Source organism: Sturnira hondurensis, unplaced genomic scaffold, assembly GCF_014824575.4.
Source record: "Sturnira hondurensis isolate 20B ecotype Veracruz unplaced genomic scaffold, ASM1482457v3 Scaffold0002597, whole genome shotgun sequence".
Taxonomy (NCBI): Eukaryota; Metazoa; Chordata; class Mammalia; order Chiroptera; family Phyllostomidae; genus Sturnira; species Sturnira hondurensis.
Window position 1 is genome coordinate 4,423,328 of NW_028075228.1, and position 141,185 is coordinate 4,564,512.

Consider the following 141,185-nt stretch of genomic DNA (forward strand, 5'->3'; position numbering starts at 1 on the left):
CCAGTCAGGGCACATGCCTGGGTTACAGGCCAGGTCTCCAGTAGGGGGCACACAAGAGGCAACCACACATTGACATGGGGTTTCTTTCTCTGCCTCTCTTTTTCCCCTCCCTTCCCCTCTCTCTAAAAATAAATAAAATCTTTAAAAAAGAAAGAAAAGAAGGGGTACAGAGAGGAGGAGGCATAAGAAAATCAGTTGGGGAGAATTTCTCCATAAAAGGGGAAGTGGCTCTTGTTGAAGGTGCCAGAAGGAGCCTGTGGGAATGGAGAGAAGTGGGGGTGCTCCTGAAGGGTTGCCAGGGTGGGGGCCGGGGACCCCCAGCAGGAGGGTGCCCTGTGTTCTCCTCCTCTTGTGGGCGCTTCCTGTCATGTGACACAGGAGAGACTCAGGGAGGCTGTGTGTGAGGGAACTAACCAACCAAGGGGATAATCAAAAGTACAAGGCCCAGCATTGACTGCTGTGGCTCAGTAGGTTGGGTGTCCACCTGCAAACCGGAAGGCCGCTGGTTCGATTCCCAGTCAGGGCCCATGCCTGGGCTGTGTGCCAGGCCCCTGGTTGGGGGAATGTGAGAGACAGCCAATCAATGTTTCTCTCCCTCTGTTTCTCTGTCCTTTCCCCTCTAAATGTAAATAAATAAATCTTTAAAAAAATGTTTAAAAGTACAAGATCCAGTCCTTTTTCTCCAGGAGCTGCCTTTGCAAGAATGATGAGAGGAAGCGCAGTGTTTGTGGCGTGTGGGCGGAGCTGTGGCACAGGAAGAGGGAGGTCTCAGACGGAGAGGAGAGGGCCAGGTGTGACATGGGGGGGTGTGGCAGAAGCTGTGCGGATCAGCCTGGCCTGCGGGAGGGTGACAAATGCTGCGGGCCATGTGGTGGCCTGCTGGCCTCGCACCCTGCGTGCGCGTCCTGGGGCTGCCACAACAAACTGCCCCAAACTGGGGGCTTACAACGATGGTGACATATCCTCTCCCAGTCCTGGAGGCCAGGAGTTCCCAGCAGAAGTGTCAGCAGGGCCACACCCCCTCTAAGGGCACCAGGGGAGGATCCTTCCTGCCTCTCCCCACTCTGGTGTGGCTGACCATCCTGGGCTTTTCTTGGCTTGTGGCCACACCCCCCAGCCTCTGCCCCAGGTGTGGAATGTCATTGGACTACAGCACCCCCCACTCAGTATGACTCAGCTCAGCCACTCACATCCGCAAAGACCCTGTCTCCAAAGAAGGCCACTTACTGAGGTCACGGGGGCTATACATTTTGGGGACACTTTCAACGCAGCCCAGCCCCCGAGAGTGGTGGAGCTGAGAATGCAAGAGGGATCTGCCCTGGGACAGGGACAGCTGTGCTGCTCAGAGCAGAGACACAGGCCTCCCCTCCACACACAGGAAGGGCCGTGGAAGGACGAGCAGAGCCTCAGGGGTCAGAGGTCAGAGCCAGTGTGGGGAGTCAGTGGGAGGGCGGGGAGTTGGGCGGGAAGCTGGGACGGCGCAGTCCAGACGAAGTGAGGACTGCAGAGAGAGGCTGAGTTGTGTCTGTACTTTATCGGTACCTGCGCCCCTGCGCCTGCAGGAGCACCAGGTGCAGAGAAGTGGGGGGGGGGGTCTGGCAATGGCACAGGGAGGTGGGGCGCCCGGGACCAGCCACCAGGGGTCCCGGCACCCCTAGCCAATGGGGAAGGGAAGACAGCACCATCTGGGCCCTGCCCTGCCGTTCAACCCTCAGGCCAGGTTAGTCCTCCTAACAAAGAGACAAGTGGGTGTGGCCAAAATCCCACTGACAGGACCAGGACAGAAGACTGACACTCAGGGAGGTCAGGTCACGTGCTCAAGGTGACCTAGCAGGGCTGGGGGCTGGGGTTTGAACCTGTGTTTAGCCAACTCTAAAATCCTTGCTTTTATATATATACATGTGTGTGTGTGTGTGTGTGTGTGTGTGTGTGTGTGAGGCTCTTCATTACGAAAGCCTCGGAGTGCGTCCCAGCGCCTCCCCCTCTTCCCGCCCAATTTCTTACTGTTGTTGTGGTTATTAGTTTCTTATTTCTTTTCTCCAGGTAAAGTGTAGATACAAGGGAATGTGCAATTAGTAAAATGCTTTGTACTTCATACGGTTTTATTTGTGCTTTTTTTTTCTGGTTCTGGGTTATCTCTGTTTTCTTACTTTTCTAACAATGAGGAGGTAGTGTATATAATAAGGGAAAAACCAATGAATGATGAGAACGTTTAAGTTGTCCTTGGGCAGATGCCCCGTCCCTCCATTCAGCTACAAGGCTCGAGACGCCCAGATTTGCTCTGTGCTTTTCCACACACCCGTCCTGAGTGACCAGGTCTCCTAGGACCCTGCCTGCCCTGCCCAGACCCCTGGGGGAGGCCTGGTGGCCTCCTCGAAGGAAGAGGGGTCAGCACATAGGACCCACAAACACAGCCAGGTCCAGGGCTGAGACCCAGGTGAGCTGCCCTAAATCCAATTCCCTGCGACCTCCTGGGGACCCACTGCCCTGTTCCATAAGAACCTCCACCTTAAAGGGGAGAGTGGGGGCCTCTGTGGGGCTCCCCTGAGCAGGCCAGGCTGGGCAGGCCCCCTAACCCACTGGGGTAAGCTGGCTTGGGGAGGGGTTGCCAGGCAGCTAGCAGAGTCTCCTCCCAGGACAGCAGGAGTTTCCATGTTGCCCAGCAACCAGGTGGCAGCGTCTCTTGAGCCAGGACCACACAGCTGCGCTCAGCCCTGCCCTGCTTCTCAGGGGCCAGCGGAACCCCTAGGGCCCTGTCCTCGTTCCCCAGGACCAGGACAGCTGGCGCCTCTGGTCACCATGAACACAGTTCTCTGTAGGTAGGTGGCCTTGTGCTGGTGCTGGTGCTGGCCCCGGCTGGGTGGGAGGGAGGGGTAGGCCAGGTTTTCGGGCCCCACGCACCAAGGCAGATGGGGCAACTGGCATTGCTTGGCCAGGAAGGAGTGGGGGAGGTGGGGGTGGAGAGTGAGCTTTCTCCAACACCTCGCCCACCTCGAGGTCCGGGGAGACAGGACTCAAGACCACAGGGGCTTCCAGAATATGGTCTTTATTGGCCTCCCCGGTGTTACTGCCCATAGCTCTCGGGCAGCCAGGTTCACAGGGTCCGTCCCCAACTTCCCTCCCTCACCCCCACCTGGAAACCCCCTTCACACCTCACAGCCCCACCAGGCATCACCTCTTCTGTGGAACTGTCCCAACCCCACTCTCTGGCCTGGTTCTGTCACTGCTCTCGCATGACCTGCTGGCCACTTAGGCTGGTGTTCCCAGGCCTGGCCCCTCTGAGGGTCCAAACTCCAGGGTGTCTCTGAATCACCTGATGCACTTTTTAAGACAATGCAGCCCCCAGGGCCTCTCTCCAGGGGTTCTGGTTCACCAGTCTGGGCCGGGGGGCCTGGGAAACCACATGCTTAACTTGCACCTCAGGTGGTTCTGACGGAGGGGCCTGGGCCTCCCCGGTAACAGCTGATGCACCCGGCAGCTGTGTGACCTCCAGCAAGGTGCTTCCCTTCTCTGGGCCTCAGCTGACTCGTGTTAAAACAGTGCTAGTGATAGCGCTTTTCTTCTAGCGAAGTGCAGGCAGAGTGTTTCACAACCGGCGAAGTGGTGCGTGAGTCAGGGTTGTTGAAAGGGGGACGGAGGGCCCTCCTCTGGGTTTCCAGCTTTGGGGATGTGATTGGAGGGTTGCACTGGGGACTTCGGTGTTCTGGAGAGAGGCAGCGTTTCCCTGGAGACAGGGGCTCATGGAGCTGGAGAAGAGGCCCAGGAGGGAGGTGAGTGCCCAAGGCTGTTCGGAGCAGACTGGATTCAGCTCGCTCATTCCGCACACTCTCACCGAACACCTGCCCGGAAGCACAGAGAACTCCCACCCCAAGGCTGGAGGGTGAGAGAAACCAAGCGTGACAGGAAGTGATCAGTGACATCCAAGGAGGAGAAGCTAAAGCTTCGGGCTGGGGGAGGGAGGGGGAGGGGGGAGGGAGGGGGAGGGAGGGGGAGGGAGGGGATGAGTGGAGCACAGGCCTTTCAGGGCAGGGGACCTACTGTCATGGACGCTGTGATGGTGGACACAGGCAGTGTGCATTTGTCAAAACACAGGGAGCATGCAACACCGTGTAAACCAGGAACCCTAACGTAAACCAGGGTTTTAGTTAATAATGCATCACTGTTGGCTCATCTTTTGTAACAAACGTTCTCCAGTGATGCAAGATGTAACTAATGGGAAAGGGTGTGCTGGCCAGAGGGCATGGGGGAACTCCCTGTACTTTCCTCTGGGTTTTCTGTCGACCTAAAACTGGCCTCTCAGAAAGTCCTTCAGGGTTCAGAGCAGGAGGAAAATTTCAACAGCTTGAGGAAAAGAAAGAAAAGGGGGAATTTCAGGGGGAAAGGCGAGGGAATGCAGATGAACTCTGCCAGGGAGGCAGGGGCCCCTCTAAAGGGCTAGGGAAGGAGAAGGCAGGTTTGGAGACAGCCCCGCGGGGGCTTCCCTGCTGGCCACTGGCCAGCTCTGTGACCCAGTGGGTCTCCGACACCTGCCTCCATTGGGCTGGCACCTGACCTTGAGCGTTGTCCCAGGGACCAGATGCCTGCCATAGCGCTCGCCACCCAGGAGGAAGGAGATGGGGGTGGTGAGCCCCATGCCACTGCCCAGACACCCCCTCAGGCCCCCACCTCCTCAGGGACAGCCAGGTGCGGATGATGGAGAGCGTGGTGACCAACGCCGAGAAGTCCTTCGGCCAGTTGTGCTCGCTGCTGGCTGCCTACACCCGGAAGACAGCCCGGCTGCGGGACTCGGCCGACCGGCTCGTCCTGCAGCTCATCGCCTTCGCCAGCTTGGAGGGCCCCGAGATGCGGGCCACCCTCAGGGACCTTGCCGAGGACCTGGCCAAAGTGCAGGATTACCGGCAGGCCCAGGTGAGTAGTGTGAAACCGAGGCCCATGCCAGTTTCAGAAGGCTGGGGAGGCCCTTCAGGGCCACAGCCAACAGACATCTCGTTGGGTGTGTGTGTGTGGGGGGGGTCGCACCTTCATTTGTAGGACTGAGAGCGGGAGGCTTTTGGCATCAGACAAGCAGCAGATGGCAGTGCTTGCTGCTGGGGGCCCCCTGCACCCCAGGCAGGAGGCACATTCCAGGGGCCCAGGGGGCCTGGAGAAGGGACAGACACTCTGGGGGCTGGGCCAAGGAGACTGCAGTGTGTTAAGAAAATAATTAAAAAGAAAAACCTCCTGCCAGCCCAGAAAACTCTCCGTGGTTGTAGAAAAGAACAAAACAGCTTTTCTACTAAATGAGCATTGAACCAGAACTCGTGAGCGTCACAGGAGACCTGGTTAGTGATGGACAGACAGACAGACAGACAGAACCTCACCCTGGGACAGCCAGGCACTGAGAACCCCTCACACGCACAGGGATGATGGCTTCCAGGAGGGGACTCGGTACCATTTGTCACACAGGACCTCCTAGTTCCTCCTGGTGGTCGGGTGGCCACCTGGCTCAGCTAATGGTCTTTCTCCGAAGGGGGAGTAAAGCTCCTCGCATTTCCACAGCAGCAGGGCGTTACGGCCTGGGGCGGCAGGTTCCCCGGGTGTCTTCCTGCGCGTTTGCATTTCGGAAAGACAGGACTGCCCATCCTGGGGCGTCAAACCCCAGGGGGCTTTGTTAGCTTCTAAAAAGGTTTAGCTACATCTCAGAGGATGGAGACTAAATTCACAAGGACAGATTTTCTAAAAGAAGTGTTTTCGGGAAAAGGTAGATAAAGTCCCTTTCCTTGTTAGCACCAGGGAATTTTTTTTTTTAAAGATTTGTGTTTACCCCACAAGGGTCACAAGCCTCCCTGAGGAGAAGGAAGGGGCTGGCGACCTAATGAGCCAGATGTTCAGGGCGCCCATCCTCGAGGCATCGCCTCACCTGGAAGCTTGTCTTGTTAGAAATGCAGGTTCTCGGGCCACACCCTGGACCTGCTGAGTCAGAATCTCTGGGGTGGCACCTGGCAATCAGGGTTTTCAGGAACCCTCGGGGGGCACCCCAGGCCTGCTCCAGGGTGACACTTCTTGATTCCGAACGATGCTGGGCATGGGGTAAGTGCTTAGCATCAGCTTTAATTGTGATTGGTATTACTATACTGACACCGTTTATTAAAGCGCCTGGTAGGATTAGGCTTGGCTCGTAGGCACTGGGGCCAGAGTGCGAGGCGTCCCCCTTGCTGCCGCTGCCGCGTGGGGGCTGCACGCACAGTCAGCTCTGAATCCCAGGCTGTCCTGTGTTCTGAGTGGGTTTCCGTAGCCTCCCAAGTGAGATCCCTAGCCAGTCAGGAGAACTAAAACAGCAACAGTGTACAGTTGCTGCCTCAGGACGAGTACAGTCATTATACCCATTTCACAGGCGAGAACCCGAAGCCCAGTAAGATGAAGTGTGTTGCCCAGGCGGGTGCTTCCGACCCTGAGGGTGAGGGAGGGCGTCCGCACTCCCTGCCCCACACGGCCCAGCCTTGCAGCTCTGCGCCTGCTGACAACACTGGAAATGCAGGCTGGAGGCCCTGTGGTCTCCGGGCGCCCCCTGCCTCTCTCCACTCCGATTCTCTGCATGCCTGTGTTTCCCCAGGTCGAGAGGCTGGAGGTCAAGGTGGTCAACCCCCTGAAACTCTACGGGGCGCAGATAAAGCACACGCGGGTGAGCGAGGGCGCTGTACTGCCGGGTGGGCCGTGTCTGTGGCTGCCCGTGCTGGAGCCCCAGGAAAGAGCCCTCCTCCTTCTTTAGGCCGAGATCAAGAAATTCAAACGCGTCCGGAATAACGAGATCAAACAGCTGGAAAAGCTGGAGAAACTGAGGCAGAAGTCGCCTTGGGATAGGCAAACCATCGTATCCTTCCCTGGAGTTGGGCTGGGACCGCTGGGCCAGGGTGACTGTGGGTCAGAGGCGCCCTCTGGTGGAAGCTTCTGGTTAACCTGGCTCCTTAACAGCACCTCCCTCAGTCCCAGGTGAGGGTCACCTGTCTGTCTGGGGAAGGTAGAATTGCACACAGGTAATGAAAGCTCTCACAAAACAGTGCGGTGAGCTTTTCCCTGGGAAGGTATGTGCTAGGCTCAGGGCAGGGAAGTCGGGGGCGGAGGGGCGCACAGCTGGAGGACAGGAGGCTTGGGTTCTGCCCCACATGGACACTAACCAGCAGGTCAGCAATCACTCCCCTTCTCAGGCTACCTGTTTAATGCTCGCACCAGCTTGGCACTTCTAGATGAGGAAACCCAGGCTAAGAAAGGGGACTTGCCCAAGGTCTCAAGGAAGCTAAAGGGGCAAACCCCGAACTCAGCTGAGGGCACCTGACTCTAAAGTCCAGGTTCCGTTGTGCCCGTGTAAAGTCAGCTCACATAGATGTCGCCCACAGGAACCAAGGAATTGGTTCATGAACTTGAGAATGTTCCACAGGCAGGAATTAGTTATTGTTGAAAGGAGAGCATCTGTTACAGTGATAACTCAGGGGGTGCCCATTGCTTGCTTCTTTCAACTTTGCAAAATAGGTCTCATCATTGTCCCCTGTTTACAGGCGAGAAAACTGAGGCTCACAGAGGTTAAGTGACTTGCATGAGGTCACAGAGGTAGCGAACAGGCCCACGCAGCGCCTGCCCCTTCGGCCGTGGCCCTACTCAGCCATTTCTTTGATGACCGAACTGGCAAGAGACCACAGGGGGCAGGAGAGCTGGCCTGCCAGCAGGACGAGGAGCCAGAGAATGGTCCAGAGTGGAACTACCGCTACATTTTCTACCCTGGGGCAGGCAGAGACGAGTGTGCAGAAGGCCTCGGGGGACACCGGCCGCACCACCCACCAGCTGGAGGAGACGGTAGACGCCTTCCAGAAGCAGAAGCTGAAGGACCTGCGGGTAGGGGTGGCTGCCTGTGTTGGGAGTACCGAGGGCTGCCTTGTTTGTGCTTGCATGCGTGTGTACCGGTGTAAGAGTGTCCACGTGTATGTGTGTGTGTGTGTGTGTGTGTGTGTGTGTGTTTGCCCCCTCGGCTCCCAGCACAGTTAATCCCAGCCTAATCCTGGCCGAGGGGGCAGGAGGCTGGCTGCTCGGGGCAGCTGTCGCTCCCAGCTGGCCTGCCCCTCCCCACCCAGGCCCAGCTGCCGAACAGGAGAACGTGGCAGAGCCAGCCCTCCCAGCCCCCTCTCCTTCCACACAAGGACGCAGAGGACTTGCCCCAACTTCCTCCTCTTCTCCATGAAGCTCTAAATGCACAGGTGCCTTCCTTCTTCCACCCGGATGCCGCCCCAGTGCGACCCAGGACCCGGAACCCAGATCCCAGCTCTTATAGGAGGGCATCAGGGCCTTAAAGGACAAGCTGGTCACACAGCTCCCTGTGCCCAGTGGACATTCCTGCTCTAGTCCATTTTCCAAATGGCAGCCTCAAGGATCTCACCAAAGGCAGTTCCGCCCCGTCACTCCTAGGTTTAACACCCTCCTGTGGTTCCCCTCGTTCCAAGGATAAAGGCCAACACCCTCTCCAAGGCTCTGGAAGCCCCGGCCTCCTCATAGACCCTCTACTACTCCAAGCTCAAGGGCACCAAGCCCCTTGGAAAGCTGAGTCCTCTGCTAGGAAGGTTCTCCTGTCTCAAGGAAAGTCACCTGGCCCCCCAGACTGGTTCAGCCCCATAATTAGTACACTCTTCTCTGCTCCCTCTGGGGCACTTAGCCAAGTGCGACAGGTTACTTATATCTTTAATTTACTCGTTAATCTAACAAAGGTTCAGTCTATACCTTCTATGTGGGAGGTGCTATGCCTGAGGCCGGGGACACCAGCCAAGCGAGGCCCCTGTCCTCACACAGCTGACACCCCTCTCTGCCACAGGCCCCCACCAGGCGGCGTGTCATTCAGTGGGGAGTGCAGAGTGGGGCGCAGTGTTGCCTGTTCCAGGCCCACCTCCTGCTGCGCGTCCGCAGGGCAGACCCTGCCTATCTTGTCACCTTCTGGGTCCTGGGCACCTGGGCCAGGGCCTGGCACTTAGGGATGCTCAGTAAATATTTGGGAAGTGAATACATGAACAGATGCACAAGTGAGCAAACAGTGGTAATTGGTACTTGAGCATCCAGGTTGCACGCAGGCCGTAAAGCCACCAGCTGACGAGTATTAAGCACCTGATGCCTGCGGCCTGAAAGTGGGGCGCTGTGGGGTGCTCGCGAGAGCACACGGTCTCAGCCTCCCTCCACCATCAGGGCCAGAAGAAGCTGCAGTTCTTTAAACTGCTGGGGTCAAGCTTGTAGCAGACACTTAACCAAGCCTCCTCCTAAAAATGTTAGCCCTCCAAATTTTAAGTGACAAAAACCCAGAACTCAAAACGGTGATTACCACCCTATCGGTTTTTGGTCGCACCTCTAATAAAAGGATTGTATTCCCAAAGAGCTCTCCAGCCCCTAAGAAAGAATGTAAGTAATGCTTCCATCCAGGAGTCCTCGTACCTGAGCGTGCATCTGAAGTCACCTGGAGGGCTCTGAGCGACAGGCCTGTCCTGGATTTCCATTCCATGGGTCTTGGTGGGTGAGAGAACTGGTGTTTCTGGCCAGCTCCTGGGTGGGGCTGGGCCCATGCAGGAAGCACAGGCTGAGAGCTGATTCTCTCTGTCCCTGTGGTGCAGATGAATAAACTGAGGCTGGAGAGGATGTCCTTTCCCAGGCCCCATGCCAGGAGGCAGGTATTTCCATCTACCTTGGGACCCTCTCCTCGTTCTTCTCCCAGGCTGCCTCACAGGCTTCGTCCAGCCTGCCTCCCCCAGGTGCTTTCCATGTTACCTGAATCAGTGTGTTTCTAAACCGCAGGCTCCTCCCCTGGTACCAAGCCTGTGTCCTGCTAGGGCCCTGAACACAAAGGAGCCTCCGCTGGGGCCTGACACACAGTAGGAGTCTCCTCTCAGGCCCAGCACACAGTAGGAGCCTCTGCTAAAGCCCAAGGGGCAGTGGTAACTCTATACGAGCTTACTGAGCCGAATTGAACCATCTGATCAAGGGAAGCCAGCATCTAATTCTCTTTTAATGAGCTAACTCGTCAGGTTGTGGGGCCTCTGGGCTGGGCGACATCTACCAGTAGCTCCCCGCCCGCTCCTGGAAGACCCACTCAGAGCCCACCAGTGGCAGAGACTGAAGGTTTGAAGCCATCAGCCTGCAAACACCTGTCCTTGAAATGAGAGGCGCAGAGGCTGAGTGGCGAGTCCCCAGGGACAGAGCTGAGGAAGGGGCGCCCCTCAGAAAGTCCTCGCTGAGAAACGAGTCCTCTGCATTTTTGGAACAATCCCTGTGTGGAGCAGCTTTCTAACGGGAATGTGTTATCTGTTCAATCAAACTAATTAAAAATAACATTGGCCTAGAGCCTGTCCCCAAAAGGACGACTACCCCTCTCACCCCCGATGGCCCACGTGGGAGGTGGCCCCAGGACTCTCCTTGGGGCAGCGTTGCTCACGTGACTCGCACGTCTCTCCCCACAGAAGATGTTTTCGGACTTTGTGACTGTCGAGCTGGCGTTCCACGCCAAAGCGGTGGAGGTGTACTCCAGCGCCTTCCAGACCCTGGAGAGCTGCGACCTGGAGAGGGACCTGGAGGTGAGTGACAGACACCAGGCTCTGCTCGGCGGCCTGGGCTGCGTTCGACTGGGGCTCTCTCCTGATAGAAGCGCTTTTCGTTGGCAACAGTTTGTCATTTTATAATTTGACAGACTCATTCCGATGACCTGTTTAAAACAGGGGTCCCCCACCGCCCAACAGCGTTCCCCCACCTTGGACTCGAGGACCTGTAGGAACGCAGGAGCTCGGAAGCTGGCCTGAGCTCCTGCTTCCCGCCCGCCTCCTCCGCCCGCCCCCAGGGGCCAATGAGCCGCTTGAGCTCCGTCCGCATCTCCACCCCGCCCCCCTGCGCGCCCCCCTGCGCGCCCCGCCCCCACCCCCGCCCGACCACTGATTCAAAGCACCTGCCCCTTGTGCCAAACCTAGAGGTGAGGATTTCCAAACACTCTCCCTCTCTGGAATATCAACGTGTCCTCCGTCAGTGGGTGTTTAAAAAACGAGCAATGAATCAACAATGACTAACAGTCTCTCCAGGCTGATGCTTGCCATCTTTTGGGTGTTCATGAGGTTCTCCTTACCCCCCTGGACTGAGGAAGACCTAGCACTTGCGGTCTGAGTGACCTGTGCACACCGCGCCGCACCCCGTGGGGCAGAACAGCAGTCACTTGTGGTGGCCTTTTGTGGTTCTGGGGTTGGTGAGCTCGGCTGGGTGGCCCTCCCCTGGTCTTTCATCAGTGTTGGAACAGTCAGTCGCTGGGGCTGGGTCCCTTCCCAAGGCTCCCTCTCTCCTGCCTGGCTATGGGTATGGGTGCGGGACATGCCCAATGATCTGCAGAGCTCAGGGCAGAGTGAAAATGTGGGCTGTCTGTTCAACAATGATAAACATTTCAAGACTGCGACAGCAGGTTCCTTCTGAGCACAGGGCCCTGGACAACTGCAGGGGCCACACACACACACACACACACACACACAGTCCTCCCTGTCTGGGCCTCTGAATACCTGCCCGTGACCTCTCCACGTGGTACAGGTCTCCTCACAACATCGCGGTTGGCCTAGGAGCAGGCCTCCACCCCTGCTCAGAGCCAGAAGGAAACCATATCACCTTTTGTGACCTAACCTTAGAAGTAACGCAGTGTCACTTCTGCTGCATTCTATTCTTAGAAGTGAGTCACTGAAGCCACACTCAAGGGGAGCAGGATTATATTTCAGCTCCTAATGGGAGGCGTGTCAAAGAATGTGTAGCTCCAATGGGCTTCCTGGCATCAGCCCATCTCGGTGATGTCCCTTCTGTGGTGAGAAGGATCTCTGATTTTCCCATGTGACTCTGGATGCATCACCCAGCCTCTGTGGGCCTCAGTTTCTCCATCCGTAGAACAGGAGGGGGTGCCCACTCACCGGGCCATGGCAGATCTTGTAGGAGAATGAAGGGGAGGTTCCTGGATAGGTCGGGGCTCAGGCCGTGTGAACTGTGTCCACCGCCATCTTTCCACCCCCACCCCTGTCTTTGTTTCCTGGTTGGCTCTAACCCGCCTGAGTCTCTCCACTGCAGGATTTTAGAGCCAAGATGCGTGGCGTTTATGGGCGTCATGATGCCCGGCTGCTCACGGATACCACCCGCTCTGCAGCTGTTCCGTGGTCTCTCCCTGGCCAGGTGAGTACTGAGGATGGAGCTCTTACACCTGTGACAAAGTGAAATGACTCGGGGGAGGTCATCTGAGAACATGGGTTTGAAAGGAGACTGGGAAGGAGGCTTGGCCAGTGAATCTGACCTGGACTTGCCTAGAAGAGGAATCAATAAACCGTGGCATCCAGTGGTGCAGCTGCCCTGTGTCCTGAGCTCCCCCTAGAGGCATGACACAGTAATGTGCGCTTGAGTAGTGAGGGCTCTGGATAGTCCTCTTCTGGCTCCTCAGCCCACCCCAGCCCGCCCTCAGTGGGTTTCGGAAGTTAGCCACTTAGGAAAGTCACATGGCACATATACTACATATAATCTCAGGAACCCAGCGAGGCCTGGGTTCCTGATCAGGCACATTTATATTTGTGCAGGGAAACCTCTTAGTGTTTAACTGAGTAGCAATAGGGTACGCTCAGTCACCCAGTGGGCGAGGGCGGAGGGAGAAGCTCGTCCCACAGTGTATGGAGGGGGGAGGGGGGAGGAGGTGTCTCTCGGCTTCCTGAATGGTTCTCTATGAAGGCAGTGGAGGAAGTATTGCCCCCGCCAGGGTGACTGACTCCAAACCCACTGCTACCAAGCTGAGTGACTTTCAGAAAGTTTCTTAACCTCTCTGTGCCTTACATTCCTCACCTGCACAGTGAGGCTAATAACAGTACCCCCTTCGTGGGGTCGTGGTGTTCGGTGAACAAATGTACACAGAGCACTTAGAAAACGCTCGGCACTGTGGCTGTGTTATCATCATTCATGCTGTTGCTGTGATGGTGACGATGGTGATGATGATTTAGAGTGCTCGGAGTGCCATCCAGAGCCGGAGAAAAGAAGAGGAGGTGAGTGAGGACGACTCTGCAGAGGACGACCCAGAGGAGGGCATCGGGGGATGGGGCAGGCGCCCCACCAGCGGGACCAGAGCGCCCCGATCAGAAGACTAGGGGCCAACCCTGGATGCCTGGGGGACCCTGTCGTGTACCCTCAGCGAGTTACGTGTTCTCTGAGCTTCAGTTTTCTCTTCTGTACAACAGGGACGATCTTACTCGCCTCCCAGGTTGCTCTGGGGTTCCCCGCGCCTAGTGCGTGCCTGGTGCGTAACGGGTGTCCAATAAATGTGGCTGCATTCCAGCCTGACTCGTACTGACTTTCACTTCCCACCCAGGACTGGGGACTCGGCGTTTAAACTGTGTGTGTGTCAGGGTCCAATGTCCCTCCTTCTGGAAGGACACCAGTCCCGCTGAAGAAGGACTTGTCCTATCCCGCGTGACCGCATCCTAACTAATGACAAAGGAGAGTCTATTTCCAAATAAGGCACATTCTGAGGCCCTGGGAGTCAGGACTTCAACATGTAAGTTTTTTGGGGGGGGGAACATGGTTCATCCTATAACATGTGAACATGGTGTGTAGGGGTGACCTCGGGCCTGGGGACATCACGGAAGTCTGGGGAAGTGGAGGGGTGATGCAGGTAAAGTGGATGGGTTCATGGTTTTCTCATCAGCAAAGTGGGGAACACAGACTTTCCTTGTATCATTGCAGGATTAACATCCCCACCACTCTGACTTTATTACCCCAACTCCAGCTCCATGGTACCTCCTTAGGGAAGCCCACCCTGATTCTACCCTAGAAGACATTCCAAAAATAACTAAAGCATTCTATATTTCCTACATAATAGATAACTTATAAAGTAACTTTCATAAAGTATATATTACATAGAGTCATATTTTGACTATGTTTTATCTCATACTTCATACTATAAACATGTATGTGTGCACTCACATATAAATGCACTTCTTTAAAACCTCAGCTGTGCCCCAACCCCAGTGAGAGTTTCTGGGAAAATAACGCTGCTTATTCGTGTGGTGGTCCTGGAGCCTGATGGTCCCCATCACATAGTAGATGCTCATTAAGTGTAAGTTGACTACGCAAGGGGCCTCTCCCCATCCCCTCTGGCCCCAACACACCCAGAGACTGACTGTTCTAAGTTGGACGGTTGCCTAAATGCCTTCCTTCTCACTGGGGGTCACTTGGACAGTGGCAACAAAATGTCTAACTTCTCCCTTTTGGGCCCCAGGAGGTAGGAGGTAGGAGGTTGGCTGGGCAGGGACTGAAGCAGCATGACTTTCCGGTCTCTCTGAGCCACACTGGGCTGGATGGTCTTCCTCCCTGCGCATCCCTTGCTTTGTCCCCCCTCATCACTGAGCAGACTCGCCCCGCTGCTCCCGAGCAATCTGCGCACACGGCTGAATGTGGGAGAAGAGAGAACTCACGACATCCGAAAATGGCTTCATGAATGAGCAAGACCCTCGCCCCAAATATGGAAGAGGGGAGATGCCTCTTTAGAGGGACGGAGCCCTCCTGGCACTGTGGCAGGAGGGGCCTGGCGGCAGGCGCAGACAGGAGCGCCCGGCGTGGGTCTGAGCAGAGAGCCTCACTTGTGCTCCGGAAGTGCCGGTGCTGTGCTGCGCTTCCACCGAGTCGGAGATACAAGGTTGCAACTTGCAAAGTAACACCATTTGGAAGCTTCATTGTTTACATTTTTTTATATTTAATGTGTGAATTGGGAACACGTATAAATTTGTTCCTGTCAAATTAAACTTTGGCTCTTCTTCTTTCGTCTTCAGTGGTAGGACCCTTTCTACGGGGTCACCTCCCTGGGTTTAGTCCTCATCAGGAAAATGAGGGAATGGGTGGGACAGTGATAAGCACGGCTCCGCCACTTGTGAAGCGTGTCTGCATGTACTGTGTTGGATTCTCAGAGGGGTCTTCTAAGATGGGTGGTGGTTTCCTTCCCGTTGTACAGGATCAAACAACCTGGCCGGCTATGGGGAAGAAGGAACAGGCCTGGAAGAAGGAACCCACTGCTCTGCAGGGTTCTGTGCCCCATTAGAAGGGTCCTTCCCCTTCCCTGGAGTGGCCTCTGAATCTGGCCCTAGGCCACTGCTGGTGAGATCCTCCTAGCACCTGGGGAAGTGTCAGATGTGACGTCTGAGCCGAGGGCATCGGGCTGTCCCTCCACGTTTGGTCAGGAAGGGGTGGGGCCCTCAAGACTGGGTGGGAGAGCAGGGAACGTGGAGGTGGGCCCCCACCCCACGGAGCGCAGGGTGCATACCCCAGCCCAAGTCAGACACTGTGGGGCCCCTCAAGCGGAGTCCGCTGCTTCAGGCTTTGGCACCGAGAATTCATTCCCCAGGCCCTTTACTGCCGCTCAGCTTCACCACCTGCATCTGTTTAGGCCCGGGCATCAGAACGGGCCACAGCACCGACTTCCCACAGTCAGAAAGACAGAAAGCCCAGCTATTTCACAGAATGTATCTGTAAACCCAGTTGGAAAGGACCCACAAAGGCATCCTGTCTGCATTAGCTGGGAGCTGTGATCAGTTCCCACTCACGGTCCCCCAAGCCTCCAAATGCAGGTGAGCAGCTTGGGCTCAGGGGAAAAGCAGGATTAGGATTCCGGCTGGAGGGGCTTTGAGCATCCTGGAGGCCCTGGGCTGAGGTCCAGCCCAGGGTGGGCCACTCCGCTCACTGAGACATACCCCCAAGTGCCAAAGTCCGGGCTATATCAATCGGAGGGATGCTGCTTTCCTTGGCATTTCCCATGAGACACAGGCATCTGGACAGGACCCAAAGGCTCCCCTTAGATGGTGAAAACACCCATTTGTCCCCAGAAAAAGCCACTGCTGTCACTAAGAGTGAAAATTCCATAAAAAGTCCTCGCAGGTATGTGAGGTCAACAATTAGACTTTTTCTTTTAAAGATAATTTATTTCAGTTTCCACCTTCTGACAATTGGAGGTGCAATATATAGACAATTTCTTTCTCTGCAGGAAGGAACAGTGCTTGGTTTTAGCACTGTTCTGGGATGCCCAACCTTGAAACTTTCTCAGCCTTAAAATGCAGCCTGCAGAGCATCACCCACGGGGACCCAGAGTTGTGTAACTGTGACACACGAGAGCCCTGCACCTCGGCACTCCCCTGCGGGCGCTGTCTGGAGGGCGGGTGCAGGTCTGGGACACTGGGGGTGAGAGAGAACACGGGGTGCACATGTGCCAACCCCCGCCAAGCCCCCGCGGGAGTCACCGTCTCTAACCAGACGGCCGACCGTGTTCTAACACATTTCCATAGCTTAAGGGGACCCGTGTCTGTCGTTTGAATTTCTGGCATTTTCTAGTGTTCCAATGTCTGGCTTGTCTTTCTCAAGGCATCCGTGGGAAGGGACAGCCCCAGGCTTGCCCATGACCTTGTGGGCAGGGGCACCGAAGCCTGGCAGTCTCCAGGACAGACGCCCAGACACCCCCACCCCCATGTCGGGGCTGCCGTGGAGCCAGTGCCCGCAGAGCCCCCCCGTTCTCTTCCCACGACACGCTGCCACGCCACCCAGGGCCAAGGAGGGAGCAGGCGCAGCTGCACCCCGGGACCAACCCTCAGGGCAAAGGAGGGTTACCAGCAGGAGCCCCCTTTCCAGTTAAGTGCAACCCCAGGCATGTGCAGCTCAGAGGAGCTCCAGGGGGCGGCGGGTGGGGGGCCCGTCTGACTGGGCCTTGTCAAAGCCTGAGTCTGCGGGGTAAGCCAGGACCGGTTCTCTGCCATGGCAGGTGTCCTCAGAGGGCTGTGAGTCTGTGAGTGACAGAAAGGGCAAAGCCGGACCATAGGGCTCTCTTGCTCCTACAAATGATGAGTTTCCACAGTAACCAAGAACCGGGCACCGGCAGCACAGCCCCCTTGAGTCCTGGGGACCCAGCCAGCGGGCCAAGTGGGGACACAGGCTAACATGAGGTTCCCAGGAGACAAAGCAGGCCGGCCCCTGGGGATGCTCTTTCCATTCCTCTTGAGGAGTCCGAGACGCCTGGGCCCAGAGGGACAAGGGAGACCCAGGCCCAGAATGAGGCCCTCGAAAACCTGCCTTGGTCATAGCCTTGACTTTATTGGCTGGACATGAACGATCTGGAGATGATTCATTCATTTGTCATCTGGAGAACCAACACGTTCCTGCTCCTGGACATGTGGGGATAAGGACACACTGGTCCCATCTGGGGTCTGAACGTGCACAATAGTCCATTTGGGCCACTTCCGGCCCGTAAAACTGCCCTTCACCATGACACTCGGCTGAAAGCTTTTCAAGTTAACCTCATCCCCAAGAATCATAAAAAGGAACACCTGACCTGTGGGAAAGCAGAGTTGTGCGGGCAATGGTTCAGGAGAACAAAAGGCTGGGTGGGGGTGGAAGCGAGAAGAACCCGGGGAGCAGAGGGTCTGCAGTGGAGGAAGCTGAGAAGAGAGCAGCCTGAGACCACCAGGCGGGGTGGGGCGTGAGGGGCTCGAGGCACCCATCCCCTGAGCTTGGGGCTGGGCCCCCAGCCCTCCTGCCTTCTTCCCAAGCTCCCACAGCTCTGGGCAAAGGACTCGGCCCCTACTGCACAGCTGTCTTAAAGTCTAGGTAATTTGGTAATCAAGCGGACCTAACAGTGGCCCTACCTGGATCCTCCCTCATTACAAAGCCAAAGGTTAGGGTACAGTAATGCCCAGGAGGGCCAGGTTTGCAGCTGGCGGCCTCAACTCCAGTTCCTGGGTTGGACAGAGCCCGTGGCAAACTTCTCTGTGGAGTGAATGCTGTCCCCCTCACCTCAGGTGGCTGGAGCACCAGCACCCCGGTGACAAGTGAACCCTCATAAAACAGCCCGAGGGAGAGCAAACCCCGAGCGGCCGCCTTCCCACCACGACACTGACCCTGCGGTCTCACTGGGTGTGGGGAGGTCAGACAGGACCCGCATGCCCTGGCCTCCATCCTACACCCACAAGGGCTGGCCGGGTCACCCTGGACACCCCGGGTTTTCATTTGGGCATGGAACTCAGGGGGCAGACTCCTTTTCTAGTCCTTCTGGTAATTTGAGAGCTCCTGGGCCCACTTTTTTTTCTTTTGGCAATAGGACAATCACAGTCGACTCCACTTCACTGCACAAATAACTTGTAATATCAGAAGGAGGCTCTGCACCCTGTGGTTAACCCCATGTGTGCGCAGAGACAGATGCAGTCCCAACACTACTCTGGCCCTGCTCCATCAGTATTGCTGAAACTCTCACAAAGGTTGGAAATGAGGACGGCCGCATTTCCACACCCTCCTGTTTGCTAAGCAGGGGGCTTGTTACTCGGGACACTTGTCCTCTGGCTCACTGGGGTTCGTGTAGCCCTGAGGGACACCCAGCAGAAAACCTGAAACACTACAGCTACTGACAGGCCTTCGACGCTCCCGGCTTGGGACACCCCACCTGCTGGGACTGGAAATACGCTCCTCGGGTACCACCTGAAGCTCTCCCTACTGCACGGAAGGCTCCTGAGTTTACAGGACAGGCTACCAGAGCTCTCTTCGGCCAAAGTGTCCCGTGTACACACTGGGCTGAGACAGCTCCTCATACTGGGACCTCTGAGAGTGTGTCTCATGTCTGCCCACCACCAGAGCCCCTCAGGTCTGCCCTGGCCAGGCCCCGGAGGGGAGAGACGAAATGCCAGCGAGGCAAGCTGCCAGCCTCCACTACTCCAGGTGACACTGGCCAGAGGCATTTGGAGGTGAAATGATTGGCCACAGGCAGCTGCCAACAGGAGACAGAGCAGCCTGTGACCCCCCTCGGCACTAGTCACACCAAGGGGGGCCCACTGTCAGCGTCTCTGCCAGCGCCCCCTTGTGGGGCTAAGCGTGACAGGCAGCACCCCTGAGGCTGACTCACCCACTCTGAGGAGCTAGATCTATGAGGACAAGGAGTGGGGGGCAGGGTAGGAGGGGCAGAACCAAAGCAACCCTTGCTTCCTCCTTCAGCTGCTATTTCAAGAGGCCTATTGATAAAAAATAAAAAAAGTCTCCAGATCATTTGTGAAGGTAACGTGCTTGGAAAAGCCCAAAGAAGTCGAGGCTGCACTTCCTTCCAAAGGCTGTGTGCCCCTGCCCCGGCCCTCCAGCGCCCCCGGAAAGTCTCCAAACCCACTCTTCTTCCTCCCAAAATCAGACCGAGTCAAAACTTCCGCACAAATTCCTCATCCGCACAGGATGAGTCTTTTGGGAACCTTTAAGTCTTAATGCATTTCAACTAACTACTAAGAAGTGACTAATAAAGCCAGTGAGGGCAAGCTAAAGGGGGGCCCCATGCAGCCCTGTGGGGCCTTGAACTAGCCACTCAGTGTGGCTCTGATGTTACAGAGGGGGTGGGGAGCGGAGCGCAGCAGCACATCCAGGGGTCATGGCTGAATATTTGGGGGGATGCATTTCCTGAAGAAGGCATTGGAGGCGGAGGAGCCCCCACACCCACTAATTTAATGTCATTGCTCCGAAATGTATTCGGTAGAGACATGCACCATCGCTGGGCCCAACAGCGGGGCTGGGGGTGGAGACACTCCAGCCTGCATGACCTGTCCCTGCACACGGCAAGCAGACCAGCAACACAGCTGTGCTCTGTTTAGTGACATCACCAGAGAGGTTGATGTCATACATACACACATACCTGGTCATCAAAACTGAGCCGGTTTCTCAAGCCCCACCCCCCAGCTCTTTGGGCTGGTGACGATTCACAGCACATGCTTAGACTGTGCCATGCCTGATGGCGCCTCTCTGAGGGTCATCCAGACGTGTGTTCAGTGGCTCAACCAACAGCTGCTCTTCTCTGGAACATTCCAGGGAGGCAACTCACCAGGGAATCCCTTTGAGCACTGGCTGGGTACCACCAGGCATGTATTTGCTGTGCCCCAGCAGATGGGAATGTAACGTGATTTCGAGTCGGAGGAGGTAGTAGGGAAAACAGCACAGGAGGACAGAGAGGGAGCCCATGAGCCTATTTCAAGGTCAGTCCCCCAGGGTGATGGGCGGGAGGCAGAGGGGGCCAGGCTGAAATATTCACACTGCAGGAGCCAGCATGCTGAATGCATGCAGGTCAGACTTCAGCCTCCTTGGGCTGGTCTGCTGGGCCTGACACGAACTCAGGGAGAAGAGCCGTGCTTGCCAGGCGCCAGACTGAGATGAGGGGGTATCAGCAGAGTCTGCGGGAAAGAGCTCCAAAGGTCTCAGGCTGCAGAAGACAAAAGTGCCGCCAGGAGGCTGCTGGGGCGGAGGGCCCGAAGCCCCGAAGCCGCTCCACTACAGGGCCTCGCACAGGCGCCAGGAGCTGCCTGTGCCCTGCTGTCTGGAAAACCAACACAGATTTCCCTGTCTTTTCTGAAATAAAGAGCAGCACTGTTTGCTTTTAGAAAGGGCGGTGGTCTCACAGCTACTGAAGAAACCTCTTTTCTGTGCTGTTTCCTGGGACAGACAGCCTGACGCTGCTCCCAGGGAGCGAGGGCCAGGACTTCCTCTGCGGCAGAAAGAAGTGGTGGCTGACCAGGAACATCTCAGCTGGTGTGACAGGGACAGCTCAGTGCTCTCCCATGGGGTGCGCCCCAGCACTGCCTGTGGCCAGGCCCTCTCTTTCCCTAAAGCGGGAGGCGTCTCTCTCTTCCCCAAGGTGCCTGTGACTCTGGCTCCTGTCACACAGAGTGGGGAGCCAGGGTAAAGCCAGCCTTGGCCATGGACCAACACGGAGAGGGCTTCCACCCCTCTGCCCTGTGGGAGCCCTGACTGTGGGAGTCCACCCTGTCCCAAGCCTGAAGTGGGGGGTCTCAGATTGTCATCAGAGATGTCCCGTGTCACGGGTGTGCGCTGGCTCTCCGCTGCCCTTATCTACGTTCCCACGTGCACCTCGCCCTCTCTCCTGCAGGGGGTTACGGGCATTCACTGCCCCATGCCTGCCCTGGCCTCCTTCCTTTTCTTCCAGGTTCTGATACTAGCAGGTATGGATGGCCACCTCATTTCAGCCACCTAATCCCAGGGACACTTTGGCACGTGAAAGGGGCAGTAGACATAGGCAGAGGGAAGGCAGGGAGAACGGGCCACTGGAGTCTTCTAACCGCTAGTTCTGGGGCAGTGTGGAGCGGCTCTGGGTGCTGCCGACGTCATGCAAGGTCATCGGGTGGGGCGGCGGCCAGTCGCTGGCCCAGGAGAGCGGTGTGGACCCTCAGTCCTCCTGAGGAATGCCTTGGGCGACCCCCATGGCCTACTCAGTGGCCATCTGCTCGATGTGGTCGCTCAGCAGCTTGTATTGCTCTGGAAGAGAGACGGGTGTTACTTTGGAGAGGAAAGATGGCGGCGCAGACAGGCAGGGCCTGCTCTTCTCACTGGGCAGGGACAAGCCAGGGCCACATCAGGGGCAGTGGGCGCGGGCCTTGGGAGGTGTGAGGTGACCCAGAGCCCCGGCCCCCGCATGCTACATGTCAGGCACGAATGTGAGCCTGGAAGTGGGCTCCTTGGAAAGGGGGAGCCCCTGCCTACAGAAACAATACTACAGAGGACGGCCCCCAGGCCCTCCCAGAGTGGGCGGAAGGCACTGTGCGGTCACAGGGGCTGTGTCCCGGGAGCAGGGCCAGGCTCCAGCAGATGGCATGGGGGCCACGTGGCGGGGGAGGGGACAGTGTCGAGCTCTGCTGGTGTGGCGGACACTCTCCCACCTCCCGCCTCCCGAGGCTACTCTTTTGTAGCTCCTTTGCTTTGATGCAAGACACAGTTTTTGGTTTTTGTTTTTAAATATCGGTCAACCCAAATGTACACTCAAGTGGAAGTCTGGGGACCTTGAAGAGATGCTGTTTGTAGTGGGTGGGACAATGCACAAAGGCGGGTCCTGTTGTAGGTTAGGGGGGTTGCATCGGCAACGTGTCCCCTTTTGTTACAGAAGCCAGAAACTCTGATAAACCTCAAAACCCCCCTTTCTGCCCTCCCCACCACCCCCACCCTGTCACAGCAGTGTAGTTGGAGAAACAAAGGGGACCATGTGGTGGTCATTTGAAAGAAGAGGGAAATCATGGGGCTTTTGACCATTTTCAAGTTCAGAGTCGAAGCTCCAAGTTCCATCTTTACCTTCGTCCCTGACCAGTGCCCCTGAGCTGGCAAGCTCCCCCGACCCCGGCAAGTCCTTCTCGGCAGAAATAGATTTCCAAACAGCATGAGAAGCCTCTCGTGCCTTTAAGCAGACAGAATCAGGGGAGGAGTGACCTAACCAGAGAGCTTCATGTCATATCTCATTAGAATAGAGACAGCCCTTGAGCGGAGGGGAAGTTCTGGCCTGTGGAGTGCTTGTCCCTAACCCGCCAGCCCTGCCGCCCCTGGCTGCGGCTCACCTTCATCCAGGTTGCCGATCACGGCCTGCTTCTTCAGGAAGTCGTTGCACAGCTTCCTGTTCAGCCCGAAGGCCAGCATGTTGTGAGTGAACGTGCTGGGGGGAAAAACACCCGTGAGCTAGCGCCCTCCTGCCTCCCTGGAGAGAGGGGACTGGGCCCTGGGCCCTTCTGTCCTGGAAGCCCGACGTGCGGCCTGCCTGGAATTGTCAGACAGAAGTTAAAAATAAACCATTGCTTCGTCAGGCAGCCCGCACTGCTCACTGTGAAACTGCCCGCTCCCAGGTGTGGGCACTGGAGGCAGACGGATTAGGAACTGGAATCCAGGCCAAATGTAATGAATCATATGCTCGAGCTGTTTAAGACTTTACAGTTGTAGCGACACCATGTGACAACAGATGCGTGACATTGTGAGGTAGGAGTGTCCTCGCTGGGTCTAGGTGTCAGTGTCAGCGCCTCTGCCCTGCTTTCTCTTTCTGGGGGGTGCCCTGGTGTCAGGAAGACATGGGTTTGGCCCCCCATGTCCTCCAGGTCATGAGGGTGGGGCTTCGGCCCCCAGTGCTCTTACCCCAGCTGCCCGAAGGTGATGTTCTCGTTGAAGCGGAGGCTGTCGTCACGCTCCTCCTGGGTCATGTGGCACCACTTCTCCCTGCAAGCACAGGTGACAGGACAGGGTGTTCAGAGTGCTGCTGCGGCCCCAGCCGTGTGCACGCCCTGCTCTGACCTACAGGTGTCAGTGGTCCCTGAGCACGGCCTTCCTCCCGCAGGAGTGTTTGTGGCTCTTACACGGAGCCCACCAGGGCCCCAACACTCTGCCTGGGGGCCCGCACACACTTGTTCACACACCCATCTCGGGTGAGGAGATCCAGGAGCTCACGCCCTTCCTCCCCCTGGAGAGGACGTGTGCTTAGTGGTTGCCAGGACGTTCTCTAGGGGATGAGGGTCCCCTGCCCTTCTCTACAGGTCGAGGACGGGAGGTCAGGGCCCCACTTTACGGACAGAGAGACCTGCAGAGGAAAGAATCCTGTGTGCCACCCATGGGGTGGACGTCCGGACCACCGAGAGGAGGCTCTCAGGCGCAAGCTATGTCCCCAGGCCTCGCTGGCTTTGGCAGTCCTGGCTTGCTGGAGAGGGAATGGCCCGCTGCAGGTGACAGCCACAGGGAGCAGGGCAGTGGGAAGGGCCCTTTGCCCACACAGCCCGGTCAGGCAGCTTGGGCCGTCGCTTCCTCCCCTTGGCTCTCTCACAGCCGACGCTGACTCTCCACTCGCCTCCCAGAGCGCGGGGACTAAAGTCATGTTCTCCCCATGGGCCCAATGAGCCGTGACCTGTGCCCCCATGAAGATGGCACAAAGCCTCCAACACAAAGTGTGAAGGTCCCACAAGAAAGGGACACAGTCAGTGTGGCCTTGTGGGTGGGACTGAGAACAGGGCCACCTGCCCCTTTACTGTGGGGAAGCACTATTGAGCACAGGACCTGGGGAGGGGGGGTGTTCTTTTGAGTGAGGTTAATTCTGTGTGCCTGCACGGAAGCTGTCCCCATCAGCTCACTGCAATGGTCTGTCTCCCCCTCTCCTTGTCCCCAGCGGGTGGGTGGCCATCCCACCCTGCGCTCCTTCACCCCCGTGTCCCTTGTGCCTTTCTGAGATGTGTGCTACTTGCAGCAGATGCAAATGGTGAGGAGGAGTCTTTAGCCTGTTTCTCTTACGAATTAAACGCTGCATGATGAACCTAACGCAAGATCAGGAGAAAGATCGAAGAGGGAGAGAGGAGGCAGGATGAGGGACGAGGGGTTGGGATAATGGAGAAGCCGGAGGAAGAGAAACAGAACCAAGAACACCAACACCTCCCTGCCCCGCCTCCTGGCCCCGGGACCCCCTGCTGCTGCTGCAGCTTAGTGGGAGGGCTCAGGACATCAAGGGCACCACAGAAGCGAGAAGGGCAGCCTCCTGTCTGCTAGTGCTGACGACGGGACACCCGTGGAGACACCCAGAATTATGCCCGCAGCTCCTACACTAATCCCACCTATCCTTAGTGGCCACCCTTAGGGTCGCCCTGGCACAGAGGCCCCCATACTACCTCCAGGCCCACTGTGCGCAGGTGTGCAGGCTGCACCTGACACAGCCCAGACCCCATGGAGCCACGCGGCGCAGCAGCCCTGACTGCACCTGGCCCAGGTAAGAGGGCGGTTCTTCTCAATGTGACCAGGGGTCAAACGGGGACCTTTAATCTAACCTCTGAAGAAAGAGGTGGAAGGTCATTCATTAGCAGTCAGTCAATCAGGTAGCAGACAATCAAATCAACTCCTTTAAACGGAGTCCATCACCCAATACCAGTCAAGGTCTAAAACTCACAAGGGGCAGAACGTGTGTCTAGGCTGCTGCAGTGGGTATCCAGATGAGACCCACAGCCTGAACGGTGGGAAGCCTGTCCAGGTCGGGTGGCTCAGTTGGTTGGAGCGTCATCCCGTGCACTGAAAGGGGGCGGGTTCCATCCCTGGTCAGGGCGTGTGCAAGAGGCAACCAGTCAATGTTTCTCTCTCTCTCCCCCACTGCCCCCCTCTCTAAAGTCAATAAAAACATACCCTTGCGTGAGGATAAAAAAGAACAGGCAGGCTTCTGGAATGGAGGTGTCTCCCCTCTGAGAACAGAGCGGACACTGACCACACTGCCAACGAGGAGAAACAACGGCGGTGTGAAGCTGCCCTGGAGTCACCAACCCTCCGCCCCCAATCTCGGAGCAACACCTGCTGCTCTTCTGGGTCGGACCTGGGGCAAGTTTGGGTGTCGAGGGGGCAGGTCCGAGACGTGCTCGGTCAGACCACATCCGCTCTGCTGAGAAGACCCAGGAGGCCCAGAGGCTGGCCTCCACTCTCGGGCTCAGCCCTGACCAGCTGGGAGGCCACAGTGCTGGGGCACCGTCAGTGACGCTAAGAAGCGTTACTCCAGGAAGGCTGGCTAATCACCTTTCCCCAAGAGACTGTAGAAACTCAAGGGGCTTCTAAGAAAGGAGGTATTGCTTATGCCTAAGTGCTCCTTTAGAGCCTTAGTAAGACTGCGTAAGAAACAAGATTTCCACCCTGGCTGGTTTGGCTCAGTGGACTGAGAGCTGGCCTGCAAACCAAAGGGTCGCCGGTTCAATTCCCAGTCAGAGCACATGCCTGGGTTTTGGGCCAGGTCCCCAGTAGGAGGTGCACACAAGGCAACCACACACTGATGTTTCTCTTCCTCTCTTTCTCTCTCCCTTCCAGTCTCTATAAAAATAAATAAAATCTTTAAAAAAAAACAAAATTTCTCATAAAACAATAAGCACTAAAAAGACATCACTGATTAATGGAAACATGTTTTAGGAAATTTTCATGGGGGCAATCATTGTATCAGAAACGATATTTTGAATAGGTAGGACTTTTACTCTAAAAATAGATTACAGAAGATGTCCAACCAATACAAAACTCAAACAGTGAGGGTCAGACCCCACTGCCAGGACACAGCCCTGGTCTAGGCCTTTCTCTCTGGGCGCCCCTCACTCATACAGGCTCCCCGTTAGGCTGGGAGAGAGCAGCTGCCAGCTCTCTGTGACTCCCAAACCCGCTGTGGTGGGCGAGGGTCTGGCAGACCTCCGCACATCACTGGCTGTGCGGCTGCAGAGAGGCAAGCCATCTGCGGCCGCCCACACCGCCAAGCCAGCACTCCGGGTGACAAGCAAAGCGGCAGGGTGGCTTTGATGTCTGCCTGGAAGGGGCCCGAGTGGCCCAGGAGAGCTTGATTTGCTCAAAGTTGGAGCCGACTTTCTGCACTTCACTGCTTTCTCCTCTCTGAACTCCCCCCGGGCCCTCTGGGAGATTGGGGTGCCTTATTTGTTCCCTATTTTGGGGTGTTCTGTCCCTGGAGAGGTCTCACCGATCACCAGCCTGTCCCAGCACTGAGCTTGCTTCCCAGGGACACCCTCGCTGCTGGCCGCCAGCACTGAGTGGCACCTGGGTCTGGGCTCTGGCCCCCCCCCACCCTGGGGTGGCCCTGGAGGGGACCCCAGCACTGTAACATGAACAAAGTCACGTGGACACACACCTCTTCTTCTCCTCCTCTCCAGCATCCCCTCTGGAGCGGCAGCAGAAACAGGTCAACAGAGGAACATGTCAAAGTCATGCAAGATATGTGGATGGAAAAAGAGAACAAGCGAAAGAAGGAGGGTTATTACAGGCAGAAACAGAGAGGGACAGAGCGAGACAGGGTATCGAGGCAAATCTGTCTCCTAGGAGCTTGAGAGCTGAGCCACAAGAGGGACCCCATTCACCCACGAGCACCTAAGCATTTCTTTCCGTCTCCTTTCCCGGCCGAGTGTAGAGTTCTCTCTAGTGTCCTTGGGAAGGGTGTCAGTGCTCCCTCCCACCACGTGCTCCCTCTGCCTCCCTGGAACCCAGTCACAGCCGACTGCTGGGGCTACAGGCAGGCCCTCTTGCTCCGCTCCCCTTGGGGTTGGTTGCCACCCAAGCAGGAAGATTTCATTTGACACTCCCCCCCCCCACCCCGTGCTAGTGGACCGACGACTTGAACAGCAGGATGTGCTCTTTCTCCTGCCAGGGACAAAGGAAGGCTAAGAGGTCTCCCAGTGCTGGGGAAGAGGGAATTCACTTTGTTACTGAGGACAGGTTCAGAGGGTTCAAAGTCCCGGGACTAGGGGGACCCATAAGGGCACCCAGGGTCGGGAGGGCTGCTCCCGTCCTACCCAGCGCTGCACGCAGTGGGTGGCAACCTTAGCTCACTGTGACCAGAGAGAACTGAGTAGCAGCCCCACAGCGTCAGCGCCAGCCCCTCACTGCTGCCATGTGCTTTGTGAAACGGGTCACCCAAGGGGTCTTCTGAAGAGGCAAAGACCACCTGCCGGAGGCTGGGAAGGGCTGCAAACCAGAGGAGTTGAAAGCGGAAACTGCATTTCTCCAGCTGCTAAAGTGAAGTCTCGGGGTGGTGGCCAGCCCTGCACCCCAGGATCCTGCAGCAGTGGTTCATGCTCAGGATCCAGACTTCTCACAGAGAATAGGCAGATTGGTCCTAGGGGGTCCTCCTGATCTCACTCAGTGGGAGTCTGCATTTCTTAGGAGGGTCGGGCCAAGTCATGCCAGAGCCCCAGGACAGGAAGCGCTCATGCAAGCCAAGTACCCCAGCCGCCCACGCAGCTCTATGCCCCGGACACTGCAGGCAGCTTGCAGGGCCCAAGGCCAGACGGGGTCGGAGGAGAAACACAGACACATGGACTCAGCCGTTTCTTCGCTCTCCTCTTCAGAACAGGAAAAGAAAGCTCTCCCAGGTCCTCTTCCCCGAGGAAAGCTGGCTCAGACTTTGCTCCTACCTGGTCGTGGGGGACCGCTTTCTCCTCTCACAGTGGACAGCGTCAAAAAAGGCCGCGTTCCAGAACCTCAGTGTGTGCCTGCGAGACAGAGACACATGTTAGTTCTCTCTGAACAAGGAGGGAAGGGCAGCTCTCGGCCCACTTGAGGGATGAGGGGGTGGAATTTCCCGCCATATCTGGGTGATCTAAAAGTCGAAGGGAGACAGGGCTGAGAAGAGAAAAGGAGCGTGGGCCTCTGTCCTAAATCAGGCACCTCCCTGAGGCTCTGGGCCAAGCGCCATGAGAGCACCTGCACATCTCTCCCAGGTGATGCCAGAGCGTGGGAGAAGGTGGGGCAGAGCTGGGGAGCCCTGGGTTCTTCAGGTCAAAGTTGAAGTTGCCACATACAGGGTGCAGATGGGGCCCTTTCCTGCTTCTCCGTCTCCCACTGAGGCTCCCAGAAGAATGCAGGGGGTTCGGAGAGACCAGCTATTCTAAACGGGCACCACTAACATGAACAGGAACCTTGCAGAGATGTGCTGAGAGCAAACACGTTTACAGGGACACAGAGTAAGAAACATTCCTCTTAGGGAAGGGCAGAGGTCAGCACACTGCCCATGTGGTAGGTGGGCCAGATCCAGCTGCTGCCTGCTGTGGCAATCAGTGTTTACAGGAACACAGCCCCGCCCACTCGCTTACAGATTGTCTAACAGAACAACTGAGTGGTTGCTGGCAAAGCCTAAAATATTCATCACCCAGCTCTTCAGGGCTGTTGCATCTAATGAGACAGTCCCCAAGTCAAGGCCCAGAGGCACTGAGCTAAAATCGATGGACAGGTGTGATGGGCTGGTCAGTTCCCACTTCTCCTGACTTCTTCTTGAGCCCAGCCCAGCTCAGGTGGCGCCTCCCCGTGGAGGCTTCTAGCCAGCTCCAGCCCAGCCCTCTGGCCACATTCCTCACCGGCCCTCCTCCCGCAGCGAGACTGTGATCTCTGAGAGAGGCGCACGTCTGATACCCTGTGGGGTCCAGGTGCCTGCACACCGCCGATGGTGCATAACTAAAATGTGGTGGTGGAGAGGCTTCGCGGGGGTCAGAGCCGCACAGGGGATCATCCATGGAGCAAGACAGAGGGCGAGACCTGCCCTGACCACTGGTCTCTCACTTCAACCTCAACCTTTTGTATGTAAAATAGCTTCACTGGGATATCACTCACACACCATAAAATTCACTCCTTTAAAGCATGCAGTTCGGTGGTTTTCGGTACATTCACAGAGTTGTGCAGCCATCACCACTGTCTATTTCCAACGTGCAAGTGTTCTCATGAGCCCATAAAGAAACCCCAGACCCTTCCGTGGTCGCTCCTCATTCCCCACTCTTCTCTGCCCCTGGCAGCCACTTTGTCTCCAGGGATCTGCCCCAGAGCATTTTACACAAACGAAATTGCACCACGTGGTCTTCAGGTCTGGTTTCTCTAGCTTAGCAAAACGTGTCCCCGGTCCCTCTGTGCCGTGGCGGTGTCAGTGCCTCATTCGTTTACACGGCTGGAGAACACTCCACAGCACGGAGATGCCCTGTTTTGTGCATCTGTGCATCAAATGCCCGTGTAGATGAACGTCAGAGTGTTCCCACCATTTGGCTATTACGCATAGTGCTGTTATGAACATACACGAAAAAGCTTTTGCTTGAGTACGTGTTTTAAATCTCTCCTGAGCACATCCTTAGGAGTGGAGCCCCTGGGTTGTAGGGGACCTCTATGTCTAACCTTCTGAGGACCTGCCAGACTGTCTTCCAAAGTGCCTGCCCCATGTGACACTCCCACCAGCAGTGCACGAGGGTAGCAATTTCTCTGCATCCTCACCGGCCGTTGCTATTGTTCGTCCCTGCTATTATGGCTGCCCTCGTGGGTGTGTGTGACCCTCACTTCTGACGAAGACAAACATGCAGCGGCCGCTGCCCTGCAGGTGAGGGGGTGGGGGCCTTACCAGATGGGCTGCTGCTTCAGGTGTGTGTACAGGTAGATCTTCTCCCCCTTCCTCTCCTCCTCTGGGCTGTTCACAGTCACTGCGGGAGGGGGACAGAGACTGAGCTTGGCTCTGGCTGCACCCACACATTGGCAAACCCCATGGCGATGCTGCTAAGGCCCCTGCTCCTCCCCAAGGGCCATAGAAATGCACAGTTGAAATTGCATGACAGCTTTCCTGCTGTCTGTGGGTGGTAATGACCCTCTCCATCCCTGGCAAGGACCCTTTCTGAGGCAGGGGTCCCTGGAAGGCTCCTGTGCCCCAGGTCATACCTCCCTCTGCTTCCCTGGGACAAGGAATTTAGTTCCTGCTTCCCCTCCCTAGAGAAGTGGCTTTTCTCAAAAGTTCAGTGAGCAAGCAGACAGAAGCCGAGTGACTGGGGAGTCCCCCACGGCAGCACCTCCTGTGCAGGGCGGTGGAGCCCTGGGTGGTTAGGAACCTGCGGGTTGGCACTGCCAGGGAAGGCGAGGCTGGTAGAAGACTTCCATGGGTAGGGGGTCAGGAGGAGGCAGCTGGGAGACACTCACCAGTCTTCGGAGGCTTGTCCTTGGGTTTGCTCTCATCCTCGCTGTGGGAGAGAAACCACAGACAGCAGTGACCCTATGACCCCCACGCTCTCTCAAAGAAACCATTTTACGTTGCTGAAAGGGGATTCAGTGTCATAACCAATGTGTACATTTAATGTTTTTTCTCTAAAAAATTTCTGTTGAATCAATGCTATGTTGATTAATTGCCAGTCTTAGAAGTTAGGCTTCTTTGTGCTGTTTTCTCAAATTTAAAACATGCAGACCAGAAAAGGAATAAAGCCATGTCACCTCGTTGTAACCAAGCCACTGGAGGTGGCAGCAGGGACCCCAAGGTGCCCAGCACCAGCCCCAGGTCCAGAGCTCTTTTGCTGACGTGCCCCTTTCTGTGGAAGCTTCAGTGTCTACATGCCTATTCCCAGCCTCCTGAGTGTCCGAGGGAGGGCTACTGTCCTGGGGACGGTGCTTTCTCCTGAGCCTGCCTCGTTCCTTATCACAAGCTCTCACCACAGTTAGAGGAGGCAGCGGGGGCGGGGGTTGTAACTTCCCTCCCACCAATCCCCATATGCTTATCATCCGTCCTAGAAAACATGGACCCACAGGGGACATCCCTGTGTGTCAACAAACAGAAGAGCATTTGGAAACCCTACAAAAATCGGGTGGGGGTGGGGGCAGGGTGTCAAGCTGGGCTGGCAGCTGCGCCTCTTGGGAGCGGCTCTAGGCCCCAAAGACTGCCAACGGCGAACCGATTCTCCCACTACCAGGCCAGGGCCTCCTCAGCCCCTGGAACTTCATTCGATCTCTGCCGGTCGTCTCACCTGCTGCCTGCCCCTCCCCACAGTCAGACAGGGGTGCACACCAGGCCACACTTACTCATTTTTCCTGACCAGGGGTCCCTTCAGCTTGGTCTCCAGCCCCCCGAAGAAGCCCTTGACGTTCTCTGTCTTGGCCGACGTGTTCTTCAGCAGCCTCTCTGCAATGTCCTTCTTCTCTGCTAACCAGCTGTTGGCGGACTTCAAGTAGGAGTCGATGCTCCCCGCAGGCTTCTCCTTGGACTCGGAGGGAAGCAGGTGCGGTTTGCCTAGAGACAGAGGGAGTGAGGATCACGCTGTGCAGCAGCTATGACGGACGGTGGAAAGGAGCTCCTGTGAGCTGCTGGAGCGCTCTGGTGTGGCCGGGAGACTCCTTCCACAATGGCCGGGCCGTGGCAGCAGGAAGAAAAGGCTCAGAGGCGCCCGGAGAAGACGTGAGCCTGGGCACTTCCTCTCTCGGGGCGGTCACTGAGCACTGACTGTACAAGGGACCAGCCTGGTGCCGCAGGGGCTACAGGAGAAGCAGGCAAGGATCCAGCCTGGAAGAAGCATGCAGTCTGGAAAGGAGGAGAGCAATGCACGCACACAGTGAGAGCCCAAGGTAAAAGGCAGTAAGCGGCAGTGAGGCCCTGGGCTGGAGGCTGAGGCGGGAAGAGTGTTTTCTCATGGTGGGAAGAGGAGTGCGGACTCCAGACAGGCTTGAGGGCACCCAGGTGGGGCCTGAAGCTGCTGAGGGAGATGGCGGGAGGAGGGTGTTCTGGGAGAAGGAACAGGGTGAGTGGAGGCAACACGAGAAAGGGCCCTTTCTAAGGGCAGTATGTGGACCTTCAGGCCAGGATGCCCCCTGGACAGGCCAAGGCACTCTCTACAGGTCAAAGGGCCTCCTACAAGCCAAAGTGCCCCCTATAGGTCAAGCCACCCACCCCAGGCAAGATGTTGCCTACAGGTCAAAGGTGACCCCTTCAGACCAAGGTGTCCCTATAGGACAAGGTGTCCTCTACAGGTCAAAGGGCCCTCTACAGGTCAAGGCACTGAGTACCTCCCACTAACTGAAGCTGCTCTGTGTACAGGTCTGACTCAGAGAAGCAGCATCCAGCTGTTCTGTGAGAGGCAGGGGTTCCCATCTGATCCAAAGATGGCCTGGCCAGTGCGTGGCCCAGAACCAAGAGCCTGCCCAGTGGTGGTCTGGCTGAGCTCAGGCACCTGGAGCAGCTAAGAGGGGGATAAAGGGGGTGGCTGTTGGGTGCCAGGAGGGGACAAAGCCAAGCTGTAGAGGACAGGGATGCACCACAAGAGCGAACCTGTGGGTCGTGAAGGGAGGGTACCCCGACTTGGCTCTAGTCCACATATAGGTGCACGGCAAGCTCCTCCTTCTGGTGGCCTGAATGAGACTCTGTTGCAGCAGCTTAAGACAGAGAGCCCTCTATCTCCAACGTACCAGAAAGTTCCAATGGAATGAGCTAGGAGAGCTGTCAGAGCCTCAACATAAAGTCTACACTCCTCACAAAGGCATCTCTAGCCCACACCTGGGAACCTAAGGCCCCAGACTGCTCCTTCACCTTCCTTTAAAAGTCACCCCTGTGTCACATTGGCTAAAACCTAAAACTGATGCCCTTACATGCAGCAGTGTCTGCGATGAAATGTCCTGCTGAACATGTTCATTCTCTCACTCCCTACCAGAGAGTGGTTTCCTTGGTACTGTGGGTGGTCCGTCACTGGACGCCCCCCCGCCCCCGACCCTGCCCAGCATAGACCACGCCTCCGGCTTTGGGACTCTCACTCGTGGCTCAGTCCCTCCCTAACACCAGCTTTCACTGTCTTCTGGAAGACTGGCAGCTTTGCCTTTAATCAGGAAGAAACCCTCATTTGATGCCACGTTGGCAGTCGGCAAGTCCTGAGTTTCCAGACCTGCCCTCCACGTGGGCCCGCCCCCAGGGCTTACCGACGTGGTAGTAAGTGAAGCACATGGTCATGAGGTTCTTGGCGGGCCCAAAGTCATCCATCTGATGACACCTGAAACGAGAAGCAAGGGTGACTGGCCACATAATTGTTCCACTCCGTTTTCTTACTGGAAATTCATGAAACAAGACCAAAATACTTTTCGAACATGCTAAATGAATAGCTCACTCCCCAAATGAGTGTTGCTACTTAGAGAGGCAACAAAAAGTTCCCCTTGGCCCAATTAGGTCAGTTATCCACAGGCACGCACACGGCGGGAACTGGGTCTGACTCCGGGCCTGACCTCTTCATTTTCAAGCTGGAACAGCCAAGGCCCAGGAAGCCCGACCCTACGTACAGCAACATGCCAAGACAGGAAGCCAGGCCTCGGGTCTCCGGGCAAAGCGGGCCCTCTCGCTCCTGCTTCTTGGGAACTGGCATTGCCTTAGATGACACATTCTAGTCAATGGTTCTCAGACTGAAGCAGCATCAGAATCACCGTGAGGGCACGGGAAGCTGTGGGTTGCTGGGCCTCCAAAAGGTGTGTGGTTCATAGGTCTGGGGCGGGTCCTGAGAAAGCACATTTCTAACAAACTGGCTCGTGGAGCTGATGTTCTGAGGCTCCCGGCCCAGGGATGGCAGGTTAGAACCACTGGGAATACACAGGCCTCCCTATTCTATGTCACTTATTGAAAATCAAATTATTATGTGCCAGAACCTTTTATATACTAAAGAATGTTCTACAGATATAAAGAATTACACTGACCATATTATATTACGCTTACTGTATTAAAACTTATAAGATATGCAGAGATCTATTCAACTTAGCGAACAATAAAGGGAGAAACTTCACAAGGAAGGCCTGTCTGCCACTAGGACTTTGCACTGTGACAGGTGCTGACGCTGCAGTGATGTCCCCTGAGGCAGTGGGAGTTAGAGAAGAAATGAAGAAGGTTAAGCTCAATGCCACTGACAGTGCTTGCATTGAACAAAGTATGCTGCAGTGACATATTACAATACTACACAGCCATTGCAAATGCAGAACTGCAGGTAAACGTAATGCCTTTTTGAAAATTTGCTGATATGTGCATCATTAGGAGAGGTTTCTATTGGGAGGTGGATCTAAAGTGAGAGAAAGGGAGTGAAAGAGGATTTCCTTTTCTTTTTTTAATAAAGATTTTATTTATTTATTTTTAGACAGAGGGGAAGGTAGGAAGAAAGAGAGGGAGGGAAACATCAATGTGTGATTGCCTCTTGTGCACCCCCTGCTGGGAACCTGGCCTACAACCCAGGCATGTGTCCTGACTGGGAATTGAACCAGCAACCCTTTGGTTCTCAGGCCAGCGCTCAATCCACAGAGCCACACCAGCCAGGGCATGGCTTTCCTTTTTATCCTGTGTACCTTTGTATCTTATTCCCCTTTGCACTTTTCTTTCCAGTTTAGATTTTTAACCTTGAACAAGCAATACTTAAAAAAAAAAAGTCAACCACAATGATCCAGATAGTGGGTTTGGGCCATTTTTGTCAATCTTTAATATAAAAATAATTTAATAAATTTAGAGAACTGAACTACTAGTAAAACCATAACAGACTAAACAAAAGTATAAAAACTAAAGATACTAATCTTTTGCTAATTTAACATTATATAAGTCATATTTTAAAAAATAATATTTCAAAATATTCTGAGGTTTTATATTATTTTGTTTGCAACCATACAAAAAATACAATATAGATGCTCACAAAGTAATGGAAAGATTTTGTGTTTTGGCAGAGTTGAAACTTGAATTTAATTTTTCCCTCAATTTTATTTATTTAAGGAAAACTACAATGGACATTGACAATTAAATAACTATGTGACCAGGTAAGACAGGCAAATGTACACAAACTATGGGTCCATGAAAATTCCTACAGAAGCAAATGCCTGGAAGTTGAAAAGTCTTCAGCACCTGCCAGCATGTTGCACATGAGGCAACCTCGGGGCTGCTCTGCGCGAGCTCTCCGAGCGTCCCCAGCTGAGGTGGGCACACCCAGGTTCCCGCACCAGGACTGCATCCTGCACATGGGATGCTCTGAGCAAGTGCAGGAAACATGCTACTCGGTTCTTTTGGTCACTTTCCTGCAGGGCATGCACGCCCCATGTTCGTGGTGGGACAGGTGAGGCGACACCAAGACACAGGGACATTAAGATCTAAGAGAAAAGCTATATTTCTGTTGTGGGAAGGACAAAATGGACACGGGGACACAGGGAGGTGGCCGTGGTATAAGCCATAGGACAAGGACCTGCTTTGAGGCCACACTGAGGTGATGGGGGTGAGGGGGACACAAGTGATTGTCAGATCAGCCCCCTCCTTTCCCATGTACAACCTGTCCTGTCTACTGAATCAATAAAGCCACTGCTTGGCTTCCCCAGGCTTAAATGGGTCCCTTAGATCCATCATCTGGAGGACACATCATCGCTCTGATGCAGACCTAGAGCCATGGGGCCTCAGGAGGAGAAGCCCCTGAGTCCTGGGAGTGCACCCCTCAGCTCAGAGGCAGAGGGGCCCTGCCCACCACCCCACACTGGCTGAATGCCTTTGTGACTAAAGGCTCCAGCAGCGCCAGATTCCTGCTTGGAGCAGGCTATGTCATCCAATCACACCATTAAGTGGGCGGTTACCGAGTGTGAAGCACTTCACAACAGGATATCAAGAAAATTCCAGATCTCTGATAGAGGAGGGTAAGGCCAATGTGTGTAATCACAGCCTGTCCTGAGGACCTGAGTGGAGGAATTTACTCACATCCAGCTGAGGTCCCTAATCTCTGCTGTCAGTAAGGGTTCTCACTAACTCACTCCCACCAGATGCTGGTCACGACTTCTCCTTGTAGCTGATGCTGGGTGTATCCCAGCAACTGCCAGCTGATGACTCCAGGCTGTTACTCACAACTAGGTCATTATGGGGTGGGGCAGGGCAGGGAGGGAAGTGCAACAGAGTTACTTACTCGAACAGGACCACTGCAAAAGACTGCACCAGGCGGTAGAAGGTCGCCTCGGAGACACACTTGGAATTGCAGCGCTGTCCGGGAAGAGGGCAGACATGTCACGGGGGCAGCCAGTGGCAGAGGTACACAGCAGCTCAGAAGCTGCAGGCGTACCACGCTGAGCACCCCCCAAGGCAGCTGGGACGAGGAGAGCCCAGGACCACAACGGCTGCCCCTGATCTCCACGAACCAGGACACGACCGCAGCTCCCTGGGGCTCAGGCAGCTGTTTTCCTGTGTCTCCTCCTCCTGGGACTAAAAACTAGGAACTTCACACACACACCTACACACAGAAAAGTGTGGAGGGATGAGACCCTTAATGACAACACTGGCTATTTCTGGACTGTAAATTTATGAGTAGTTTTTCTAATTTTGCTTACAAGCATTTCTAGTTCTTTGAAGAATAAATTGTTTGTGATAAAAATACTTTAAAAACTAAGAACTCAGGCCACTTTACAGGAAAAGAACCTATTGGATAAAACATAATTCTTTTTGGACTTACAGGCTGTCATTGTCTTGAATATATCTCTAGAAAAACTGAATTCTGTGGGTTATTTAATAAAAATATCTGTGGATGTAACCCACAGGCTTGCCTTTGAAAACCTAACTGCTCTGGAATTTCATGTGGTGGACAGGCCCGTTTGCTTGCTTACTCCTTTCCAGGGAGACATGCAAGTGAGCGATTTCCCTCTTCCCACTGTTCTAAGTAGGCCTTCTCAGAACACCTTCAGGTGAGAGCCGCTTTTTTTTCCTGCTGGGTCATTTCCCTTGACTGTTTTCTCCTGAGTGGAGGAGTTAAGAAGAAAGAGAGGATGCCACCCCCCATCACCTCCCCTTACCTGGGCGCTTACAAACCGAGCAAACCACTCCCGGCCTTTTCCGTGTTCACTGCTGCAGTACTCCCCAAACTTGGCTTTCTCCTCCTGGTCCAAGTCCTCCCTGAAAAGAGGAGCAGAGGGGGAAAAAACAGCTTTGAATCCTCCCAAGTAAAAATAAGGTAACAGTAGGGGGAAGAGGAAAGAAAGGAACGAATAGGTATTGCATGCAGCGGAGTACAGCTGCCTGCCCGACACCCGTTCTCCTCACCCTCTGAGTAACCCCCTGAGGGAACGGCATTATTTGTACTGTGCAGGTGAGGAGACTGGCTTGGAGGGTCCAACGCAGCTGCGGAGGAAACGGGACTCCACCCAGACTTCCTGGCTCCAAAGCCCCTGTTTGTTCTCCCTTATCCTCCTGCCTCCAGTTAGATGGTCTGGGCACCAACAAGGGTGACATTCCCCTCCTCTGAGAACTTGGCTCTGTAGCATAACTCACTAATCTTTGGTGCTGGAGCCAGCATGGACCCACCCACGGAACTGCAGAATGCCTCAGTCTCAGTAGGACAACTGTCCTGATGCCACGTCCCACCAATCGGAGGGAGGGCGTGGTGGCTGATCCCTTGAAGCTTTTGACAAGTCAGTCTGCTGACTTCTATCCAGTCTGTGCATGAGGGGCAGAGACCAGGGGACCACAGGGAGTCCCCACCTCCAGGTGGTCAAAGTGCTCACTAATCTCAAACCACCTCTGACCCCTCTTCATAGGGGGCCAACTCTCCACCCAAGTTTAATGACTACACAGACGAGTAAGGGCTGAAGATCAATTGGCTCATGCAATATTTCAGTTATTGAAGGTTCTGTAGAAAAAACATCTTGGTCTCATTTATCCTCAAACACCAGATGAAATACAAGAATTTGCCAGCCATTTGCAGGGATTTTTGGAAAGCTCTTGAAAATGCATCCGATCCAGTTGTCCAGGTTCCATACTGCCGACAGGCTGCCACAAACACAAACCAGCCTTCCTGGAAAACTGACAAGCTTCTGGGCTTTCTTCCCTTTTCATTAACTGGGTGTGCTCGGAGAAATATCAGTGTTAGTCAAACAAAATAAGTAGGAAGCCACATCTACTGCTGTCCCAGAATGCATCCCAAATCAAACAGAATGCATCTCTGGATAGTCAAATAGTTGGATCATCACTTGAAACTCTCCCTTTTCTATCTGCGTGGAAAACAGAGGCATACCTGAAAAAGGCAGACACCAGCTTGGCCAGTTACAAACAAGGGACCTAGATCATGACAGAAAAGAATGCATTCTTTGCAGAGAGTCAACAGGCAGAAATTCTTACTGCTTTAATGAAAATGGACAATTTGTGCTCCTTCCAGAGCTCCCCAGATTGTGAGGTGTGTGAGAAGTCTAGCGGCCTTGTGAAAAGGCAGATTCAGACTCCGTGGGGCGGGGTAAAGGCCAAGACTCTACCTTTCTAACAAGCTCCCAGCGATGCTGGTGCTTCAGGGCCACAGGAGACCGTCTGAGTAGCAAGACCTTCAGCCCTGAACACGCTGCTCTGAATGATGCAGGACTGGTGGGGAACCCCTGCCACCCATGAATTTGGGTTTGTTTGCCTCCCCTCACCGCTGGTTGAAATATTAATACATGAGGGCGGGAGAGCTAGAGGACTATCCACAGACTCCTCATTCCTCTGTCTGCATTCTAACTCCCATTTCCGCTTCCTGCTGCTCCAATGGGCAACGCTGCTTACCTGTCCCTTCAAGAACCGTGAAAGAAAGGCCAGGAAGAGGTACGAGGAAGAGTCACCATCCTAGCAGCTGCTTAAGGCTCAGCTGCCCAGGAGCATCACAAAGGTGGGGCACTGAAACCTCTTGCCTTCTATCAACCCTAAATTTAATGTCAGCTAATAACTGCAGCCCCCTAGCCAAGCATGACTTGGACATGGAATGGCAGCAAGAAGCGAACCTGAAAGTGCTCAGATCCTGGGAAAGCAGAGCTAGTGTCCTCTTGGATTCAGTGATGATGAGGAGAGAGTGACTGTGGAGTGGTCACAGCACTGAGGGAAGGGGAGAAAGGGCAAAAATTCCCCAACTGGTTCTATCTGCAACCTGGGGTGGGGTTTTGAAGCACCAGGGAGGCCCATCACTGGCTGGTGAGGGGCTGGAAGCCCTGGCCACAAGTGACGCTCTTCTCTGGGACAAAGCCAAGAGCAGAGGCCCTGGGGGCTTACCCTCCAGAGAAGATCTTTTCCACATAGCTGCGCATAAACTCCCTGAGCTCCAGGGCCTCCTCATCCTTGGCTGACTCCGTGCTCTGGTTGGAAGAGAAGGACTCATTGGAGGAGGACCGGTGGTACTGGTCCCAGGACGGGTGTGAGGGCGACTCGCCCATGTCATTCTCGCTGTCTGCTGACTCTGTGGTCTCACTCTCTGACCCGCCGTCGCCCTGGGAGCTGTCCCCATCCTGCAGCTTTGGTGGCAGTGCCTCCACAGGTGAGGAGGTAGATGGCTCGGTCTCGAAGTCAATCAGTGAGCCCACAGGGACCTCTGGGGCCTCCATGGCTCAAGTGGGTTACTGAGGAGGGTGCCAGGTGGGTAGGCCAGAGGCCTGGATTCCCCGGAGGGTCAGTGGGAGCCTGCCGAGCACATGCGAGTTGCTTGGAGACTTCTGGCCACCAGGAATGAGTCCCTTGGGGCAGCTCACATGGCCCTAAGGCATCTAGGATAGAAGCACACAAACAGGATCAGCAGGAGAGCAGCTGTTAGTGCAAGGGAAATTCAGCACTGAAAACCCAGACTTCAGTGAATGAATTAGGTATCCGATTCCCTGTAGAGAGAAGAGGGAACTTCCTCTTCCAGCATTTGGGTCATCTCTACACTACTGTCATTTTCCTCCTGTGTGCTTTACTGCTAAATACCTGGTGTGTACACAGTAGACACTCAATAAGTATTTGTTGAATAAATGAACAAGTAAACACCAATGATCAGGATTTCTTGTTTGACAGGTAGGTATTAGTATTTCCAAGAATCCCACTAAAGCATAGCCCCTGGGGGGTGGACCAGGCCTTAGCCACCCGTGTAGTAACCTGAGTGCCCAGCACAGAGTCTTGACTAAATAAGTGTTCCCCATGTTTGTTGAATGATGAACAGACCTGGCCACGAACACGCTTTGGGATCTGGAGAGTCGACAACACAGGCTGCATGGCAGCAGAGCCGCGGAGAGGATCTTTGCTTCCAAACAGGTCTCCTGACAGCCAGTTCTGGGGCCCACCCTTCCCAGTGATGAGCAGCAGACAGCAAAGCAGAAGTGCAAGCCCTCCGGCTGCCAAAGCTCCTCCAGGCAACAGCACAGCAGAACCAGGGCTACATCCCTGTTCTGCCTTTTTTTCAGACCCGAGGACAGAGGACAGTATCTGGCAGGCAGGTAGCTGCTGATATTGATGAACTAATGCATCTTCTGAGGGTAATTCAGCATCAAAACTGCATCTACTGTGTGTTAAGAGCTTAATGTTCATAAACTGATCACAGGTTCCTCCAAATTTCCCAGCCCGGGGTATTTGTAAATGCTCTGGGTCAGAAGGATGGAACTGCTGGCTCCTTGTCATCGGAGTGGCGGCCACCACTCTCAGGAGAGGCCTACAAAGCTTGCCTTGGTCCAACAAAGAGACATGCGAAAGAACTCTCTGGGCCAGGACGGCAACAGGGGCCCTCAGGAGCTCAAACAGCAGCAGCCCACTCCACCCAGAGGGCTGGGGCCGCGGAGTGGCAGGCTGGGGTTGGGTGGCCCTGGCTCCCCTCCCACCGGCTACATCAGTGAGCCACGGCCTCTGCTCTCTGGGCAGTGTCTGCCCCTCTGAGATGGCAAGGCCGCTCCGACCTCTGACGCCCTCCTGGTGGCCACGTTCCCAGGCTCTCCAAAGAGCAGAAGGTCACACACACAATAACACACGTGACATTAAAATGGACACTCAAACACCAGGAAAATGTCTGAAGCCATCATGATAGGAAAACTAAGTCAATCAATTAATATGATAACTTCACCCAAATCCAACTAAAAAAATTATATTCTGGTAAATATACTAAAAAAAATCCACATTCTAATAAATAAACAAGCTACTCAAACAGGTAAAGCACACAGGAGGAAACACTATTATTAAATACTTCGACAATTCTTTGACCCATCCTAGTAAGCACATATATAGACAGGTAAATTCAAACAATTAGGTATTATTTTATACTACTAAATTAGCAAAAATTAAAAAGTTATAATCCAAATGCTGATAAGGTTATGATAAAATTAATATTCTCAAACAATCCTGGTAATAGGGATATATATTTTAGAAAGCAATTTCTATAATTCTTATTTTTCTCTCTCTGATCCAGGAGTTTAAATGGTTGGAGTTTATCCTAAGAAAATAATTCAAAATACTGAAAAACAATTATTTGAAGAAAAATGCTCACTGCAACAGTATTTCTAATCCTGATAAGTCTCGGGTAAAATCTAAATATAGTAAAGTGGCAGATAAGTTCTAACAATTTGATGCAGTGGTAACCAGCGCACCTGTAATAAGAACATGATTAGAAAGAATATCACTGAATGTTCACTTCATAGTTGAGTAAACAAAATATTTCACAGTCAACAAATAATTGCTTAACCCCACCACATGCCACCCTCTGTTCTGGGTTCCAAGACTACTGAGTGAATGAGTTCTGACTTTACCATAATTATGATCATGTGCACACATGAAAAGGGACCGGAAAAGAACGAAGTGTGTTACGGGGCTGGCCCAGAGGCAATCTCCCCTTTGTAGTGTGTTCTTTACCACAACAATGCAGTCTGCAATAAATAAAAATTCGGAGGAAAAAGGGAACAAGTACCTTGCAACAGTTCAAGTGGTCGGAAGGGCTGTGTCTGTTTACCAAAGCAGAACTCCCACACGGCACAGGACAAGTCAGTCAGACCCGACTGCCACCGCTATTTCTGGTCCAGCCTGAGGCTAGTGAGCAGCTCTCCCAGTGTCTCCCTAGCTAGAAAATTCTGGGAGTGTATGAGTCATTCTTTCCCAGAAGCCTCTTCTGTGGGCTCAGGAAGGAGGGGACAAAGTGAAACCGACAGGCACCAAGCGAGGGCCCAGTCCTGAGCACCATAATGGCACTGCAGCCATGCCATTGGCTGCCATGATGGCTGCAGCCTGCGGGCCCTGGGGTCCCAAGCACTGTCATCTCACACCACTGCCCCCAGGGCCCCAGCCCAGGTGTCTGGTGTGTCTAGGGAGGCAGAAGGCAGGGATGCCAAGCCTATTCACAGATCTAAGAGCAGGGTGCAGGGGCTGCTTGTGCCAACGGCCTTGAAGCCATCCCACCCTTTCCTCCAGGAAGGAAATGTATGTGATCACAGGCCTCTGTGCAGCACACGGTGACGGTCACTCTGAGCATGCCAGGATCACACACTGCAAGTGACTATCTGTGCTGGGCCAGCTGGAGGGCACAGAGGAAGTGAGCCCAGCAGGGACCCACCTCACTGGCGGTGCTCAGGACCAGCCAGGCGCTGCCACGCAGAACCTCAGGCCCAGTGGTATCAGACCTGAAGAGTTTTACGGAGAATGCTGAAACCTATTATGGGAAATCCTCCAGTTCTTCAACCTTGGCCCCTAATTTAAACCCACTTCACGAGACATTGTGGGCCAAAGAAACCGCATCTGTGGATTGCCCCCCCCCCCAATCCATTTGCTTGCTTTGCACACGAGGAGCCCCCCATACACACTTTGGATCCAGATTCTGAGAGTCAGGGCTTCAAACCATGGTGGAATCTCAGGAATTCAAGAGGGTGGATATTAAAAATGCCTTTCTATAGATTGGAAGCACAAATCTNTTGAAGCCATCCCACCCTTTCCTCCAGGAAGGAAATGTATGTGATCACAGGCCTCTGTGCAGCACACGGCGACGGTCACTCTGAGCATGCCAGGATCACACACTGCAAGTGACTACCTGTGCTGGGCCAGCCGGAGGGCACAGAGGAAGTGAGCCCAGCAGGGACCCACCTCACTGGCGGTGCTCAGGACCAGCCAGGCGCTGCCACGCAGAACCTCAGGCCCAGTGGTATCAGACCTGAAGAGTTTTACGGAGAATGCTGAAACCTGTTATGGGAAATCCTCCAGTTCTTCAACCTTGGCCCCTAATTTAAACTCACTTCACGAGACATTGTGGGCCAAAGAAACCGCATCTGTGGATTGCCCCCCAATCCATTTGCTTGCTTTGCACACGAAGAGCCCCCCATACACACTTTGGATCCAGATTCTGAGAGTCAGGGCTTCAAACCATGGTGGAATCTCAGGAATTCCAGAGGGTGGGTATTAAAAATGCCTTTCTATAGATTGGAAGCACAACAAACCTTCCCACACTTGCACTTCTACAGTTTATTTCCTAAACCTATGGCACAAGTTCCTACCAACCAAATCAGGCTAAAAAATTCCAAGTCAACCTGTAACTTCCATTGGCTTTAAACATCTATTCAGTCAACAAATATTTACTGAGCAGCTGTGTGCATCAACTACTACGCAAGGAGCGGGAACACAGCCATGAACAAGGCCATGTGGAACATCTGCTTGTGTGTGTCTGCGTGCTGGAGGGCCGGGGAGGGAAAAAGACAGTTAATAAAATAAAAACGCAGAGACAGTCTCAAGGTGATGCCCTGAGAGTGCTGGGAAGGGAGGCTTCTTTGGACGGGGGGTCAGGGAGGCAGATACCTGAGCTAAGACGGAAGATCGGCCAGAAAGACTTGAGGGTCTGCTGAGCAGAGGAGAGTGCTCTGGGCAGAGGGAACAGCCAGCACAGGGCCCTAGGCAGTGATGACTTTGGAACGTTTGGGAACTGGTGGGCTGATGAGGTGGAGAACAGCTGCTCTCAGAGAAGAGGTTGGCCAGGTGGGCTGGGCCAGAGGTGCAGGGAGAGCGTGCCCAGCATGGTGGGAGCCTGGAACGCGTTCTAATGATGCAGGGCAGCCGCCGGAGGGTCTGAGTACAGGCAATGGTGGAGAACAGGAGGGCAGAGGGGCCAGGGTCACATTCTGGAGGGAGGTTTTCTGACCTTCGGCCACTGCCTTCCCTAGCCTTTTCCCGCCACAGGGGGACCAGCTGCAGAAGGAACTTGGAAGACTGCCTTTTTGTGGCTGCTTAGCCACACCCCCAAGGGGCTTTGCTCAAACTCTGATTTCCCCAACATCCCTGGGCAACCAGAGGTAGGACTTCCCTAGCAAGTTGGCCTTGAGCAATCAGAGAAGGTTCTCTGGGGGAGAATCCAGACAACCCCAGGCACCTCTCTCTCTCTGACTGTCCTGAAGAACTATCAGACATGCCGCTCCTCCCACAAAAAGTAAAGACTGCGAAACCTCTCTGGACCAGCACATGTAACACACAGGGGCTCATGTTCATGTGCACCTGGCCTGCCTCCCCTCTCACATCAGTAAATCAGGACTTGGAGAGGTGAAGCAGGGGCCCACCTAAGCCCAGCTTGGATGGCACGGAGCATGGAACCCAAACGCAGCAAAACCCGTGCTCCTGCCCACCATGCTGCCCCTGCAGCTGCCCCCCTGATGCTCCCCCGAGCACACGTTTCTAGTAGTGGAGCTGGTGGTTCAGAGGTGTGCACCCTATGAAGGCTACGATGGCACCCCCAGATTACCCCCAGATTACCTCCTCCAAAGTCTGTACTGCGGGGTATATACTCAGGTTTCACATGTGCACCTTCATTTCAACTGTAAGGTCAAAACACTGCCATACCCTGAACTCAGAACCCTAACCCGCTTGTTTCACTCTCAGGTTAAGTGCAGGGCGCTGCACAGGGAAGGCAGGTTCGCTTTGGAGACGACAGAATTGGGACCGGTGAGCCAGAACACCCCCCACCCGCAGCAGCTGACTAAGGCATCTGGTTTGATCACTTTATCTCATGATTGGCCCACACAAAGGAAAGCCAACCTCTTCCCTGAGTTTCAGCTCCAGTCCATCAGGCTGATAAGGTCATTTAAATCTACTGGTTTCCTATTTTTGGAAAACGTGAATCTGAATTTGCTTGCCCTAATCATTTGGATTATTGCCAAGATGGATGAGCTCACACATGGAAGGTCTTAGAAGCAGCACACAGGGAGCCAGGCTAGCTAGCCCCTCCCGGCTCGTGGGGGTGAGCTGCACGAGACCCCCGTGACAACGTGAGACGGCTGAATAGAGAAGCCAAGGTTGCTATTATCAGAGCAGTTGGTGATATCCAAGCATTTGATGCTTTCTAAGGCACAAAAATGTGTAAAAACAGTTCATTCTTGACCACTCCGTCAAGCTGCTAGGGCAACATTTAATTTTCACTCCCACCTTAGATAGGAGAAGTCGGGTTGGAGGGGGAGGTATGTGGCGGTGTGGGGTCACCCGGCAGGTGGGTGGAGAACAGAACCACCTACCGTTCAGGACTAGAGGTCACAGGTCCCTTGCAGATGCTGCCTGAGCTTCTGCTACATTTTGACCTCTTTTCAACCACAACTTGAGTGTCATCTGCTAGAGCTAACCTCCCCATAGAAAATCCACCTTGCTTTGCCTAAGTGTGTCAAGGCCCAGAGAACACTCTGAGGAGCTGCACACCCCAGCCAAATGTGGATTACTATACTAAAAGACCCTCCACCCCGAGGCCCCAGTTCAGAGACTGCAGCCCCACCTCCACTCATGCGAAGGTTTTGTCCAGAGAGGTGGTGAGGGTATTGGAAGGGCAGCATCCACAGTCACCAGACTCATGATGCTGCCTAACACTGGGATTTAACCCTTGAAGGATGGTTGTCTCCCTAGATGTGGGCACCCTACTCCATTCAGGCAGCCTTCTTTGACTAGTGCAGTGACCGGTCAGTTGAATGCCCTCTATGGCTTTTCAGTAAATTTCTTTCAGGAAACGTTCCCAAAGAACACAAGAAAAGTAAGTCTGTTCTCCCTCCGTGATTGCAACCACTGAGTGCCCCAAGGAGCCTGACTCTGCATGACCTGTGATGGAAGGGAAGGGTTCATGTGAGTGGTTACAGAGGTCAATGAGCCTTAGCTCACCCAGGAAGGGGGCTGGGGCTCAGCCAGGAGCAGGCTTTGGGTCTGATGGCCTCTTCTTAGCTGGATGTGTTAGCTGGGCACCACCCAGGGCTAGAGGAGACAGCCTGGCCAAGGGGGATGCTGTCTCCTTGGCCTCACCACATGAGGCCCAGCCCAAGGAGCTGGATGGGGATGCTTTTCACCTCGACTGAGGTTCTCAAGCTCGACCAAGGCACCCCACACACCTGAGCAGAGCCACAGGGGTGCCGTGGGCTAGTTCAATTTTTCGAGGGAAACACGATCATAACCTGACACTTGCTGAACTCAAAGCAAAGTACTAACTCGAATAGTTTCACCGTTAGATCGTGCTGTGTTCCTTTAGATGGTGCCGTATCTGTGTGAAGCTGGGTTTTCAGCAGTGCACCATAATAAAAAGCAAGTATTGCACAAAAATCACTGTGGGACAGGAGAGCAGCCATGTCCAATCTGACTCCAAGGTTTAGAAGCCGACCCTGACAAGTGCACATGTCCCATTAGTACGTAATTATGGGAGCTTAGGAACAAAGGAGAAATATTTGTTAAATGCTCTGGTAGGCTGAATAGTGGCCCTGACAAAAGGATTTTGCAGAAATGATTAAGGTCAGGGCCTGGGGATGGAGAGATGACCCCAGATTATCCAGGTGGGCCCGACATACTCCCAAAGGTCCTTATATAAGGGAGGCAGGAGGGTCAGAGTCAGAGAAAGAAGTGGGATGATGCTCTGATGCTGGTTTCGAAGGAGGAGGAAGGCGCACAAGCCAAGGAATGCAGGTGGCCTCTAGAGGCTGACAAAGGCCAAGGAATGAGATCCTCCTTTGGGGCCTCCTGAAGGGACCAGCCCTACCGCCACCTTGACGTCAGCCAAGTGAGACTGATTTTGAACTTCTGCCCTCCAGAACTGTAAAATAGCAAAATGTGTTGTTGTAAGCCACTAAGTTTATTTTTTTAAAGCAGCCACAGGAAACGAATACAAACAGCTGGTATTTGTTAGGACATAAATACTTACTAAGCTGTGTGAACTATTAGGTGTTTGTTTCAGCCTAGGGTGCCAGGAAGAAAATGACCGAGACACTAAGGTTCTGTGAAAGTTTGGGAACCTCTGGCCCAAGAGGAAGGCCCGGGGCCATGCTCAGCAAAGCCCCTCCCTGCCACTTGAGCTTCCAGCCCGACTGCAGGCTTGCGTGTCAGTCCCTGTTACATGGATCCTTCCCAGCACTCAGTCAAGCTTCTGAGGCCATTTAGTTCTTATTTCCCTTTATTGGAAACAGGCTGTCAGAGGAAGGTTTGGAAGTAGAAAAGAGGAGGAAAAGCCTCCTGATCCCACCACGATCCCATCTCCATTTCTGTGTATTCCTTTCCAGTCTTTGTCAATAGGAAAACCTTTCTTTCTTTCTTCCTTCTTTAAAACCATTTCAAGGCCGACAGAAATCTGAATTTTTGCTTTGCACCTAGCTGGTGGCTATGCTCCCTGTGACAGCCACAAACACGCAGGGGCCCACTGAATGGAGTTCTCTGGTCCCCTGCAGAATGTTCTGTTTCAAGCTGACCTAACAGAGGTCAGCAGTCAGTCTGGCTTTGGCTGCAGGAACGAAGGCAGACAGACCTCTCTGGCTTAGATTTCTGGCCTCTGGGGCTGTCTTGAGACAACTGAACTTGATCAATTATTAGATTACTGTCATCTGCTGTTGTTCCGATATTAAGTGACGTAACAATGAATGGGCTCCAAGAAGATCGTGTCTCACTGAAAAAGCTGGAGGAGAGGAGGTGGAGAAGGAAGGGAAACCTCTCCAAAAGCTGGTAAATGCAATCACTCCGTAAGGAAAGGTCTGTGAATTCGATGGGTGAAAATGACAACTACTCGAGGATCCGCACAACACTCCTCTGCTCCCCCGCACACCAGTCTCTGCCCTGGCGGTTTCCGGAGGAGTCCCGGGTATGGGAACGAGGGCGATGTCCCCCTCCCCCACCCCTCCCAGCCTGCCATAGCTAATGAGCCTCAGCTGCAGTGGCAGATGCTCCTCCTGCAGCTCCGTGTGCACTTGTTCAACACACTCGACGCCCCCCCAGGTGCCCCAACCCCCCTGCAGTCACTAGTCTGGGAGGGTCCCCAGCTGGCTGCCTGGGTGGGCTGTGGCGAGGACTCCCAGGAGCCCCACCGCACAGCGGGCCCCCCAGAGCCCCAGCCAGACGGCAGCAGGCAGCGCAAGCCCAGGCTCTTCAAAAAAAAAAAAAAATCAAACAAACCCACTTCCTGTTGCTCAGAACCTCTCGCACTCTGAGACCACAACAAGGACTTCGTCTGCCCCTGCCAGCGTCTGAACAGCTCAGCCCTGGCAAAGCTCCTGAGGAACAAATCCACCCATCGTTTTTTGGCTGGCTGATGACTGTCTTTGCCTTGAAAACAGAGACTTTTGGGCATTTGGGGCTATGTAGCAATAGTTGTTCCAATGAATGAATACATGTCAAATAAGAACTGTCACTGATGTTCTTTTAGATGTGCATGTGTTCGAGCAGCTGTCAGACACATATTATATCCAGTCACCGTGGATTGAGAACCACTTACAGGCCGGTGGAATCGGAGAATCCCATTACTGCAGTTGGGCAGAGGATGTACTGGCATTTCCTCCCAGACAAAGCAAAAATGGGAACCATACTAGTCGTGAAATTCTTTTCATTCTGACAAATTCATCTGCAGGGGAACTTTTTCCAGACATGAATTTAAAAATGAACTTGTCCAGGAAGGTCCTTATATGAAAAGACGCTATTATAATGGAAGTCTCTAACGAGTTTCTGTAAAAGATACAGAGATGCTGACATACATTGTTAAATAACTCTCCAAAAATCTGAAGGCATCCATTAAATCAATTTGGCACTGGCACTTGTCTGGCTGGAGCATGCTACTAGGTGAAGATAAGATCGCCCTGGTGACACGGTGATGGAGCATCACGCCCCTGGAGACATCACAGTTATATGCCCAGGAGGGTCCCTCTCCCAAGCAAAGTAGAGGCAGACAGATAGAGAGCAGGCTGACAGCTGTGGGGGTGGGGGGGGCGGGGGGGGGAGGACGGGGTTAGGGGGCTGGGTGGGGAGGGGTGGATGGATTGGGAAAAACAGGAGAAAAAGAGAGAAAAGAAACTCACGGCCACAGACCACAGTGTGGTGATTGCCAGGGGTGGGGGAGACGGAGGAGGGGGTGAGGGGGGTCAGTAAATGGTGATGAGAGGAGACCTGACTTGGGGGGGTGAACACACAACGCAGTGTACAGATGGTGTGTTGTGGAACTGTGCACGTGAAACCTGGATAATTTGGTTAACCAGTGTCACCCCAATAAATTCAGTACAAAGGGAAAAATAGCAGATGTCCCGACGGGCTTTTGGCAAGCTCCGGATCACGGACTGTTCCTGGCCGGTTTCTCTGAGAGCACCTGTGGTGCCAGCACTCCGATCTGATCATCAAAACAGGATCCACGTGCTGAAGTTCCCAGCGGGAGAGGACTGCCCTTCTGCTGTGAACCTGGGGGAGGCTGATTATTCCCCAGGATACAACAGCAGCAGCACCTCAGGCAGCCACAGGGGCTCCTCCTGTGGGGAGTATTGCCCAGTGAGGACAAGGACATGGGCCGTGTGTGGGCACACCTGGCTCCCACACAGGATGTGTGTGGAGGCTACCTACTGGCAGCTGGTTCGGAACAGGTGACCCTCTACAAAGGAGCACAGCGTGTCTGAACTGGCTTCTGACGGGAGAATTCTTCTGAGGGTCAAGGTCAGTCTCTCGTTGGCTGCACTCTTCATGGTCCAGGATTAATGATCTTAGGACCATGCTCCCTCGATGAAGTTCCCTGCCAGTTGGTAGCCTCTTCTGTCTTCTTCATGATGGGATTCTCAGGGCCACAACCACACCAGGCACACGAACTGCTCAGTGAATATCTGTTGTTGAAAACTCTCAAGTCAGTGTTCGAGGGTGACCTGCCACAGGCTGCTTCCTCTACCCCGGCATTCAGTCGGCTGGCCCTGGCCCAGCCAGGCCTTCCTCAGCCTAATTATCACCACACATTTCCTCCCACTGCCCTTCGTTCTCGGAGAAGGGAGAAAGCAGCTTAATTAAGACAGACAGTCAGAAAAATAATGCACTGCCAATGTACTTGTAACCAAAAGGAGAAAAAGCTACAGGGTCACTTATTGACCTTTCAGTCAATGAAGTTTATAAGCCAAGCCCCTGAGCCATTCTGCTAGGCTGCATGAGAGACTGCCACACAATTCCTGACCCCCATGAACTTCCAACATAACCCACAAGGCAAAGGAAGCTCATCCAACAGTTCCGCTGAAACACAAATCTGTAGGTGCTGTGAGCAAAGCACTGTGCGAAGAACAGTAATTCAGACACTCAGCCTTGAAAAAGTGAACACCTAGTAAGGAGAATAAGACAAGTGTGTAAGTAATTGTACGATCGGGCACAGAGCACAGGCAAAAGAGGCCCAAGGGCTGGAAGAGAGGCCCTTGCTCAGAACACACAAGGCCACAGCCAAAGTCAAGGATACCGTCTGGGAGGACTGCCTGAGCTGCATCTCTCTCAAGTCTGGGTCAATTCCTGCTAAGTAGAGGTGGGAAGGGAGACGTCCCCAGAGAGTGACCCCCATCAGCAAAGCCCTGGCATTTCCCTCGGGGTGGGCTGCGAAGCAGCGTGCAGCTCCCTCTGGTTTGTGGAATGAAATGAGCTACCTTTGCAGCATGGCCTTGTGAGTAACTCAGAAACCCTCTTGTCTTCAACCTACACAGGGACTTCCAAAGCACTCAAAAGGCTTCTGATGGCAAAGTGTCAAGAAGTGGCTTCCCGGCAATGCTCCTGACCAGAAGGAGCACTGGGTGGGAGATTTGGGACGGGGTGGCTCGGGACTCATGTTCAGGACCCTCATGGTACCCACTGAAATACAACCCCCAGCACCCTGAGTTCAATGTGCCCACTGGGACATTCCTGCATGTGGACAGGAGGAACTGGCCGTACCTCCCCAGAGACCTCAGGCCAGACACAGATTTGGTGACCGTGAACCAGAGCACATGCACAGCCCAGAACCACTCAGGGGGCAGAGGAGGGCTAAGCTGTGCTGCTAACAATGACGAGAGGCATCGGGAGGTGTGGGAGAGCCGAGGGGCTGCTCTTGGGAGAGTAAGCACAGGCTGCCCCAAAGTCCTGCGCACAGCACCAGGGTAAAGGTTTGAGCTGGGGCTGAGTCCACACTGGCCAAGGAACTGAGCATGTGGCTGCTGCAGTGGCGAATTATGACTCGTCGCCTCTTCCTGGTAAGTCTCTGAATCACTCTCTCTCATCTCTGAGGAAGCGGAGGTAACAGGTGAGGAGAGGTGAGAGAGGGCAGATGCAAAGCTCCTTTCAAAGACAGAGACTGTGAACTAGATTTGGGAGACAGCCACGGCAGGGGACACCTAGAACGAGTTTACTAACAGGATGGCTCTGTGGGCACCATGGAAAGGAAGCGGTGAGGACTGAGGTTAGAACCTCATGTCAGACCAAACTCTGGCGCCGTAGTGTGTGGTGAGTTCTCACAAACTCCTGGGCGAGAGGTCCTGTGGAAGGAGTGCCCTGGGCGTGGGCACGGGGCTTGCTCGACAAACGCACGACAGCTTTGGGGGCAAGACGGCCAACGCAGCCCGCACGTGGTGTAACGGGGTGGGTTTATAAACACTGGATTTCATCACCCCGAAGTAGGCTTGTGTTTTTTGTTTCATTTTTTGTTTGTTTCAAGATCTCTGAAATCAGGCATGTCTTATCATTGCTCTCGGCCAGGCCCACATAATACAGTTGTTGTCCGGAGACAAGGAGAGACCCTCTTTTTTTTGGTAAGCAATTAAAAAATAAACTCAAAAAGTACATAAATCACAGCCATATCACTAAATTCCCTGAAAATGAATATTCTATGTAACCACCATCCACCTCAGGGAGCAGAACATACCCCTCCCGAGGCCCCACCCCCGGTGCTCCCCTGTACCCCAAAGGGACATGCAGGGAGCACGCTGGTGGCGAAGACGACGGTATTTTACAGAAACCCATGGGCTTCGATGGCTTCAGAATAATGGGCTTCTCTGAATGTGAAGAAGCTTTGGAAGTGCTCTAACCAAGTTATTTTGCTAATATTTTCCTCTTTATTATAGACAAGAGTAATACTTGATAATAATTTATGACTAAGTAATTCTAAGGGAGTTTTTTTCAACACTGAATAAAAATTCTAAGTGAATAGAAAGCATTGTAGGATAGTTCAAATGGAAAAGTTTGATCGTTCTTCATCGTGCACAAAATAAAATGGTGACTCTCACAACTGACAATGTCTTAAATTCAACGCAACGTGGTGGCCGGGCCGCCTCAGCCGCAGTCCACTCGGAAAGACACCCGGCCGCTAGTTCCCTACCACCAGAAGGGAAAGGGCTCCAGCCCAGGCTCCAGCCCGCACCCCCACTAATTACTTGGAGCCTGGGCGATACAAAGCCAAAGGGACAGTTACCTCAGAGAATGATTCAATCGGGACCCAGAAAGATTTTGGCAGACTCCAGTGGGGGCTGCGTCTCAAAGACGCCTCTTCAAAACCGCAGTGAGATATCGCCTCGCATCTGCTACAGTGACTGCTATCGCAAAGACGAGAGCTAACAAATGGTGGCAAAGATGCTAGTGTAACCTGGCGCAGCCACGGTGGAAAATGGTATGAAGATGCCTCAGAAAGGTAAGAATAGAACCACTGTATGGCCCAGCAATTGTACTTCTGGATACTTCTCCAGAGGAAAGGAGGTCACTGTTTCGAAGAGCTGTGGGCCCCCCTGCCTTCACTGCGGCACGGTTCACAGAAGCCAAGACACGGAAACGGTCCAAGTGTCTTTCGATGGGTGAGTGGATAAAGCAGATGTGGTCTGCATGTACAATGGAATCTTATTTGGCCATAAAAAATAACAAAATCCTGCCACTTGTGACATGAATAAAACTTAAGAAAATTAGAGTAAGTTAAATAAGTCAGACAGAGCCCTGGCTGGTGTAGCTCAGTGGATTGAGCGCGGGCCTGTGAACCACACGATCGCAGTTCAATTCCCAGTCAGGGCACATGCCTGGGTTGCAGGCCAGTTCCCGGTGGGGGACTCACGAGAGGCAACCATACATTGATGTTTCTCTCCTTCTCTCCTTCCCTCCCCCTCTAAAGATAAATACAATCTTAAAAAAAATAAGTCAGACAGAGAAATACAAATACAGTATGATCTTACTTATATGTAGAATTAGAAAAAAACCCCTCACAGAAACAGGAACCACATTTGTGGTTGCCAAAGGAAGGGGGTGGGGAATGGGTGATATGGTGAAAAGGTACAAACTTCCAGCTCTAAGGTAAGTTCTGGGGGTGCATTGTACAGCGGTGGTTACTATGGTTAACACCACTGTATCATACATTTTAAAACTGCTAAGAGAGCAAAAGTTATCACAAGAAGAAGAAAACGTCACTCTGAGCTAATGGCCGTTGACTTAATCTGGTGATCATTTTGTAACATACATATACCAAATCATTATGTGGTACACCTTAAATGTACACAGTGCTGTATGTCAATATCTCATATAAGGCTGAAAAATAAATAAAAGATGCCTCTTGATAGCACCTGTGTTAATTCTTGGTTGTTTGCTGAGGGCCTTCCATGTGCCGGGTTTAACATGGGAGCAAAGAGGCGATGACACCACAGTTTCTGCCCTTGAATAACACAAATTACCACGTGAGGGTGTCTGACGTTTTGAGCCAAAGTCACGCGAGTCCACTATTAACAGGCAGCTCCTTAGTTGACTGTACATGTACTCTATGCGTTGATGTGAACAACAAGACACTCTCAGTTGACCTCCAGGTGTGTGACAAAAGTATGTGACCCAAAGCAGGAGTGACAGCTTCACTCAACTCTGCCTCCCCCGCCAGGGCTGCTCCGGGAACATCACGTCCGCTTCGCACCTTGAAGGGACTGACCAATCTCTCTGACGCAGGACACACAACCCAGAACCCAGGAGCACTGTTCTCCTCGCCTGTTATGTCCAAAGCAACCTGTTAGGATTCACTGTTTTGGGAAAAAGAAATGAACTTGCAAAAGCATTTCAATTTAATTTTCAGGGTAAAACAAAGATTTTTTTATATCAAAGTATTCAGAAAGTTTGTGTCTTTCATACCTTCTTCGAAAGACAGGAGGATATATTCTAGCAATTCAGAGTGAATCAGCATAAACACACACAGAGTAATGTTTTCCTCCCACACCAAAATCAACAAGGAAAACTGGAAAATGCCACATGTCTACCCAAGAAGACGGACAGCGAACAGTATGCTTGGGGAGGAAGAGAAAGGGAGATTACAGATATTTCTCTAGATGTTGGTAAAGTTAAAGAGTGTATTAAAATGGTTTAATGCCAACCCTAACTCATGATGGAGGAAATCCATCAATGTAACTGTAGGCAGAAAAGTCGCTGGGTGTGAGGGTGGCGGGTGGAGAGAGGATGAGAAAAGCCTAGGGAAAAGGATGGCACAAAAGCAACTTAATTTACTAAGTGCTTTGTAAGACTATTCTTTAAGAAAAATAAAGAAAAAAGCAGAGAGCTATTGAAATTCTGGAAAGAACTCAAATGAAGAAAGGAATGACTACAAAAGCCTACCTGAACATGGTGTCACATGAGCAATGGTGAGAAAGTCAAGGGCATTTACCTCGGGGTAAGTAACCTGGGGGGCAAGGTGGCAGTCTGCATGTTTCTGAACAGTGACAGAGGGGTCAGATTGTTTCAGTGGCCCTGGAGGGAACGATGAGCCTGCCAGCAGAGCCCTGACAAGGCAGCAGTCTCCACTCCTGAGAGCGGTCCCTCCAGAGCCCCCTTTCCAGGGGAGCCAGCGGTAGGAAGTGCACATCTCTGTCAGCGGGCTCGTAGCGGGAGGGGCTGGGGAAGCTCCAGGGCTTCCTGCCCTGTCCACTGAGATAACACCTTAGGACGCTCAGTGCAGCCTTCCCTCCAGTGCAGCTGTCCTGATGGCTACATCCCACAACGACTCCTATTTTATGACTTCCAGGGAGGAGGAAGCATCTGAAATGTTCACAGTGCACAGGAAGGAGATACCGGACCATCTGCTGGTTCCCCAGCACGGTGAGAGAACAAGACGGCATAACTGTCCACAAAGACCTCCTAAGAAAGACGTGACTCCGCTGGGTCAGTAAGTGCTGGGACAGACCACGGAAGAGACACACACTCCCTGCCTCACGGAGCATGTACTCTGGTGACCCTGCCTCCCTTGCTTCAGCACCAGTGTGGTAGGCTCTAGTACAAACCACAGCTCGCCATGGTGCCAAACCCAGAGGGGCCCAGGAGTTCGTTCAGTCAGTCCCCAGTGGATCAGAGAGGAAGGAAAGGGATATCTGATTACATACCAATGGCTCCTCCAAAATCTAAGCCTTTGAGATTTCTTAGTTCTTCCAAAGTCATTCTAAGTCCCACTTGAAAGTCACACCTCACACAGGCATTTGGGTATGCATTTTGCACTTTACTAATATTTAGTTCATCTAGGAAATTCCTCAGCGAATTGGTGAGCCCTCTAGTTTAAAGCAACAAGGAGGGATTTGGTGACAGCCGTTTTCCATTAATTTTTGCTATTAACTTACTGAGTTGGTTTTACTATAACCAAATGTTAGAATTTACTGCAAGGCACACCCCCCTTAGCGAGCAGCTGTACCTCTTTAATAAAAGAAGAACACAGCTGACAATTTAGGAACAGCTGGATGCAATTTGGATACAGACCCAATTGGCCTTCCATCCTTTTCGGTAATTTGGCAAAATAAGCGCATATTGCCCCAACCCCCGGTATGGAAATAGCTGCATTCAATTATTGGGTTGGGATAGGCTCCCTGAAAGATCTGGGACTTGGTCCTTCTCCGAAGAACCCAAGGGGGGCCAGGGATGGGACTGAACAAATGTCCATTCTCTTCCCTCTTGGTGCGTTGCTGCTGTTGGCCCAACGAAGGGCCAAAGCAAAGGGCTGTGTGCATGGCACGCCTGTGTCTCTGTGAGAGGGAGGCTCTGGGCAAGCCCTGCTGGACACAGGGGTCACCTCACACGCTGCTGTCAGCCCTCCACTTAAAAACCACTGGTGTTTGTCACCGCTTAGTAGCCATAACACCCGTCATTCAGACCGGTGGTCAAGGTGCTCTGCAATCCGGGGCTGGTCAAAGCTGCCCGTGCAGCCCTCCCTCCAATGGCCATGCAGGAGGGGACGCTGCCACTATGCAGAAGCGGCCTTGCATAAGCGACTCTGCATTTGGCTGTTGAGTTTTTTGAGACAGAACTTCAGCTTTAATCGGGCTAGTTTCACTTCTCTCTCTCCCTTTGCTAATGTTTGCTTCATTTCCCTACACACACTACCCACATCCTTCTGGCTAAATCACTTGGCACATCCAAAACCTGCTCATCAACATGGAGAAATCTTAAAATTATTATTGTTACATTGGTGTTTTCTAAAGGTCATTTTGTGCTCTTTTGAAATTCCCCCTAATGTTGAAACATGTTTAACAATATTTCAAAGGATATTTATTTAATCTACTGTAAGGAAATAACCAAAAATATGGCAAAAACACTATATGCAGGGTTATTTATAACATCAAAAGCTGAAAATAACCTAAATGCTGAAAATTATTTTAATTCTCTTACATTAATTATGGCACTTCACTGAAATATTAAAGAGAACAATAATGAAAACAGAGCATCATGAAAATGCTTATGTTAAATGGGAATGAAATAAAATATGAAAAAACAAAGATGTAAAATTATGCTCTCCCAGTTTATAACAATGTAAAAGTAACATAGGACAATGCCACGGTCATCCTGCGTCCCCTGCGCTGTCATGACAGGCATCAGATGAGTTAACAGGGCAAAAAATGTCAAATGGCTGAAGAACTACACAGATTCTAAGTGGTATTAACATTAGGCATGTCGGGAATGGTCAGTACCTGAGTCAACAGAGCGATCAAAACTGTAAAAATCACATCCACAGCAGGGTCCCTAAAGAAAGTGGCCGTTTAGAAGTCCTGCTTTACAATTTCCTCCCGGTCTTGTATTCATCTGTGTCAGCGTGTGCAGATGGAAATTCCGTGATGGAGAGCTAGCCATGCCAACAGTCCTCTTGCTCAGAGTCCTTTAACAAAGCAAGAGCTACCCTTGCTTAAATAAAGGCTTTGTTTCATTTGAGTAAATGAGTGACTGCGAGCAAAAGAGAGAGAGAGAGAGAGCGCCCTGGCTGGTGTGGCCCAGTGAATTGAGTGGTGGCCTGTGAACCAGAAGGTCACTGGTTCAGTTCCCAGTCAGGGCACATGCCTGGATTGCAGGGTGATCAATGTGTCTCTCACACATCAATATTTCTTTCCCTCCCTTTCTCCCTGCCTGGCCCCCTCTCCAAAAATAAATACGTAAAAGTCTCAAAAAAAGAGAGAGAAATCTACTTTAGGAGATGAACTTAACTGTCCGAGACAACCAACCTTCCCCACGAACACGGAACTATGCAGTGGGGCTTCTCCATGGGCCTCTACAGACCCTGGGTGGGACAATTCTCTGTAGTGCGGTTTTCCCGTATGGAGAATGTTTAGCAGCCTTCCTGGCCTCGGCCACTAGATGACGGAAGCACCCCCTCCCAGCAGTGACAACCAAAAATGTCTCCAGCCATTGCCCCCAGTCGAAATCCGCCATCTGGACAAACTCAGACCAGCAATGCTGAAGGATCTCAACCAAAGGAACCCTTCTCTCATCAGTGCCCCGGCTACCCCCAAGTCAACCCAGTAGAGGTCATCACGAGGGCCCCTGCACAAGACAAGTCCCTATCTTAGATAGCTACCATCTGCGGCCAGAGGGAGCCCGCTCACTGACTCCTCTAGTTCAAACGGGCTCCAAATGGCAGTGACCGCTCAGTGGCCTCTAGAGCCGTGGGAAGGTGGTGGCGTGTGCCACGTGTCGGCCACATCCGTTCGACCACTTGGCAGCTAGTCTCGAGCATTTACAGTGCGCGGGGGTTGGTCCAGGTGAACAAGGCAAGCCAAAGCCCAGCCCTCAGGGAGCTCAGTTCTAGTCAGAGAACAAAGAGGTACACACACGCATCACTCGAGGCCCTCGTAAGTGCTGTGAACAAAATAAAGGGACAAATAGGTTGGAGCTGCGCGGCCCGTATGGTAGCTGCTTGCCACATGCGACTTTTGAGCCATGAGACGTGGTGCGTTCAAACTGAGATGTGCTGACCACACTAGATTTTAGACTCAGCGCAAAAAAGAGAATATGAATCTCATTAATAATTACATATTGATTAGATATAGATATAATAATAGTTTGGATGTACAGTCGTCCCTCGCTATATCGCAATTCACTTATTGCGGCTTCACTGTATCACAGGTTTCCCCGTGGGTTTCCCGCAATACAGTGAAGCCGCAATAAGTGAACCATGATATAGCGAGGGTGGGCTATATATTTCACCGGTGAGTACCCATATAGGATTTTATATGTTGTTAAAATTATGTAGGTTTAAGAGTGTAGAAAGTATTTTAGAGCATATGAAGTGTTTATGGGTGTGGCAAAGGTTAATAAGAGAGTGGGAAAGGTTTATAGGAGTGTGGGAAGGGTTTATAAAGCCTTAAAACATATATAAATAATAAAACAAATATAATGCCACTACTTTGCGGATTTTCACCTATCGCGGGGGCTCTGGAATGTAACTCCAGCAATAGGTGAGGGATCACTGTACTGGGTTCAATAAAATCTACTATCAAAATTATTTTGCCTGTTTCCTATACTTGTTTAGTGTGGCTGCTAGAAATTGAAGATGCTGCATGAGGCTCACCCTATATTCTACTGGGCTGTGCTGGGCCTGAGAAACCAGATGGGGGCGGGAGCACCTTCAGCCTGAAACACCAGGGAGGGTCACTCCACCCCCTGGAAGACCAGCATCTCAACTAGAGGAAAGGCAAAATCACAGGGGCTCTGTGGCAGGTCAGAGCCAGCCCCCTGGAGCCCCAGCCGGGCAGTGTTGAGTGCGCAGTGGCGAGGGCAGAGGGAGGGCGGAGAGAGCCGAGGCTGTCTGGGCTGCAGGCCAGACACTAGGCAGGGGCCCGGAGGCCAAGTTTAGGAGTTGGGATTCCATCCCATGAGCCACGGAGGAGCACTGGATGGTTTGTATCACTGGAACACCATGATCGGGTCTAGATTTTGCAAAGATGCTGCACTGTGGTGGCCGTGTGGGTAGAGAACTTGCATGCAAGCCAGAGCAGAAGCAGGGCCACCAAGCAGGTGTTAATCTCCAGGGACCCCTCAGCTTTTGCCTACTCCAGGTGACCTTAGAAAAGGACAGGAAATAAAGTCAGAGATGCCGCTACCCTTCTCTGACAGAATAGCTAGTCTTGTTAATTCTATTTACATTCAAATTTTGATTATGCAGAATACCCCTTTCCTCACAAGAGTAGAGGAAGGAAGTGTGTACTCTCCCAATCCAGGAGGAATTCGGCGAGAGGCCCTGCTGCCTCCGGAAGCTCTGCACAACCTGCCTCCTCAGAGCACACGGGGCTATTGGAGCAGCTGACCTTTGTGGGCTGCGTTCCCGCCTCCTGTGCCCACTGTCACCACGCGGATGAAGTTAAAAATTGGAGGGAGGGTCTTGGGTTTGTCATTTTTTAAATTTTTATTTATTAATATGAGAGAGAGAGGAAGAGAGGGGGGAGGGAGAAGGGAAGCTGGGTTGGGGGGTCAGGGGGAGAGAGAGAGAGACTGATTTGCTGTTCCACTCACTTATGCGCTCCCCGGTTGATTCTTCCATGTGCCCTGATGAGAGTCAGACCTGGGATGACCCTCTAACCAACTGACTACCCGGCCAGGGCAGGTTTGTCGGTGTTTCAATTTCATTTAATTCTTTTACTTCATTCTTGCTATTTACAATGAACTCAAAATGTGGTTTTCTTCTCTCGCGAGGCTTCCACCTCTTCTTACTGGGCCCTATTTTTGTGTTTTAGCTTCCTGGATTCACCCCCAAGCTCCCCAACTCAAGGGTGTCAGCTGAACAGCAGCTTCCTAGGCTCATTTACTCTGGCATTTTCCATTTGCTCTGCTGTCTCTAGACTCTCATTTCCCCCCAGCACATTGGTCATTTTTGCCACTGGTGAGTCATTTGCTCTGAGTCATGCTTGGCTGTGAAGCCAAGGCCAGGGAAATGCCTCATAACATACCTGGTTGACAACAGGATGTCACGGAGGGATAGGGTCTGCATGCAGGCACCTGTTTTCCTCAGTGCATTTGGTAAGTAGGAGGAAAAAATGGCCCTTTCTATCTTTTTTCCTTCAGAGTTACCATTTCTCTCAGCATCTGTGGAAAGAGCCTTAGTCAATTAGATTAAGAGGCAGGAGGACATTTCTGGAATGAAACTGGACACCCCAAGGATGAAGGCAGGTCTTCTTAGGTAAGGTTCTTACTCCTGGACCCCCCCACCCCCCACCCCCAGAGCAGTGAAGGCGCTGTTACATACAGGCTCCCAGGCAGTGCACACAACTGAGAAGATGAGAACAGTACCGGATAGGGGAGACCGGAGATGACCCCTAAATGCACCCTGGCACCTGGCCCGGATCCTGGAGCAGAAAGCGGCCTGGGTCTGCGTGCCACTCCTGCCCTGACGAGCTGTGTGCCAGGGGGTACATCACACTGTCTCTCCATGATGCCTCAGTCTCGCCTTCTGTGAAATGGGGACGCCTTCTGTGAACAGTAGCCACCCCACAGTGTTCTCGTGAGGGTCAAAGTGACAAGCCTCACACAGAGCACCTAGCACATTGCTGGGCATGGCAGAGTCAACCCAGTAAGGATGAGCTACAGCCATTACGCCCTCACCCCTCAGGAGTGCAAACTGCCCCACTTGCCTCTCCCCATGCCCCTCACCCCCACCAAGAGCTCAGTGTGAGGAACTTGACTCTGAAAATAAAAGCTCTTTCTCTGTACTCTTGCCTCAAAGCCTCAGATTTGACCATTACAGACTCATTTCTTCTAAGCACCATCCTTCCCAGAATAAAACTCTTGGCAGAGGTGCCACCAGCAGTTAGCACGTGGGAACACACACAGCTGACCAGGTCTGCACAGAAGGGGCTCTGAAAAGGCAGGAGGAAGAGTGGAAGCACAGCCCTCAGGGAGGGCTGGTGGTGGGACTTGGGGACATTAAAGGACGTCAGGTCTGTGGAAGGAGACACAAAAGAATGGCGGGAGGCTGCCACTGGGGAGAAGGCTGGGAATCTGGAGGGTAGGGAAGGCAGAGCCAGAAATGACTTTTCCCCAGACTTTGTTTTTTAAGGTTTTATTTATTTAGTTTTAGAGAGAGGAGAAGGGAGGGAGAGAATCATCAATGTGCCTGAGAAACATCAATCTGTTGGCCTTTGCACACCTCCAACTGGGGACCTGGCCTGCAACCCAGGCATGTGCCCTGACAAGGAATTGAACCCGTGACCTTTCTTTTTGCAGTACGAGCCCATCCCACTGGGCCAGTCAGGGCTTCACTGGACTGTTTGTATCATTCGAATCTTGTAGCATCTACACGTGTTACCTAATAGAAACTAATTCAATTAAATAAGGGAGGGGACTATCTAATATTGGGTAAGACAGAGCCAGAAATAAAAAGGTCTCTGAAAGCGAAGGTGTAAGTCATTTCGGAATTTGGCTGGCAGCCTGCTCTCCTCTTACCCACTCCCCTACCCCCTCACCATCACCCCCAAATGCGAAAAGTTGCGTTATGAACTCCCGAATGGCTCGTTTTTAGGACATCAGAAATACCCTTTCAGGGTCAAAATCTGAGACGCTGGAACTCAGAACTCTCAAAACCTTACAAAAAGCCTTTCAGATTCACTGTACAAGCTCCATAGGGAAAGTGCGTCCACTGATAATGTCACCCGCATCAGAGCCACCATGTGAGGTCTGCCACCGTGTGTGGTCTACCTCTGGTGCTTCACGTTCAGCCGTCCCACTTACTTCACCGTTGGGCATCAATGAACTATTCCTCCAGCACAGGACTGGGCAAAGCAAAAGAAGGAAATATTGAAGGAAATGATTCCTGAAGGGCCCCAGCAGAGCCATGGAAGAAACTTCGTATCCCACCCTACTGCACTCCGATTAAGATGCACACACCAGCCAGCGGTGAGGGGGAGGGAGGCCTCAGGCTTTGTAATCAGAGTTGGGAGGTTCATCTGCTCTTGCATGACCTTGGGCAAGTTACTCAATTGCCCTGACCCTCACCCTCCTCACCTATGACACACAGAGATCACTGCTTACCTTGCAAGTTGTAAGGGGCATGGAAGTTTTATGCACAAATATCCAAACATTATCATTATCCCTAAAAATAACCCAGCACCTCCTGCTAGGTTTTCCCTTTAAAATGTCGCTGGATCTTGAAGTTGGGAGGTTTTATGCACTGAGTTACATCCCCTAAAAAGATATGTTGCGGTCTTAACCCCCAGGACCTGTGAATGTGGCCCTATTTGGAAACAGGTCCTTTGCAGATGTAATTAGTTAAATTAAGGTAAAGTCATAGTGGAATAGGGTGGGCACTAAATCTAACCCGACGGGTGTCCTCACAAGAGCAGAAGCCGAGACACACACAGGGAGAAGAAGGCCGAGTGCCACAGGGGCAGAGACGGGAGGGATGCAGCTGCAGGCAAAGGATGCCAAGGATTGCTGCACACCGCCAGAGGCTGGCAGAGGCACGAGCAGATTCTCCCTCTGAGAGCCCCAGGTTGCTTGCCAACACCTTGATACTGGATTTCTGGTCCCTGCAGTGACAGAATAAATTCCTGTTGTTTTAAGCCACCCATTTTGTGGTACTTAGTTACAGCAGCCCCAGGAGACTAACACAGGAAGTTATCTGGTTTCACTGTCTGTCGAATGTGCGAACTCTCTAGCCCAAAGATCAGCTAGTCAGCTTACATGTGACTGACTCTAGCAGAACACAAACAAACAAACCCCAGCAGCATCTACCAAGGAAGCAATCCCTCCCATCTATGAAAAGGTCTGACTGTCATAAATACCATTCATTCAACAAATGTTTATTGAGCACCTACTAAATGCCAGATACTGTTTGGAGCACCACTGATACAGTGGTAAATGGGGAGCAGACTGTAAAAGAAAGCATTCTCAAATAAGGTCATTTTTGATATTATTATGAAAAAAATAAAACAGTGTAATTGCATAGAGTGAGTGGGTTAGGACCCAAGAAGAAATTATCTTGATCGTTAGGGAATGTCCCATTAAAGATGTGATATCGGAGCAGTGATTTCATCACTAGGGAGCCAGCCATGAGAAAATCTGGCAAAAGGAACCCCCAGTGCAAGAGCCCTGAGGCAGAGCAAGCCAGGCATGTTCGAAGCACAGAAGAAGGTGGGACTTCTGTGAGTGAGAGTGTGGTCGCTGGTAAAGCTGGAGAAACAAGCAAGGTCAGTCAGTAGACCAAGTTTCACTTCGACCCCGTGAGTACTGGGAAGCCTCAGGGGTGAGGCTCGATTTGACTCACAGTTTTTAAAAGGTCACTCTGACACAGTCAAGTTCTTACAACTGAAGTCTTTCTCACTATAACTTTTTTCCTTTGGTTTTGGGGATCTTGGGCCTGCCCAGAACAAGTTTGATAAATGGCGGTCCTGAATTTTCTTTATGCTGGCTCCCAGGATCCCCCTGGCTTACCAGCCCTAAATCACTCTCTCCTGAATCAATTTCCAATGAATATGCTTGATTTCCCCCCTATACCCTTCATTAAATGTGTTGTCTAGAAGAGAACACAATATTCCAAGGATGGAGNGACTCACAGTTTTTAAAAGGTCACTCTGACACAGTCAAGTTCTTACAACTGAAGTCTTTCTCACTATAACTTTTTTCCTTTGGTTTTGGGGATCTTGGGCCTGCCCAGAACAAGTTTGATAAATGGCGGTCCTGAATTTTCTTTATGCTGGCTCCCAGGATGACCCCTGGCTTACCAGCCCTAAATCACTCTCTCCTGAATCAATTTCCAATGAATATGCTTGATTTCCCCCCTACACCCTTCATTAAATGTGTTGTCTAGAAGAGAACACAATATTCCAAGGATGGAGCAGACTGGGATGATCACCTTTCTCGTTCCAGGTCTATATTTCTATAGATGTGCCCCAGCTTCACCTTGCTTTAAAGTTTGTTTTGTACCACTGACCTGCTGAAACATTATCTACATAACTTCCCACTGAAGTCCCTCTTTTGATGTCCAGATCTAGAAAAAGGGGTTAAACCTTGTTCTTCCCTAAAGGGAAGAGCTGTGAAGTGTGTCTATTTTTTTAAGTGTTACCATTGCCCAAATGATGCCATGTATAAAACTACTGGATAAAATAAACAAAACTACTGGGTTAGCCTCTGAAGTTTCCCAATACCGCGTTTCTCCTCCGGATGGAGGACAAGGAAAACAATTATGGCAAGTTTCCCTGTAATTGCTTTGGTCTCTTGCATCACATAGATGAAGACAACTAGACTATTAGGAAACACTGAGCACTTGAGAAAAAGACACTCCCTGCAATCATACTTCCTACTAGATTTCTCAAAGACTCATAAACAAATCTGAGCAGACGCAGACTGTCTCAGGGTTGGGGTGGGGAGAAGTGATGAAGGTGCATGTGTACCAGCAAGCTAAGCGGACATAGTAAGCAGGGCAAATACTGGGAGAGAAGGACGCTCTGCCAGCAGACGCTGGGAAAGCCCTGCAGCCCTGAGGATGTGTGGATTTTCTGACCGGATCCTTCCCACATCCCTTTCCACATCTGGTGTCAGATGGCTGGGCTTAACACTTTGCTTTGCCTCTTGGGACCTAAATGACCTTGAGCAAGCACTTAGCCTCAGTGTCTTCACCTGTCAACCCAAGTCTACTGTGAAGATCAGCCATGGTTCTGTGTGTGAAAGCCTTTGTAAAGTATTGCCATGTAAAACTGAGAGGGTTATTATTGGCAAGAGGATTTTTACTCCTCCCTTTGCAGCTCTTTCCTGCAGCCAGTTGCCTTTTCATGACTCTTTTTTATACTCCAAGGCTGCTTTTGATGTTTCTTTTAACCTGATTATTTTCTTTTTCAAAAGGAGAGGGAGGGAGGCATGGAGCATAACTCATCCCACTCTAACCCTTTCTTAAAGACCATCCTAGCAGAAGTCCCTACAGAGCCATTTGGAGTCACCATAAAGCAATTAACCTCTGAAGAACCAGTTATTGTCATGATAAGAGAACCACATCTGAGCTCCGTGAATATTCTCCACTTTCTGGAATTCTGTAGTAAATTGGTAATTTACTAACGTCACTGAGTAGCTTTTCATTGTCTTTACTTGTTACATTCTCAAAAAATATAAACTATCTTCACATTAACTGACGCATGCCATACAAGAGACAAATACTGCAAACAAACAAACAAACAAAAACATGGGAATGAATTCCAGAACCAAATGAGAGGCTTAAAATAATCTTCTGATCACTGAGAGTGCCCACATGTGCACCTTCAGCTATCTTCATTTCTTTAATGGAAAAAGAAAATCTCATGAGTCAACATTTTCATTGTGAACTGAGCTCAGCAGCCTATCGCCCCGCATGTCATACGTGTAAGCAGTCCTATACATCTGAACAGAGTGGGAATGAAAATGAGTGAATGACAGCCAAAGGAAAAGACTCTGAACAATGGGGGGCATACACTTCCAAACAGAAATATGAGAAGACGGGAAGGAGCACTCACATGCAATACAATCTAAATCTCCTTTTTTTCTTTGCTTAATTCAGTGTTTAGCATCTTGGCTGCCCTGGTTTAGGCTTAAGGAGGAAGTGGGTCTAATAAAATGTATCTGAAACATTAGCATTAGGTGACAATGGCTTAATGGTAGGCTGGCCAAGGCAGCCTGGTCCCTGACAGATGTCAGCTTGCCCTGAGCACTGACTCACCACAGCTACAACCTCCACGTCAGGGCTCCTCACCTGTGCCAGCTCAGAGGCAAGTTCCTGCTCATGCTGCGGGTCAGCACCCTTGCCTAGCACTTAACCAGACCCAGACTGTTGGAGGAGCTGGCCAGTGCCCACTGCCAAGTCTTTATCCTCTTCCCAGGTTCCTTCTCCCAAATCCAATCCACAAACAACCTAGGAAGCACAAACCCAGTACGAGGGGAGAATGTTCCCAGCTCTAGGAAACCCAGTCCTTCCAAAGACCATGGACACTGGTTCAGCCCATCCTGAACCCACGGTCCGACACTGAGCTTGTAACACTGCATTTGTACTGCTGTGCCCTCTGCAGACCTCCTCCTTGCTTAATGGCTTGTCTGGAAGAAGGGGAGCCCTGGGAAGGCACAGGCGGAGTTCACAGGGCAGGCACCCAGGGCAGAGCCCTTTCTCCCTTGCCTTTACACTTCATCCGTCTGCCACCTCGGGGAGGAGAGGCAGCAAACTTAAAACTGAACACACACGCACGACGTGGCAAATGCCTTTCCCATCTTGGTCCCAGGCAACCCCTCCCCAGCAAGCCTTCCCAGGAGTCTGGGGGTTCTTCCCCCACCCGGCAAGACTAAGGAACCGGCTCCATCCCAAAGCCACCTGACGACACCATCTGCCACCGGGAGTGGGGACACCTTGTACAGTCCCCGATACCGCGGGCTCTCCTTCCCATTTCTTCAATCCCGCTCCCAGCACGCGCGGACCCCGCAGGAATCCCTGCGGCTCAGGGCCCTCAACCCTGCATCACCCCATGACCCTCACCCTTCCCGCCGGACCCCGGAATACCCCGAGCTGTCGTCCCGGGCGCTCCAGTTCTCGCCCTTCCGAGAGCTCCCGCGCCGCCCGGGGACCCCGGGCCCCGCCTTCCCTCCCATGGACACCGACGGGGGTCCCTCTCACCGTGACAAGCAAAGACAGGTGAGCGGACAGAATGAGCCGGTGCCAGACGGCTCCGCGGTGCAGCCACTGCACTAGCCGGAGAGCCAGGTCCTTCCGAGGCGCCGGCCCGCGCGAGCTGTCAGTCAGGCGGCCACGTCCGCCCTAGGCCTGGTCTGCGCAAGCGTGTGAGCCGCCCGGGAGCCTCGTCACGTGACGTGCCGGGCCCTGGCCCTGGCCGAGCCTCGGCGGGGGACCGTGGTCCACAGCTTCTGAGACCGCGGGTCGCTGTTATAGAAGGTCCCGGGTAACTCGTTCCCTGGGTCTGCTTAGAGCTAGAATGTTCTCCCCGGCAAGGAAGGGCTGGCGGGGTGGCCGCTCCGAGAGCAGGTGGGTGGGCGATTCGGTGATGCCTGATGCTGGTTGCTTCCCTGCTGTGAGTGTCCTCACCCCTAAAATACCATTTGCCATTTCCTGCCCGCCGCCTGTTCCACAGTTAGGGTAAAGTCAGGGCATGAATGCACATACTGTAAATACAGGACAGGCATGCATAGTATAGAAGGGCAATTTGAGGCTGGGTTTGTTTTTTTTTTGAAAGAGGGCACCTTAAAGGCTGATGTGTTCCACCTCATCCTGCTCCAGAAGTTCTGCCAGGCTACATCTATTTCGCAAACACGAACAATAAACACAACTTGCTATGGAAGCCTTTTATAGTTCGAGAGGAAGGTTGGGTAGAAGCAGAAATTGACATCTCCTCCCCAGTATGTTTGGAGTTGTGTCAAACTTGGTTCCACACCTAGCAAAATTAAGTATCTGATTCTGGAGTGTGGGCTCCACACCTCAGGCTCCAAAGACATTTCCAAAGCCACACTGCAGAGCTACAGTGCTCTTTCTAGAGGTTGCTTATACGAAATAATAAAGCCCCGTCTTTAAATAAAGGCAGTGGTATCTGACATGTAGCTGAACGTTAATTTTAGAAAACTGGGTTCTCTGAAACTTTAGGAGTTGTGCAGGAGGAACAGGATTCCTGTCACTTATGAGAAAAGATGACACAGATGGACCATCAGGCAGCTCTCCTGTGCCCCGAGTGTGGAGCTGCTGGTCTCTGGGAAGAGGACCTATTGAACTCAGATTTGCTGGGGAAAGTTTAAGGGAACTACATGAAGGAAAAAAGCTGGAAGCTGCAGTTCCACAGGAGTTACGGGGCCTTCAGCACCATAGTGCTTCTGGTCCTTCCCAGATTTGCTTGAGCAGCTTGGTATGGCCATCATGTATGAGAACTTGGCTCTCTGATTGTTTCAAGTTTGGTGTGAACTCAGGCAGGCAAGAAGTATAGCCTTCACTTCCTCATGAGGACACCACAGCGAGGTGGACATGCTGTGGTTCCTGTAAGTTCTGACCTGTGTCCAGCAGAATATGAGCCTGTTTTGCATACTTTATGGGAACAGAGGGGGATTCTATCTGTGGCTGGAGGAAGTCCTCCTTTGGTTCAGTGAGTGAACCTAGCACAAGGCACCACATCGTGCAGGCCTGACCTGGCTGGTGATCCCAACTATTCAGAGAAATTGAAAAGAGTGAGCTCATTCAGGGTCAAATACCATCTGGGGGAAATATCACTTCTCTTCAACAGAGTCATATGGACCTTCTCTCTTCCTATTTCATTAAAGCTCTTTTGACCTTGCCAGAGGGTTGGAGAGAGGCAGATGACCCAGCCATTTTTAAAAAGGAGAAGAAAAGTAAGTTCGGCAAACCACAGACCAGTGACTTGACATTGGGCCTGGAAAATATTCAGAACAGATTACTCACAAGAAATATTTGCGTCCCTCAGAAGAAGCACTGATGAAAGGACTGAGTCATGCTAGGTTAACCTTCTTTCTGTTGTGAAATGTATAGACTGGTGTATCAAGGAAACGTAGAGAAGTAGTATGTCTGGACCTGGGAAGCATGTTTACCAGGATTCTCTCAGTTATAAGTGACAGAACTCAATTCATACTGGTTTTTTGAAGCGAGGGACTGTATTGGCTTCCATAACCAAAAAGTTCTGGGGTTGGTGCAGAAAGATCCAGGGGCTCAAATGATGTTATCGGTCAGAACTTAGGCTCTTTCCCCTTCCTGGCTGCGTCTCTCTGGTCTGGCTTCATTCACAGATTAGGTTCTTCTTATAGAGTGGTCTTGAGTAGTAACAGGCTTATATTCTCTCAACTTAGTAGCCTCTGAAGAAAAAAAGATTCTCTTCAATACTTCCAGCAAAAGTCCCAGGATTTGGAATTAGTAGACCAACATCACTCGTGCGCTCATCCCTTCAAACTAATCTCTGAGGCCTAGTTGTTGGGATAAGTGGATTCGCCACATTTGGATAGGAGTGAGGATCAGCTACTTGGGTAAAGAGCAAGGGAAGGGTGGGTCCCCACAGGAAAATGAGATGCTCTTGTGAGGAGAATGGGAGACAGATTCTGGGCAAGATGCTCTTGTGAGGAGAATCTGGACAGATTCTGTTCTCAAGGGAGAACAGACATTCAGGACAGAGCATTTGCTAAGATACCTCATGATGGTGTATGATGGACAGGAAGAAAAGGAAAGAGAAATAGTAAACTTATTGGATGACTGAATTAATATTCAAAAATACTTTGATCAGAGAATGAGTCCAAAAAACAATTCTACACGATAAAACTGGTGGTGACTAGCATCAGTTCTGTTTCTGGCTGCCCACCATACCTATTTTCCCCTTCCTTCTTTGTAACACATTGCCACAAACTCAGAGGCTACAATGCACAAATGTATTATCTTACAGTTCTGGGGGTCAATCCTAAAACTGAGTTACCAGCAGGGATGATTCTTCCTGGAAGCTCTGGGGAGAATCATTTCCTTGCCTTTTCATTTCTAGAAGCCTCCTGCATTCCTTGGCTCAAGGCCCCATTTCCGTCTTCGAAAGCAAACTCCTTTAATCCAGAATAGTTATCAGCTTTTCCCCCCTTCAAGACACTAGTATGTACTAGGAGTACAGGCCAGTTATTCTGTCGAGAGTCTCTGCTGAGATTTTTCTGATTGCTCCCTTGTAGAGTCAGGAGTACTGTGGAATTTTGGTGGCAGCGCTGTATAATTGACATGCGTCCCTCTCAGTGCGTTGTATCAGGAGGCACAAACATCAGTGTGCCTCATGATTGCTGACACTATGTTTGACCAATGGTTGAGATGGTGACATATTTCTTAATTGTAGAGGGACAATTAATGTCCCTCTACATTAAGGGACAACTGTAGAGGGGCCTTTTTTCCCTTTGTGATAACTAGTAATCTGTGGGGAAGATGCTTTGAGATTTAAGTATCCTATTTTCCAGTAGTTTAGCATCCATTAACAATAATATTGGGTTGGCCAAAAAATCCATTTAGTTTTTTCTGTAAAATAAAAAAACGTGTTTTTCATTTTCACCGATAACTTTATGGATTTCGGTATTTTGAGTGTGTCGGCTCTCTCTTGTTATTAGCTTCTGGTGGGTAGAGGCCAGGGATGCTGTTAACATCTTCCAGTGCATAAGACAGCCCACAGCAAAGAACTGTTTGCCCAAAAATGTCAATAGTACCAAAAAACTTCACAAACCACTTTTGACATTTTTGATCAGTCACAGTGCCTTCTCCATACACTGCACAAATCTCTCTTTGCATTTCAGTTGTGTTTTTACCTTTCTTGAAATAATAAAGCATAATACACCAAAAATGTTGCCTATCTTCTTCCATCTTCAATATTAAAATGGCTGCACAAAAATCCACCAATTTTGGTAAGTTTCTTAAAAATGCACATTGAATGACCGGTGTCACAATACAATGTAACACAATTATTTCAAATGAAGTAAAAGACAACTAAGCACTACTAGAGCCATTGTACGAAAAAAACTAAATAAACTTTCTGGCCAACCCAATACTATGGTGGTTGCAAAATGTCGAGTGTTGTGATTCAACTGCTCCATCAGTATTTATTAGCTGACATTTCCCTGCATATATTCTTGCCCTTCTCCAATATGTTCTTCACAAAGCAGCGAGAATGACTTTTGAAAACCACAAATGTGATCAAATCATCCAGTGGCTTCCCACTGTCCTTCAGAGGCGGCTGGAACCCCTCGTTTGTTTGTTAGGGCCCTGTGTGACCTGGCCCCTTCTGAGCTCTCCAGCCTGGACTCAGACACTCCTTCTTCGTCCTGCACACAGGGGCCCCATACAGAATTTCAAACAATCAATTAATGCTGCTTTCCACCAAAGGGCCTCCCCACCAACCCTTTGCTTGGAAGCTTGTTCCTCCACCCCCTGCACCCTTTGCTTGGCAAATACCCAAGTGTCCTTCACAGATCACATTCTAAAGAAAGCCTTTCTTCCACGTGACCCCAGACCAGGACAGATTCCCAGGTATAGCCTCTCACCACACAATGTTCTTTATAAGAACATAACAGTTTGTACGATTATTTATGTGTTCGATTAGTCTCCAAGTTAATAAACATCACAGGCAGGACATATATCTGGTTTGGCTCACTTGTGTCTGCAGCACCTAGCATGGTGCCAAGCACAGAGTAAATTATTAAATACTTCCTGAATGAACCATTATGAGTCTAAGACAAGCATGTGGTGAGGGTGGGGGAGGACAAGAAGAGGACTGAGTCATTGAAACCAGAGCACAAATGGGCAGGGACCTGCTTCCAGGGGGCTTGGTAGACCGAGTCCTGGCAGCAGGAGCAAGGGCTCATGTCACAAGCCAGCCCCTGGAGCTTGGGAGAGAGCTGCACTGGCACAGGGCACAGCTTCCGGCCCCTCAAGGAGTGTTATCCAGTACAAAGAGCAGGACCATCACAGCCAGGCAGGAGGCCCACAAGCTACTGTGCTTCCTTTGGGCAGTAGTGTAGCTTAGTTCCGCAGCTGGACAAAGGGGTCCAACTTCACAGGGATGTGAGGATGAAATGAATCTGTGAGGCAATATGACAGCAGCAAAGGGCATCTGGGACATTTGGCTCTCTGCCCCTAGCTGTGTGACCTTGACTGAGCACACTGCCTAACCTCGTGGGCCTGTTTCTTCATCTATGAAAGGGGCCAACCATAGTGTGTTCATTCATTCCACACATTACTACTGAGTACCTACTTTCTGACAGGCACTGGGGATACAAGAGTGGATAAGACCAACAAAACTCCCTGCCTTTCATGAGGTTGGCATTGCAATGAGGGGTGAACAACAGGATAACTTAGGGAAAGATATTGGAAGTTAGCTGAGCTGTGACAAGAGCAAAGCTGGGAGGGGGGAGTGAAATGTTACAGAAATGGAAGGGAGGGAGAAATTTTAGATGGGGCTCCAGGGAGAAGATGCCTTCCAAATCAAGTCCCAAAGGGCACAAGAAAGCAAGCTTATCCAAGGGACACAGAGTGCCAAGCCCAGAGCCTGACACTCAGTAATTGCTCCATACCTGTCCACTAGCCTAACACCCTCCTACCAGCACAGGCTGGAGCCCCAGCAGGCTCTACCCACAGCTCAAGGCGCAGTGGCCCAGTGACATCATACCTCTTTCTGGGCCTTGTCTAACACCACGGGTTGTGAAGTTCCAGCCTCTGGCTTCCCTAGGCTGGCTGTTGCATCCAATACTACAAATTCAGTGGAAAAAATAAGAGCCAACCCAAAGCATCCTTCTGGAACAAACCTCTGTACTTCTGTCTATCTGTCTTCTCTCTCCCTCCCACTGTGTACTTGAAGTAGAGCAAACAAATTAGAAGTATACATGGCTAGGTGAATTTTTACCAAATGAGCACCCATACAACCAGCAGCCGTATCAGGAAACAGAATATTACTAGCACCCTAGCATCCCCCTTGATAGTAAACACTGTCCTGCCCTGTCTTCCTAAGCCAAAGGCCAGTTTTGCCTGGCTTTGAACTTTTTAATGAGATCAGATAATATGCACTCTTTTGTGTCTTGCTTTACTCAACATCGTATTAGTGAGATTGCTCTGCACTGGTGTGTGTAGTATATACTTTTATTCTGTACGGTGTTTTACTGTATACTGTACTGTATACACCACAATGTATTTATTCATTCTGTTGCCCATGGACTTCAGGTTGTTTCATTTAGGGCTATTGTAGGTATTCCATGTAAACATTCTGGTGCATGTCTCTTGGTGAATGTACGTACTGTATGCTCAGCCCCAGCAGATACTCTTAAGAGTTGTCCAAGGCAGCCTGACAGTGTCATGCCCATTAGCAGTGTATGAACTTCTAGCTATTCCAATGCTTGCCAACACTTGGGGGTTTTCATGTTTATATATAAATAGTATTTCATTGTGGTTTAAGTTTGTATTTTCCAGATGACTAATGAATATGAATAGTTTCGGAAAGTCTCTTTTGGGAAATATTTGTCCAAGTGTTCTGTCAGTTGTTTTATTAGGTTGTTTCATTTAATTTAAATTACATTTTTATGGACTTCTGGCCAAGATGGAGGCGTAGGTAGAAACACTGTGCTTCCTCGCACAACCAAGTTTAAAAACAACAAAGTTTTAGTAACAAAAACTCAGCCAAAACACAGAAAATTGAACTGTACGGAAGTCTGACAACAACGAACCATTCAGCCAACCAGTAAGAGGGGCGGAGTCAGCAGCTGGTGGAGCAGGGTTGCACGGGAAAAACCAGCTGGACCAACCCGGGCCGACCCAGGCCAACCTAGGCGAGGGGTGGAAATGGGCAGACCCAGTGAAGGTGCAAGGTGACTGGCTGACCGCAGTCACACATTTGTGTGCAGATAAACCTGGTGAAGGAGCAACCAGTGAGACAGACCACGCAGGCTAGGGCCCCAGCTATGGGAATTAAAGCCTAAAAGCACCAATTGGAAAAACTTTCGGGGTCGAGGTGCCAGGAGAAGCTCCCAGGCTCACAGAGACTTTGTTAGAGAGACCCATAGGGTCCTGGAGGGTGCACAGGGCCACACACCTGGGAGGTGGCATCGGGGGGGCCTGGTTTGCGGGAAGCAACAGAGGGGACCGAAATCTGAGAGCGGAACAAACGCCATTGCCCCTCTCTGACCCCACCCCCACATACAGCCAGCGTCACAACCCAGCAACTGGGTCACCCAGCCCTGGTGAACACCTAAGGCTCCGCCCCTCATACATAACAGGCGAGTAAGGACCAAAACATTATGGCTCAAGAACAGCTCAAAGCCCTAGAGCCAATAATTCTAAGGGACCAAGAGATAGCCAACCTATCAGATGCACAATTCAAAACACTGGTGATCAGGATGCTCACAGAACTGGTTGATTTTATTCACAAATTAGAGGAACAAATGAAGGCAAAACTAATTGAAACGATGAAAAATGCACAGGAAACCAATAGTGTGTAAAGGAAACTGGGACTCAAATCAAGGGAATGGACTAGAAGGAAGAAAAAAACGACCATACAGAAATCAATGAAGAAACAAGCATTCAAAAAAATGAGGAGAGGCTTAGGAACCTCCAGGACATCTTTAAACATTTCAACATCCTAATTATAGGAGTACCAGAAGGGGGAGAGGAACAGCAAGTGGAAAACTTATTTGAACAAATAATAAAGGAGAACTTCCCCAATCTGGCAAAGGAAATAGACTTCCTGGAAATCCAGGAAGCTCAGAGAGTCCCAAAAAAGTTGGACCCAAGAAGGAACACACCAAGGTACATCATCATTACATTAGCCAAGATTAAAATGAAGGAGAGAATCCTAGAAGCAGCAAGAGATAAGGGGACAGTCACCTACAAAGGACTTCCCATCAGACTGTCAGCTGATTTCTCAAAAGAGACCTTACAGGAAAGAAGGGGCTGGAAAGAAGTATTCCAACTCATGAAATCCAAAGACCTACATCCAAGATTGCTCTATCCAGCATAGCTTTCATTTAGAATGGAAGGGCAGATAAAATGCTTCTCAGATAAAGTCAAATTCAAGGAGTTCATCATCACCAAGCCCTTATATGAAATGTTAAAGGGACTTATCTAAGAAAAAGAAGATAAAAAATATGAGCAGTGAAAGGACAGCAAACACACAGTTATTAACAACCACACCTAAAACAAAAGCAAACTAAGAGGACAGCTAGATCAGGAGCGGAACCATAGAAATGAAGATCACACGGAGGGTTAGCAACAGGGGAGTGGGAGGAGAAGGGGGGAGAAGGTACAGAGAATAAGTAGCATAGACGGTAGGTATAAAATAGACAGGGGAGAGGGCAAGAATAGTATGGGAAATATAGAATCTAAAGAACTTGTGACATGTGGACATAAACTAAAGGGGGGGAATGGTGGGGGAGGGGGTGTGCAAGGTGGAGGGGAATGAAGGGGAGGGATAGGACAACTGTAATGGCATAGTCAATAAAATATATTTAAAAAAATAAATTACATTTAAAAAGGAATAAATGGTTAAAAATAACTTGCAAACCTGCTTCTTGTATATTTTTCCAGAAATATTCTATGTACTTCAAAACATAGATCCCCTGCTTTTTTTATACAAATGCAGTTTTACACAATAGACTTAATATACCTAGAAGACCATCCATACTTTAACACACAAAAATATGCTTCATTCTCTCCCTCTCTTTTTCAATCCTCAGCTGAGGACATGCTCACTGATTTTAGAGAGAGGGAGAGGAAGGGAGAGGGAGGGAGAGGGAGGGAGAGGGAGGGAGAAGGAGGGAGAGAAACATTGATCAGTTGCCTCCTGTATGCACTCCCATCTAGGGACCAAACCTGCAACCTAGGCATGTGCCCTGACTGGGAATCGAACCCTCAGCCCTTCTGTTTACAGGAAGACACTCCAACGAACTAAGCCATACCGGCTAGGGCGCATTCCCTTTTTATAATTGCACAGCACAGCATTCCCTTATGTACAACGTAGTTTATTTAATGTTTTGATGTCATATGGGCTGATGCCAGTTTTTGGCTTCTAAAAAATGCTACTATAAATACTCAAGTGCAAACATCTTTGTGCACTTGGGCGAGTGTATCTGCAAGATAAATTCCAAAGACAGGAATCACTGGGTCAAAGGGTATATAACAAAGTTTTTGTGATTCATTTTGCTGTCTTGCTCTGCAAAGAGCTGAACAAATTTCCAATTACACCAATTTGGTCTGCCTTACCAACACAGTATACCAAACTTTTATTTTGCTAATCTACTAAACTGTAAGTGGGATTTCTTTTTATTTTGAATTAAAGCTGAGCATCTTTTCACATATTTGAATAGAGCCTCCACTTTATTTAACAGGTCAGTTATTTAATTAGGATTCTTGAAAGAAATTTAGAACTTCATTTTGTGAGGATAAAGCCCGTTTGTGAGAGCAAACACAGAGCGGAGGTAGTCCTGGAGCTCAGGAACAGCTTTGATTTTTGGCAGAATTTGTGAATCCATGACTTTCTTCTGATCGACCTTGCCTTGCTCTGGGATCTCATATTTCTCCTTCTTGGTGTCAAACATCTCCCCCTCCTGGTGTCTGGGCTTGTGCAGCTGCTGCTTCTTGAAGTAAGCATCAGTGAGATGTTTGAGGATTTTCACACCACTGATATCAATTTTGCTGGAGGTGGCGATGACAAATTTCTGGCATGTTTTACGCTGAGGAACTGCATGAAGGGCCAGAGGTCCAGTCACAAGCAGCAAGTCACTGCTCAGCTGCTTCAGGAAAACCACCCTTCTGCCTCTGTGGTGCCCAGTGAGGATGGTCAGAATGGTCCCAGAAGTGATGCTGGCCCGCATTTCTCATGTGTTGACTGAAGGGCTTCTTGCCATGGCTCAACAGCTTTAGAGGCACATCTTCAATAGGGTAGTATCTAGGCATTTCTCAAAGTTGAACCACTTGGGTACCACCATTTGTGTTGCCACCAACTGGTTTTGTGACAGTGGCCATAACTTTCTCCTTTTTCTTTTCAATCCTGGATTTGGCTGCTGAATACTTCCTCTTGTACACGGCTTTTCGGGAATACCTGCCAATTCCTCTGACATGGACAGGATTTCAGCTGCAGTGGGGCTTCCCCTTCTTAGGCATCTTGGCCTTGAGGTTACCCTTCTTAACCTGGCCATTAGCATCAGCCTTCTTGCCTTCAGATTTCTTCTCCTTAGTGTCCGGTTTCTCAGTTTTTACACCACCATCTTGCAAGATGGGAAAAAGACTAAAAGTCGTGGCTTTCAGTCTATAAGCTGAGCCTCCACTTAAAAAAGGGCTGTTTCCTAGCCCTGGCTGGTGTAGCTCAGTGGATTGAGTACGGGCCTGCGAACCAGACTATCGAGGTTCGATTCCCAGTCAGGGCACATTCCGGGGTTGCAGGCCAGTTCCTGGCAGGGGATGCACGAGAAGCAACCATACATTGATGTTTCTATTCCTCTCTCCTTACCTTCCCCTCTAAAGATAAATAAATAAAATATTTTAAAAAATAAATAAATAAAATAAAATAAAAAGGGCTGTTTCCTGGGGTGACTGGTTAGCTGGAAACTAGCTTCTGAAGGGAAAACAGAACTAACCTGGAAAAAGGGATATTCCCTTCCCTGTAAAGATCTCCAATTTTAGCTTTTCTGCTCCCAGGACCTCAGTAAAATCAAGGAGAGGCAAAACACTCTGGTTGAAACACCATCTTAAAACAGGAAGAAACCTTAGAAATCAAATCTAATCTCATATTTTCGAGATTTTTTTAAAAAGCAAAAAAAAAAAAAAGCTGAGGCTTGGAGAGGGGAAATGACTTGCAGAAGACCACTGTTGAGAAAGAGATAAAAATCTTTCACAAGAGTTCAGTTGTTTTTGTCAACTGTTGCCATCCTTATTAAATATGTTAATGAATTATTTTTATTGTGTTATTATTTTCTTTAGCAAGGGTGCAATTTCAGTTACAATAAACAAGGTATACTAGTAATTAAAAACACAAGCAACATAACAAGTGCGGGGACTCAGGACACTTACGGGGTATGAATCCCCCCTCTTTATTTTTCGTGAAAGACTTCGAAATGAGTCAAAAAGATTATTGGGTGTCTTTAGGGATTGTCTGGAATGCCCTTCTGGATTATCTGGCTCCGTGAGCTTTTTCCCTTTCTATCTAGAATTCTACAGGGTGTAGAGAACTAAGAGCAATGCAACTGATTCTTGCCCACAGATAAGAGACGTACAAGGTCAGACGTTCAACTGACCTCCCGCTCCCACTGTAGAATGAGCTAGTTTTGCATCTTGTAAGCAAATTCACCTCAGCATTCCTGACAGCCTATAGGTGTGTCTGCCTTTTGGATTAATCTCTCAACCATTTGTATCATCTTGCATACTTCTTCATTAGTTAGTGAGTTAAACTAAATCTTTTACATGCGTTTATACTTGTATGAAGGTCATGATTTAAACTTTAAAAAAACATATTCTTTTAACACTGCTTGCAGCAAGTATATCTCCAGTACAGTCTGGGTGTTGTCAAAGATAACCGTCCTTTCAGTTTCTGTGAAAACAATTGACCACTGATGGAGGCCGACCTCACTTTCCTCCCTAGTGGAAACAAACGTGCCAGGCAACAGGAGGTTCAGTGAGGGGTGCCTGGATGCATAGCGCCACTCTGAATATACAGGTGCGAGACCTACTAACACAGTTTTAAACTTTTAAAGCTGGAATTTTGGTGATTGATTTAATGCACCCCTTACTTCTGAAAGTTTGTCTGGAATAAGAGTTTCTGGGGGCAAGAACCGTGAGCAGTGAGAAAGCGGCGTGCAGACAGTGAGATTCTGATTCCTCAGCCGTAATCGCTGCTTTTCTCAACCTAACAATTTTAGTGAGTACTCATCAGTTTACAACAAACACTGAGCATCTACTTCCCAGCCCTGCAGCAATTGTCCCAAATATTATAGGAAACCCAAATAAATTAAAAAACGTGTCTACCTTCAAAAAACTTAGGACTCATCATCTGGAAGGAATCGTTGGGATGCTCTGGTGTCCAGGTCCCTCGGAGAGGGAGACCGGAGCCTCAGCAGACCCCAGGAATCAGGCCTCCAATCCCCAGTCCAGTGCGCTTCCCCTTTTCCCCACGTGCTTCTGCCTCCGTTTCACTCTCGTCTCCATTTCCTTGTTTCCGAGTTCTCATTCTCGCCTGCCGTACAGGCCACACCTAAAGCTGACAGTTCTCTGAGAGGTCGCCGCGGACTCGAATCACCGCGGCAAGAACTCTGGACCTAGTGTGACAGCCTCACGTGAGGCTTGAAACTTGCGCCAGCCCGTAACCCCAATCCTTTCCCTTCCGGATATCACTTTGGAGGGATCCTTTTACTTTAGAGAGGGGAGCTTGTGACTAGAAGCTGGCTTCCTCAAGGAACTGACCGTCCTTAAAAGCCTCTGTTCCAGAAGGGCCCTGGTCACCGAGACCCGGAAAGCTCCGCGCGCACCCCTGAGGTCAGGAGCGGGGACAGCCGGAACTGCGCAAGCGCGAGACTGCTGACCCCCTCGGGTTTCACTTCCGGGGGTCGCACAGCCCGGCTCTCCGGGCAGGTTGTTAGGTCTGGTGTGTGCTCGGCGGCCACCTCCCTCCGATTGGCCCGGTGGGAGCAACCCGAGCCGAGGCACGCGGCCTGCTCCAGCCCGGCCATGAGCGCGGCCGCATGATGCGTCCTTGCTTCGGCCCCTGCAGTCGCCGCCGCGGCCGCCGCAGGCCAGGAGGAGCCGCAGCGCCGGGCGACCCCTCCCGGGCCTCGGGTGAGTGCAGCGGGCTAGGCTGGGTCTGGATGGCTGCTCACGCCCAAGTCTCCCTGCTACTCTCTGCCCTCTGCTCCCTGTCCTCCACCCCGCCGGGATCTGCAACATTCCTCAATTCCTCAGGACACTTCTGTGCTTGCACTTGGCTTTCCCCAGGCGTCTCCGTGTTACTCTTAGGGCCCTAAATGCAGCCTCAGCTTTTTGCCTGACCTTGGGCGTGACAGTAAGCTCTCGGGCCATGATTTTCTCCTCTAATAACCGGTTGTTATTAGGGCTAGAGGAGAGAATGGCTGTAAACCCTTCTGTAAGCTGTAAAGAGTTGTTTATAGGCGTCTATTACAATGGGCTTTCTCCCACATTGTGCTTGACTTCTTGAATGCTCTTGTTCTTCCCTCCCTTTTCAGTTTGTAACTTTTTTCTTTCATTCTTTGCACATCTTTCATATTATCTTCTCTTCCACTGTCAGTGATTTTGGGGGGAGGGGGGGTGGTTTCTGTCAGGGAATATGGGACAATCAGGTCAGTCTTAGGGCAATGTCTGCATCTTTTCTTCGTGCAGCCAAGACTCATCTCTCTTGAGGAGTCACTGCTGCTGGAATTAAGTCTCTTTTTGCCTTGGCTGGACATACTTTATTCGTTCGAGGGCAACCAGTTTATTATGGTAGTTACATTGGAGTGTGAGAACTGCTGATACAGCTGCCTTGCAGTTTCTTTTGCTGTCCAGGTTGTGCGCAGTGCTTTCCAAACCTTTGCTACACTGTTAGATTTGCATTCTGCTTAGTGCATGTGCTTCATGCGCATGGATTTGTCTGTTTCACTCTCACTGCCTCAGGTGGCCTAGAAATCTAGTTCAGCATAATTTTCTTCCTAAACTCTTCGCCTCACAGATAAGGAATTTAATTTTTTGATACTGCCTTACAACTTTTCTAAAGTCACCTTTTAAATATTTATTTACTTATTTATTTATTGTGTTTTACAGAGAGGGGGGAAGGAAGGGAGAAAGGGAGAGAAACATCGAAGTGGGAGAGAGACATCAGTTGGTTTTCTCTTGTACATGCCCCAACCAGGGACCGAACCAGCAACCTAGGCACATGCCCTGACTGGGAATCGAACTGGTGACCTTTCACTTTGTGGGACAACACAACCAATTGAGCCACATTGGTCAGGGCTAAAGTTATCTTTTAAAAAAAGTATCTTGTTTGAAAAACGGAATGGAATACAAATGATAAATTGCATTTCTTGAATGTAATGGAGAATAGAAGGGTTAGATTTATTGAAGTTATTTGTATCACATACTTTTTGGAGGTAGACTAGTAGGTTCACATTGACTTTTTTAAAGAAATCTTCATCCAAGGACATTTTTTCTTGCTTTTAGAGATAGAGGAAGGGGGGAGATAGAGAAAGAGAGAGAAGGAAAGAAAGAAACATTGATTGGTTGCCTTCTCATACACACTGCGGCCCCAACCTGAGATCTAACCCACAACCTGGGCATGTGCCCTGACCAGGAATTGAACCCTCAAACTTTTGGTTTATGGGACAATGCTCCAAGCAACTGAGCCACACTGGCCAGGGTTTACATTGACTGTTGAGTTGAGAGATGGAGGAGAATAAGACCATCTGAAAAGGTAATTTCTTAAAGAATGTATAAAATAACAGTTGGAACTGGATGCAGATGCCTCCTATGAAGGTGAAGTGGGTAAAATGTACACAGAAGTGTTGTTACCAAAGACTCAGGGCCTGCCTCGGCTTCCAATGAGTGGGTTGGAACTTGGCAGCCACACTCATCCGTTCACTATAAAAGCAGAAATCCCCTTCTAGAAATCCTCTTCTCATGGTACAGATAGGTACCACTTAATAACGGGGATATACTCTGAGATAGGCATCATTAGACGATTATGCTGGGTGTGAACACCATAGAGTGCACTTACACAAACCTAGACAGTGTGTTATACTACACACCTAGACCATATGGCAGAGATGTTGCTCCTGGGCTGCAGACCTGACAGAAGTGAGCACAAGAGAAGATGAGGCAGTCGAGAGACAGCAAACAAGGTGTTTGAGGCTGCCACCGGCGTAACATGGTGTGGAGGGTATACTCTAATGATTAAAAGTATAGTATAGTAAAGCCCTGGCCAGTGTAGCTCAATGGATTGAGCGCAGGCCTGCGACCCAGAAGATCACGGTTCGACTCCCAGTCAGGGCACATGCCTGGGTTGCAGGCCAGTTCCCGGCAGGAGACACACCAGAGGCAACCATACATTGATATTTCTCTCCCTCTCTCCTTCCCTTCCCCTCTAGAGATAAATAAATAAAAAGATTTTTAAAAAAAGTATAGTATGGTAAACTTATTTATTATCAAGTATCAAATATTACATACTGTGCATATTTGTATGCGTAGTGCTTTGAAATGACTGGCTGCCCTTTGGTTTGTGTGTACTGGCATCACCTGAATGGGAGAAATGTCACGCTATGACGTGACTAGGCCGTTGGACTGCTGCGGCTCCTATGATCTTCTGAGATGACCGTCCTGCCTGCAGCTCGTTGTTAACCAAAATGTCATTCGGTGGCATGTGATTGTATCAGCGTAAATAGAATGGCTGGAACTTTATATAAAAGCAGTCTTGACTTAGTCAAAAGTATGGACATACTTTTACATTCTTACTAAACTGTTCACTGCAGGCTTGGACTCTTTGGTGATATAAATAATATAATCTTTGTTAATTTGAGGAAATGGGACTAGGAGTAAGTTCCCATACAAAGGTAATGTTTGGGGTAAGTTGAGAAGTAGTTTTCCTAATGATTCCAGAACTTTCCTTCTCTGAACAGCTCTATAGGATAATTTTCTTGAAGCAGTGTTTTGGGTTTATGTGTGATTATTAGCTAGAAGGACTCGCAGAACTCACTGAAAGCTGTCATTACAGGGAAAGAGTACAGACTAAAATCAGCCAAGGTAAGGCTTATAGGACAGAGTCCAGGAAAGTATCAGAGGTGGGACTTCTGGTGTCCTTTCCCGATGGGGTCAAAGTATGTTACTTTCCTGGTGTCCTTTCCTTATGGGGTCAGAATATGTTACTTTCCTGGCATTCATATGAGGCAGTTTGCAGAGGGTATTGCAAGCCTGGGAAGCCCCCCTGGGCCTTGGTATTCAGAGTCTCTATTGGGGTTCCACTGTGATTGATTGACTGCTTATGTGGTTGATCTCAGTTTCCAGGCCAGCTGATACTGCATGACCCAAAGCCCCACCCCATGCTGAATTGTTAGTCTTTCTTGTGTGGCCAGCTACCACCAAAAATCTCATTGCCAGCTGAGGACAAAGGCCAGGCCTCCTTTTGGGCAAGGTTAAATCTTGTACTGCACAAGTGACTCTCCCTTCTAGACCATGGAGGAGACGAAGGCCTCCGGGGGAGTTCTCCCAGCCCTGGTTCCTTTCTAGGTAAAATATCTCTGAATAACCATCAGTCTTTTTCCTCCCCGTTCCCCTGAGGAAGAGCCGGTCCCACTTTCCACCGTCACCTTGTATCTGTCCTGTGTCTGCTTGTTACGGGACAAGCATTTAGTCATTTACTCTCACTTGCCTCTTTGCTTTTCTTCTTTCACTGGCTTCTTTGCCTCTTTCCACAAACATGTTCTTGTCTTGCTAATTGTAGCCTTGCTTATACTTCATTCCATTCTTGAAAAACCTTCAGTAGAATCCTGTTAATTGTCTTATAAAATCCAGACTCCTTATGGGGCCAAGATAATTCCTTATATTAATTAGCACAGCGCCTTATAGTTTTGAAAGCACTTGTGTTATCTTTCAGTGCCTTGCATGTGGTGGGGTGCTCGGTAAATGTTAGATTAATGAATAATCGGGCCGGGTAGCGAGTGAGAGTCTTCTAGTAGGAGGAAACGGCAGGGGCAGCAGCAGAGCCGTGGAAGGGCACGCGGCACGGGCAGCCGGCCTGAGCCCTGTGTGGAAGACAGTGGTGAAAACTGGGCCTGGAAAGGCAGGGGGAGCAGATTCAGTGGAGCCTTGAATGTCATGGCCCCAAGGTTTGGGACCGTGTGGGTTTTGTAACCCACTCTGCGATTTTGATGGTTAACTCCTGCAGCCACATAGAGGGTGGTTGGAACCTGGAAACCCTCTGAGGTTAGGATTCTGCGGATGTACAGGCCAGAGGTGAGGGTGCCTGAACTTGGGGTGTGCAAAAGGAAGGACTAGAGCTGTCAGTGGGAAGTGTCAGCAGCGTGTAGGAATGAGCAGGGAGGAGGAGAAGTGCGCCTGGACGTTAAAGGTGCCTGATAAACACTGGTTGTGTGAGAAGTGTTGTCAGTGAGTGTAAGCAGAGGCCCACTGTGGTTAAGCTGGTGGTTTGGTTCTCTCCGGGAAGGGGTGCGGTCATTTGCAACACCCGGTAAGTAGGGGGCCCTCAGAATAGAGGCTTCCAGTGTCCTTTGAGACAGGCTTTTACAGCATCACTTCTTTGTTGAAATGTTTTGCATTCTTAGAGTTCCGCATTTCCCTAATTCAGTTTGTTCATTATAGAATGCATTTTCTAAAACCAAGTGCTTGAGACGGGGGCAGTGTATTCTAATGGAAGAACATGGGCTTCAGAGTCTAAACAGCCCTGACTTCGCCCTTCATATACTGGCTGTTAACTTGGCCAAGTTACTTCAGCTCTAAGGCCCAGTTGCCTCGTTCCTAAAATGCTAATAATAGTGCCCGGCTTTTAGGGTAGTGGAAGGAGGAAATGCGGTCACGTATATGAAGCTCCTGACACACAGATGCTCAGTAATTGGCCTTTCCTTTCACCTTCTAATATGTTACATTGTCATGAACTTGCAACTGAGAGCTAAACCTGCTATTAGTGTGTCAGGTGGTCATAGTGTTTTGGATTTGGGTGAGTCTGATGTTATAAAAATTTGCTTCATATTAAACAAGGAAGCCCTGTTTAGGAAACTATGGAAGGAGGCGAGGATTCATCAGCAGCAATAAGGTTTGGCTGTTCCCTGGGGCAGGACATTTAGAGAGGTTTGGAATTCTGGGGCTCTTTTTACTTCTGGCTTTAGGATTCTTCAACGGATACTTACTGTGTTGGGGTTTTTTAAACCGCTGCTCCATTTGACATTCAGAGTCAGGCTGTGGCTCTAGCACAGGGACAAAAGTGAAGCCTTTGGCGTGTGGGTGAACATGCCTTTGACACCGCCCCGTCCAGCCTGCGTGCTCCAAGCGACACGCCCCAGATTGACACTTCCCCAGGAAACCCCCTTCTGGGGTGGGTTTTTCTCTCCTCCCCTTCTCGCTCTGCCCCCTTAACCCTTCCACATTTCTCTCCTTCTCTCCAAGGCTTCTGACCTCCCGGCCCCACCCCCCATGCCAATCTCCCTCTTGGATCCTCATTCACATTCCTGTCGTGTTCCCCTGGGCTTCCCTTCTACTTTTTCTTGTCTTCCCCAGGCATGTTCCCTGATGCTCTCTCATTCACTCAGCAGGTATTTGCAGCATGTGCAGTGTGCTAGGGCCGTGCTGGGATATTAGGAGGAATGTTCTGTTGAGGGTCTGACAAAGGAAGCGACAGCCAGCAAGATGGGTGGATGAGGCGAGGTCAGCAGGCCACTGAGTGGGTAGGTTTTATAGGCCACAAGGAGGCCTCTGGCTCGTATGCTGACCACAGAGGCAGTCACGGGACGGTTTTAAGGGAGGGACCCACCTCCATCTGATTCTGTCTGTACTCTGGGTGCTGAATGGGGAACAGGTGGTTGGTTGAGTAGAGGCAGTGGCCGTAGAAACAGCACTGATTAGGAGCCCAGGTGAGGGCTCATGTGCCTTGATCTGGCTGGGTGGGGAGGTGGGAGAGAGGGTCCGATTTGGGTGGGTTTTGTGGGGGAGAACCCACAGGACTTGCTGATAGGTTAGAGGTGGAGGTGGGGGAAAGAGTTACATGAAAGGTGAGTCCTGTGTTTTGACCTTGGCAACTAGATAGCGGTGCCCTTTATTAAGATGGAAGAGCCCTAGACATGTAGCTCAGTTGGTTGGAGTATCCTGGTGTGCATGGTTTCGGGTTCCATCCCTGGTCAGGATGCAGGCAGGAATCGACCAATGAATGTGTGAGTGGGTGGAGCCACAGACCTCTCTCTCTCTCTGTATCAAATCAATAAGTAAGAATTTTAAAAAGATGGGAAGGGTGGGGCATGACAGTTTGTTGTGGGGGGACGTGTTTCTGCTTTGACCTTCCTGCAGTGGAGCTGTCGAGGAGCCAGTGGGTGTACTCAGCGATGCGGTGTTAGTTGGGGAGTTTCCCAGATACCTATTTGTAAGTGCGTGGGGCTGAGAGCCTGTGAGACCGTTCGTTTAGAGAGCATGGAAAGGGGGAAACCCAGGACTGAGCGTGAGCACTCCCCACGTTTGGGTGTCTGTGCAGGAGAAGGACCCTGTAAGAGCCTGAGGTGTGGCCATTGGGAAAGGAGAAAAACTCAGTGTTGTCCCCACCTGGCCCCCATTCTTGAGACTGACTTTCCTCTCCTAGTCCCCTGGCTTTCGGGGGTTGGAGTGTTTCCCAGTTTGCCATCCTTTTGAATATGCAGTATCCGTGTGCTATTTTGGAGTAATTAAGTACTTTAGTGTAAAAGACCTTTCCGGAAAGGTTAAATACATTTACTATTCACAGTGAAGTAATGAGACTTGGCTTTAGTGAGCTTATTATTCTGTTGGGTTTTTTCTTCAAAGGTTGATATTGTTTAGAACAGGTTAATGTTCTTTAGATTCAGTAATTTGAGGGGAAAAACAGTGGCATACATTATTGGTAGGGTTTGAAGGCACAAACTAAATCTTTCATGATTGTAAATTGATGGAAAGAACATTTAAGAACGTAAATGCGGTAAATACACTGGGAGAGTATCTGAGTGCACCATTGTTGTTCCAAAGTCGGTGAGGACTCTGGCTCTCTGTTTAGTATAACCCACTGAACTCAGGCCCCATCCTGCTTCACAGTCATTCGGGCTGGTGGCCTACCTGGGACAGTGTCCGACATTCTCCTTTCACTCCCCGTCTCTGCACCCGCCCCCACCCGTTTGCACGGCCACAATTGAGACACTGTCATCATCCTGAATGGTGCCCCCTGGGAATTCTTGTATGTCCACCTGCTGACCCAGCCCAGTTCTCTCTGTCACTTTCTCCAAACCCGGTTCCCATTCTCATGAGGACTTCCAGTCCCTTGAGGTTGTCTGTCACCTGGTTTATCAGGCGTCGCCCTTCATCCTGCGCTTCGTGGTTAATTGTTGCAGCCCAGGTCTTGTCTTCGATACCCTGGTTTTCTGTCACCAGCTTTGTTAATCTCCAACCCCGCATGAGTCTTTGTAGCACTGGGCTAGGCCTTTGGGTAAAAGAGCTGGGCATTCCCATCACTGTGTTAGAGCTGGCCGGTATCGGTGCTGTCTGCACCCAAGGTTCGGTGCTGTGGTTCAGCCCTTTTCTGGTTGCCCTGCCCCCCCCCACCTCTTTTCAGTCTCAGTAGCTCTTCCTAAGCTTTCCTCCACTTTGGATACCCACAGCCCTCCTCCTTACCCCTTGCTCAGAAAGAGTGTTATGGGACATGACCCTCTCCAGGTTCAGTCCGTCCTGCCTGTAGGCCCCTCCCCTCCCTCCAGTCTAGAGAAGAAGGACCATTCTGTCTGTCAGCTGTCACTGCCCTGAGTCTGCAAACTTGGACCCACATTCCTTAAACACAGAAAAAAGTGAGCCTGTCTTGCTTTTGTAGTTATAGGAAAAGTTCAAATAACAAAATGAGAAATAAAAAAGAAATGGGAACAAGCATGGCTGGACCTCTTAGCTTGTATTCTATTAGTCTAACAGTCTAATGGCTTACCTGGGCATGTACTCCTCATTTTCTTTACATTCGGTTGCTTCTGGGCCATCCTAGGCTTTTTAAAAGTGTGGTGTGGTCAGACCAAGGTGCAGCGTGGTGGGGCTCCCGTGGAGTCTCAGGAACTAACAGTGACTTTGGGTGGGCACTTACACCCTGTGGGTCCACGGTGGCTCATCTGTAAAATGGAGATGCCAGGTATTTCTTTAAGTTCATTGTAGCTTTAAGTGAGATTATACACAAGAGAGGAAATAAAAAAATGTTTTCCTCCACTCTTCCTTCTAGCTACCTATGTCCTTCACTTAACCATATTTGTAAAAAATTCCTTCTTTAATTATCTCGCCACCCCACCTCCAAGGCCTCAGAGCCCTGTTTGGTGTGTCGACTGGTCTCACCTTCCTTCCTGCCTTTAACGCCTTCCCTGGCTTCCTTTCCTGGCCCTTTCTACCTCTTCCCCCCCTTTCATGCCTGTGTTCCCCAGGGTTCTGGCCTCACACTTCTGGGGCCTCTTGGGTGAGTACACCTGTTCCCACCTCACCTGTTCCTCTGTGCTGGCGTCTGTCCTTACCTGTCTCTAGTTTGGGGCTGGAGGAGATCGGATTTTAATTGATTGCTGGTCAGCCCTGCTGGTTATCCTGCAGACACCCCAAATTCATTGAGCCCCCATCTCGGCACTTTGTCCCTGAGTCTCAGCTCCCGTTCCCAAGAGTCTCAGCCAGGGCAGTAATGCCTCTGAGTCCCTTTAATTTTCCTATACTGTGTCCTGCCCATCCCCTGTGGGTTGCCGGGCTTTTTCTTGCTGGGACTGCCTCTCAGACAGCCCTTTTCAAGCCCTCCCTGCTCCCCTCTTGGCCCCGGCCTCCGCCATCTCTGCTCTGGGCCACAGCAGCCTCCCCCATGTCTGCTCTGGGTCGCAGCAGCAGCCTGGTCTTCCCCCCTCCCCCCTAGCCCCACTTTTGTTGCCAGGTATCTTTTAAAAGCTTCTCTCTGTTTGCCTAAATTCTCATGCCTCCTATTCCAGTGGAATGAAGTGTGCAGGCAGACTCTGGCTTGGCGTTTAGAGTGCTTTGTTCTGGACCTCAGTCTGTCTGTCCTTGGGTCACACTTCCCCTCCCTCTCCCCCACGTCCTTTCCCCTCTGCACACTCTCTCTCCTCCTGCCTGTATCTTGCTTGTCCATCAGTGCCCACCATGTTATCTTTACTGACACTGTTTCTGGTTCCTCCAGACAGAATTAGCCTTCCTCCTCTCTCTGCCTCATCACACTTTGCTCCCAAGTTGGGGATGACACTTAGCACATTGTTTATGCGGCTGACTCCCACCTCTGCTGCCTGTGGATGCACAGGGGCTGGGCTTGCCTAGAGTGTGTGCTCGGAGGACCCCTGCCCCCATGCCCAAACTAAATGGACCTCTCACAGCTGGCTTTGCTCCTCATGCTGCTTCTGTGTCTGAAGCAGAGATTTGCTTATTTCTGTGCTTTATATAGGTCATCAGTGGGTGAATGAATAGTAGAACAATGATGAAGTTAAACGGCATTTTAATATAAACATGAATACCGGACTCCTGGGTAGACTTTCTTTTCATTGCCTTAATGAAGTATTTGTAACTTAATTCTTTTTTGTAATAATTGATCATCAAAGCATACTAATGTCTTTTGTTTACTTATTTTCAGCTTGTTTATGAGAAATACACATTTTGAGTCCTGGCTGGTGTAGCTCAGTGGATTGAGCGCGGGCCTGCGAACCATATGATCGCGGTTCAATTCCCAGTCAGGGCACACGCCTGGGTTGCAGGCCAGTTCCCAGCAGGGGACTCACGAGAGGCAACCATACATTGATATTTCTTTCCTTCTCTCCTTCCCTTCCCCTCCAAAGATAAATAAATAAATCTTTAAAAAAAAAAGAAATATACATTTTGTTTATAGCCAAGGAAAAAAGTGAGGGGAAGAGATTAAGAAACTTAACCAAAGATACAGTTAAAAGTAAATCAAAGACAGATCTTGACTCCTGAATACATTTAAAGTCGTTGGCTGTTGCCTCAATATTTTAGTAAACTTGCTATATATAAATACCATATTTTAACAGTCATCACCATAAATTTAAGCAGCTTGGCATTTATGGCCACATTTTTAATATATTTTATTGATTATGCTATTATAGTTGTCCCATTCCCCCCCCTTTATTCCCCTCCGCCCTGCACAGCCCCTCCCCCCCGCATCCCCCNCCCCCCCCCCCCCCCCCCCCCCCCCCGCCTTTAGTTCATGTCCTTGGGTCAAGCATGAATGTTCTTTGGCTTCTACATTTCCCACACTAGTCTTACCCTCCCCCTGTCTATTTTCTACCTACCATTTATGCTACTTATTCTCTATACCATTTCCTCCCTCTCCCCCTCCCACTCCCCTGTTGCTAACCCTCCATGTGATCTCCATTTCTGTGGTTCTGTTCCTATTCTAGTTGTTTGCTTAGTTTGCTTTTGTTTTGTTTTAGGTGTGGTTGTTAATAACTCTGAGTTTGCAGTCGTTTTACTGTTCATGTTTTTTACCTTCTTTTTTTTTTTTAGATGAATCTCTTTAACATTTCATATAATAAGGGCTTGGTGATGATGAACTCCTTGAACTTGACCTTATCTGAGAAGCACTTTATCTGCCCTTCCATTCTAAATGAAAGCTTTGCTGGATAAAGCAATCTTGGATGTAGGTCTTTGGGTTTCATGACTTGGAATACTTCTTTCCAGCCCCTTCTTTCCTGTAAGGTCTCTTTTGAGAAATCAGATGACAGTCTTATGAGAACTCCTTTGTAGGTGACTGTCCCCTTATCTCTTGCTGCTTCTAGGATTCTCTCCTTCATTTTGGTCTTGGCTAATGTAATTATGATGTGCCTTGGTGTGTTCCTTCTTGGGTCCAACTTTTTTGGGACTCTCTGAGCCTCTTGGACTTCCTGGAAGTCTATTTCCTTTGCCAGATTGGGGAAGTTCTTCATTATTTGTCATAGAAGTTTTCAATTTCTTGCTCTTCCTCTTCTCCTTCTGGTACCCTTATAATCTGGATGTTGGAATGTTTAAAGATGTCCTGGAGGTTCCTAGCCTCTCCTCATTTTTTTGAATTCTTGTTCCTTCATTATTTTCTGGTTGAATCTTTCTTTCGTTCTTCTGGTCCACACCATTGATTTGAGTCCCAGTTTCCTTCCCATCCCAGTTTCCTTCCCATCACAATTGGTTCCCTGTGCATGTTCCTGTATTTCACTTAGCATTGCCTTCATTTTTTCATCTAATTTGCGACCAATTTCAACCAGTTTTGTAAGCATCCTGATTACCAGTGTTTTGAACTCTGCATCTAATAGGTTGGCTTTCTTTTCATTGCTTAGTTGTATTTTTTCTGGAGCTTTGATCTGTTCTTTCATTTGGGCTGTATTTTTTTTGCCTTGCAGTGCCTGTTCGTAGTAAGGGGAGGAGGCTTAAGTGTTCACCAGGACGGGGCAACCCACTTGGCTGCATCGTGACACTGTATGTGGGGGAAGGGTCCGAGAGGGAACAATGGCACTTGCTCTGCTCTCTGATGGATTTCAGTCACTTCCCCACTACCCACAAGCAAAGTGGGTCCTTCTGGTGCTGATTCCCTTGTGGGTGGGCTTGTGTATGTTCTAGGACCCCGTGGGTCTTTCCAACGAACTCTCCTATGAGGCTGGGAGTTTCTCCCACTGCCACCTCAACCCCAAGCAGTGTTTTCAATCAGTGGTTTGAGGCTTTATTTCCCGGTGCTGGGACCCGGGGTTTTGAGGTCTGTCTCGCTCCCCAGTTGCTTCTCCAGGTTCATCCTCACGTGAATGTTGGACCGCAGGCTCCGCTAGCCGCTGCCTCGCTGGCTCCACCAGCTGCTCCCTTGCTGGCCAGTTGCAGCATTGCCTGGCCCACTCCGCAATCGGCCGCCTCGCTGGGTCTGCCAGCCACTGCTTTGCCGCAAGTCCTCTCCACCCTGCCCGTCTCTGCCCCTCCTACCGGTCTAGATGAATGTGTCTTCTTTAACTCTTTGGTTGTCGGACTTCCATACATTTCAATTTTTCTGGCAGTTCTGGTGGTTTTTTGTTTTTAAATTATTGTTGCCCTTCTTTTGGTTGTGCGAGAGGAGGCACAGTGTGTCTACCTACACCTCCATCTTGGCTGGAAGTTATGGCCACATTTGTTATTAACAAGTTTAGAAGAGCTCAGAGCCGGAACTATGTTAGGGTGGTATTGAGGGTGGGGTGGGAGGTTGTCCAGGTAGGTTCGGGGGTGGTGGGGGGTGGTGACCTGAGTCCTGAGGAGACTTGCAGTGTGTGGGGAGGGCAGGGGAGGTGGCAGCGGAGCCTGGCGCACGAGGAGGTGCAGCAGACCTGAGGCAGGAAGCACTGGGCAGCCCCTGGGTGACCGGGAGGGACACTGGAATCCGTTTGGTAGCCCAGACTGGGGAAACATACCCTCCATGCCTCCTAATCTCTCCAGACCCTGCGCCTTCTTCCATATCAGACTCCTTGTGTCCAAGTCTGACACCTGGGTTTCAGAAAACAGATGCCGTATTTTAATTGGATTGTTTCCAGTTAGAAAATGGACAGAGGACCAGAACAGACACTCTTCCCTAGAAGACGTAGAGATGGCTACCATCAAAAGATGCTCAGTTTCACCAGCTGTAAGGGACATGCAAATCAAAAACACTGTGAGATGCCGCCTCACACCTGTTAGAACAGCTGTTGTCAACAAGACAAGTCATAACAAGTGTTGGAGAGGATGTGGAGAAAGGGGAGCCCTGGCACACTGCTGGTGGGAACGCAGCCACTGTGGGAAACAGTGTGGAGGGTTCTCAAGAAATTGAGTAGAACTACCAAATGGCCCAGCAGTCCTTCTAGGTATCTAGCCAAACAATTTGAAAACACGTTGTAAACATACACATACCCCTGTCATTATTCACAAGAGTCAAGGCGTGGAGACAAGCCAAGCGCCCTTTGGGAGATGATTGGAGAAAGAAGATGTAGTACACGTCTATAGAGGAGTACTCCTCGGCCATAAAAACAAGAAACTCTGCCATTTGTGACAGCGTGAATGGATTGTGAAAATATCACTCTGAATGGAATAGGACAGAAAAGGACAAGAACCATATAATTTCACTCACGTGGGATATAAAATAGAAAGCAACAAATGAACCAACCAACCTAGACACAGACAACAGTGTGGTGGTTACCAGAGGACAAGGGGGTGGGGGAAGATGAAGAGAGTGGAGGAGGCCAAATGTGTGGTGACGGAAGGAGACGAGACTCTGGGTGGTGAGCACACAACGCAGTGTGCAGGTGACCCACGATAGAACTGCACACCTGAAACTTACATAAGTATTAACCAGAGGTACCCCAATAAATTTACTTTTTAAAAGAGAACATAAAAAAGGTAAAGAAGAAAACACATTAACAACTGACGTTTGCTTGAGCAGAAAAATAGTATGTTGGAGGGGTACTGGATAAAACAGAGTGGCCGGGCTGCAGGCGCGTGGGCCAGGCAGCTGGGTGGGAGCCCGCTGGGCCGCAGGAGGATGCTGTTTGGCCGCCCGCCTGCAGTCGGGAAGATGGACCCCTGGGCTGGGCCTCTGCCCTCACTTTTCCCCCAGGGCCTTTCTCTTTGTCCTTTAGTTCTCCTTTCTGGGAGATTTCCCCTTTCTCTCAACCAATCCCGTTTTCAAGATTTCAAAATTCTACCATCATATTTTTATTGTTCAATAAGAAGGAAGTCCTTACAGTGTTCCTCTTTTTGTTTTAACGATACAGTTTCTTATTACTTAAGTTTTTTTCTCTGTGCATCATGCCTGCTCTGAACTTTTCCCCCTCTCCCATTTCTTTTGGGGGCTCGCTCCTTCATGAGAACTGTTTGGGGCGGTGGGCCAGGCACTCGGAGCCGTGGTAGGACGTCCTCTGACGGTCCTTGTCTTGGGCAAATGTGGCAGTGAGCCTGACTTCCTCGTTGGGGTCTCCTCCCTCCTGGTATCTTTAGGCCTTTTCTCTTGGGCTGGATGAGCGCTTCAGGGAGACCGTGTCCGCTGCCCACTGCCTGTGAGCCACGTGGGAGGTGGGGACCAGGAGCCTCTTCATGCAGTAGGTGGCCCTCCCTCACGTGCACCATGTCCCTTCGAGTGGTGTGCTCCTTTCCTCCAGCACTCCTTACCTCTCGGTCTCACTCTGCCCCCCTTTTCTGGAACCCCTTTGTTGCGGCTAGTAAAACGAATGCTGCCTGTCGAGACACAGGTTAGTCGGATTTGGCGCGGGTTATCCTTAGAGATCTTTTTCAGCTTCAGGCTTTGTGTCCAACACTGTGGCACGATAGCAGGAGGGTAAAAGGGACCGAATTACAGTACTTAATCTTCAAGGCTGTCAGTCAGTGTTCTCGGTAACAAAAACCTGGAGGAGTAATGATTCCTAGTCACGGATAGTTCTCAGTAACAGAACTTGATGTGTAAAATGTTATGTTGGTTATATACACTCCCAAAATTAATCATACCCTATGAAATATTCGGCACTTTTCTGTCATAAAGTAAGTAACTTTTCTAATCAAATGTTATTATCTTTCAGATCCTACCACATAGGACAGTATGCACCTTCAGATCCTGAAGAAAAGGCACAAAATGTTCAAGTAATGTTTCAAAATAATTTGTGAGGTAAGAATGTGGCTCTTCATTCAGGTGTGTAGTCACTGTCCCCTTGCTGGTAGCCAGCACTGGTGGCGCACGGCTGAAAGGCAGAGTGGGCCGCCCACAGGTGAATGGCAGTAAGGAAGTACTTCTCTCCGCCTGTTGCCATGGTTTGCTTGTTATTACCACATGTCCCAGGAGGAGAATGTGTGGTAGGGGTGAGGGTGGGGCTGTCCAGGAAGTGAACTGGTAAGTTATTAGCAAGTATTACAAGATGAGATGAATGTAAATGTAATGGAAAGCTTTTGCTTGTGTGGCTGTCCCTTTAAAGAGTGGAGGTCTGCAGTTCGTGTTCTGGGAAAGTGGTTTTATTTCACCTAGGACAAGCAGTTCAGGTTCAGTAGTAGACAAAACCGCATTAAGTTGGCCATAAAATTAGGAAAGCAATGGTGGGACATCTGCTTGACCCTCGGTCAACGCCTCGTGCGTTCAGGGTTCTCCCCAAAACGATCTCTGAGAGTTAAGTCCACAGCGATTCTGGCATTTAGTGTAGTGTACTCTGGCGTAGAGTGCAGCCTTACTGTAACGAGTGTACAGTTTTGTCCTGCATCTCCAATCGCTGTACCATTGCTCTCATGATCCCAGTAGTTTTGATTAGCTCAATGTTAAGGAATCGTTTCTTCATTTTCTCCCCTCCCTTCCTGTTGCATTCGTGAAGTGTAAATATAGTGACTCAGCGGAGTACTCACGCCATTTATGACCGACAACCGAATGCATCCAGCCTAACCCTGCTGTTGATGACTTTCTTGAAAATAGAGCCACTTCTGGGTATCAGATTGCTTTCCCCTTTGCCTTCTAGTGGGTTTGACGAACCTGGCTCTGAAGCACATAAGCATCGCGCAGCAGCCCCCTAGTACGCACTGCCAGGAGTGCCCTACCACGCCAGCGGTCGGTGACTTTGAGGCACCCTCCCTGCCGCCCACACCCCAGCCAGGAGGACCACCGCAGGCCTGCGTCCTGCGTCCTGCGCGCTCTGGCACTTCTCACCAGCGCCTCAACCGGAAGGCAAGGCTGGGCCGGCGCAGCTGTTCCGCCTGCGTGCCTTTAGAAGCCATTGGGCTGCACCAGCGCTGTGTGCTCCGACAAAGGGCCAGTCAGTCCGCCTCTGGGCGTGCGGCCACGCAGCGAATTGTCTCATTGCCCGGCAAGCCAGCTACGTTTCTCATGGAAAGCCTTCTACATGAGGCATCACCATAAACCAAAGGGATTCTGATCGGGGGAATTTTTCAGCTTAAGGTCTTGAGGTGCAGCTCTGACTCACTGAGAAACTTTTATGGAAATGACTAGGAAACGGTTCATCTGAGGGAGGTCCCACTTCCCTGTTGTTGCACCTGCCGTGAACAGACATGCACATGTTGACAGCACGCAGGCTCCGAAAAGCAGTGCAGGGCGAGCGGCCCAGGCCCTCCGTGTGGGGGCTGGCAGTCCGGGGAGGCACAGAGGCTCCCGCGGTAGAAAGTGGTGAATATGCTGCAAGTGGAACTGACCCGTGGGCCCTGAGAGTTCGAGGGAGGCAGAGAAGCTTCCAGATACTGTGTCAGCCCTGTGAGAAAATCAGGCTTTACAACGGTATGGGCGTGTCTGATAGTCAGGGACCCTTTCCAGAGTATACCTCAGCGGAAGGAGAACCGCCTTTGGGATGATTTGCTTGGAAGAGAGGAACGCGGGGCCCTCCCAGGGGAGTGGGGTGGACTCAGCTGCGGCTCCTGCAGGGGAACTCGGGAAGGCGAGTCAGGCTGACGCAGCATTCGGGAAACGCAGCTAAAAAAGTGGCTGGCCAAGGTCTACCCACCTCGTATCTTTAGTTTCTTCTCTTTCACTTAAAACCTTTTAAGCTGTTTTTATCTGATCTAAGAGCAGGGTTACATTGCTGACCATAGGAACAATTTTATTTTTCTCTTGTACCACTCAGTATTTTTATATTGAGTGAGAATTTTGCAAGTTTATTTATTCACTAAATGTTTTCGTAGTTACTGTGCCCCAGTCCCATTTCAGGTAAAAAACAAAGCAACCAGAAGGCCTGTATGGGACAGGCTGCTGGTTATCACGTGTAGCAGACCTGACCCCGGGAGCACTCGTTCCCGTAACTCCTGCCTCTTCCGCTGGGGAGGGCCCAGTGTGCCTGTGCCGAGGAGGCACTTGGGTCATTTGATAAAAGGGTGCCAGTGTTGTTTTCTGTTCCTTCTGTGAACACTGAGGCCAAGTGAACTCTGCCTCGGTATTTCCTTTGTCTTTACTTATCCTGAGTATCACTTTTATCAAGTGCTGATAAGAGAAGCTCACATGTTTGAAGAAGCGGCAAAACAAGTTTTTAGGAAATGTGCGGTTCCTCTTCTGTGTCGTTGGGCCCTGTGTGTTCTCGGGTATCAGGTGTCAGGGACTGTAGGAAATACAGGAAAGGTGTCAAAGAATGGGTTAATAAGTGAAGGAAACTTTAAAAGATTAACAGATACAGTAAGGGCATGTTAGAAACAGTATACAGTTGAAGGAGACGGAGATAAAAATGGAAGCCTACTTCCAAAACACGATCACATGCTATTAGAGTTCAAATGTGGGAGAAATGAAAGTAAACTGAGAGCCACATCGGGGAAGCCCAGGCGGGCACTGCAAGCTCAGCGTTGAGGGGCCAGCAGAGAGTGCGTCAAGAAGCAGGCCCTTATTCATCACTCTCCCATCCCGCCGCGGCCCCGCGTGCGGGAGCGTGAGGTCGGCGTGCGCTGCAGCACAGGGGTCAGGCTGTGCAGGGCTGTGGGCGTGGCAGTCGGGGCTTGGGAACCTGGGTGCTATCATTCCACACCTGGCTTGTTCTTTTTCTGTCTTTGTCACTGTGGCTGCAGCTGGCCCTGCGTGGGTTCCCCGGAGCCTCATCCGCCATGTCCAATCCCCTCTAGGGTGCATCGGGAAACCATGCCGTCATCAGGACACCGGCTCCGTGATGTCGAGCACCATCCTCTCCTGACTGAGAACGACAGTTATGACTCTTCGTCCTCCTCTTCCTCTGAGGCTGACGTGGCAGACAGGGTCTGGTTCATCCACGATGGCTGCGGCATGATCTGCGCTGTCATGACGTGGCTTCTGGTCATCTACGCAGACTTTGTGGTGACGTTTGTCATGCTGCTGCCTTCCAAAGACTTCTGGTACTCCGTGGTCAACGGGGTCATTTTTAACTGCCTGGCGGTGCTGGCCCTGTCATCGCACCTGAGGACCATGCTCACCGACCCCGTGAGTCCTCCCTGTCAAGCGGGACTTTCCTCTTGGTCTGGTCTCGTGTGACACCACCGCCCGTGTGGCAGAGGGCCTCTTGCTCCCGTCACCTCAGGTTGTTACAATTCTTGGATACAGGCTTGTAGCATTTTTCACTGGAGAATAGGTGTCGCTTAAGTAGAAGTGATATCACAGTATGGTAATGAACAGCATTCCCCTTGGGCTGTTCATGCAAATGAAGGGATTGTGTTGAATGATTTCTAAAGTCCCTCCTAGTTTAAATTTTTTTTTTCTAAGGAATGGACTGGAAGCTGGGAGATTGGAGATCTCGATTTCACCACTGCACTAACTTTTTTCCCCAATCCTCACCAGAGGCTGTGTTTATTGATTTTAGAGGGAGAGCGAGTGAGAGAGAGAGAGAGAGAGACACCTATCTGTGGCCTCTCGTACGTGCCCCGTGTAGGCATCGAACCTGCCACTTTGTTGTGTGGGACTATACTCCAGCCACCTGGGCCACCCGGCAGGGCCTGGCCTTTGCAATAGCTTTTTGACCATAGGCAGCTCATAGATCTTCTTAGGGCTAAAGATCAGTTATTATCTCCAAGTTCTTTCTAGCTTTGTAATTCCCTTGTTTTTAAGTCTCAGTTAAAATCTGCAGCAAATGTCTTATTCTGCCTGGTCAGTAAAAGGTCAAGGTTAGCCTGTGTGTGAAGCAGAGGAAGAACTCACTAGTTACTGATGCTGTCAGGGGTGGGTTGTGAGGAAGCGATTGCTAAACAGAGATCAGGTTCAGTGCACAGGGAGAGAGCTGACACTGGGGTATGAGAACCAGGGTGGCAGGGTGGCCTTAGCTTTGGAGCAGTGTCCCAGAGAATAAAGGCGGGCTGGGTCTCACACAGTGGACTGCCCTTCCTGGTGCCTTGAAGGCCCTGGAGGCAGACCCTCGGTGCTTGGTGTAAGGCTGCTTCTCTGAGATTTTGAGACATCCTCTGTTTAGGCAAAGCGGTACAGATCCTCGCAGCTCAGCCACAAGTCACCTGCAGATGGTGGATTCCCGGCTCACCTGAGGAGGTGCTTCGTGGGAGGGCAGCCCGCAGGCCCCGTGGGAGAGGTTGCCCCTCAGCGGAGCTCAGCTGCAGGTGTGCGTGGCTGGGTGCTAGCAGCCAGTGAGGGGTTTAGTTTGAAACAGGCTCTTCCCCAGCACTGAGAATGATTTTAAACCACTGGTACAGGGACTGCCGATTATACATTAAAGTCTGGGCTCATATCTGTTGGTTAGCTTTCTCTAAAAAGGTACAAAGATGTTAATGTTTTGTTACAAAACTTTTTTAAGGTCAGGCTAAACTTTTTTAACTAAATAAGGTCAGGCTTTTGTTTGAGAATAAACTGATACCCATCAGTCCACAGAACGTGATTGACGTGTTGACTCATGTGATTTTCACTATATCTAAGTTCACGTCACAGGGTGTTACTCCGCATTACTTACCCTGTTGCCTGTTTGCCTGGCGGAGGCCTCAGGCCTAGGACAGTATTACAGACCCTGCCAGTGGCAGCTGGGAGCAGCACTTCGGCAACAACTGGGAGGCCAAGTCTGCCCGTGTTTTGTAGCCTCACCAGATTGTGGGGATTTGACCATAACCGGATCGGGTATCCCTCAGAGGCTTTTCAAGGACCCTCTTCTCCTGTCGTGTAGATAGCAAAGCCCCCGCCAGGAACCAGACCCACTCCTGACCCGTGCACCCCCGCCCCTTCTCGCTGCAGCACAGGCTCCTGCCCTTCCGTCTCCTTGGGCTTCTGCGTCACTGCTCCGCTGGCCTGCTGGCCCCAGGGCTCAGTGGGCTCATTTTCTAGAGTATGCATTTCTGCATGAAGCACAGGCAACCGGGGGCAAACAAATGGGATACAGACTTTGTTCCCTAGTTTGAGACATTTAGAACACCCTCCCCACCCTCCATCCACTCTGGTTGGGGCACTTATCTTAGTCCAGCCTGCCATGGTGCTCAGAGTCATCTTCCGAACACGTTTCCATGGCGTCTCTAGCGCCCAAAGATCAAGGCCTTCTGCCCTGCGGTCTGGCCTCCCGCCTACAAGGTCCTGTGATGACGGTTCCTGGCCCTTGTGCCAGGTAATCTCTTGCCATCAGTTTACATTTCCCTGACACATCTTCCGGTTGCTCCCTCGTGGCTCCTCTTTCTCCAGACCCCTGGCACTTAGGGCAGAAGCAGTGAGCTCTTACCACCCCTGACCCCAGGGTCAGAGGCTGAGTTGGGTCAGTCACTTGGGGCCACACTTTCCAGGTCTGAGTGTGAGTGCTCTTGGTCAGGTTGCAGACACAGGTGTGTTGCATAGACAAGCACAAGATGAAGTCCTCTGCAAGACTTTAGTTCAGGGCAGCACTCTCAGGCCGACCCTGCCCATTGGAACAGGGCGGGGGGTGGGGTGGGGTGGGGGTGGGGTGGATAAGGAAGTGGTGGCAGTCAGCTGCCCTGGAGTTGGATTGGCTGCACAAACAAACCCTGCCGCTGGTGTGACTTACATTAGCTAGAAAAAACTCGCATGACTTACCACTTTGTGAAGGACAAACAATAAGGTCTTTATTTTGAGTTCATTTTAATGCATGTTGTTTTCATGCAAAATAAAACTTCTAGTCCTGCCTGAGCGAGTTATTTTTCATATTAATAGGCTTCTAGTGGCAACTACTGCATTACTAACTATGTTATGATGTATAAAATCTAAGACTAATTCCTACAGTTATTGTTTTTAACTTTTCCCTCTCCCTAACTAAACACTGTTATTAAACTGCAGGGGGCGGTGCCCAAGGGAAATGCTACGAAAGAATACATGGAGAGCTTGCAGCTGAAGCCGGGAGAGGTGATCTACAAGTGCCCAAAGTGCTGCTGCATCAAGCCGGAGCGCGCCCACCACTGCAGGTACCGCAGCCCCTTCCCCAGGGCGGCCCGGGCGCCCCCCGACCGCTGCAGGCAGCTCAGAGCAGGGGTCCCCCTCAGGGGCCTCTGACCAGCATTACTGGCCTCTGACCAGTGTTTTGTATTGGATACATGGCCTGGGGTTGCGTTCGCTGGGAGCGGGGAAGACTAACAATCAAACCTCTCCTTTGCAGTATCTGCAAACGATGTATTCGGAAAATGGATCACCACTGCCCGTGGGTGAACAATTGTGTAGGAGAAAAGAACCAGAGATTTTTTGTGCTTTTCACTGTGAGTAGAAATATTTATGTAGTGACTTATATTGAGTTTTAAATTCTTTAACTAGAATCTTGCCTGGAGATGGTAAATTTATTCTAACATCAGACCAATTTCTCTCCAACCTTTGCTCTGGATTCAAATTATAATACTGTGCTGCGATTGGTGGGAGGTAGTCAAAAGATAAACGTGCGCTGCCTGTGTTATTGTTGTGTTTTACTGTCATGCCTTCTCTCAGACACGGTTCTTAGTAGGGTCTTGCTGAAGTTAAAACGTAACTCCTTACTGTGTGTTTTTCTTCAAACTCACTTGCCGTGGTCCAGCGTGATCTTGGGCAGGCAGATGTCAGCTGCCATAGTTGATTCCTTCCCTCATTAATTTTACTGACAAATGAAATGGAGGTGTCAGCATGCGATGAAGTGCCCTTTGCTCCTAAACATATGTAACCGCTCCCCAGTAGTAACCAGTTCCTCCCTTCGCAGATGTACATAGCTCTGTCTTCGGTCCACGCTCTGATTCTCTGTGGCCTGCAGTTCGTTTCCTGTGTCCGAGGGCAGTGGACAGGTAAGTCTGGGCGTGCCGTTCCTGGAAGCCGAGCAGCTGGGTGAAGAGGGGAAAGCTTTCAAGGAAAATTGACTTTCCAGTTTTGAAAGATATCCTTGCAGTTATTTTAGAAGTTGATTTTTTTAAAGAATATGGATAGGTAAGTTTTAAAGAACAGGTAGCATAAGCATGGTACAGTGGGCAAGAATACGGGTAAGTTTAACATTGCTTTTTTTCCCTAGAATAGTGAAGCTCCGTGTGTGTGTGTGTGTGTGTGTGTGTGTGTGTGTAACCTTCCGTAGTCAGTGAATAGTTTCCACTAGATAGTCTCATTTGTATTTTGCAGATCTGAGATTTAGAGGGACGTCAGTATTGTCCCTGGTATGTCTTTTCTGGTTAGCTGGTGAGGCATGTTCAGAGCACTCTCGCATGACCGAGTGTGCGTGTCGTGAAGGTGGGCATCAGGGGTCCAGCCTGGGTGCTCAGGCAGGCCGGCATCGTCCTGCCCTGGGGACGCATGAGGAATGGCCCCGTGTTCCTCCCGTCTAGGTACACGTGCCTCTCTTCTCCAGTTTTGGTTGCATTTTAATATACAGAGACAGTCTAAATAGAAATCTCAGGTAACGTGGAATCTTTGGAAACTGTTGGCTGGCAAATGGTGGTGTGAATTTGTGCTTGGGAGGGCCGACCTCCTTAGGGAAGTCGGCCCTTAGGGAGGGCCTACGGAGGTTCCCTCCTTAGGGAGCAATGAATGTGCCTCTTTACAAAACGAGCACATTCCCCCTGGAAGCCGGCCCAGGCTGCCAGTGTGAGGGCCTGTGAGCTGAGCACGGCACCCCGGTGTGGGTGTTGGTTCCGACACTGTGAGGCCCAGTCACAACCCACTTTCTCTTGTTCACAGAGTGCAGCGATTTTTCGCCTCCGATCACTGTAATCCTGTTGATCTTCCTGTGCCTTGAGGGTCTCCTGTTTTTCACTTTCACTGCAGTTATGTTTGGCACCCAGATCCACTCCATATGCAACGATGAAACGGTACCCTTCGTTCTCGGCTATGTTTGCTTTGTGTTTGGTGAGAGCCTGAGTAAGTGGGAAACCCTAATGCCCGTAGCAGGTGCGTGCCTATTAACGCAAGAGATTAACTGGGCGGCCTTGATAAGCTCCAGCAGGCTCGCTCTATTTGCTCTTCCTGTCAGTCCGAGCAGTGCGTGTTTCAGGGGTCTGTGTGGTTTGAGAGTCAGCAGAGCCAGGCAGATTCCCAGTTTGGGGGAAACCCAGCCCCTGGAGCAGCGGAGCGAGTTTCAGGAATTGATTGCCTTCACGCCTTTGAACTGTAGGCCTAGCGCAGACACTTGATAAATATTTGTGGTAAATGAATTAAAGGCTGCCCCTGGCCCAGAGCACCAGCTCTCTCTGCATCTCCCTGGCTGCCTGGGCTCTCTGAGCTGGTGGCCGCGGCCCAGCCATCTGATGTCAGTCTGGCCAGGCGGCGGTAGCCTGGCTGTGCTCAGGGTGGCCGTGGGGGCTGGTGCCGGAAGGAGAGCCCGCACTGCACCTAAACACCCTGTCCTCAAATACAGTGGCACAGGGACGTTTGATGGCCTCTCCCCCATTTTCACTGCTTGGCCTAACGTGGCTTTGTCGGGGTTTCTTGGCACTCACCCCGACTCACTCTTCCTTCTTCCAGGAGATCGAGAGACTGAAAAGTGAGAAGCCGACCTGGGAGCGGAGGCTACGATGGGAAGGGATGAAGTCGGTCTTTGGGGGGCCTCCCTCACTCCTCTGGATGAATCCCTTCGTTGGCTTCCGGTTTAGGCGACTACAGACAAGACCTAGAAAAGGAGGCCCAGAGTTCTCTGTTTGAGGCCCCTCCCGTTGTGATGGAACTTGTCAGCGGACTTGAAATTATTTATTTGGGGTCTGACAGGGAATGGACAGCTCATCTGTGACCGATGACCAGTAGGGCAAATGGAACCTACACAAACCAGTTGCTTGCAGCAAGCAGAGTCTTATGTGCTGTGTTCACAGTCACGGGTGGCAGGTTCTCCACACCAGTACCTGGGTGACGCTCATTAGTTTTCACCTGTACAACTAACCAAACGGATGTGGCCACGTGAAGAAGCTAAATGTCATTATCTGCTCACACAGGTAGGGTTTTTGTTAAGCAAACTTTGCATTTTCTAAGAAGTTCTGTGATATTCCATAGGTTCATAAGATCCTGTGTACTGAGCTGCTGTTTTCAATCGTGAGGAGAAAAAGTCAATCCAGTGAACAAGAGCCCTCCAACAGGCGGCTTCAGGGAGCTCCTGTGGACGCTGTGACCAGTGGTGCACTCCCTGGATCGAGAGGGAGCGTTTACTTGAAGTGCGTCTCGGTCTCTGTTAGTTCTGGCACTTTGCACTGAAGTTGCAAAAGATCTGCGCACCGAGCAGCAAGGGCGGCTGCGGACCCACTCCCACTGCCCGGGAAGAGGTGTTCTGTGACCCTGCAGCGAGGCTGCGTGCGTGTCTGTGTCTGTGTGCGGGTGTGTGCGAGCATGCACGTGTGTTTGAGGTTGACCGTGGTGTTTGGGCCATGTAGCCTGTAACGGCTGTGCGGTGAACGAGCTGTTTTTTAGAAACCAACGTTTCAGGGAAGTGGGAAGAGCTGCCCGGGATCCTCCTCCCGTGGGGTTCACTTTGAATGTATTGCAAACTGGAGAATATTTTGATCCAAAGAACAATCATTCCTGTGTGGTCCTTCGTTGCCCTCCTGTTTTCATTTTACCTTAAAAATCTTGAGTGTGTGAGGGCCTTGGAACTGACTTTTTTCATCCAGCCAAATTAGCAGTGTGTTAGCAGCCCCAAGAGCTAAGTCCCTGGCGACCTTCACATGGTGCCAGGAGGAGGGACGGGCACAGCCCAGTGAGACACGGGAGAGGCTGGTGTTGGTCTCTGGGCATCACTGAGGAGGGGAGAAGACCGCGAGGCTATGTGCCCTGGACTCTGCCTCCCTTGCAAAGAATATTTAGGATGGCAACGGCTTGTTTTTTTTTTTTTATCATTTTTGTTTCGTTTCTCTACCCACGTCACCAGTGATCAAATAAGACCTTTGGTGCAGAGCTTAAAATAATGCCAGAAAGCAAACAGCTCCCCTCCTTGGGGACTCGCCTTAAACTTGCCTGGTCGGTACATGTTTGCGGGACTCCCGAGGAAGCCACCCGTGACGGTCGCAGGGTCTCCTCTAAGCCTGCCCCTCGCCGAGGAGAGTTGGTGTTTCCCTCCCGGGCTTCACACTGCTCTGTTCATCTGTGAACCGTTTTTGTTTCTGTTTTTAAATTAACCCGTACCCTGTCCTAATCAGGGTTTCTACCACTGCTGATGCAAACCCACGAAGGGACAGATTCGAGACACACTCATAGCCAAGTGAACAAAGCTGCAGGACACTTTAGAAATGGACCAAGTCACTACAGAGATGTGTGAGCTGTCGGGGGCAGGCTGTGCCCCAGCCAAAGGGGCGACACACACACACCGTGGAGATACAGAGACCAGTCTGCGGAGGTGGTTCTGTGTATTCATTTGCACATCTGTCGTCTGGTTGGACATGTGGACTGGGCTTCAGTGTGAGCCTTTTAATAGGTATATCCTGTTTATCGATTAGAAAAATTACCCAAGTGGTGGAATCCTGTGAGACTTGGCAAGTATGTGCAAATCAAGTATACTTGACTTTTCAACCTCCTCTTTCGATGTAACTTTTATATAAAATAAAGTCGCCCATTGGTGGTTCTCAGTTCTTGGTGGGTTGTCTGTGGGTTTTCGGTGGCTGGCCTCTCTGTGGCGGACTGGCACCAGTGCCACGTGTGACAGTCACCGCTCCGCTGCTTCCCCAGCGTCCAGACACCTCGGCGCCTGTGGCAAGTGACGGGCATTTCAACACTGCTTGTGCGCACTCTGCCCCATCCAAATTTGATATTTGCTCTCAAATTGACACACATCATTTTACTTAGCTTATCCTAAACATTCCTGTATTTTTTTAGTGCTCTTTGAAATAAAAATAATTTTTAAAAAAATCTCCAATCCAGAATCTCAGCTTCCTACAATTTTATTCAGCAAATTTATCTAATATTTGCTCTTGAGGGACCCAGAGATGAGTGTCGAGGGTGACTGTGCCCTCGTCCTGCCGTGCAGGGAGGACGGGCGGCTCCGTGGATGACCGGCTGTGTGTCCCCTTTGGGATGCTCACACACACTTCCCCAGCGCACTTGCTGGCCTGTCCGATGCGCAGAAGCACAGAGGCATGTCCCCAAGCCCGGCCACCGGGCCAGCTGCAACGCCTAAGCTTGCTTGTGCCTCTGCAGAATTCTGCTGTGATGTTATTTGTATTCCTCCTATTAGGATGTTACATAGGCTTATTATTAAGTGTGACATTCGCGTGAAAATGGAAAATGAGAAGATTACCCCAAATGGGAAGTTGGCCAAATCTTATCTTCTATTATGTATGACTTCGGTTTGGCTGCCTAAGCGGGGAAAAGGCTGTCCTTAAGGATAACCTAGGAAAAGCGTGGGAACGGGGATGCCCACGGAATCCACGTGGGTTCCAAAGTAGCATTTGGGTGCCTCAGTGGAAGGGTAAGCTACCTGTAATACTGACTGAGGATCAGGCGTAAAACCACACTGCTCCTTATCCATCCAACTGATAGTTTAAGCAAAGGCCGCCCAGAGACCCAAGGGGAACGTGCAGTGACGATGAAGTGACGATGGGGATTTGTGGCTGGTTCAGTGGGTAGAAAGCCGAGTCAGTGTTTGATCTGTAAGAGGACTGGCTTGATTGTGTGGCCTGATGGGAAACTCCAGAACATTACAGAACAAGGCTCTGTGCACACCACGTCTTCGGTCCAGAGAACAGTGGATTTCTGAGTTCCTGATGCCCCTGGATTCACCACCTGCCCTCCCTCCCCTTCCCCGCTCACCCGGTGTTTTTACATTCTTGTTTTGTTCATTATAGTTCGTACTGCATGACTGACTTGTGTGCTAAGCCAAGTAGGATCCTGTGACGGACCATTTTTCACTTTCCCCAGAGATACAGGGCAGGTACCGCCCGGCCTCCCCAGCCCTCTGCTTCTGCTCCCGGCTTCTCTGGGTGCTCTGCATGGCTGCTGTCTTGAGACTCCCGTGTTCAATCCCTGCCATCCCAGGTTCTGCAGCTCCCAGGTTCTTCAACTGGTGCAGTACGAGCCCGGTAGTTCCTTGACAAGGGGGAACATTCCTCAGGTTTTTCAAGATTTTAGTCTGTCCAAAAATGCCTTATTCTACCCCCAGCTTTGGTTGATATTCTAGCCAGACCGTGGATTCTCTGGTCAATTCTCGCTCGCATGTTGGAGACGCCACCCCATTATTTTCTACACCCACTGCGGCCATCATGAGGGTCCAAGTCTGGTTTCTGTTTTATGTGACCGGGCTTTTTTCTTTTTTTAATCTCAGGAAGCCTTTCCCTCTTTTTAGTCCTAATTTCTCACATTTAGTGGTGATCTGCCTTGGCAGATGGGTGCAGTGGGGCAGCCCCTGTGTGTCTGAGATGTGTGCTTTTTGTCGAGGCGGACGTGCTATGTGTTGTCCTCGGGGATGTCCTCCTCCTGGTCTTCCCCTCTGATCCTACAGATCGAAGCCGCACTGCACAGACCGGCCCTCCGTGTCCTCCCCTGCTGTCCGTGCTTCCTGGGACAGAGCCTTAACTTGGTCTTCCCTCTCTTGTACTGGGCATTTCATTCAGGTGTGGTGACTTCAATTCCAGGAGCTCTGTATAGTTCCTTTGTCCTTTTTTAAAAAGGCTTAATTGTCTTCAGAGCAGTTTTAGGTTCACAGCAACATTAGGTGAAGGTACAGAGCTCTCCCACACACCTATTGTCCCCATACACGCATGGCCTCCCCCGCTAGCAAGTCCTCACCAGAGGCCTGCGTGGTTTACAGCTGCTGCGCCTGCACTGACACAGCGTCACCAGAAGTCCCCAGTTTACATGAAGGCTCACTCGTGCTGTCAAATGCTCTGTAGGTTTGGACACATGACTAATGACGTAGGTCCATCCCTATGGTTCAAGCACAGTATTCTCACTGCCCCAGAATCCCTCTGAGTTCTGCCTATTCATTCCTCCCCACAGCCTCCACCTACAGCTCCTGCTCCTTGTACTGTCCGCACTGCTTTGTCTTCCAGAGTGGCACAGAGCGTGCAGCCTTCGGAAACTGGCTGCTTGCACGTAGTGGCAGGCCCGTAAGCTCCTTCCATGTCTTTCCTTGGCTTCATGGCTCGCCTGTTCTCAGCACTGACTCTGCCCCTGTCTGGATGTGCCATAGTTTACTTACCTGTTCCCCTCCCGAGGGCATCTAGGTTGCTTCCAAATTTTGACATTTAGGAATAAAGCTGCCACAAGCATATTTTTTGTGTGGATATAAGTTTTTAAACCCCAGCCTGTTCCACTAGGAGTTTTATAGCCTCTGCTGTCTAAGTTTAATCCATTTTGAGTTGATCTTTTTTGTGTGGTTTAATATAAGGGTCCAGTTTCATGTTTTTACCTGTGGATATCCAGTTTTCCCAAAACCATTTATTAAAGAGACTATCCCGTTGTGTGTTTTTGGCACCCTTGTTGTACATCAGTTGCCCTTATATGCACGGGTTTATTTCTGGGCTCCCTGTTCTGTTCTATTGGCTTGTATGTTGTCTTTATGCCAATACCATGCATTTTTGATCATTGTAGCTTTGTAACATATTTTGAAATCAGAAAGGTGATGCCTCCAACTTGATTCTTAATTCTCAAACTGATTTGGCTATTTGTGGTCTTTTGTGGTTCCATATGAATTTTAGAGTTATTTTCTATTTTTGTAAAAAATACTATTGGGATTTTGTTGGGGGTTATATTTATTTCTTTTCATTTATGTGTTCTTTGATTTCTTTATAATCATTTTTAGTTTTTACCTCCTTAGTTGATTCCTAAATAGTTTGTTCTTTTTGGTGCTATTGTAAATGGGATTGTTTTCCTTTTCAGAGAGTTTGTTGTTAGTGTATAGAAATACACCTGATTTTTTTTTTTTGCGTATTCAGTGTGTATTTTGCAGCTGTACTGAATTTTAACCATTTTTTGGTAGAGTCTCTAGAGTTTTCAATATATAAAATCATGTTGTGTACAAACAGGGACACTTTTATTTCTAGCTTTCTAACTTGTATGCCTTTTACCTCTTTTTCTGCCAAATTACTCTGGTTAGGACATCCGGTCCTACGTGCACTAGAAGTGGCCGGAGTGAGCATCCCGACCATGTTTCTGATGCGAGAGGGAGACTGCCAGCTTCCCACCGTTGAGTGCCGTGGGAGCTGTGGGCTTTTCCCACGTGGCCCTTGTTATGTTGAGATCCTGCTTCCTTTTATATTTCTCTTTCGTTTTTCAGTTGCAGTTAACATTCACTCTTTTCAGGTGGATAGCTCAGCAGTCAGACACTACACAACTTAGAGTTCCCCCAGGGAGGTCTAGGGCCCCAACACCACAGGGGGTATCACAGTGTTATCGGCCGTGCCCCCTGTGCCACACTCGGTGTCCTCGTGACTGCGTAGTGACTGCCCTCTGTGCTTACTAGTTCCTTCACCATTTCCACCCAGGCCCCCTCCCCCTCCCATCTGGCAGAGGTACTTCCCTTCTATTCCTGGTTTGTTGAGAGTTTTCATCACTAAAGGCTGTTGAATTTTGTCAAACACTTTTTCTGCATCTATTGAGATAATCATATGATTTTATCTTCATAAGGTTAATGTGGGGTATCCTTTGTTGAACCATCCTTGAATTCCAAGGATAAGCACCACTTCATCATGGTGTATGATTTTTTTAACATGCTGTTGAATTCAGTTGGCTAATATTTGTTGATACTTTTTGCATCTATGTTTATCGGGGATGTTGGCCTGCAGTTTTCTTGTCTGGCTTTGGTGTCGGTGTAATGCTGGCCTCATCACATGCGTTTGGACGTGTGCCCTCCTCTCCAGTCACTTGGAAGAGTTTGAGAAGGATTGCCATTAATTCCTCCTCGAGTGGTTGGTAGGGTTTGTGAGCAAAGCCTTTGCCCCGGTGACGAGTTCTCCCACACCACACAGGTGTGTCCACTGTCTGGCTGCAGGACAGTGAGCCTCTCAGCTTCACACACAAGGGCCACCCAACGGTTGCACACTCCAGGTCTGAAGCAAACTTGGTCCCTACAGGTCCAAACAACGCAAACACAGTGACTCCAGGTAAGACAACATAATTACAAAAGCCAGCAGTGACATGGATTTCATTCCATCTAAGGAGTGAAGATCGCCTGTTGCATGCCGTCTCCCTTCTTGTGCCCATGAGCCCATCGTTCCTGAAATATCAGCCCATTCTGTGGCTGACTGTCTCCCAACCAAGTCAGGCAGTAGGTACTTTGCTGCGTAGATATGACTTCTCTTCAGTGCTGGAGGGCCCAAAGAAACATGACTGAAGGCCGACTGGAGATGAGAACTCGCTCTCACACTCACATGGGACCCTGACGCCCCTCAGATCTCTCCGCACGGCCCTCCCACGCAAGAAAACCCGCAGCAGTGAAGGGCCACAAGGCCCTGTTCCCAGGAGGGTGCCGCACGTTGTCTGAAGGCCTCCTGTCCACGTGCATCCAACACGTTGCTAACCCTGAACTAGGGCTCTCGAGCATGAGGCAGGCACGTTCCCTGGCGTAGCGGTAGAACTTAGGTCCAGGCCCAGCAGGCCTGGGGTGTGGCCCGAGATCCCGCATCCCTAACCAACTTGGTGGTGCTGATGCTGCTGGCCCACCGACCACGCTCGGAGAGACAAAGTCCAGATGCTGCCCAGTGTGGGCAGAGCTAACCGACCCGTGGTGGCTGCTCAGTGTGAGCGTGAAGCTGCCTGCTGGCGACACTGAGCTACACTTGTAAGTGAGTAAGACAATCCTCACTGACACCTGTGGTGAGATTATGCGCATGTACACACTCGTATCTGTATAAAATCAGAACAGGAAGGAAAAACAGGAAAGTGAAAAAGTGTTTGCACTTGTTGAGGTGGCTGGTGTTTTGGAGAATTTCAGCTTCAGGGTCATCATATGTTTGCGGAATAAGGAAAAGTAAGCTGCTGAATTGAACTGTTTACAGTCTAGTCTAAAAGGATCTTTTATTTATTTTTAAGATTTTACTTATTTTTAGAGGGAAAAGAGAGGGAGAGAAACATCAGTGTGTGGTTGCCTCTCATGTTTCCCCTACTGGGAACTGGCCTGCAGCTCAGGCATGCATCCTGACTGGGAATTGAACCGGTGACCCTTTGGTTTGCAGGTCAGCACTGAATTCACTGAGCCACACCAGCAGGGCTAAAAGGACCTTTTAGAATGGACTCATTTTGAGAATGGTTTATGGCTTCATGAGAAAAGCCTGGGAGTTGATACGATTCATGTAGGAAGTAGGGCTACGGGAAGAAGCAGCTCTTAGAATTATTTAATCAGGACCGGTTTTGTCAGTGGAGGGTGGTCCCCTCAGTGGTGGTGTTTGGGGGGTGGGATTCTTTTTCCTGAAGAGCCGGTGACCAGACTGCTCTTGGACTTGGTGGCGCTGCTGCAGCACAGTGCCGATCTCTGCGCTCCATCTTGGGATGACTTGTGGCCGTTTCCCCAGTCGCAGCCATCCTGCAGGTAGAAGGTGCCTAGCTCTGGGGGCAAGTCCCTTAAGTTGCAGGACTGTTTTAAGCAGCAGAGGCATCATCGAATCAGCAAGGGGGTTCCCTGGGCCCGCTGTGCAGGGACACAGTCATTAGGGCAGAGAAGCTCTGGCTTACTGAAGACCTATGAGCTGGTACACCGGCTCTGCAGCCTTCTTTCCTGACAGGTGTCTGATGGGTGGGCACGCACACGTGACAAGTAAACTGAGGCTTACGTAGAGCAGCAAGCCCCTGACAGACCAGCTGGTTCACCATCAGCTGGCCAGGATCTGTGTGAGTTCTAAGTGCAAGGGTAAATGATGATTGCCAGGACATCACTTTGACATTTTTTTCAGTTTCCAGAGAGCATTCCTATGCCTGATCTGATCATATCTTTTTTTAAAGATTTTATTTATTTATTTTTAGAGTGAGAAAGGGAGGGAGAAAGAGAGGGAGAGAAACATCAATATGTGGTTGTCTCTTGCACGCCCCCTACTGAGGACCTGTCCTGCAACCCAGGCATGTGCCCTGACTGGGAATGGAACCAGTGACCCTTTGGTTCCCAGGCCGGCACTCATTCCACTGAGCCACACCAGCCAGGGAGGATCGTGTCTTCACTTCAGCCCTTTGAGGCAGATTACAGGGTGCAGTAAGTCCTCACTTAATGCCATCAGTAGGTTCTTAGAAGCTGTCACTTTCAGTGAAAAGACATGTAAAGAGACCAATTTTACCACCAGCCAGCAATTTTCAACTGCTGCAAAATTTTTTAAAACGCGCAATACCTAACTATTTAGTCAGTCAGGGGCACTGACCTCTTTTCCCTTAGGCTGGCAAATTAAAAAAAAATAAAAACAGCCAACTCAACCGTAGCCATTCAGTGTGAATGAATCAAAATTACACCTACTTCTTGGTCAGATGGGCAAAAAGTACATTTTTTAGTGTGCCACAGAATTCTAGTCATCGGTCTGTGGGCCGTGAGGTGGAAAAGGTTGAAAATCGCTGCCGTAGGCTGATGGATACATACAAGAGTTAAGTTCCTGTTAAGTTCACGTTTCTGGTCACAGAAACCACCAAACTTCCAAATAAGGACCCCACACTTCTAGTATGAAACATTGAAACACCTGTGAGCTGACACACAGGTAAGAAAGGTGAATGAAAATGGCCCCCTTGCTCCAGCTCAGGGTCTCGTGTGGCCGGAGCCTCAGCTGACAGCTCAGGACGCAAGGTGCACCCCACCATGGACAGGACACCCTCCCGTCACAGGGTGCACGCGCCCCCCTCTTAGTGAGATGGGGACAATGGAGACGCTCTGATTTACCTCACGTGCACATCTCTGGGACGGGGAAGAGACGGGCATTCCTGGAGAAGAGCCACTCAGACGTGGGGAGGACATGCAGACTCCACACGACAGTGGCCTGGGCCGGGGACTGATTTTTCCCCCATACCAGTGTTACAATGAAGTGACATCGAATGAAATGACATTATTCGGAGACCTGCCGTACGCATGTTAGAGACCAAAAGTCTGAAGCTCACCGAGGTTAATGGAGTGCCCAGTTTCCCACAGGTGAAGAGGAAGGTCCCCACACAGGCATTTGGGCTAGACTAAAAATACTTTTTCTGATCTAGCTCCTCCTGTTTCCATGTTTAATCACTGAGGTTTAAAATGGGAAAAGCAACAGTAAAAGCTCTCCTTGAATAAAGGAAGAAGTCAAAAACGATAAAACAAAATCTTCACTGCAGCTACTTCAGTGCTGTTTTCAGTGAGGGCTTCGAACCACAGAGTATTGTGCAGCGACTCCATCTTTGTTCCCAGGCTGACGCACGCCTCCCGTGGGACCTGAGCACTGCCTGTCGATTCGCCACCGCTCCCCTGGGAGCTTTTGTGTTGAATCTAGCAGCATGGGCGGGGGCCAGGCCCAAGGCGGGATGTCTGGGCTCCACTCTTATGCTCAGATTCTGAGTGGTGAGGGTCTGGGATGTGCATGGCCACAGCCTACCACTCCCTGGCTCAGAACATGAACCCGCTTGATCTTGCTCTACGAGCTTGCATGCAAACCCCAAGGGGTTAAGGCCAGGGATGTGCCCACCACGGTCTCCACCAAAGCCTGGAAGAACGAGCTGCTTAGGGCACCTGCGGGGTAGGGAAGGGACTCAGGCCCTGAGGTACCCAGGTGGTGACTGGCAGCGGTTGCATAGGGACCAACAGGTGGCACAGAGCGGTCATTTCATGGTTAGTGTGATCAACATTTGCTATTCAATAACACGGTCATGCTGCCATGTCACGTGAGTAACATGGTTGTTACTGTCACGTCAGTAACACGGCTGCGCCGCATCACGGCATTGTGGCCAGAGACAGACTGCTAGTATGACAGTGGTCCCATGGACTGGAACAGAGCTGCAAAACTGGTTGCCTGGTGATGTCATAGCTGGCACGTCACAGCACACTGCATGGCCCCGTGTCTGTGGTGACTGGTGTAAATAGACCTACTGTGTTGCCAGGTGTATAAAGTGGAGCATGTGCACTTGCATCTGCAGGCTCCGCCCTCCGGGTTTGTGTCCATGCACTGTGGCGCTCCCAACACCAAAATCGTCTGAGGACACGTCTCTCAGAATGGTGCCGGTCGTCAAACCGTTACATGGCTACATCACCCATTTCATGACTAATGACAGTGTTATCAATAATAATGACATTATTAATAATAATAATGTGAGGGCTGGCAGCCTTCCAACTCACCTGGCCATCCTGAAGCAGCTCACAGAACTCCAGGAGGACCAGTTTCTGCCACTGCACAGACTTGTACATGTCACCAATGGTAGTCACAGCTCCCTGACAGCTGGGTCCCAGGCTGCAGGAAGAAGAGAAATGGGTTGGCCCTCAACCTGGCATCTATGTAATGTCCACCAGAGGGCGTCACGACACAGCAAATGCCCATGCTTGTTCAGCCACAAAAGCAAATTCCTCTGCTATTGACTCATCTAGCCAATGGCTCCACAAATATTTACTGAATACCTATTGTGTGCAGGTGAGGCCTCTGCCCTCAACAGACATGAATACAATCAATTAAATTACAATTATATACTGTGATACATGCTATAAGAAAACAGAGCAGCAGGGAGAGAGAACATCAGGGTGGACATCATAAATGAGTGATCCTGGAAGGGAGCAGAGGGAAGGTGAAGGGAAGAGTTGTGCAAAGGCCCTGGGGCAGGGAAGGGCTGGGAGATCTGCAGTATACCCACTGTGGATGGTGAGGTTAGGTTTTTAAAATCAGTTTGGAATTGGAGCTAGTTTAAACCAGAGAATGCTGGGGTTAGTTCAAGGCTCAGTCTGCCAGGCTCGGAGAAGGTGCTAAGGAGTTAACATGCACACACACACCGAGGGTCACCGACCAGGTGGGACAGAGGCTCATCTGAAGCAGGTTTCTTAAGAAGGGTCTAGTCATCTTCCCTCCAAAGGCCAGGAGAAAGTAGACAGATTTCTGAAGATCAGAGACTTCAAATGCTTCCCCTTCTTGGGTGAGTTGTTAGGGGTCCCTGCTGGAAACACAGAGTCCCGTGGGAGAAGGGGGGACCCCTGCTATGGAAGGCCACCCTGACGAGTGTAGGGGCAGTGGTACAAGTGGCCAGAAGGGGTCCGTGCATGGCCTTTCTCTGGCCTTGGCCTGAGTGAGACCCAGCCTTCTGGGCTCTGGGGGACAGTTGCTTGCCGGGTGGCAAGGGGATCTGCTCAGAAAGCTTGGGGACCAAGTGGCCTCCATGCGGGCTGCTCTGCAGGCAGGTTTGGCTTTCATTCTGAGCAGCCATGAGGTATGGTGAAACAGCCAGGGAGACATGGCTCCAATTCCCCTCCCTGCCTGCTACCTCCCAGCTGTGTGACCTGGGCAAGTGTCTTCACCTCTCTGTGCCTGTTTCCTCATCTGTAAAAGGACACAATAACAGCTCTTGCCTCACGCAGCCATTGGAAGGATTGGAAAGAACAAACCATAAAGGGCTGACTGTGATGCCTGGCACATATTAGGCACTCAGAGACAGTAGTGACTATTATGGGCTGGGCTGGTGAGGGGCTTTGCAGCCCAGGCAGGCCCTCAGGCCCGCTGGACATGCAGCAGGCAGCTGGGCTCCTCGTCTGTCTTGTTTGCTCTTTTCTCGGTTTTTCTGGATTAACACGGTGTTCTCAGTTAAGATGGTCTTGCAGGGCTTTTTTTTTGAAAACCAAACAAAACTTTACCAACTAAACAAAACCAAGTCCATGTATAACAGAGTCCCACCAGGGCAAACATTTGCAGTCCCCCGCCCCCAAGAGCACTCAACCATGGAGGGAGGTCCACGGGGCTTGAAACGGCTGCTGCTCGTGTCTCTGGAAACCACCAGCATCCTCGTGTTTGCCTGGGCCCTTCTCTCTGCCGGGAGGTACTTTTCCGTCTGTCCTCCTCCCAGCAAAGCCCAAGGAGGTGGGGTGGCTGTCCAGGCACTTGAACCAAGGATGGACACTCTGTTCCTCGTCACCTCGGGCAGAGGCTGCAAGCTGGTGGCCATGACCTGGCCCCCACTGCCACATTGGTAAAACACCTGCTGTGGGTCCCTCACATCCACATCTCCAGGGGTCTCACCTGCAAACGCGTTCATGGCCTCCCTGGGGCCCAAATCCCAGAAAATTCCTGGAGCTGAGGGCGGCCCTCCCCTGGACGCCCTCACGCTGGATGGCATCAAGTTGGTTTTTTAAAACAGTAATTTTCTGAGGCAACATTCACATAACATAAAACTAGCCATTTTCCTAGTTTTCCCAGTCAACTAGCCATTGACTAGCCATAAAACTAGTCACTGAATTCAGTGACACTGGGTGCATTCTCAGTGCGAGGCAGCGACCACCCCGGTCCGCTTCCAGAGCGTCTCTGCCACCCCCAGAAATCCGGGCCCCTTAGCTGTGCTCCCCATCCCCTCCCCCAGACCCTGGCGGTTGTTCTTCTACTTTCTGTCTCTGGGTTTGCCTCTTCGGGACACTCTGTACAGATGGAGTCACACACATGTGACCCGCTCCCTTCACGTAGCATGTCTCTGAGGTGCACCCGTGTGGTAGCATGCCTTGGAACGCCGTTCCTTTTCTTGGCTGGATGGCATCCCACCGTGTATTCGTATGTACATTGCATGGGTCTGCCACAGGATCGCATAGCAGCCCCAGGGCAGGGCAGGCTCTGGGTGCCCTCTGGGCCTCGGCCCCTCCCCCACAGGCCTCCCTCGCTAACTCTCTGCAACCCCGTGGGCTGCTCAGGTGGGCAGCAAATGGCCTTCCCGGGAGCACAGTCTCAGATGGGCAGCTGCCAAGCGATTTACTGGCCAGGCCCTGCCCTGGGTTCACCCACACATGCATGTTTGCACACGTGTATGTATGCTCACACATGTGTCTGTGGCACAACGGCAGCACAACACTTTCTTGCACTTTGCCATTTCACTTACTGGTTTATCTTGCTGATCATTCCACATTTGCATAGAACCTTGTTCCCTGTTGGGTGCTATTCCACCACCTGGCTCTGCCTCACCTAATAGGGGAGGCCCCCAGGCCCCTCAGGTGGGGGCCAGCCCTGCCAGCACCCCCACACCCAGCCTGGCCAAGCTCCGGCCCCCTGCTGGCCTGGAAAGCAAGGTTAAAGACGTCCTCTCTGTTTTCCTGACTTCAAATCTCCCAGGGCCACTACCCCAGGCGCCTGTGTTTTTCTAACATCTGACACAGCATTTGTACATTGTAGATGTGGTGTAGATGCTTGTTAATCAGATCAATGAAAAAAATGAAAGGCTACTTTTTACTCATCATTAAAGGCCTGGCTCGACACATCTCCTCCAGGGAGCCTTCCTAATCACCCCAGGCCGGGTTATCCCCTTCTCTGAGCCCATCGGTCCTGTACTTTCGCCACAGCACTTAAGCCCACTGGGTGGGATTGTCGGGCACCAGGTCAGCAGCCACCGCACCAGCCTCCATTCGTCGTGGTGTCTGCAGGGGCTGGTGATGCAGCAGCACAGGGCGGTGAACGGACAGCCTGGGAGGGCCTGGCCCATGGTGAGGAAGAAAGCAGATGACCAGCGTCATCGCTCTTGTCACCAACACCATAGCTAAAGCACACCTGGCTGTTTCAGGTTCCGCCGAGCCCTGCAAGGTGGGGAGATAGGTGTAATCAGGCCCATTTTATGGGTGAGGAAGCTGGGCCTGTGGGAACTTCAGCACCTTACGCTAGACCACGCAGTTCCTAAGGGGGGAGGTGGCTGCTCTAGGCTGACCCCAACTCTCCCCTCTCCCATTAGGGCTGGAGGTGGATGTGTCTCTCAGAGAGACCAGGATGAGGTTCAGAGGAAGGCTGGGGTAAGGAGAAAGAGGTGACCCCCGGTGGAGTTCTGTTTGAACCCACACCATGTAGGCACTGCGGCTGGGGACCAACCAAGGCCCCTGGGCAGTGAGAGGAAAGAGGCGGGAGGGAGAGCCATCCACTAAAGAAGGCCCCCACCTCGCACTCCTGCTCCCCCCAAGGCCGGGGGCCACCGCCCTGGTCTGGCCACCAAATCTGGGCTATAATTTACCCTCTCACCTCTCTCTCTGGGGAAGAAAAGAACATGTTCACTGAGGAGAAAGCTCTAAAGAGGTTAGAAGGGCTTCCACAAAAACAGGGGAAGCCAGTGGCAGGCGAGGGGAGGTGGTACCTGTTCAGAGAGTGGCCCACACGGGCAACTATATTTAGGTGATGTGCTGCCCCCCTCTCCACCCCGCCAAATGAAAGCATATTTTGTCTTTGCCCAACTTCTCCCTCCCTGCCTTCCAGAGTTCTTCTGTTTTCTCCAGAAGGTCTCCTCGTCTTGGGCAGAGTTAGGGAACAGGTGGGTGGCAGTGGCAGTTACAGGCAGCAGAGCACGAGAGAGGGGACTCCCCCTCTGTGAGAATCTGGATTCTAGACGAGGCCAGAAGACGAGCAAAGCTGGAGAGAGGAAGCTCATGTTCATGACAAAAGCAAAGTGGAGGCAAGAGACAAAGATGAAACGAAAACCAGCTTTTGCGGCTTTTGCAGGGAGGTGTGGGGTAAAGGCTCGGGAGTCGGGGCAGGAACTGAGAGAAGCCGGGAGGAGAGGAAGCAGGATTCTGAGAAACGTAAGTGTGAATTAGGGAGTGGATCCCTTCCAGTGTTTGAGAGAAATGTAAGTGAAAGCCCAAAGTGCTTGCTCTCCCTTCTAGGGGTTGGGCTGCCCACTCCTCCCTGCGGGCTCTGGAACCCCTGGCTTGTAACAGGGCTCCTGAGCAAGGCCTGTCTCATCGCAGCTCAGAGTGGCTGGGCTGTTGTGAGCCCACATCCATGGTGAGGGACTGAGGCACAGAGAGGTCATGGGAGTCGCCAAGGCCCCAGAGCCAGGAAGGGGCCAGGCCAGGACAAACCCCATGTGTTCCTGCCTGCAAACCCCAGCCTCTTCTCTCCATCCAGCCCTGCCCCTGGGGGGGATCGTGTGACACTGAATCGTCTCTTTTTCAGAGTTTAACATTTTGGGCCAAATCCGAGTGAGGTTTGCTGTTTCCTCGGTGTGTCCTGACCTCAGGGCACCGCTGTGTGGTCACTGGCCAGAGTCCTCTGCTGGCTGTGAGCGGCCTGGGGCCAGGCTGCTCTGGGCACGATTCGGTAGAAACTCAGGTAGCTCATGAAAACCACTCGTTTACCTTTGCGGTCACAGCACAGAGGACAATGACAGGTGTCGTGTGTGACGATACCCGCCGTTGGCATCGATGGGGGATGGGCACCACCAGCTTGGTGGTGGAAGGTTAAATCTGCACGGCTTTCTGGAGAGAGGCTCGGCGCCGTGAGTCACAGGTCTGAAAACACAGAGTCTTTGACTCAGTGACCCCAGCTCCAGGAACACGGCCCGAGGACACAGCCCTGTGCCTCCCATTGCTCTCACCCGCACACACACACACACACACACACACACACACACACACACACACACACACACACACGGGCTGGCCTTGCCTCCGGTCTGCCCTGCGGCCGGTGCGGCTCACATCTGATTGGTTCGCTAGAGCAATTGTTCTTCCCTGATCTGATTTTGCTTGCCCCCAAATGAAAGGGCATTTTGGCTATTTTTAAAAATAACATCTAATTATGCATACAAATTTCTGCTTATTTCACAATGTGGTTTCCAACTCCAGAGCCATAGGATTTTCAGCCTGGAGGGGACCTCAGGGCTTTTCCATCGAACGGTTCCCAAAGTGTGTCCTGCAGGAGGTTAAAGGGCACTTTCGTGACGAACAAGCTTTGGAATGGAACACACTGTGCCCTGCAGGACCTCTTGGGGCCTTTGCCGTGTGGTGGGCGTGGCCAGTTTCCCCGGCAGATGGAGGGCGCGGCGACCCTGCTCTGTATTCATCTCCTGGGGCTGCCGCCACAAATTACCGCAAACTGGGGGGCGTCAAACAGGAGACACGTATTTTCTCATAGCCCTGGAGGCCAGAAGTCCAAAATCAAGGTGTCGGCTGGGCCATGCGCCACCTGAAGACTCCAAGGGATTCAGTCTCTGCCAGCTCCTGGGGGCCCAGGTGACCGTTGGCTGTGGCTGCGTCGCCCCAGCCTTGGGCCCTGCCTGTACACGTCCGTCGTCTCTTTGTGTCTTTGGGTTTCACCGTGTCCAAATTTCCCTCTTCTTACAAGTCTTTGGATTAGGACCCAGCCTACTCTCCTATGACCTCATTATGTTACCTTTGCAAAGACCTCTTTCCAAATAAGGTCACACTTCCAATTCTGTGGGTGTGGATTGGGCGGGGCAGGTGGGGGGGGGCACAGCGGGGACACCATTCACCCAGGAAAAATGGAAAGAACTCAGAGGCTCCTGAGCAGGGAGGCACAGGAGCCGAAGGATGTCATTTCCCAAGGGTCCCTCTGCTTGCTGCACCGGGACGACGATAGGGGTGGGAGTGGGCTCATGGGGCAGCAGCAGGGAAGCCACCGCACAGGCGGGCGGCTGTGGCTCAGACCAGGGGGGGCTGTGGGGGCAGGAGACATGCTGGACTTTGAAGGGGGGTAACAGACAACCCAGCATTTGCACACGAGATGCAAGAAAACAACCTTCCTGGTGCCTTCTGGTGTTCAGTCTGAGAAACGGCCCTGCAGAGGCATCATTAGTGGGGAGAGCCCGCCAGTCCCAGACACACTTGTGGGAAGTGCGTGTGCTGTGGACTAGGAGGGAGGAATTACCCTCGAGGGTAACTTGGACCTAAACACACAGCGGACCCTGTCACACCCCAGCTACAGTCCCCTTGAGTTTCTGAAAGAGAGTCCTCGACACCCTCTGTATGCCTGGCCTCAGCCCCAGGGGTCCCATGCTCCATTCACAACCCAGCTTCCTGGGCACCCACCGTGTGCTCTGTGCAGGACATTCCTGCCTGTCCGTCTGTGTGGGAGGCTGTCAGCACCAGGACTTCAGCCAGTCACTCCTCCTCTCAGGGCTTCCCAGATGTGGGGTTCCGGACTCCATGGTGGTGCTGTCAGCAGGCACCCCCGGGGCTCCTGCGGCTCTGCAGAGGTGACCCTGGTGCACGGGGCCTTCCTGGCAGCTGGCATGTGTCTGGGGTGATCTGGGGAGGGACCGGATGGATGTGCTGGCCTGACCCCTGCCCGGGAGGGGGCACCGCCGTGGGTACTGCCGGCAGACAACAGGGTCTGCACAGCGTGGGCGAGGCCACCGGGCACGGAGTCAGTCCTGCGGCCACAGCCCCAGGCCTGGGGCCCGTTGGTTCTGACAGGGCTGAGGGCAGTTTATGCTCGTGAGGCTGAGCTGTGTGGCCAGGCTGAAGTGGCTCACCGGCCCCTCGGCTCCACTGTCGCTCCTCAGATCCGCCGCAAAGCGTGTCACAGAGCCACAGTCGACCGCGCTAACCTGAACTTTGAAATTTCTCGCGGACCTCCCCCTTCTGCTGGGAAGTCAGGGGCCTTGGCCCAACACCTGGGCAAAAGAAGGCCGCTCTGCTGCCGTGGGGCTGGCCAGGCTGGCGGCAGAGGCGGCCGAGCTGCTGAGAATCGCTCGGGCAAGCAGTACAGCTCAGGGTCTCCGTCTTCCCGTCCATAAAATGGAACATCGCTGACCACCATTCCTTTATAAAAGAACAGCTTGTCCCAGCAACAAAGGATGGACACAAGCTATGAATAAGGGCAGCTCTTGAACTTGGATATGTTTAGCTTGGAGGCGTATCTGCTGGTTTCTGGTGTTTGCTTGAAGCACTGACTGCCGGGAAATGGGCGACAGCGGCCCGAGGGTGAGTGTCTGGGGGCTGCCACAACCAGGGGCCACAAGACAGGGTTAAAACAGCGGGAAATTAGAGTCCCGGAGGCCGGAAGTCCAAGGTCAAGGTGTGGGCAGGGCCATACGCGCTCTGAGGGCATGAAGGGAGGACCCTGTCTTGCCGTCTTAGCTCCTCTGGTGGCCAGCAACCTTTGGAGTTCCTTGGCTCGTGGGCACAGCCCTCTAACCCCGTCTCTGTCATCGCATGGGCCCCCATGTGTCCACATGAAAACTGTCTTCTCGTCAGGACACAAGTCACTTAATTCAGGGCCACCCTAATTCCACATGACCCTGTGTAAGTTATTTTCATCTGCAAAGACCCTAGTTCAAACAAGGTCACTTTCATAGATATCAGGGTTAGACCTTGAACATCTTTGTTTTTGATTTATTGATTTAAGATAAAGAAAGGAAGGGAAAGAGGGATGGGGAAGAGAGACAGACAGACATCAACTTGTTGTTCCACTTATTTCTGCATCCATTTGCGGCTTCTTTCATGTGCCCTGACGGGAGACTGAACCTGCAACCTTGGCATATAAGGATGACGCTCCAACCAAATGAGCTACTGGCCAGGGCCTTTTCCTTCTGGCACTGTTTTTTTTTTTTTTTGCCGGAGGAAGGAACGCCAGGGACAGCTGGGGCCCACCTTCCCTCAAGGCTGTAGGTTCCACATGCTTCCTTTCCAAGGAGCAGCCGGCTGCCCTCTGGCAAAAACAGGCCGGAACACAGGCTTCCAGGCCAGGGCTGGGCCATGACCCGAGGTCCCTTCTGGGGAGGGAGCTCAGAGTCTCAACCTGGCCCAGGAACCAGCTAAAGAGGAGAAGGAGTGAGAGCAGAATTCACGGCAGAGAGGAACTTGCGCCTTGGCAGTTAGGTGGCAGGAGGGCCTGGCGTTGGTGTGAGGGCCTCTGTGTGACCTTCAGGCTGTGCGCACAGACACCACAGCCAGCAGCCTGGGCAGTCCTCACAGAGTCAGCTCACAGGCTCCCTGGAGGCTGGCGCTGCAGGGGACTTGAGAACACTGTCAACTGAAACCGCATGCTTCTTCACAGAGAGGTGTGGTGACCAGCCTGCACTCCCACGGCAGTCGGTCAGGGTCAAGGCCGGGGGGGCCGGGTCTGGCATCCCAACTCTGCCAATGAGAGCCTCATGGCCATCTCCCACCAAGATGGCGTCCATGTGGGACGGTTTCAGGCCTCAGGAACCAGAGTTGATTTGGTAATTGTTTTATAGTGGTAGCTGGGAAGAAAACATCACCCACCTGGCAGCCAGGGACACCTGGCATTTGGGAAATGGGGTGAGGGAAGCGATATTGACTAAACACCTGCAACGTGCTGCAGGCCCACTTGCACCCCCCCTGCCACGCCCCGGGTCAGTGACATGTCACCTCACCTGCGAGCCCTGGCTTGGGGCAGCCTGGAGTCGGCCGGGTTCCAGCCCCCGTGCAGGGCCTTGCGGACACCGGTACCGCTCACTAAGCCTGCTTCCTCGTCTGTAAAGTGAAATCACAAGCTCAACATCATAGCGGTCATGAGAATTAGGGGTTCCGTCCCAGGAACAGGCACGTGGCAGGTGCTTGAGAAAGTTGATGTGCTATTTTTATTGCTGCTGAACTAAGTGTCCACCAACTCAGCAGCTTCGAGGACAGTCATTGACTGTCTGACAGTCCGGAGGTCTCGAGTCCAGCATGGGTCTCAATGGGCTGAGCCACGGGGCAGGCAGGACTGCCTGCCTTCTGGAGGCTCCAGGGCACAGTCTGCGCCTTGTCCTTCCCAGCTGCTAGGGGCAGCCTGGGTTCTTTGGCTCCTGGCCCCTTCCTCCATCTGCAGAGCAGGCAACCCTACATCTCTCCAGTCCCGCCCATTGTCACGTCTTTCTATGAGCATGGCTGGGAAGGGGTCTCCGATTTGAAGGACTCCTGCGATGACACGGGCCCCACCAGATGACCCAGGATCATCTCCACATCACCAGGTCCTTAATTCAGCCCCATCTGCAGAGCCCCCTTTGCCATGTCAGGTCACATGCGCCCAAGTCCTGGGTGTCGAGCCGAGGACATCTCTGGGAGGCATTATTCTGCCCACCACAGGTGAGCTGAGCTGGGAGAGGATTCCACTGAAACCAGCCTATTCAAGGGCCATTTCCCATCCTTGTGCTGTTTTTGACTCTTTTCAAAAGAGTCACTGTCTCACCAAGGAGACAGGCCAGGACTGCCAAACCTTTGCTTCAAAATAAATCCTACTAGGAAATTTCCACAGAACCAGGCCCTTTTCTTCCCCCACAAGCCTGCCTGAAACCCCAAACCAAGCGGGACTTCTTGTAGCAAGACCATCAGACTCCACGCTCTCCTGAGAATGGGGTTTTTGTTATTTGCTTTCTTTTGTGTGTTTGTTTTTCCCTGTCAAATGAAACAGCATCAGGATATCGTGACAAAGGCAAAGTGAACCTGGCTTAGGACATCATCTCCACCCTAGGCAAGGGTTTTACAGTCCCGTCCTCAGAAGGGCCTGATCTCTCACGCCAGCCTGGTTTAAGTCCCCCAGGGGTCCCCCCTCAGTGCCCTCAAAGACAGCCCGACTCCTCACAAGCTCGGCACGTGGACAGGGCTCTCACACCGGGCTGGCACGGGGACAGGCACAGAATCCACTTGCCTGACACCCCGGGTGTGACCCTGTTAAGTCACTGGTCACCAATGTGCTCGGCGTGGGGTGATTTGGCACGCAACAAATGTGTCTGTTTTGGATTTCAACCAGGTTCCCAAGGACAGATGCGATCTCATGGATTCTCCCAAGAACTCTGGCCCCCTACTTTCCTGAAGAGGAAACGGGGACCCGGGGAGCTGGTCACGGTTGTTAGGCTGACAAGTGACAGGGCTGGGGTGTGAAGGTGGGTCATCTGACTTCAAGTTGTTCTACTTCACGGTGACGATGCTCGTCCTCCACTGCGACATTGGGACAGAGCAGGGAGTACGGATGGTCTTTGTCCCAGTTCCTGGCACAGGAGCTCCTAAAACCCGTAATTTCCTGGTAGGGGGAGAGGATCGTGCATTTTTGGTTATTCCTAGGAAGTCTCTTCAACCACACTTGAGTTTATGCTAATGAGGTGACCTGGGTGACCCCCACATAGCTTTGGAGAGGGGCTGGAGATTGAGCTCATCACCAGTGGCCAATGACTGAATCAATTGGCCTATGTAATGGAACCTCCATAAAAAACCTTAAATGAAGGAGTCCAGAGTTTCTGGGTTGGTCACCACGTCATGTGGCGGGAGGCGGGGACAGCGACTTCCACTCTCAGCGTCTTCCAGACCTCCCCTTACGTACCTCTTCATCTGTCTGCTCATCTGCGTCTTTTATAGCAAACCAGTAAATGTAAGGAAAGCTGTTAGAGCAGGTGATTGGACCTGAGGAGGGTGCCATGGGAGCCCTTGGTGTACAGCCTCGTTAGAAGTGTGGGTGACCTGGGGAACCACGACTGGTGACTGGTGCCCAAAGTGGGCGCATCCTGAGCCCTTAAGCTGTGGGGTCTGTGCTCACTCAGAATGAACTCAATTATAGGACACCGAGCTGTGTCCACGGAGAATTAGAGGATTGTGTGGTGTGCAAACCCCACACAGTGGGCGTCAGGAGTGTTATGAGTAAAAACCAGATCTTAATAGTCTCTATTTTTATTCATGCATTAATTCATTTGATAAGTCCATGGAGTCAACTTTGCACTGCAGGTAAAGCTATGGACAGGAAAGGCCCGCTCCCTGCCCTTCCCGAATGTGCTGGAAGGGAAGCACAGCCCCCATATCCACGGCTCTCAGCCATGCCCCACCTCACAACCAGGGTCACTGTGGAATCAAACCAAAGCAGCAGAGACTCTCACCCACTTGGTGTGGAGGGGGATTGTTGCACTGATATTTTAGAAACTTCCTTTTGACTTAGGTATGTAGGTGGCTGAATAATGGCCCCTGGAGATATCGGGTCCTAATCCCTGGAACCCATAAATATTGCCTTGGGCAGCAAAGACTTTGCAGATGTGACCGAGCACCTGGGGACGGACACGCCATCCCACCTTGTCTGCTGGACCCGAAATGCAGACACGCGTGTCCTGCTAGGGGGGCTGAGGCAGCTCTGACCCACGGAGGGGAAGACAGTGTGGCCTTGGAGGCCAAGAGAAGGTTGACATGGCCCTAAGTCAAGGGGCACTGGGGGCCCCAGAAGCTGGACAAGGAAGAAGATTCTGTCCTAGGCCTTCAGAGAGAGCAGGAACTTGCCCTCGCACGTGTGGCCTTTACACTTATGACAGCGTGCATTCTGTTCTTTAGAACCATTGCGTCTACGGCAATTTATTACAGCGGTCACGGGAAGCTAAGGCAAGGAGTAACTCACATACAGTTATGCGTGTAAACGCTAAGGGCACGGCTTGGTAAATTGTTCTGTACGTGCCAATGCGCCACCCTATGGATCAAAGTAGAAACCCCCAGCACCCCAGGTTTCTGGTCAACGCCCTGTCCCAGAGAGAACCTCTCCACCAACCTCCATCGTGACAGACCACTTTGGCCAGTCCCAGAACTCCACAGACAGGGAGTCACACCGCACGTATGCTCGTGTGAGGCTTCTTTTGCTAAAGTTGCTATCCGTGAGAGTCAGGCATGCTGTTGTTTTTTCCTTTCTTTGGTGATGAGTATTATTTCACTATACAATATATTGTTGTTTGTTCATCTATTCTCCTACTGATGGGCCTCTGGGCTGTTCCTACTTATTAGCTATTACTAATAAAGCCGATAGGAACATGGTCCTATAGTCTTTCATGAACGTACGTGCTCATTTATTTTAGGCACGTATCTAGGAGTGGACTGGCTGGGTCCAGATTGGTAATGTGCTGTAGCTTCCCAGGTGATTCAAATGTGTAATCAGATGTGAGAAACACTGGTCTTGGCAATGGTTCTCACCTGGGGACGATTTTTGCCACCCAACGAATGCTTGGCAAAGCCTGGAGACATTTTTGGTTGTCACAGTTCAGAGTGGGGGTAACTAGCAGTATCTGATGCACAGAGGTCAGGATGCTGCAAAACATCCTACAGTGCAGAGAACAGCCCCCACCTCTCCCCACACACCACGAAGGGTCATCCAGCCTCAATGGTCAAAGGGACTGAGGTTGAGAAGCCCCACCGTAGGCCAACAACTCATGACAACATGCATGAATAATGTGATTAACCCACCTGCACACAGGTCACAGCTCAGAGCCTGGCCCCTGCTGTGGGAAGTGGGGTGTGCTGGCGAGGGGGAGGGTCAGCAGTCTGGCCACTCTTGGCGAGCCCCGGAGACAGAGGGCAGGCTGCCCTGTTAAGAATGTGGAGAGGCTTTTCTCGAGTCATCTTCCTCCGTGGGCCTTCAGCTGAAGCCCTGAGGCAACCTCCTGCTCCACGCGGGCAGGACATGGTTGTCTGATGCCGTCCCCACTCGGCAGTTCTCTCTCCCTGGGCCCGTTGGCTCCAGGGACACAGAAAGCCCCCAGGAGATGGGAACCATGTCTTATCCATCCCTGAATGAACGGATAAATGAGGTTCAAAGCCAGGTCCAGGTACAGGAAACACGGAAGTCAGATGGTCGTCGCTGACACCTTCGAGGCATGAGAACGATGTTCCAAGTGCTATCAACAAACTCTACCTGCTGGCCAGGTATTTAATGGCCTCACACAGGGAAGCACGTGGGGTCTTCGTGTGGGGAGAAGAGCTGGTTATTCACCACACCCACTGCCTCTTCCTCCTGGTCACACAACTGGACTGTATTTCCCAGCATTCCATGCAGTCAGCATGGGCACGTGACTGAATTCTAGCCAATGGAATGTGCTTCTCTTAAAAGCCTCTCACCTCTGCTCCCTCCAGCTCTGTCCTTACCCACCAACTGGAAGCAAAGGGCTCCTGGGGGTTGGCAGAGCCACAGACAAAAAAAAACCTGGTCCCTCAATTGCCCCGTAAACAAGCCACACACTTAACATTTGCTTTGCACTATTGAGTGGAAAGCAAACTTTGATTAAGTCACTGAAAAGTGGAGATTTGTTTGTCACAGCAGCTAGTATGTCCTTAACTAGTACACCCTATTTCTGCAAACTGGGGGATGGGATTTTTAACTCCACTCCAGATAAGAAGTGAATCCTCCCCCAGAAAAGAGATTAAAATGCAGAATGAGGAAGAAGATGCTGAGTTTGCAGGGGGTGGGGGAACACAGGAGCCAAAGAGACCACTGAATAGTGTGCGACTGTGGCCTTGGGCAGGCATTTCTCACCCAGAGCACTGGGCTGTTGACATTCACAGATGACTTGGGTGTGCAAAAGTGAGTGAATCATTCTTTACACTCATTTTTTAAATTATAATATTTAATTTATTAATTTGCACAGCCATATTTTAAACCGTATTAGATATTTCTTTAGAAATATGGCTAATTTCTACTGTCACACTTCACAAAATCATTCTATTCAAACCGTCCTCTGGCTTCCACACCGGGGCTTTGCCGCCCTGAGAGCCACACTGCGCTCTGTCGATCACGCTCCGTTACTCGAGCTGTGGAGCTCTTTGAATGCAGCTGCTATTCTGATCACTCCCACCTTGGCTGTTCTGTGACCCTCCGTCAGGGTCACCTCACTCTCTGCTGTGGTGACCTCCTCCCCACTCCGAATGAGACTGCCCATCTGTCCCCGAAGCCACATTCCACACTCCCCGGTGGGGAGCCCAAGCCATGGGCAGCAGGGGTGTTCTCCCATCTGCCAGGCAGTGGGGGCCTGGGCCTCTTTGCTTCCAGATCCCCTCTTGGCTCTTCCCTTTCTCTGCATATGGTTGGGCCAGCCCCCAAACCTGCATTTCCCAGGTGCCTGAGTCAGCTGGATGAGGCTAAAAGGAGACATAGGGGAGAAGTTGGGTTCTCCCTCCCCCCTCTGGCTACACCTCAGGTAGCTGCTTGTCCTCCATGGCTCCCCCTTTTCCGGTTAGGCCTCTATGTTTGAGCTTCTTCCCCTAGCCTGGCCCCGGCAATTCCCCCTTCTGTTTCTTTAGCCCCAGAATGGGAGGCAGCTTCACGCAGTAGCTGAACTCAAGAGGTGACTTCCAGTTCTGTGTGGTTCTGTCATCTGCATAACTCATGCCCTGCGTCCAATTTCCTCTGTAGAAATGCTCAGCCCTGGCTGGTGTAGCTCAATGGATTGAGCATGGGCCTGCGAACCACAAGATCGCGGTTCTATTCCCAGTCAGGGCACATGCCTGGGTTGCAGGCCAGTTCCCAGCAGGGGACTCATGAGAGGCAACCATACATTGATATTTCTCTCCTTCCCTTCCCCTCTAAAGGTAAATAAATAAAATCTTTTAAAAAAAGAAAAAAATTATAAATAAATAAATAAATAAATAAAAAAGAAATGCTCAGAGGGGTGTCTGCTTCCTGAGGCCCCCAGTGAGGCTCTCTGCCCTGGGCCATTTTTCCAGGCCCGCTTGGGGCAGTGGAGACAGGCTCCCCGGGGCTCCATCTCTCCACCGGAGGCCTGCAGCCAGGACCTCATCTCTTCCCCTTGCTCCTCTCTCCAGCTCTTCCTCTCTGCCTGTCTTCCTCCCTCAGCGGCTCTTGTATCTCTCCCTTCGCTGATTCATGCTGGGATCAGTCTCCACGTGTGGCTCTTGGTGAGAGAACCCGAGTTCCAGGAGCTGTTACTCACACTTGGGAGGCTGGATTTCAAGACCACTGTGTCACCAAGGATTTAAAAAGCCTTTCAGAAAAGTTGTTTTGATGCTCAAAACGGCTTACCCCTTTGTATCTGGCCTCATCCTCTCTCAGGGCTAAGCCAAATTTCATGGCCTGGCATGATAGCCGAAGGGGCGCTGGTGGGAGCCTCCAAAAGAAAATGACTGAGCTATATCATAGTATTCTTTTCTTCTAGAGGTAAAGCCAGTAGCCAGCAAGAAATGGTGTATCCAGAGGAGCAAAACTTTGTAGGAACAGAAGATGCTGGTGATTGATTGGGAGGGGAATGGGGGTCCAGGGGTGAGAGGAAGATCCCAGACCCTGACCCCCGCCCCATGGCACTACCATACTGGCTCTGTGTTCCACTTTTTGAGAACCAAGGCGGAGAAACATCTGTCACTCCTAAAGGCCCCATCCATTCTATCCAAAATGAGGAAGACAATGAAGAAAAACAGCTGGTGAAAGTCTCCTGCTGGAGGCTGTGCTCTGAGGAAGTCTCCAGGCCGAGACTAATAACTGGGGTGATTGTGATAAGCGTTTGCACTTTCCAGCAGAAACGGGCCACAGGCATGTGAGGGAGGGTCCAGGCAGCTGCCACGGGATCCCCTCCTGCTGGCGGGTTGGGGTTTATCTGCCGTGAGCAATGTGGAGGATTTGGGTTGCAGTCCTTCTGTCTCCTCTCACTGGCTGGCTGGCTGTCTGAACAGTAATCGGCACGCACTCATCTGGGGTCTGAGGTTGAAGGCCCCTCCAAGGGGGTTAAGGGGAGACTATCAGGATCACTTCCCTACCTGTGCTCAGTGTCTGAAGTCAGACCCAAACCAGGCACCCCTTGGAGAAAGCCCAGGCCAAGACACCCTTTTTGCTATTTGGATCAGCACTGGCCTGTCCTCTGCTGTCTCCCGGAGAGCGTGGCTTGGGGGCACGCCACTTGGGAGTCTGGGCCGTAGGAGCTGTGTCCTCCAGCACCAGTGGGGCAAGCAGTCTCAGAAGGACTGTATCTACAGGCACTGCAAGGAACGAATAGAGCCAAGCCCAGGACAGGTCCTGGTTGCAGCTCTTACAGCCTGGAGCTGCCCATGGGAACCAAAGGTGCCATTCTTCACCCAGTCACCAGAGGGCACTGTCCAACACCTCATCAGCACTCCCCTTGTGAAANCAAACCAGGCACCCCTTGGAGAAAGCCCAGGCCAAGACACCCTTTTTGCTATTTGGATCAGCACTGGCCTGTCCTCTGCTGTCTCCCGGAGAGCGTGGCTTGGGGGCACGCCACTTGGGAGTCTGGGCCGTAGGAGCTGTGTCCTCCAGCACCAGTGGGGCAAGCAGTCTCAGAAGGACTGTATGTACAGGCACTGCAAGGAACGAATAGAGCCAAGCCCAGGACAGGTCCTGGTTGCAGCTCCTACAGCCTGGAGCTGCCCATGGGAACCAAAGGTGCCATTCTTCACTCAGCCACCAGAGGGCACTGTCCAACACCTCATCAGCACTCCCCTTGTGAAAAACCTTCCCTGGCTCCCACTGGCTCTTAGGATAAGGCCAGATCCATAAACCTGGATTACAAGTCCATGAATGATCTGACCTCTCCAGCTTCGCCTCATTCTTCACACTCTCTGCTCCAATAGTGATGCCTTTCTCACAGTTTCTAGAAAACCCAGCACGTCCAGAGGTGATCCATAGAGCTTTTGCAACCACCCCGCCCACTTCTAAAAGGCCAGTCCACTCATCACTCACTCACCTGGAGAACTCCTGGTCATCCTTAGGTTTTACCTTAGACATCAGCCAGTCCCACAGGGAGCCCTCCCACACCCACCGGACGAGTTTATGTCTCCTGTGTGTCTCCTTCGCTGCACTTGCCTTGGACGCAATTGAACCATGACCTCTGTCACGGGGTGTCCACTGCCTCCCCAGCCAGACCATCAGTGCTGCCTGGCCCAGCCTGTTTGCCACTGACCCACCAGGCCCACACAATGCCTGCAGTGTGTCCACTTCTACTACCAGGCTACCTGTTGTAGATGTTAGTGCCGGTCATCAAATACCTCTGGATGTCACTATCTGGGCAGTTGGTAGGATTGTACTTTCTGCCTCTGTGGTGGGGACACAGCACTCCTCCACCCACAGCCAGCCAGCACACTGTGAGCCAGAGAGGTGCCACTGCCCAGGCTGGAGCTTCTCATGGCTGTGGACACCTGCCGGCAGGGGGCCTGGTGACAGCCGGGTTGGCAGCTGCTGCTTTAGCCAGAATTCCTGAGTGTCTACGAGTCGGCTCACAAATTTGGCGTTAATGTCCCATGGGCATTAAACCCATGGACAGTGGTCATGGCAGAGAACCAATGCTGGAACTCAGAGCACAGGAGTAAATCGCTAAGAGCAGAATCAAAGGGTCATGCAGAGGGGTCAGAGGGGATGACGGACCAGACAGGAGAGTCAGAAGTAGCCTAGGGCGCTTTCTCTCCTTTTTCATGGAGACTGAGGAGCACCAGCATCCCAGACCCCTCCCCAGCAGGCAGGGAGGGCGCAGCTTACTTCCAAGACCACTGGTACTTGACGAAACATGGTGATTGTGAAGTCTGGAAGTGACTCGGAAGAGCTGGTCTCTGCACATGACATGCTGATGTCTTGTGACCTGTTTTTTACACATGTATTCTTTTTTGTGTATGAGAGTGTTACACAATAACAATCTATGTAGAAATGAGTCAAAAAGAGCTCTTTTGCTAAGTATCAAATAAAAACTAAAGGATAGGCAAGCACGGTGTCCTGGGGGTGATGGATTTGTGCTTCCTTTCTCAGTGGCACCGGCAGGTGGAGGCGGTGTCACTGGCTGTGGGGGTGTCCTGCACTCCAGGAGGCTCCCCTGTACCCGGGCACTGTCTAAATACCCAAAGGGCAACATTTCCATTTCTCAGGTGAGGAAACTGAGGCTTTGGGAGATTTGTGAAGGTGCTCCAAGTCACTGTGTTAATGAAAAGCAGAGCAGAGTGGAAACAGTCTCCCTGTCCCCTGGTACTTGGCCTTAGCCGCTAGCCCCCTCTTTGTTCTCATGGATCCCCCACTTCCCCCACTCAGCTCTTCCCAAGTGGGGCTGCTCCTGGCAGCTACTCCTCGAGCAAAGTGTGTTGCTCGGAGGGCACTTTAGTAACAACTCACCAGCTTGCCCCCAACACCCGACACGCACCTGGAGTACAGGGTTGAGGCTGCTGTGAGCAGGGCTTGACCTGAAGCAGTTTGTTCTGGGGGAAAACCTGGGGACATGGTCCACCCAGGCCACAGCTCACCATCTGGGCTTAGAACCCAGTCCCACCACTCACAAGCCATGGCCCCCACCACCTTCTCCTCACACGGAAGCCTAGCACACACACGCACACGCACACACAGCCACACCTGCACAGACATTCCTAGCTCCTGGAACAATTCTGGCTCACAGTCAGTCGCAGTGAATGTCTGTTCAGTAAATGAATGAATTACTAAACCAACCATGTGCTCACTATGCTAAGTGCTGTAGCCAAACCCCCAAAACGCAGTGTCTTAGGTCAGAACCCCCAAAGCACCCCTAGGTGAGGACTCAGGGGCATCGATGCAGAATTGCCCCTGGGAGCGCAGGCCTGGAGCAAGGGAGCAGGGCAGGACAGGGGAAGCCAGCAAGTGTGTGGTCTCAGGCCGCACCCCGGCCCAGCAGAACCTGCGCTTTCTGCAACAGGCATGATGCCTAGGATACGCACCCAGCACTTTGGGAGATAAAACTGTCGTCACATGTTTGTTCAGAGTATGGAAGGAGAGGGGACCACTTGGCTGCCTCTCTTAGCATTGGGCAAGAGCCAGGGAGCCTCCGTTTCCCCCTTTATCAATGTGTGATGACCCAGGGCCCTGCCTGCTAGGCCTGCCGTGAGCTTCAAGTGGCCAAGAAGCATATCGCCAGCCATTCTCGTCAGTCCACACCTGGCATGCAAGGCTGCTGCGGCAGGGGTTTCTTTCTGGTTGGTTTGGGGGCCGGTCCACAGTGTTAAACTAACCACATTCCTTTCTGACCAAGATGAGATGGAACTAAAGTGTGATCAAGACAGAGTGCCAGCCTCTGGCTGAGTCCATTTGCTGCCCAGCCCAGTAGCTGGACCTCCCCACGCCGCTCCTCATGAATGAGAGGTGAGTGGCGGCTTCGGGCAGGAAATGCCTCACAGGTGGCAGGTGGGCTGAAGGCAGCTGAAATGGGCTGAAGCAGGGGGCAGTTAAACACTCACATAGATGAAAGGCCAGAGCTGGCCCAGGCCAGGCCACAGCTGAGCAAGCACCAGGCCGGAAGCGAGCTCTGGACTTTTCGGGCTGGACAATATCTTTTTAAGTAGAAATGTCAGTCCACTTGGAGATGGAACCTTTGTCCTTGGAGAGAAGTCAAGCCTTTTCCAGGACCACGGCCACAGGCCATGCACAAGCTGACCCACATTGGAGACCAGCCCCTGCATGGCGGTAGGGAGCGGGGGCAGGGGGGTTCCTCCTTCCCTCCCTCCCTCCTTTCTTCTTCTTTTTCCTTCCCTCCCTCTCTCTTGTTTTCTTGACCTCTCTCCCTATTTTTTCCTTTACTACATATTTATTAAATGCCTATTATTTCCCAGATATTCTACTAGGCACTGGAGATACAGCAGTAAAAAAACAAGAATGGAAAAAAATCCTGCCTTTGCGAACTTTACATTTTCCTGGGGGAGATAGACAAAAAAATAAGTCAGTTTTAAAACACAAAGAAGAGAACAGAAAAGTAAGGAAGGGAGCAGGGCTACAGAACACAGAGCTCAGCCTTCTGGGGAGGAAAGGTCTCACTGAAAAGGTGGTAAGGAATTGGGATCACTGGGAAAGGGCAGTCTAGGCAGAGGGCACAGCAAGTGCAAAGGACCTGGGGCAGCACTGCGCCTGGTGTGTTTGAGGAACATCAAGAAGGCTCACAGTTACCCAGTTTCATTCTCTGGATTGTTGCAGAAGCTTCCTCGTTGTCCCACCTGCTTCCAGGTTTTATCTCTGTAAACCACGGATGGGTTACGGTACTTAGGTGCTGTCAGATGGGTGCCGTGCTCCCTGCTACGGGGAGGGGGGACACTCAGATAGGAACGCTGACGCAGGTCTGCCCTCAGGGAGGTTACAGTCTGGTCCAGTTACTGAACACTGGCAGCTCATGCACTCACCTTGACCAAAAGGCTTGTTTGGTTTGACCAGCAAAAAGTGTTCTTTTAAATTCATAACCTTTCATTTTGATGCAACTTCACACTCACAGAGAAACTGCAAGGCTAGTACACAGAGCTCCCATACATTCTTTCTGCAGACTGACCGATTGTTTTGATTTGCCCTATTTCCAGCACTTCGTCACCGGCGCGTTCTCTCTCCACGTAGATTTTGTGCCGGTGTCTTCTCTGCACCGTCTGAGAGGGAATCGCAGCCACCAAACCCTGCCACCCTGACCCTCCGTGTGCTGGGAGGAGCTTAAGTGTCCACAGGGGGTGAGTGGATAAAGAAAATGTGGTCTAGCCCCACAGTGGACTATCACTCAGCCTTCAGCCTTAAGAAAGAAGGAAGCCCCACCACTGCAATGGCACGAAGGACCCGGAGAGCCCCGTGCTGAGTTCACTAAGCCAGACCTGGAAGGGCAAGTGCTCCCCCGAACCTCTTACGGGACGAATCCCACACAGCCAAACTCACAGAAGCAGTGAGCCGTCGAAGGGCGGAGAGATACTGCACCGGATGTCAAAACGGACATCCACGACTTCCCAGCGTCCTCTGCAGCCTCAGCCGCCATTACCGATAATGTGGTGTGTCTTAACAGTTTTCTAAGAGGACAGGTCTCGTGTTAGGTGTTCTTATCACACACACACACACACACACACACACACACACAAAGAGAGCAAGAGAAAGCTTTGGGAAGTGATGGATGTATGTGCTGTGCTGACAGGTTCCCGGGTGTGCGCCCAGCTCCTCGGGCGGTACGCATTGAATGTGCACAGCTTTGGGGTGTCAGTCACACCTCAACGGAGTGGGTGGAAAATGCTCAGGAGTGCCGTTCCTGAGAACAAGGCATATGCTCTCTCATCACCACAGCGGGAAGATCACACTCAGGAAACACGGGTACAATTCTAGGATCTAGCTCATTCTACTTCCAGTCTCTAATCTAATCTAGTTCATATTCCAAGTTCATCAACTACCCCAAGAATGTCTTTTATGGCTGTGTTTGTCTCCTCACCTAAAATCTGGTTCAGGGTCACGAAGCGCATTCGTCGTGTCTGTTTAGTCTTCTTTCGCTGGAGTAGCTACTTGGCCTTTTCTGTCTTCATTTCATCTTCTGTGATGTTGACACTTTTTCAGGAGTGTGGGCCAGTTGTCCGGCAGAACCTCCCTCCGCTGTGCCTGCCTCACGGTCAGACGCCGTTTCTGCGTTCTGGACAGAAACAGCACTGAAGTGACGCTATGTCCTCCTGTGTGCCTCTTATCAAAGACACATGGCGTTGGTTCCTTTCAATGTGCGTGGTGTTAATTTTTTTAAATTTAAAATTTATTAGCCCTAGAAAAAAATTGATTCCTCCAAATCAACTCTTGTTAAGTTTCCCATAAAACAGTGAGCATACAGAAAATTTCTCTTATGAACAGAAAATCACTATGATTTTTAAATGTCTAACCACAAAAAAAGAAAGAAAGAAAATCACTAGAGTTTTGGTCCAAGACATGTTGGTGTTTTTCCTTCTTCTACAGATGACAGACAGACGGGTGCAGCTGCATCTACAAATGAGCGTTATTGCCCCAAATGTGCAACTTAAACACAGACACGATGAGCAGAAGACTCGAAACCAGCACGGGGACAGGTCCGCCTGGAGCCCAGAGGGGTGTTCTCTGCAGGGTCCCCATGTCACCCCAGTGCCTGTAGAAGTTGTCTGACAGCCTGCACTCCTTGTTCCAGGCAGGAAACTGTCCTTGTCCCTGGAGAGCAGCCCCTGCTCTGCTGGGACTGTGCCCTGAGGAGCTGGAGCCGGAGCTGGAGCCAGAGCCGGAGCCGGAGCCGGAGCCAGAGCTGGAGCCATAGGGGGCGGGGCTGCTCGAGCCCGGCCATGGTGGGGGCTGAAGAGGACGGATGGGATTGTCTTGGGTGTTAGTCTTGATCACTTGATACGTTTGTGTCAGCCTGTTTTCTCCACTAAAAAGTTACTGATTTTCCCCTTGTCACTAATAAATAATTTGTGGAGAAATACTTTGAGGCCATAAATACTGTGTTCCTCCAAAGAAATCATCGCTCAGTGTTTCAGTATTCATTGACGATCTGACTCTACACGTTCTGGACATATTTGTTAGCTAGCAGATGGGTTCGTTGGCAGACACATAGTTGGCAAAGAGACGCTTTGTTTCAAAGACAGCTTTCTCTTCTCTCTCGTTTATTTATTTATTTGCTCATTTATTTCTGTCCATGTGATGTGAGTGTTTCACACATGAAAGGATCACTCGCCCTGGCCCGGCGGCTCAGTGAGTTGGAGCGCCATCCCCTACACCAAAAAGCTGTGTTTGTTCCCAGTCAGGGCGTGCACAGGAGGCAGGCAACTCGGCAATGTTTCTCTCTCGCATGGATGTCTCTCTCTCGATTCTTCTCTTCCCTTACCCCCTCTTCTCCCTCTAAAATCAATAAACACTTTTAAAAAGAAAGGATCATTCTAGCTGCCATGAGGAGAATGGATGGCAGTGGCAGTCGGTGTATGAGTCAGCTACAGCTGTTTAACAAACCACCCCAATGCTTATTTGTACAGATTTATCGTCTCTCACGGTCTCTGTGGGCCAGGTACTTGGGAACAGCCCAGAGAGATAGTTCTGGTTTGGGGTTTCTGGGGGTCAAAATGTAGGCCTGGAGCCCTCACTGCAGATAGAGGGTCCACTCCACGGTGGCCACGTTGGTGCTGCTTGTTGGTGGGAGGCCCCGGTCCCTCTTCACAGGCTTCTTGAATGTCCTCGCCTCGCAGCACGGCAGCTGGCTTCCCCGGGGGGACTGGCCCAAGAGAGGGAGAGCCAGGCAGAGGCCGTGCTTCCCTGCACATGCTATGGGTTAGAGGTGAGACTCCCTGAGTCTGGCCTGGGCTGAAGGGGTAGGGAGTCAGCTGCACCTTTTAAAACAAAGAGGTCAAGGCATGTGCAAGCATTTGTGGATTCTTCAGAGAGTTAAACACAGAACTGTCTGATGCCCCAGGTGCCCCCTGCAGGCACAAACCCAGGGGATTGAAGCAGGGACTCCCACATGTGCTGGGACACATGTATTCATGGCAGCACCATTAACAGCAGCAAAAACACGGGAGGGACCCAAGTGCCCACACACCGATGAGTGGATAGCCCATGTGTTTTGTATTTATGCGATGGAATATTATTGGTCATGAAAGGGACACAGCACCAGCACATGCCAGAGCATGGATCGGCCTTGGCAATCTTGTGCTGTGTGCAAGAAGCCAGACACAAAGGTCACCCATTGTGCGACTCCATTTATCCGAACTGTCCAGCACAGGAAAATCCGTGGAGGCAGAAGTACATTGGTGGCTGTCAGGGGCTGCAGGGGAGATGGACGTGGGGAGGTTAACGGGTGCAGGGCTCGACTTCGGGGTGTGGGGATGTTTCAGGACCAGGCTGGCACCACATGGCAAACATGCTACGCGCCCCTGGACTGGTAGCTTCAGAACGGTTGTTTCTGTTCTGTGAGTCCGCCTCAATAAATTATTTTAAATAAGCAAAGGCAAAAACCAGCACAATGGGCTAGACTGGACTCAGAGAGACCAGCTGGAGCTGCCTCAGTGGAAGGGGAAGGGATGTGGGCAGAGGTGGGGCTAGAGAGGACCCCAAGGTGTGCAGAGGGAGTTAAGGCACTGGCGCCACCTGAGTGGTGGGGTCAGCAGGACAGCAGAGGACGGAGATGCCCCAGCTTCTGGAGGATGGCTGAGTGGTGAGACTCCTCAGGGTCTGGAACAACAAGGCCCCAGAAGCTTCTGGAAGAAGAGCAAGAAGCTGTTTGTGTGTTGGGTTTGTGGTGCTGGGGAGCCTCCCCGGGCTGCTCACGTGAGCATCTTCCACAGATGAGTCAGAGGGAGAGCACGCCGACATCATGCATCTGGAAAAGCAGGCGATGCGCCGGTCATCTGGAACCGGCCCTGCCCACCGCGTCCCGGGAGCTGACTCCAGTGTCAGATGGCTGGCGCTTCAGCCAGCCTGGCATCGACTGGTGAATGCGTCTGTGAGGGGGCTCCCGCAGGATGTGGGGGCAGCGCTCCCGTCGTCGCAGGCTGGCGTGCCCCCGTGTAGGAGACCATTCTGCGTGGTGTGGGCCCAGCTCCCACGCGGAGATGCACAGGACCCACACCCACGGTAGGTTCTCCTGTGGGGAATCAGGCCTGCAATGTGCCTGGGCTGCTTTGAGTCTTGCTTTTTGCTAAAAACTCCCTCACCTGGATTTGTGGCAAACATTTACTGCAAAATAACTTCCTAAAATCCACGCTAAACCTTCCGAGGACCAGTGTACTGGGCCCAACCATTTTTCCCTTTTCATTTGCAAATATCTCTCTTCTGTGATGTGCTTAGCAGCATTGGCTCCTTTGTTTTCTGTAAAAGGTAACCCCCTAAAGCAACCTGTGCATAGTAAATGAGGACCATCATGAAGTGTGCGGAGAAACCCAATAAGGGCCAGTCTTGGAAGGGCTGCGGCTTTTGCTCCCCTTGAGAGCTCTGGCTTTTCCTCCACCGGACTCGGTAGGCTGTGTGAATGTCTCATTTCATCCATAATGACGCGGACACTGCGGGCTGGTGTCCGCATCACCCCAGAGTCCCTGCGCTTGCTCAGACTGACGGGCACCCTCCCTCAAGTTTGCAGGGTCTGCCTCCATCCTTTCTCTTTTGGGGCTGGAATCTGGCCACTTGTGTGCCAGACAGGGCCCATTCCTGCTCTGGAAACACCCTGAAGTTAGAGAGACCAGTGGGGGTCAGAGGTTAGCCTGGGTGATATTTATTATTATGCAAATCTCCATTTTAAGAAGGTGGGGGCATGGACAACAATAACTCCTAGGGCACATTTGGAGGGACATTGCAGGGTTATGAACTTGGGCTCCAGATCAGATGGACTTGGCTACCCATGCCACTCACCAGCACCAGACTACTCGGGGCCTCGCCTTCCCCTTCTGCAGATTAGGGTGAGCGGTGCCCGCCCGGGATACGCTGAGCTCCATGCACTGGGCAGCAGTGATTACTGGTGATGATCTCCCCGTCATTGGGATGTGCTGGGTGTCGGCTGAGCTCTGCCTAACCTCCCCCCAACCATTGCCTGGGGTGTCGACGATTCCCCACATTTTATTAGGGGAAGGAAGAGAGGTCAAGTTCAGGGGTATTGAGGGGGTCGGTCACCTCTGCCTGACTTAAAAACTCACATGCTTTTCTTTACTTCACGAGTCTGTCACACCCCACACGTGTGCTGCTCAGGAATCCGTTTCAGAAGGCTCCCTCCTCGAGCAGCCCCAGGGTCTGGGAACCCCAGTAGCTAAGCCTCAGCTGTGAGCACGCTCCCACACGAGCTCCCGGTGAAACTGAGGCGGCCATGGAATCAGACTTCCCTCTTTGCTTTAGAACCTTCGCGGTCACGGGACAGCCCCGTATCGGGGAAGGGGATGGGGCAGAGCAGGCCCACGGGCTAACCGCATCTGGACAACTGAGGTGTGGGCAGGCGGCTCCCTAGGCTGGCGAGGGCAGTGGGGACCTGGCCTGAGGGTAGATCTGGACCAGGGGCGGCAGCCATCAGACAAGCCTCCAAGGCCCGTGGTCTCGGGCTGGGAAGGGCCCACTTCAGGAGCCCTGGGGGCTGCCCTACGGACAGCAGGCGAGCTGGGTGGGCACCTCTGGCCTCCTCACAGACACACACACAAACACACACACGAGCTCATGACGGGGAGGCGGGGAAACTCATTCTGCTGTTTGTAAATCTCTGAGAGCCAAACAAACAGTCCCTCTGAGGAGCCAGGCTGGGCCTTGCCGCAGACATCTGGAAAATGTTCCCTGTTTCCCAATCCCTGCTGACTGCCCTCGGGGCTGCGGGAACGCTGCCCGGGGTGGATGAGTGTGTGGTGGAGAGGCCTTTCCTACGGGCTGAGCTGACAGAGGCCAGAGCACCTTAGGAATGTCACTTTTGACGGGCGAGGGCATAGCTAAGAGTCATAGCTAGCGGTCAAAGTCGCGTGGGTCTTATCCGATGTGAGGCCAGCCATGGAGAGGATGAACAGAGTTCCGGAACCTTCGGTGTGGCACGAGAGGCCTTCTCCTAGCCTTTCTCGCTGGACCCCAGGCTGGCTTCATTTCCTAACGTGAGCCAAGCCCCTTCCCACCGCGGGGCCCTCCCCACGCTGCTGCCTTTGTCTGGAATGCTCGCCCAGCCCCCTTCCATCCCCACTGCCCCCTCCCCCTTCCCATTTCTCCGACACATTCCCCACCGTCCTAAACTGGATCAGAGCCTAGTGTGGGCTCCTGGAGCCCCCGATTAAATAATAAATCATATGGTTTGTCTCCCCAGCTGTCAGCCCAGGGCAGGAGGGGAGGGGGGTCCGTCTGGCTCATGCCTGTGTCTGTGCCTCATGCGTGGTAAAAGCTCAGCAAAGAATTCATGGAATAAATGGACGGGCCATTGAAAACTGATAAAGGGTTTTCCTCAACTCCAACTGTTTTCTCCTGTTGCTAATGTATTCGAAACACAGGGATGACAGAATTCCTAACTTTTCTAAGATGTGTTAAAGGAAAAGGAAGGAGAAGCAGGCAAAAGCTAGCGGTCAAAGTTGAAGCAACTGAGGACGCTGCAGTGGGACCCTCTCCCCAGCTCTTCCCCTACCCTGAGACAGTCCAGGCTTGAGCCCTGCGTGCGGCAGGCCTACCGCCCATGGGCTGGGCTGGGGGTTTGCTAGAATCCTGTGGCGTTCAAAAGGACTCTTTTCCCGGGAATACACTTAGGCCAAAACCTCCTTGTGTTCCAGGAACTGTAGTAGAGCGTTCTGCCTGGCTCGGTTTTCCTCAAGAGCAGGGGTCAAAAACCCAAGCGTGCATCAAAAGGTAGATTCCTGGGCACTGCTGACTCAGGAGGTTTGGTGTGGGCCCCTGACTCGGGTGGGAGGGGTTTGGAGGAGCTTGGGCTGCTGGATTGGAATGGCCTGTGTCCTCTCGCCCCAAGTCCGGAGCCCTGGAGCAGGGAACCCCAAAGAACCATGACACAGTTAGACATCCCCCACTTTGGCGACTTTGCCCACGTGCAGATAACTGGGAAGCAGGGCGCCCACATTAGCATTTAAATAAACAGAGCAGTTTGACTCATCAACAGCCCCTCAGAAAGCCTGGTCTGGAAATAGGAGCAAAAAAATAAAAGTTGAAACAAACAAATGTAAGAAAAGAAAAAAAAAATGCTTGAAAAGGCTGGATCCAATTTGGGGGTTAAACCCAGCTGCCCACACAGATTCATTTCAGCTTTCCAAGCGTTATTCTATATGATTTATTTCCTGCTGAAGC

General features: G+C 51.5%; 3 protein-coding genes and 1 pseudogene across 8 annotated transcripts; 2 read left to right on the plus strand and 2 right to left on the minus strand.

The window, feature by feature from the left end:
- Window positions 1–2,682: 2,682 nt before the first annotated feature.
- On the plus strand, window positions 2,683–15,268 carry CIBAR2 (CBY1 interacting BAR domain containing 2). The gene is given in 11 exon segments (XM_037040265.1): window positions 2,683–2,819; window positions 4,674–4,908; window positions 6,593–6,661; window positions 6,749–6,850; window positions 6,964–6,969; window positions 7,762–7,866; window positions 10,461–10,574; window positions 12,085–12,186; window positions 12,996–13,077; window positions 13,080–13,546; window positions 14,402–15,268. Coding segments are annotated over 10 exon segments (1,098 nt in total). The 5' UTR covers window positions 2,683–2,799; the 3' UTR covers window positions 13,343–13,546; window positions 14,402–15,268.
- A 680-nt stretch (window positions 15,269–15,948) lies between these two features.
- KIAA0513 (KIAA0513 ortholog) lies at window positions 15,949–79,146 on the minus strand. 4 transcript variants are annotated; one of them, XM_037040263.1, is made up of 14 exons: window positions 66,855–66,991; window positions 60,184–60,319; window positions 39,077–39,564; window positions 36,862–36,961; window positions 35,985–36,058; window positions 33,007–33,077; window positions 31,126–31,333; window positions 30,256–30,296; window positions 29,690–29,768; window positions 27,729–27,806; window positions 26,450–26,479; window positions 22,951–23,031; window positions 22,386–22,480; window positions 15,949–21,318 (listed from the first exon to the last, which is right to left on the minus strand). In XM_037040263.1, exons 3-14 carry the CDS (start codon window positions 39,403–39,405, stop codon window positions 21,269–21,271), a joined length of 1,236 nt encoding a protein of 411 aa, XP_036896158.1. In that variant the 5' UTR covers window positions 39,406–39,564; window positions 60,184–60,319; window positions 66,855–66,991; the 3' UTR covers window positions 15,949–21,268. The 4 variants fall into 4 exon arrangements, with proteins under 4 accessions (XP_036896158.1, XP_036896156.1, XP_036896159.1 ...); XM_037040261.1 differs by lacking the exon at window positions 60,184–60,319; XM_037040262.1 differs by lacking the exons at window positions 60,184–60,319; window positions 66,855–66,991 and adding an exon at window positions 78,699–79,146 and having other exon boundaries at window positions 16,025–21,318.
- LOC118983009 (60S ribosomal protein L6-like) lies at window positions 76,059–77,049 on the minus strand (annotated as a pseudogene).
- Window positions 79,147–79,283: 137 nt separating the features above from the next.
- ZDHHC7 (zDHHC palmitoyltransferase 7) lies at window positions 79,284–104,762 on the plus strand. Of its 3 annotated transcripts, none has more exons than XM_037040266.1 (8): window positions 79,284–79,505; window positions 93,926–94,011; window positions 96,936–97,266; window positions 100,054–100,178; window positions 100,370–100,466; window positions 100,934–101,015; window positions 101,896–102,026; window positions 102,679–104,762. In XM_037040266.1, exons 3-8 carry the CDS (start codon window positions 96,952–96,954, stop codon window positions 102,853–102,855), a joined length of 927 nt encoding a protein of 308 aa, XP_036896161.1. In that variant the 5' UTR covers window positions 79,284–79,505; window positions 93,926–94,011; window positions 96,936–96,951; the 3' UTR covers window positions 102,856–104,762. The 3 variants fall into 3 exon arrangements, with proteins under 3 accessions (XP_036896161.1, XP_036896163.1, XP_036896162.1); XM_037040268.1 differs by lacking the exon at window positions 79,284–79,505 and adding an exon at window positions 83,432–83,663; XM_037040267.1 differs by lacking the exon at window positions 79,284–79,505 and adding an exon at window positions 91,390–91,413.
- The last annotated feature ends 36,423 nt before the right edge of the window (window positions 104,763–141,185 follow it).

Bases quoted from the DNA above. Each gene is read 5' to 3' on its own strand.
- KIAA0513 (XM_037040261.1), bottom strand. From the start codon at position 39,405: ATGGAGGCCCCAGAGGTCCCTGTGGGCTCACTGATTGACTTCGAGACC. The intron at 31,334-33,006 runs GTAAGCCCTGGG...CTCTGTCTCTAG, and splicing joins CTTCACTTACTACCACGTCG to GCAAACCGCACCTGCTTCCC. The intron at 21,319-22,385 runs GTGAGCCGCAGC...TCTCTCTTCCAG, and splicing joins GATCGGCAACCTGGATGAAG to AGCAATACAAGCTGCTGAGC.
- ZDHHC7 (XM_037040266.1), top strand. From the start codon at position 96,952: ATGCCGTCATCAGGACACCGGCTCCGTGATGTCGAGCACCATCCTCTC. The intron at 97,267-100,053 runs GTGAGTCCTCCC...ATTAAACTGCAG, and splicing joins GGACCATGCTCACCGACCCC to GGGGCGGTGCCCAAGGGAAA. The intron at 100,467-100,933 runs GTGAGTAGAAAT...CTCCCTTCGCAG, and splicing joins GATTTTTTGTGCTTTTCACT to ATGTACATAGCTCTGTCTTC.